We start from the raw sequence: 137561 nt of genomic DNA, 5'->3' as shown, positions 1-137561 counted from the left end.
CACTTATTAAATTGGCATGCTGCTGGACGTAGGACTTCATTTCATGGTTTGGTGCAAAGGACTCAGGGGAGCGAGCGAGGGAGCTCAGTGTTTGAAGGCCGGGATCCTGTCACGCCACAAGAAACACTCTTTGAGCAAAAATATCTTTATTACAGAAATTACATCCCAGAAAATATCAGACTCCACACGAAGGAAAGAGAGTCACAGTGATGCACAGACTGCAGTATATGAGCACATTTACAGACTGACCACAAGGCACCATTTGTATTCTTCAAATGAATTCTTAATCTTAATCCAGTTGGAGCACACGGTCTTCACTGAGTCATGACAACAGACCACAGACAGGTAGAAAATCCCTCAGGCTGTGAGTGTGTGTGTGTGTGTGTTAAATTACTGAAAACCTCACCTGTGCAGCAGTCAAAGGTCAGCTGAGAGCAAACCAGGCTTTCAAATACACTCCAAAAATCATACAGCAGAAATTTAGTGCAAGAGCTCCACACAGTGGATGACCACGTAACTGATGTGGTGATTAAAAGACCTAAAACAATACCAAGAAAAAAAAAAATCAAATAAAAGGACAGATTACACATTTTTCCACACAGAGGTTTTATGAAGACTCTGGTCCAGGGTTCGATCCAAGTCTTGACGCTGTGATGTCACGGTCTTGCGTTTGCATCGCTCCTACATCAGCGTATGTAAATGTCTGACCTATGAAAAGAGCAATTGACATTACAGCAAAGTTGCTCGGAGCCTGTCACACACATTCATACTACAACCACTTGACATGCAATACACCAACCCATTTACACTTCGCAACTTGCTTCGTCCCCTCTTGTTTATTAGTCGTTTATCATATTCATATATTTTAGTCTTTCTAGATTTAAATGTTGACAGTGAGGTATGTTTCTATTGTTCCTGTCTTTTAAGGCTGGCTGTTTTTTTTCTTTTTTGCACTTATACTCACTCATTTAAAAGAAAGAAAAAAAGAAGAAATGCACGAAAGCTGGTTGGAGGGATCGCGATCACGAGAGGCTCATTGGACATTCAACTGTTCGAAATACCGACTATTTTACGGTTTGGTCTAACCAGCTCCTCTGTAGAGGCACTGTGATGTCCTCTGTGATCTGCAACACACAGGCAGGGACTCGCTGCTCTGCGTTCCAGCTGCCTTTTGGTAAAAATCGGCGAATTCTCAGATTAGTTTAACACATTTTACCTTCACAGCACTAATTACAGATGTTATTGGCAAGTACCTTATGATACAATACGTATCACGGTATTTGGGTCGCGGTAAAACAGTACCAAGATGTCCCCAATATATTGCAATATTGGTTTTGTTCCCTGAATATTTGAGGTCATCCAGAAAAGGTTTGAAAAATTGATGTTCTTCACACTTGCCTGGACAAAGGGTTCCAATCAGTGAAGCCTTTACCTCCAGCAGCTCAGGGTACTCCTGCGCGTCTTCGCTGGCGTGGAACCTTGCGAAGTGCAAAGCGGGCCACCAGTCTTTTCTAGCGGCCATCTTTGTCGAGACGTCGTTCCTCCAATCGTCACTGATTTCGTTCATAAAAAGAAATCGGCGACACAAATAATTTGTTAAAACAATAAACTAGCCTTCTATTTTTATTTTTTTTTGAAGTTCAGGGGTTCAGCAGTGACATTATCAATTATTGTGATTACATTATAAATGATACACACAGCAACTTTTCTGTCGCTTTGTTTATTTTACCAGCCGTTCACGTTACTTGTAGGGTGAAGCTTAATTAATGATCATGAAGCTTAATTAATGATCATGAAGCTTAATTCATGATCGCAGCGAACAAACGAGACAACTGAACTTTTTCACTTCAAAGACTAAAAAAATGTTCCGTGAATACAAACGATTTTTTTCAGATAAAAAAAATATCAGATTGTTGAAAAATCTTGACTTTTGCGTGACCTCTGCAAATTAGCTTGACCTTTTACCCGACAGAACTACCAGATACAGTACACGAGTTTATAATAAAACCTCCGTACTAAAGATAGACCCACCAATCTGAGGGAAGATGAGCATCCTCTTAAACTCAACTTGAACGACTGCATACGTACTGTGATTGTAACTTGTCGATAATTTCTTTTAAACGCTTCCACACATCCAGGTTTTTCTTCCAACAGCTGTAGTCCAACATATCAAGGACAACCCCCAAAGCGCTCTGTTCTTGGTTCTCTTCAAGACAGAAAAGGGAAATCTTTGAGAAAGATCACTATCAGAAACCCGAAGAAGACACATGCTACTTCATTATTGAGATAGTTTGACACAAAACTGTATTCTTGGATTAGAATTCTCTTTATCTGACCAAAGATGGAGGATGTCAAAATGTCTTTTACCTGACTGAAGCAGAAGAGAGCTGTACTCCAACATCAGTTCGTGGCTTGGCACTAATGAATGGAGGCTCTACAGCACAGACGAGGGAAATATAAAAATGAGTCTTTATGTGTAGTTTGCTTGCTTCACTGTAAATCTAAAAACTGGAGTGCAGAACTGCTAGTCGCATCCCTACAGGTGACCCCATAAAGAAGCATCACACAGTCCTTCTGAGCAACGGTGGTTCCACTGGCACACCTGGTAAAATACAGGGCGCTGGTGATTTAGCAGAGTTCCACTCTTCTGTAACATGAGTTGAAGTGGAATAACTGATTTTAACAAGACCGGACCACAGAGTATTGGCTTTAATGAGTTTAAAAATGTGACATTGCTCGCGGCTGACTTCATTACCGTGACCGTCGGTCTGGACGCACAGCAGTTGTTCGTATTCGATTGCTCGCGGTTAGCGCTACGCTGACGGTATGGGTTCTTCTCTTAAGTTACGTATTTCGTCTTTACTGACCATCCAACTGAACGAAATCTAGAACTGCAGTCTCTATGCTAAGTCTTTGCATGCACAAATGGGGTCTCACAGCCCTGATCAATTATGGGTTCAGCATCCAGATGCGAGAATCGAGCCAGCAACCACTTGTTGACTCAAGGGCCACTTAAGCTCGGAGCCACGCCATCCCTCTTGGTGACTTTGTCAATACACATCCAGTATTGTTTATACTGGGCTAACTTCTAGGACATACAAGCAGCACGACAAGTAAGCAAGAGTTTTGTGCACACTCAGATTAAATTCCCTTGAGTAGGAACAGACGTACTGAGCTCAGGAGGAATAAAAAGCTCTCCTTGTAGTATCCATGGAAACGTGGATACTACTGTATATCTATGTAGTCATGCATCCACCACAGCTGATCATCAGTAACTTCAGAACACTTTCATCGAACCCAATGAAACTTGTCATGTTTCAACAGGGTCTAAACTAGATCCCGATTTTGCTAACAGTTGCTAACTTCCTGTGGCAGCCATATTGGATTATTGATCCGAGTGGACTGCAGTGGCTTTGACACACTTCTCTATAACCTTAATATTTTACTCAATTGTTCAACAGGATAGGGTGATTCAGAAATATATGAATAGAAATGTTCACTTTCTGTGGTCCATCCACAGCTACAGCTTATTCCTGTTAAGGGTCGCGGGGGGGGGGGGGGCTCTCTCTATTCCAGCAGCCTTCAGGTGAGAGGCGGGGTTCACCCTGGACAGGTCACCAGTCCATCACAGGGCCAACACATAGAGACAGACAACCATTCACACTCACAGTCACACCTACGGTCAATTTAGAGTATCAATCAGCCTCGTCCCCTCTCTTGATGTCTTTGGACTGTGGGAGGAAGCTGGAGTACCAGAGAGAACCCACACAGGAACAGGGAGAACATGGAGACTCACACAGAAAGATCCTGTGCTGGAGCTGGGACTTGAACCCAGAACCTTCTTGCTGTGAGGCGACAGTGCTGACCACTGCTCCACCGTGCCGCCTGCTTTCTGTGGCCATTTTGGATAAATGATTTATGCAAATCCTTCAATATCTCACAAACTTTTTGAAATTTGATCCTTTCACTGGCGAGCAGTAAAAGGGTAGAATAATGGTGTGAGGGTGAGCATTCATTCAGCCGATAACCCTGACAGTTGAAGGTACCAGACCAAATCTAGTTCACAAATCACCAAAAATTATATCAAAACTCAACACCGTGGTTGTACCCTCAGAACTTTGATCAATTTTTCCATGGGAGCACTGCGCCTCTGTAGGAACTGGTACAGATACACGTGCGCGTTTGGGTTGGGTGGGAATGAGCTGTCGAATGCGTAGTTTTTCAGGACTTCCCCCGCTTCCTCATGATCACCGTAGAACTCCAGCATCTATCAGAATCAAACAAAGCTTATGAGTCCAACGTGTTTTACGAGAGCCGGAGAAAATGAAATTAAAGAATATGAAAGCCAAAAGTGTATTTATGTACAGAACAGAAGTCAACAGCAGCACTCTTAGCATACATGTTTACCTCAACATATCTCAGTATGAAGGGATCCCAGACACCTGGATTCTTCAAAATCTCCTTCAGATTCACCGAAGCTTGTCGGTAATAGTCTTTCATTTCTTGGTTTTCGCTTAAGTCGGTGTGAGCTGAAACGTGACACAATCACACGTCACTCCTGCTGAACACCACCAATATTTATCATCCAATAAAAACTATGAAAAAAGAAGCACGTTCTGATATCAGGTAGAGTAAAAATACACACAGATTAGAGTTATTGTGAGAGGCACCTTTCCAACATGCTCCTTGCGAGGTTTAATCTATAGGTGGCAGTGTTACATCACAGACGAGCACATGGCCCATACAGCCGCACTTCAATGACAGACGCCTTCAGGTGTTTGTGTGACTTACCATTATTGGTGTGCACAAGCTTTTTGTCACACCAGATGATATAATCCAGTAAACTCCTGTAGGCCTGGATCAGTTTTATGTCCTGATCCTGAGCTTCGGTGGTTTTCCCGTACCTCCAGCTTTCAGCAAAAGTGAGGTGACGCTTCGCCTCCTCGATCTGTCCGTGGAGCATCAGGTGAAACGCGTGCTCCAGACTGATCTAGGCGTCAGACGATGAGCATCTTTTAGCAGTGACGTGAAAAATTCGAAAAAGGTGAACTTTGATTTTTAGTGTCATAGCGAATACTTACCATCAAGTAATGTTTGACTCCTGAGTGTTTCATTCGTTCATAGATGGTGTTGTAGTCTTCCATCTTGGAATTGGGGTGATGATGAAGGATTTCAGTGCTGATTCTCCAAATTGCCTGGAATGATAAATGCAAAGGGCTTTGATGTCAAGGATTTGGAAATCAAACGAGTTCACTGCCAATTGATTGAAACTTCATGTTACAGAACTATTTGAATTATAAATACTGTATCAGAATCAGAATCAGAAAAGACTTTGTTGCCAAGTATGGTTTTATACACACAAGGAATCTGTTGTGGTGCTGTTGGTGCACGCAGTCCAATAATCTAACTAAACTCAATTCTGTAAACTCTGTTAAAATCTGTGTAAATGTATGAAACATATTGCTCTCCGCTAAGATGTATTTTCTTCATGCTGTACTGTAGTTTCATGAGAAAAAAACGATCAGTTTCATCGCTGAAACTTCGTATTGGGTATATTGTACTCATATACAGTATATCCATGTACTACGGCTTCTTCACAGAAAAGAAACAAACCCAAGCATACCTCCCTATCATGCACCATGTCCACTACACTTGTGTCCTCTAACTTTTGGGCGTAGCACGCCATATATTCTGCTGCCTCTTCCCATCTATGATGCAGCATCGCTTCTCTGATCCGCTCCAGACAGAGTCTTGTGCTTTTGTGAAACCCAGTTTCGTTCTTTGTCTCTGAAATTTCATGAGATGAAACGGTGTTACCTTTATTTATTTATTTATTTGAATAAACATTCAGTACATGTTAGTCCATATGCTACAACTCACCCACAAGGATGGGATCTGCCAAAGGAAGCTGTGACTTTCTTCCTTTTTTTGTGGAGCTACTGCAGGAGGCGTAATGGTCATCTTCCAACTCAGACGACAAAAGCTCCTCTGCCGAGTCGTCCATAATCAACACAGAATTTAATCTTTTTGTCTTCAGATTATTGCTGGATGAAGAAAAAGATTTGTTTAAAAACAGCTAACTGACTCACAGGACACCAAAGGCTACGAAGTTAGTTTCAGGTTGAACACTCGACATGTTCTCTTCCCCAGACGCTCGCTCTTAACCACAAGTGTTTCACATCGGGATAATCAACAACAACAAAAACACCTTATTGTTATAGTGACAACAAAATCACTCTTATTTTCAAAATGGAACAATAATGCAAGACTTTCCTAATTCTGTCTCATGCGACACACCTATTTTGATAAGCATGTGATGTGAATTTATGTCACATAATTACTTTAACAGGAACTCAGGCTTTTTTCTCAAAAGCTACCACATAATGTACCATTCAATCAATAGCACGCATTACTACTGGACTGCAAACATAAGACAAACCTCTTTTATATTGTATTATAAAAAGTATTTGTATCTTTCATGAATTTACTCTTGCAAAATGTATCTATTTTCCCCCAATGGCCTTTCATCTGACCTAGTGACAAATCCTTACCAGATATGGTTACTAGACTGGGAAAATAAGACACCACTATTATTTGGAACACCACTATTTCAAGTGTTATTTCAAGTAATGAACAAAGAGTTGTTACCAGTCCAGTTATGATTTGCAGTCGCCAAGTCACGTTCAATGTAGAAATGAACAATTTGTCAATGCAGAGATATTCTCTTTTCTTTCATTTTCCTTGGAAGTGATAACCAGTTTAGTTGAGCCAACTAGAGGGCTCGTTAGCTTTATTACCACAATTAACAACACACGTCAATCCATTAATTTATCTTTAGTATGACAAACGTATTCCTATGATGCTGACAGCATCATGGTTTGATCTTCGTGGTGATGTCGCAGGCTCCTGCCGTCATAAAGGTGCTGAACTCGGGTCCTACCTGTTCAAATGTACCGAAGATGCTAATCGTTCCCCTCAACTGATGGCCCACCAAGGTAACGGTGCTAAATTAAACCAAGAACAATGAACTAAAGCTTAAAAAATCACCGACAAAACACACATGTAATCCCCACTGTTGTTTTAGAAACGAAAATGCAGCCGAAATTGTTTCCACGAGTGGCTGGTATTCTTTTTCTTCTTGTTTATTTCCAGCAGGAAAGACATTTTGCGACACGCTACTGCCGCTCGCAGGATAGGAATGGAAAGTCGGGTTTTGATCCCAATATTTGTCTCTTTATATTATCTTAATATTTGTCTCACAATGGTTTAAATTTACTTATTTTAATAGAGCAATATTCAAATGACAAACTGGCCTTTTGCTGTTACTTCCAAAAAATCAAAGCGATGTACAGCCAGTAATTCGGGGCATACAGACAAAAGCATGAACAAACAAACAAACAAATAAATAAAGCGGGCTAAATCAAAATACATCTCAAACTGGGAACGTTAAAGACCACTCAAAAGAATGAGTTTTATGCCACTTATTTTTTTACTTGAGGAAAAATTTGCGTACGCTAACATCAGCATCTCTGTCTTTTAGCCATCGTGTGCATCATCATTCCCTTCCAAGCGTCTTTCAGTCTCACTAGACCTGAGAACACAGCTTCTGACTGCCATTCTCTGACTGGCCTCTGACGCCAGATTCAGCTTCCATATTCGCGCTATTAACTAGCAACTGGATTTTTCCAGTTTAGGCTCTTGGGCCTCATCTGTTTAAATCTGGAGATAATGCTCCAGTTGTTTTCTAGCCTTTGCTCGCCCGGATATGCAGTACTATTACATGAAGAATGCTCCTTTCTTCCCAAAGACTTACCCAGCTTGAATCCTTTCCTTTGATTTAATACTGTAATGCAAATTTTGCCTGCTAATCTTTCTACAGTAAAGCCTGAGGGCCACACAGCCTACAGTATTTGCAGTGCCATAACATTCAAACTTTTTTGAATTGATTGCTGTTATAAACTTGCATATCAGGATCGATACAAGCCACCACATCAACTTCTTGAAAGAGTGCATTACATTTATCACTTTTTCTTCAAATGATCTGTTTATATTTTCTCTAAAAAGAATTGGGATTATTTTAAATCTCTCTTTTTTCTCAAGTGTATATTTATTGGTTTTTTTTTTAAAGGGTCAGAATATATGGCAATGAATCTTTCACTTAACACTGTTCCCACCCCACCCCCACCCCCACCAAAATAAGTGAATAAACTCAGAAGAACTCAGAGATGGAAGTCACATATTAGTCACAACCCGTGGCCCCTAAAATTCCAATCAATAAGGGAATACAACAGGATATATACAGTTGGTGTGCGCACACTAGGCTTCATCATTCAAGACATTTCAACCTTTTTGGTGCATTTTCATGAAGACAACCTTTAGCCCTTTGTTCTAGCAACATGTGGCCTTCAATATATTTGTACTGACTAAAAAACTGGAATAAAGTTCATTTCAATGAGGGAATATTAACATAATTGATGCAAATATAGCAAGATCTTCATTTTGAATGTGAGGGTTGTTTTTTTTTAAGGAAATGTATCAATACCAAGCATTGTGTAATAGTGATGTAGTGACTGAAGTGCTATTAAGGAACGACACATATTTCTACTCATTTACTGCCCACAACCACTGTCTCAGAACGCTGCACTCGCCGTTACTGCAGTTTCCCTCTTCTCTGCAGCTACCAGGGCGTGTGTTTACCCGAACAGAGTCACCTGAAGCCTCCCGTGTCATGTGAAATCCTTGGTGAAAGCCTATCCGTATGCTGCCGACACCCAACCGGATCTGATCTGCTGACGTGTCGGCTCCCTCCTTCAGCCCAGTGCTCACGCTCCGGCAGTTGAACCAACCAAGCCAGCCTCGAAAACTGCCAGCATGGCAGCAAAACACGTTTACCGAAAAGGCTTTTTATTACTTTTATTTAATTTCATATCAACAGCAGCCTTGGAAAAGCGGTTCTCCGACTTTAAAAGATGCGCCGACGAGGAGTGCAGCAGTAAGTTTACTGGGATTAAAAACTCGCCAGGGTTTCAAGGATGCTTCTTCCTCCATCCCGTCACCGCTAGCCATAAACAACGCCTTATCTCTTGACCTGTTGCCAGTCGAAATTGCGACAACTGTCCTGCTGGTGGTGTTCGGCTGTGTGCTGCACTTTGAAAGAACAGCCAAATTAACAATGTTAAATTCGGCCATTAGCCGGGGAACCTTATTTGTCCTCTCTGTGTTGGCCGGTTGCCTGGCAGCTCCGGCCTGGCCTCCTGCCTTCCATTGCTAGCTAACGTTAGCAGCTAATTAACCACCAGCCGTCTTAACTTATCTTGGGAAAATTTCTGCAACTGCTAGCTGATGTTACTTTTTGTTTCTTCGGGTGCTAAGAACCCACAAGCGTTAAGAAGCACTTTTGCTTTTGCCAGTGTAGCTCAATACAAGGTTTTGCTTTTGCCATAAAGCTAATGTTATGCTAGCTGAATTGCCAGAAAGACCGAGCTACTCCTTGGGGGGGAAAAAAAATTATGCGGATGATTTCAAGTCATTTTTTAATTAATTGTGATATGGTTCAGGTTGTGGCTTCAGTTTTCATGCCAAGGGTAGACTCAAATAAATCCACATCAACCCCTTTCAGTTCATTGTACAGACACGGATATAACCTTCCTTTGAGCATCACTTGAAGGCTAATGTTGGTGACAAGACATTATAAATATGTTATAATAGCTCATGAAAATAAAGTGACTATAACAACTGAACTGGCTGTTAGGCATGATTAGAGATGGGACTAGAAATCTCTATTATCTCCCATTTTCTAATGTAAAAAGAACCTTTTGTTAACCATAATAGAAGCTTCAAAACAAACAAAATTAAACCTTTTTTTAATATAACAGCACAATTTCTTCTGCAAGGGTCATATGAAAGCATGAGTTATTTGTTATTATTTTGCTTCTTTCTGCAAATGTCAAACCTAAAAGCAATCCTTCAACTAACATGTATTTTGCTTCTCAAGATCTCACTCAGCAGTGTCTTAAGCTTACATTTTTCCCTCTCTTGCATTTCTTTATTGTGCCTCCAGAATGCAGGAAGTGTAAGCCGCGTATATTTGCTCAGCCAACGATAGCTAAACTGCCAATAAACGTGTTTACAAAGTCAAGCACATCGGGCCGGCCTAAAACACATCGTCTTCATCCAATTGTATGCTCAGTAATCCTCAAACACATTGATTTGAGATAAAAGCAAACAAACGAACTGTAGCACTTCCTGCTCTACGGTACCATGAACAAGTGTGAACAAGTCAGTTGAACTGAATGTGCCAGCTTGTAACCAGGAGGGTCATATTTAATTATTTTTTTTATTTTATTTTAAAACTGAATAAAGAAGACACAGATTATTCCAAACGATGTGCTTGAGATTGTAAAATGTTTGCTGTTAGCTAACAGTTGGCATTAGCTTCACGCTAGATATATACGGCTGGTTCTGCATTGACATTGTAAAGAACTGATGCAGAAGGGAAGAAACAACTTCTTGAGCTCAAGACACCTTTTAATGTCCGAGGAATAAGTTTTTCCTTTAACAGAGTAAACTCTATTGAAACAGATATAAGTCCTCACGTTTGCTTCCGCAGTGCTCTTATGTCGGGGAAAAGCAGTGGAAGATTTCTCAGGACCAGACTGTCGGTTCTTGTCGTTCAAGAAATCAGAAACTGTCTATGTTTACTACAAATTATCGGGCAGACGAGATGATATTTGGGCTGGGAGTGTGAGTATGCTTTGTTTAATATTTAATATTTTATTCACCTATTTTAATAATGGATCTAGGTATGTAAAGATTAAGTTGTTCTGCCTTTTCTGTTAATAGGTTGGAAATAACTTTGGTTATTTCCGAAAGGACCTTCTGGCAGTCAACCATGTATATACTGAAAAAGAACATGAAGTGCCAGCAGAGGTATGTAAATGACCAGATAATTTATTTGAAATGTTTAGATGCAATTTCAATTGCACAATTAAAAAAAAAAAAAACTTTTAGAAAAAGCTTTGATACTGGAAGTAATTGATCATGTGTATTTTTGAGTTTCTTCTTTTTCTGTCCCCTTCACAGGAAACAGACTTTGTCTGTTTTGACACTGGCTTTGATAGGTTTGACAATTATGATGTAGATTCACTGTTGGGCCCCTCAGATGAGGAGAATGACTATGAAAATAAAGAGGCATCTGAGCAAATCGAAGAGGCAGAGGGCGCTCAGGAAGCCGCAGCACTATCAGAAGAAGAGGTGATCGACAGTGAAACACTAACCGAGCCTTATAACTCTGAGGATCTTGGTTTGGTCCCAGAAGATCAAAGTGCCTCTTCGCCAAGCGTGGCTGAATTACTTTATACAGAAGAAGGGGATCCTGATTTTGCTGCTACACCCGATGGTACCGAAAGAGCTGCAGAAGACAAAGAGAATGTGCAACACGCAGCAGTAGACTCTATTCTTGGACCCGTCGATTTAACAAAGAACGACACCAAAGATAAACCCACAGAACGTGAAGCAGAATCTCCGATCAAGAATGACTTTGCTTCAGAAAATGAACCTGTCTCGAATTCTGAAGGACAGCAAATCTCAGAGTTAAAAACCACCTTTGGATCGATGTTTGATGCCGTCGCCACAGATGCAGAAACCACCAGGAAAACCACTCCATATGATGGGGAGGAGGAAGAAAGTGAAGGTGTTGAAGATCATCATCAAGATCACAGCGATTTTGAAGCTGAGACGCCGTTGCTGTCTTTCTCAGAAGAACCAGCTGAACCTCCAGCATCTATTTCTGTGGAAGAGGGAGAAGAACATGATGATGAATCAAAACCTGGAGCAGAGAAGGGCATGTGGAAAACGCTGGGAGATGCTGTTTTTTCAGTTGTGACAGGTGGGGAGAGGACAGAAGATTTGAGTTCAGAGGAAGATGAAGATGATGAGGAAGATGCTGTTCCAGAAACCCCTCTGACCTTTGAGGAAGCAAAGCCAGACACAGTTCAGAGAGATCCTGAGAATGTAGTTCCCGACCTCCCATATTCCACATCTGTGCCAGATGAAAAAAACACCCAAGAGTCTGAGAAACTTTTGTTTCTTCCTGAAGACGATGAACCTCTGGATGAAATGCCAAAACTTCCCAAAGAGCCGATATTTGACCCCAAGGATCAGCAATCAGATGCTGAAAAAGAGAATGCTCCTGAGGATAAAGAGGAGGAGCTGACCAAAGATGAGGGGTATAGGCAGGACGGCAGCGTCATAGTCGAAGGGGACTTAGAGGAAGTAGAAGATGAAAACAATACAATAGTTGGTGAAGAATTAGATGCTAGAACAGAAACACACCAGGATCTGTCTAAGGAGGAGAGGCCATCCCAGGATTCAGTGATCAAAGATGAAGAAACAACAGAGGATGATGTCCCTCTTGATCAAGAATTAGAAAGTAGCAACAGTCGATCAAATGTGTCTGTGGAGGAACCACCGTTTCGTGAGGACTTCCCTTCAGATGAGGGAGAAGATGAGAGGTACATGGGCATCGATGAAGAGACACGTGAAGACATGGAAGAATTGCTCGAAGATGAAAATGCACATTCATTCTCTCAACCAGAGAACACAGCCGAACCCTCTCCGCAATCAAGTCAACCCATTGTGTCTGTTCCAGAGCCGGAGTACAGCGATGACGTGATGAGGCTGACTTTGCTGCAAAGTCATTTCACTGAGGAGAAAATGGAACAATTTCAGACGTTTCTGGGCCTTAAGAATCTCTACAAAGTGGAGTACATGTTCTCTGACCTGGACGCCAACTTGAGGGCTACTCGTCTCTCACAGGGAGGCACTAATCAAGACATCGAAAATGCACTCGAGAGCATCCTGGAAGCGTCCGAGAACGCCATCTTGGACGATGTTGAGAAAATGCTTGATAACCGGGACAAAAAGTATTATGCTGAGCACCACATGGACACCAGTACACTGGATGAGGAAACGGAAATACTGGATGACTTCCAGGAGCTGGCGTTCAGCCTGCGACAGAAGTATTCAACAGCCAGTGATAGCACTCCTTTAGCATCACAAAATGACCAAGGTGAGTTTGGTTCTTTTTTATTCGGAGAAGGAAAGCATCCCCTTTGTAAAAAACATACGAAAGTACAAACACTTTTGAAAATTAGTTTTGTCAACATTAGTAGGGATGCTTGATTATATACAGCAAAGAACTGTTAATTTACTGTTAAGATATATAGAAAAGACTATTTCTGATACTAATATTATCTTGCATCCCAATTTTTGAGCTTCTGCAGCAGAAAGAAACATGAATCACCCCCCCCCCCAAAAAAAATCTTTGACACGTCAATATAAAATGATTTGCCTTTGCCTTATTTTTCATTCTCCTCAAGTGACCTGGACGTTGCATCAAGTCTTAGAGGGTCTCACTCTGTCCATCTTTTCAATCTAGATGCACATGAATTGAATGTTAAAGAAGACATGCCTTACTCAGCTGAGGACAAGGAGGTTCCTGCAGTGGTGGGCGATGACAATCTCACTGCTGTAGGTGAAGAGGAGGGGCCTGCCGCGATTGAAGAGGAGCAGATTGTTTTGGAAGAAGTGCGTAACAGACGGGACGTCAGTGTGGAGGAAGATGGCGGACACTTCAATAAGAACGAAGACAATCAACCCAACTTTAGCCCATCGGACGAGCTGCAGAAGGTCCCTCAAGCCACTCTGGATTATACTTTAGACGTGGGCCTCGGTGTGGAGGTGGAGCGCTCGCCTTCAGGTTGGTCATTCAAATGGCAAAAACACGACACTAGAAACAAGAGGTGTTGTTTTAACTTCCTTTCAGTGTTTTTTCCAAGCTGATAAATGTGTTCAGAAAATCTTACATGTGAATGAAGCAAAAGCTGTAGGAACTCCTTGCTAAAATTTTTCGAACTTGTCTTGTTGAATGTTGGCTTATTGAACTGGCTTTCAGTGGTGCAAACACCCACTTAAAAGAAATGTTCTGATTTTTCTTAATCCAAGAATTGGGGGGGCAAAGCAGACCATTGTGTATTGACTCCTAAGTCTGGTAGTCCTGAAGATATTCTTTACCTCCTTTAGTAGCTTGTCACATGTGAACTGGATATTTTCTCATGCATGGACAAACAGGATTCTGCTCATGGGTGTAATAGGCTACATTTTATCCATCCAGGGTCTTTGGACTCCATTGAGCCGTTGTCTGAGTTCCCTGAGGAAGAAGCGGGATTCTTCTCGACCGGAATTGTGTACACCGCTTGCATTATTTCAATGCTGAAGACTAAAGTTGCAGCTTGGATGATTGCGGTAAGTCTGCACACACTGTTTTATTAGCTTCAGTGCTATGCGACCAAGGGTGTTTCATTTTTAAACTCACCTGTTACTCCATGACATCAGCCATCACTGCTTCTCAACCACCAATCAGCGGTTCACCTACATCTTCGGTCTATTTGTACTATAATTACTTAATGGAAGTTACTGCCTCTTATGTCTCTGCTGCATCTCTCCTCACCATTCGCTGTCATGCTCAGGATAAAACACTGATTTTGAAGTAAAGTAGATGCCTTCTAGTCATTTGGCATCACAACACACATAATGTGTATGTAGTATTTTTTTCCCCTTGTTGTTATTATAACTAGTTAACAAGATGAACCATTTCTTAAAGGAGGAGAGATTTGGGTCATGATAACCCACATACCAGTGCTAATGTCTGTGTCATCAATAGGTGGATTTCCACGGACTCTTATATTGTGATTATAACTGGATCAAAAGCCCAAACTAGATGGATTCTTCATTCTTAAGAGAAACTGAAATTCCATTTGGTTGAAGAAAGGTGGAACAAGCTTCACTATCATGATCATATCTCATGAAAATAGCTGATCTAAAATCTTGCAAAAATATTACCAAAATCTTATGCTTTGAGCTAATGATAATTACAAAAGGAATGAACTCCTGTGAACCCCAAATCTCACGAACACATACTGATGGAGGGGAATTCCGAGCTCCCCTAAACGTCCCACGACCCTCCCCCTGGTTTGTTGATTGCAGCGGTGTAGGGCTGAAGTTCAACTCAGCCGGTGCCGTACTGAGCTGGCTACTAGTACAACCATCTGGGCTTGTTTTAGCAGACAGATAACTGTCACTCGCAAGATAATTTGAGTGTGCCGATATCAATCAGTTTTTACGCTTTTAGGTTTAAGTCGTTACCCGAGGCGTAGCATCCAGGTCTGTTAGCATAGCCGGCTTGTCTTTGACTGTGAATGGGGTTTAACGATTCATCCCTGATGTAAATTACCGCTATCTAGTTGCCATTGCTAACTTAAACCTTTCTGGACTGTCAAATGGTATCGTTTGTTATTTACTTTTTCAGACCTGAAGACCTTTTAGAGCTAACTGCTTGTTTAAGCGCATCGTTATCTTGCGCTTCGTGAGCTAACGTGCTATCAAGCTAACATCTGTCAAACTAGCATACTTTGGCTAGTTCCGCCCTTGTTGTCAACCAAAGACCTACATGGAGAGTGATACTTTAACTCGACCTGTAATGGAACCGGATCATATATACATGTTTTTTCTGAAGGAGCTGCAACATGTAAGTGAAAGGTTTGCTTGGTTAGTGTGTGTGTGTGTGTGTGTGTGTGTGTGCGTGTGCAATGGCCTGCTGACGTGTTGTTGTTGAGCATATGGCTGGAGCTCCAATTAACGGTCACTTAAACACTGACGTTTTGACGTCAAATACTGAGGGTGTTTTGCTATTTTTCACTTTCTTTCCGCCATCATGTTATTTTGGTTTTGGCTTCAGGCATTAGAAATTAGAAATGGAAAATTGTTTCAAATACTGTAGATCGCACACCTGCCTTTTCCAGTTCTTGAAAAATTACAAAAGTAAATTTCAGCTGGTTGCAGCTGGCTGAAAAGAATATTCAGCATTGTACTTGTAAAGCTTTAAGACAACGAGAGTTATTGATGGTTTGAAAATAATTCCTAATTTTTTACTGTAGACTCTTGACTGCTCCTGTCGTAACCACCTCATGCTCAGTTCAAAGGTTTCTTTGTGGTTGGACTGAAATGCAAAGCTTCTCTTGTGACTCCTATAAAAAATGCTGCATTTTGTTAGGTACAGTTCAGAGAAGCCTCTTTTTTTCTATGCAGCAGCAGCAGCAACTAATGAGCTACGTAAGAGTGAAATGGCAGAACTGCGTCCTGCTTGTGCCAGGGCTCCTGTTCATTGGTGATATGGAGTGTGACAGACGTTCATCGGTCTCTAACTTTGAAATTAGTTCTGAGATCTGTCCTGAGTGATCAGATCACATGTGGATTGCTTTACATACAGGTGTGAGTGGATCTGATTACTGTGACCACATTCAGAGGTGATCTGACCTACATGTGGCCACATTCTTTTTAGTAGCTTGTATGCAAATGCATCCTGGGCCACTTTAAAGGCCCACCTCATTAGCTGATGTTCTTGGTTCAAGTGGAAATAAGTACCAAAACGATGGTTTATCATTACACTTTCTGATTATGTGAAACGCTCCAAGAGTTATAGGAAGTGCGCATCAAGAATCTTTGGTGGTTTGGTTTTATTTGTGAGGTGTACAGAGGCTCGCAGGGATATGTACACTTAAAATGTTGAAGTTGGTTTTATCAGGATCATGCTGTGAAGCAGGCCCTGACTGCATTGTTCCATCTTACAGCCGGTTGTAACTTCATACCGATACACTCGGAGGAAGTATTACCGGCTTCACTACTCACTCTCTTGTTAGAAGTTGATGAAGCTCACCTCTCACTTTCAAAAAAACAAATGATAAACCAACAGACCATCCAAAACAGGACAGCAATTCCTTAAGAATGAATTAAGAAGACAAGATCCACATAAAAAATAAACAGGTTATTATTGATATATGGAATATAAAGTGTCTCATGTAAAGAGGCTAATTTCTAAACATTGCTGAAGGGACTAAAGACGGTTTTTATTTGCATGCAGAGCAGGGAAGTGAGATCCAGTCACAAGTTGTCACAGGAGATGCATTTTAAAGCCAAGTGTGAGTTCAGATCCTTAGTCCGTCCTCCGGTGTTAAGGATCTTAACACCAGGTCTAAACAGGGTCAGAGTATCAAGGATTTCCCCCTCAGTCACTACATGTGGTTGTTTTTGTTTTTGTTTTTGTTTTTGTTTTGTTTCCCAGAATGACATTTAAGGATCTTCCAGCAGCTGATCATATTCCTTGGTCATGTTTCTATCCTCAGATGATCTCTCTACTGCCAGAGGAGTGGAAGCCAGGAGAAACCTTGTTTGGCTGTCCTTGGCAAGCTGTAGTCATCACTGCTCTGGTCGGAGTGGTGACCTTCACCCTTTTCTTCTGGAGAACTGTACTGGCAGTAAGTCTTGTCATGTTGCTGCCCTGACCTGCCAACACTGAAGGAAATATGAATGTGATGGATTTGATGATGTCAAGAAAAACTGTTATTGGTAGATGTATACAGTAATCATGCTCCAGAAATTTATACTTATTTGTTAGACATGGAACTGATATTTTCCTCATTGCTCTTCCAAACTTTTCAGGTAAAGAAGAGGGAATATCTGGGTAAGTTTCTACTCATTTGGTAACAGTACATTTGTAGACTCCCTCTGTAACTGATTGTGTGTTGTCCTCTTCTCTTAAGTGGATGGAAAAAAGCTGACGGACAAAATTCAAGCACTCAAAAAAGAGAAGAACGACGTGCTCAACAAAATGACAGAACTCCAGAAACAGGTTGGTAGTTGTGAAAACATGCACTTGCATCAGTGGGACACTTTGTAAAAACATAAGTCTTTCTTTTTGGTTGTTCCTCCTTTTTTTCTTTCTTTTTTTCTTTTTTTTTTTTAGACTGAACACTTGAGAGAAAATCAAAAACAGTCTGCAGAAACCGTTAGTTCCACAATGAAAAAGATGCAAGAGTTGGAGGTAAGCTCTTGTTTCAATACTCCACCTCTGGAGATGTATGTATGAATGTATCGTGCTGTGTATTCATTTTAGTTTATATGCACATGTTTGTGGATTTTTCACAGAACAAGATTTTTGAGGCTGAAACACAAAATGGAAAGATAGCCGAGGAAAAGCGCACATACGCAAAAAAGCTTGAGGAAGAGCGGGAAAACTCATCAAAAAATGAAACCCGGGTACATTTTGCCACCCTTTAAATTCCAAGTTAATAATTTACTGTCCTCTTCGATTCAGGATCCATGACATTTGTCTTTAACAGATTCATAAATTGGAGAAGTCAAACGAGAAGCTACAGCTTAGCAGGAAGAAGATTCAGGAAGCATTCGCCAAGGTAAAACAATGCTCTCTCAATCTGTTGGATTCTATGGAGCTTTTGGTTTCAACGCGTCTAAAGGCATCATTTGTATTGGCCGTAGACGTCTGTTCTCCTGGACGAGGCCAAGATTCGAGAAGATGCTCGAAATGTTCAGCACAAATGTCTCGAGAAGGAATACGCTGCATTAAAAGAAGAAAACAAAAACGTAAGCCAATATTTTGGATATTTGGTGTCAGTCGAACTTGTGAACTGACGTTTAAATTGACACCTTTTTCGACCTGATTGTAACCTCACCAATCGTTCCAGCTGAAAGCTACGATCAAGAGCTGGGAGGACAAACACACGGAGCTGAGTGAACAGATTAAAGTCTATCAGAAGTCTCAGAAAGAGCTGGAGGACTCCGTGGTGCTCAAAGATCACAACGTGGAGGTCAGTGCTCTCTCCTCTGGCTGCTGATTTGTTTGTTTTTTCTTACCTTGAGGCTTAAGAGAAATAATGGACTTGTCTCAAAAATGTCTCCTGCAGGTTTTGTCTGAGCTCCTGGCCGATCTCGACGCTTGCGAGTTACAAAAAGGTGACGCCAAAATGTTGGCGAATGGTGACGCAGCATCCGGTAAATCCAGCTCTACGCTCACAAGGGTTGGGTGTGTATATATGGATATATATATATATTTATGACATTATGTTCTAAATGTGCTTTTGTCCTACAGATAAGAAGACGACCATCAAGAACAGAATCAAACAGATGATGGATGTTTCCCGGGTAAGATGATGAGATAGCTGTTAAAGCTCACCTTGGTTTGAGCCTGTGTTCATCAAAGCATTTTTACTCAAGCAGTCGGCGTTTCTGCCTGGTTTCAATGTGTTTGCTGCATTTTTACGCTGTACCACAGCAGTGCGATGGTGCCCCGAGCTACTGTCCCCCTCCATGTTTAAAGCATTCGTTGAAAAATGTCCAATCAGGACTTGAGGATGGATGAATTCTTTTAAAGTTGAGCTGTCACAGGTACAAGCGTTGTGCAGCACTGGAGGAGCTCTTGAACCAGGCGATTGTAGTTGTCATGACGGTTCCTCCTGAACCCGCACAAACCGCCACGTCTGTCGTCTGTTGTAAGTCTTGATTTTCAGCGAGAGCAAGAGTTGGAGGAGGTAACCCGTGCTAATGGGCCTACTTCCTCTGGCATTCCACAGCATAGCAACCGAATGCTGCACCTCTGAAGCCTTCTCCACTGCGGGTGACACTTTGGTGGACACAGAGCCTCACACCCCAAAGACAGATGGTGGTGGAATGTCTCTGCAGTCATGAAAATTAAAAAAAATCAGAGTTGCCATCTCTGTATCCTCCCAGGTCCAAACCACTCTCTCTGTGATTGAGGAAGAACGAGATCGCTTCATGACAAAGCTGCTGAACGAAGAAAAGACAAGAAAGGCACTGGAAGGTGTGTCAATCAGGAAAACAGAAGCTTTGTGGAGAAAAGTTGTACGAGTAAGAGTTCAATCAATGTTGTTTCCACGACAGAAAATCATCGGGAGCTGGAACACGCAATTGGAGCCCTGAAAAGCGAGAAGGGCCAGGTGGAAAACCAGTTCAAGGTCCTCCAGCAGAAGAACGAAATCATGGTTGAAATGTACCAACAGAAGGAGAATGCTTTGCAGCAGTAAGTTGAGCCTCCTCTACTTGCTGCTGTGTGTCAAGTTCCTGTGGTTTTTCTGGCTTTTTTTTTTTTTTAAGGCATAAATCTTTTTTAATCTGTATTACTAAAATTCACAGCTGTAACAGCACTGGAAGTATTTTCTCTGATGCTCAGAGGGAAAGACGAGATGAGAGCAGAGCCTCACTTTGACTGAAAGAGTGTTTATCTGATCTCCCAGGAGGCTCACGAAGGAGGAGCTGGAACGTCGCAGCAAAGAGAATCTGTTGACAGAGGTTGGAGGAAAGGCTGTTGAAGCTGAGGAGCAGGTTAAAGTCTTGAGGCAGCGCATCAATGAGATGGAGGAGCAGATGAGGAAGACGGAGGAGGTCTACAAAGAGCAGGTAGACTCTCGTCATGTCAAAGTCGTTTTTCCTCAGAGATAAAACGCAGACCCCCGGCTGAATCTTCTGTCTTCCCTTCCTCCCTTTAGATAAAAGAACAGGAGAACAAAACTCACTCCAACTGGGTATGTGTGCTGCACGATGTGTCCAGAATCACTCCCACACCTTTGTAACCAGTACTCCGATAATTATATTCCATTTCTCTGTGTAGGTAAACGCTCGTAATGCAGAACGAGCTCTGAATCAAGAGAAGCTTGAATCATCAAAGCTCCGCGAAAAGTAAGTGTCAGATTTGGTTCATCACACGTAGCAACATTTAGATTCCTAACTCCAAAGCCCAAACAATCTGGTTGAAAAATAAGAATTAAATTGTGCCTATTAACTAATAGCAAAAAAAAAAAAAAGGTCAAAATTTAAATAACAGTTCTCATACAGTTTTACACTCAATCTCCTGGGTTTTAGCTGTTTAACAAATTGTCGCATCAATTTGATGTCTTTTTTTCTTCCTAACTTGTCATGAGACTAAAGATCAGAATTGTGTGAGCAGATCCGTTCTGAAGGTGCTTGATTTTTCACGTTGCTCCGTGTCACTGGTGTTCCTCTCTGTCACAGACTGGCTGTTCTCACCTCCCAGCTGAATGAGCGTCGGGCTCCTCTCTTCAGACCCAACTCTGGCCAGGCTGCTGGCCTCCGCCAAGGTGAGCACGCCACCCACAACAACGCTTTCTCTGCCACCACAAGGTTCTGTTCAGCTGCCTTTTATGTTGATTCCTATTTTCATGATCATTTTTAGAGTTTAAGTGTTGTAGAATTTTTAGATTGAAGATTAACCCTGAATCAAAACCTCCTTTAGAGCCTCAAAACCCCACTTGAATGTCTCCTATGCTCATGTCGTTCGGTATTTGACTCTTAGAAGAGCCTGTATCGAAGACCTCGTCAGGTTTTTTCCCCTTTGCTAAATGGATGGTTTGATTAAACAGGTGATTCATATGGGCCCTCTCCTGTGAGTGGGGGGGCCCCATCCCCACCATTAATGATAGAGGGTCCCAGGCGCCCTCCCTCTGCCCCAGTGGGGCGAAGAATTGACCCGTATGGTGAGTCCAGTGGATTAGTTCCCCAACTTTGATCCTCGCCGTGTCATCCCTCCTCTCCAACCTCGTGTCCTCTTACACTTCCTGATCTTATTTTTCTTTTCAGCTCTTGAGTTCTTCCTTTCATTTCTTCCTAGTGCATCCTGCATCCTCTTGGTACTCCCGTCCTTCAGCTACCTTTTCCCTGCTCTTCTTTGAACCTAATCTGAATCCCTGAATTCCTTCTTCATCTGCCTCATGGAGATCACTGCTCTTTGCATTGGTTCTTTAAGTTCCCTACACTCTCCTCTCAGGAGAAGTGAAATGTTCTTATATTTTATTCGTTATTCAGCAGCTTGTTATCATCCGCCCTCAGGTCCACGTCCACCATCAGACCCGCACGGCCGTTACGCCGACAACAAACACATCTCTGGAATGGGTAAGTGTGAGGCTCCGCTCTGCACCTGCTGCTGTGAAAAGTAGCAGGGGTAAACACAGTAAAAGTCTCTAGAATTCTACTCCATCATCTCTTCTGTATTTGCTAACTTCTGTTAGTTTTTAAGCTCTGCTCTTTGTTTTCAGACATGTCGGGCCCCCGTAGCTCCTCCCCAGCCAACATGGACGGATCCGTAAGTCTATTTTTCTAACCAGTCTCTACCAGTTGAGAGCCCGTCCTTTGTTTGTTTTGTGGGCCGAGTTCTCCTGCCCTCATTGGGTTTGTGTCTGTCCTTGCTCTGACGCAGACACAAGCAGTACTTCCACAAATAAAAGCAGAGACGGAGGCTGAGGCCTCCACAGAGAGCCCTGAGCCAGTGAGTACAGAGGTTGTGGTGCTAGGTGTGAAGGGTTAAGAAGCACCCCCCCCCCCCCCCCATCCTGAGTAGGATGCGTGGGGGGACGCTGAAGCTTCACTGGGCTGATGAAGGTTTTTTTGGTTTCACAGCACTAAAAGAAGTAGATGGTGGATGTTTGGGCAGATAATAATCCTTGTGTGTTTGCCACGGGTTTATGAAACCGATTTTGATCACTAATAATCTTGGTGTGTGTTTACGGGTCGTGATTCAGCCCTGACTAAATGCACTTTGGCTGGGAATCAGTGACTGGTTTTTGGATCCTTCACTGCACGACTAACTTTTTGTGCATGTCAAATCATTGTCAGGACCCTCTCAAATTCTTCGGTCTTTTTCAGGGACCTGGATCCTTCCTAGCATCCCCCATCAGGGACTCACCAGGCCCCATGATTCCAGGACCTCCACATGGCCCAGGCCTCCATGACCCACTCTTCCCCCCTGGACCCCATGGACGTCTGCCGCCAGGCGGACCGTACAGACCTCCAGGACCAGGCCTCTACCATCCTCCCCCCGGGCCACATGGTCCTCCAAATGTTCCTCCTCACGGACCTCCATTACCTGCCAATGGACACCCTGGGATGCCCCTGCCTGGGCCAATGGGAGGAGAGTTTGGGCCTCGACCCATCAATGGGCACTCATTCCCCCCCAGGCCAGGTCCCGACCGTGTTGTGGACCCTCGGGGTCCGCCTCCACCACACTTCCGTCCCCCTCCGCCTCATCACTTCGGGCCGATGCCTCCACTACCTGGTATGTTTTTTTCAATTTCACTACTGCTGGGAGGCTTGGGGGGGTGGGTTTAAGACCTGGTGCAGAGAAAAGACATCACTATGACCTAGGACGGGTCTTCCCACTGTCCTATCATGTCCTGTCTCTTAATATTTCCTTCCTTGCAGGTGTTCGGGGGTTCATGGGACCACGTCCACCCATCCCTCCTGACATGCGCTTCCCAGGACCGCGTGAACACTCTGGCCCAGCCATGGATCTGCCTCCAGGTGTCCCTCCCCATTCTGCACATGGTTACGGGCGGGCTCCACCTGACACCCTCCAGAACTCAGCAGGGGCTCCCTCTGGCTCGGGTCAGGACCTGAAGCAGGAGGCCTCTCAGGACTCAGCCAGGCGAGCGATGGTCGAGCCTTAAACACCCCACCAGCTAACGCCGAGGACTTGAACACTCCTCTTGACCCCCCCCCCCCCAAACCCATCGCTTGAAAAACCAAGATTCAGTTATATGTCGTGATTATTTTCATATTTCAGTTTTAAAATAAAAAAGCAAAGATGTCTATAAACCCTGGTTCTTACATCAGTAATTGTTGGTGAATGGATGTGATGGAGAAGTGAGATGCTTGCCACTTTTTAAACTGCTTATTGTGCAATAATGTCATTATAAGCCAGAGGATTTTCATTTGTGTTGATCTTTTTTTTTTAAATATATACATATATATATAAGCAATGATATTTTTTTTTAAGGGGCAAACTTTTTATTGTCATTTCCTGTGGAAATTATTTTTAAAAAAAGAGAAAAGAGGGAGGTTTAGCTTCTAGCATTTCAGGATCCATGGTTTTCTCAAAGCTGTTGCTTAAAAAAAAAAAAACAATTGTGAAGCAAATGTGTAATTTGATGGCCAGATGTATAACTTATTTTACTATGTTGGTAGAAACTTTAATAATAAAGACTGTAAAAATGTTTGGTGTTATCAGCTGGTTGCATTTCATTTGAAAAAAAAAAAATTACACTCGCAAATACGTATTCAAAAATAAGGCATACATCTGAGCTGCTGCTGAGGCGACCGCTGCTGATGGACAGTTGATGTTGCGGTGTGATGTAACATGAACGGGAACGGAAACAAAACGGTGATAGCGTTGATTATAGTTGAAATATTGTGTAAATGAAAGAATATTAGGTGATGTCCCTGGATCAGAGGATTAAAAAAAAAAACAACAAACTTCAAAGTAAAAGCATCAAATCCAAGAGGGGATTTTCATTTTGCTAATATTTATAATAGACAGCAAATTATGTAATATTTAATATAATTATAACCTGAGGGTGGGGGGATAAATTAGGGAAATAGAAAAAAAGAAATGCGCTACATTAAAAAAAAAAATTCTATAGGTGATAAACAGGAAAAGTGACAAGTGTGGAAAGAAAATCCGTCGGCAGGATTTATCCTCTTGGGACCATGATGGCGAAAACATCACATCTTTTGAATAGGAACAGGAATATTTAATATTTGGCTTAATTTTATATTGTCCTCTGCAAAGAAACGATAATTATTCAGGTCTTCTTGCTGTGCAGAGCTGAAAGTTGTGTGTTCAAATCAGATGAGAGGGAGGGAACAACTGGTGCGGTCTGATGGTCAGTCTACATGACGGCTCCAGTGACGCTGGACGGTGTCACAACTGGGAGACGCTCAACTAAAAATAACAGTGGTGAATACTTTAGGTTGAAAAAAAAACAAAGATAAGAAATAAGCAAACACCGCTCGTTTTATAAACACAATAAAAGTTATGAAATCCTTGTAACTTGAGAATCTAGACGCAGTGTTTTCCTCCACCTACTGGGTTTACAGTTTATCCACCGGTGACCAGGTGACCGGTTTGCTAGTAACAGATAAACATGTGCGTCTGCTACTCAGAAAAAAACTGAAAACCAAGTTGAAGTTGAGGGTCCCCGTTTCCCATACAAGCTCATCCAGTAAAACAAATCTCAGTGAAGAGCCAGTGCACCATGCTTTCTCCAGGATGCCAAAGTGTGTGTGTGTGTGTGTGTGTGTGTGTGTGTGTGTGTGTGTGAGAGAGAGAGAGAGAGAGAGAGAATGTGTTTTAAATAGCTTGCCAAGAAACTTCCACTGTACTATGAGGAAGTCCCAGACATTCATGATCCTCTCATTCGTCCTCTCTAGCACCACCCAATGGACACAGGAAGCATTACATATATGCAACAGATGAACGCCTTCATGTAAAACACAAATATGACGAAGTTTCACCATCATCTCGCCCTGTTGCACCACCCCAATAACGAGAACACACCCCGACATGCACGGAGGCACAAAGGCTCGTGCAACACCGCGTGCAGCTTTAATTATTGCCACTGAATGTTTTAAAAAAAATGTTTTTTTAATGGCTGCTCATGCTTGCTCCCTTGAAAAAGAGATCTCATTGGAACTCACCTGGTTAAACAGATGATTTTATTAACATCGTCTGTTCAGCTGTTTTACATAAAACAGACAGAGAAGGAAATAGCAGAGACGTGTGACATGTAGTCTGGGACTTGTCCTCTAGAACCATGAAAATTCCCGTTGTCGCCAGCATTGCTAAAAAATAATATGAATTCTGCAATTTGAGTGACGTGATCATTTAATTTTAATCTAATGCAAAACCAGGGAAGATGATACCGCGTCCTGAGCTAAACCCTCCGGCACACGCACAAATTCAGGAGCAGGTTTAGGGAGTTAATATAAAATATTTGGTTTGGAGAAAGAAAAACAGAAAACTGAAGACGAAAACCCCAAAAAACTGTTTAAAAGAAATCAAAGCGACGGTTGTGTGTTCAATAAAGCAAACGTCAAAGTGAAGTCAGCCACCAGCTTGCTTCATTTCTCCATCCATTCATTTTCTATACCGCTTATCCATTGAGGGTCACGTGCGGGGCTGGAGCCTCTCCCAGCTGACATTGGGCGAGAGGCAGGGTTCACCCTGGACGGGTCACCAATCCATCACAGGGCCATCAGGAGCAGTTAGGGAGTTCAGTATCTTGCTCAAAGGTACTTGGACATGGTCACCGGGGGAAGAGAGGATCGAACCAGCGACCCTTCGGTTGCTAGACGGCCACTCTGCCTCTGAGCCACGCTGTCCCTACGCCTCAGTTGTCATTTATTAGAAATTAAAAGCATCGTAAATGATTTGCTATAATCCAACTTAATCTGGCATCAAAACACTCTCATCCATCTCATATACACCGTTAGTGGATATTCATCAGTTAGTGTATCTTACAGTTAATTTACAGACCTGAATATTGTGAAATTACAAAAATAAAATCTTAAAAAAATATTACAATACAGACATTTCGTTTTTTTTGTTTTGTTTTTTTTGTCACGGAAAACATTTGCAGAGTCAGAATGGAAACAGAAAATATGACCAAAAAAAAAAAGAAATTTGAAAAAAAAACAACAACAACAAAATAACAAAAACACTTCCTGGCAGGTGATGAACATCTGTGAGATTTGAAAATCCTCTGGAACGTGATGAAAAAAAAACGTACAGAAATCAACCACACACAAAACCAACAGACTCTTGAAGCAGAGTGTTAATTCAATGTACTGAAGCATCAACACGCCAGAGCTTTCGCTGGCTTTTTTTTTTTTTTTTTTGGACACATTTCGACAAAACCAAACTTTTTAAAGTAAATTACTGTATGAACCATCTGACGTTGGGGCTCCAAGACGCATCCGGTGTACGTGTGGCATATTTTGTGTCGTCTGATCTTTTAAACTTGGTCCGAGACCAGAGACTAAACCATTACGGAGGCTAAAGTGTGCCAAATAGAAGGATTTTGACGTTTGTCTGTTTTTTGTTTTTTAAGAAACCTCATCGAACTACTAGTGGTGCTTGTCAACTCAAACAGTCCAGAAACGTAAACTGCGGGTCATGAGATAGAGCACGATAGGCAGGCAGCTTTTTCATTTTGTTATTCAGTTGTAAAATGATTCATTATTTAAGCAAAGATAAAGGAAAACGCAAAAATTGACAGTTTTATGTTTTAATATCTAAGGAATTTTCACCCGCGTCTGTTAGTTTGTCTGTTAGCAGGGTTATACGGAAGCAAAGAACACACGTGTAATTACTTTTTTAATGTCGAATTATTGTGTTATGGAGAAAACCGAGCTTGTTTTATTTCATGATTACCGGTAACTTCATCTAAGGAGGAGATGGGCGAGTGGCGTCAGGACATCGTGAGAGATACTTTCCTGTGTTTATCAGCTGTTCCTTAAAACCAAACAAACCACCAGAAATGTTTGCGGCGGCGGTAATAATATCTCTCTGTGGTTTTTTTTATACGACCTGACGTTGCAGTAACGCGCCATTCGCGCGTTCGTGTGTGTTCTGCTTAAGAAAAAAAAAAAAAAAAGACATCAAAGTTGAGCCGATCCTTCAGTGTGTCCCAATGCACACATTTGTGTGCACGCTACCAGGAGAACGCGGCCACGTGCGGCCCAGACCACGTCTCGGTGTGCACACCTGGTGTGAACGCTTGGGATCGGCTCACTCAGGACGGATCCTCTAGTGCACGAATCATGAATTACAACGTGGTTCAAGCTTTGTAATTCCAAGATAACGCACTAAAATAACGGGTGATCTCTGGAAAAAGCGTCAACTCACCTGTTTAAGAAATGTGTCTTTTCTAATATCTTAAATGGGGTCATTATGGATTATTTATCACAAGATAATGCCCAAATTAACTTGTTGTCTTGAGAAACGAGCACATTGGGTAAGACAAATGACCTTTTTTTTTTTGTCTCGAGAAAAACAAGTTTCGTTCTGTGGAGACAGCAGGGCTTAGCTCGTGATCTTGAGGTAACAGCACGGAAACAGAAATTACAAGCACGGCCGTTCTCGGCTTCCGTAGAAAATCACACAAAATCTACCAAACTGGTGATGGGGGTGGTGTGGGGGGGGGGGGGGTGGCAGGAGTAAAGGAAGAGCTTGATAATTATTAATGAGTTATTTTGAGAATTGCTGGCCTCAACGTAGGGCCGTGCTTCCTGGTTCCAGTTTTACATTGAGAGTGCATCTGTAAATGTTTTAGAATCACAGCAAGATCCAGAGTCCACGACAGACGCAGAAATACACTCTCGGTGCTTGTTGGAACAAACCGTCTCTGTTTTCTCATTTATTCTAGGATTTTTTTTAATTTTTTTTTTTTTGGCCAGTTGCTTTCTAATATTTTGCTAAATTCACTCTCAAAGTCTATCGACCAAAGTCCAACAGCGCAAACGTGGAGGGTAGAAATTTGAGCTCCAACGAAGCACCTGAAAGGCTCATTTGGTTTCCCACGATGTGGTTCTATTGTTCCCTTTAGCTCCATGTAGTTAGAACACTTCTCCCCCCCCCCCCCCCCCCCGCGCCAGAAGGGAATGTGCTTCAAAACCAACCTCAAGACGGACGGCTCAATTCCCTTTCCTGCCTTGGTGTACTCAGAGAACAACAGAACGTTGTATTGCTGGATGTGATGAGGTGGAAACATCACGTAGAAAAAAAAAAAAAAAAAACCCATCCGGATCACCTTAGCTGTCCTTGTGCAACGTCTGATGAAGATGCAGATAAAGCGGTTTCTTAGTGAGAAGCTGAAGCTTCTTCCTCTTGAAGTCCGTCGGCTTCTTGTACCTGAAATCCCATAGAAGAACGTTAACGGCTGCGAAGGACTGAGCGTGAGGAAAGGAGAGGCGTTAATCTGCTGACTCACAGTTCGATTACGATTGGACCCGGTTTGATCTCGTCCATCTCCATGAAGGCAAAACACTTTGTGCTGGTGAACCTCTTCTTGGGTTTGTAGTGCTTGAATTCAAAGAATATGGCCGCCCCTGCAGGTGAGGCGGCGACAACATGGGGTCACCGAAGAACAGAGAATATTGATATTTTTTTTAATTCTTTGCGCCATCTGGCTTCCATATCAACGCTGCTGACGGTCGGCAGGCAAACAAGGGCCAAGTACGGCTCATTTTGAAAACCATAACATGTATTCACTTATTAATTATGTCCTTATTTCCTTGAATTCTGGTCCCTGCTGTGTCCACGAGGTCCCAAATGCTGATCTGGTTTTGTTTTCTGTGAGGATAGCGACCTGAAACTGAATTCCTCTCCAGGGATAAATGAAGTTGTTTGAAACTGGAGACCTACATTTTTGTACCGTCATTTATTTATAATTTTCCCCATCAAGGCCGCATTCAAATGTGCCAAGGCCCTGGGATAAAACCTAACCGCCGGTGGCTCTCTTCTTCTTTTAGAATAACATCAGATTCATATTAAAAGAGAAACGCGTTTTATTTGACCGATGTCTAGAAAACGGATCAAACAAACGGAAGTCCGGCTCTTTTGTTTTACGCCTCTGCAGCTCCAAACGGCCTTGGGCTGGGTTTTAAGTTTAGTTTGACTTTGATTTATTAACACGATGAAGCAAGAACGATCCCATGCAGAGCGCTCGGCAGCAGACACGCCTCTGCCATCAGGAGGTAAATCATTTCATAGAGCGGTCTAATTCACTAATCCTGTCCTCCATGAAGAAAATAAATGAAAGTTTAAAAAAAAAAAACTAAAAAGAAAGAAATGACAGGAAAAAAAAAAAAGATGTCCGGATGTGTCCTGGTTGTCTGTTTGTGTGTAGCGCGTGCAACGTCTCAGGAAGGTCTTGTGGCAATTTTTTTTTTCAAATTAGGCGCAAACGTCCACTGGGAGGAAGGACCCAAACACCGCCGGGGCATAAAACTGAAACCGGCATTTCTATCTTATTTTTACGACCGTCTTCAGTTATTCGGTGACGCCGAGACTTTCCCAGCCGGTGATCCACTCTTGATTTGGAGGAATTCTCGAGGATTTCTTTTTTTTTTTTTTTTTTACCTTTGGGGAGCTTCTCCACGTGCCTTTGGATCTCCACGTCAATACTGAAGTGAATGTAGGTGTCTTCCTTCCTGGACACCACTGGGGTGTCCTGCACCGGGTTCAGGTCAACGCCGTTCACATCTGGATGGACACAAACATCAAAAAGGTACATTACACACCGCGGCGACGAGCCGCAGCAGGTACGCCGAATCTCCCTCTGGCGTGTGGATCGGTACCTTTGACGCTAATGGTCATGTACGGGTCGATGCACTGCCCCGCGTCTTTCAACCCGATTTTGTCAATTTTGATCGTAAGTAGAGTCATCCCAGGTTCTGATGGTAACCGTGGCAACAATGTACCTGCAGAGGAACAAAGGTCACAGGAGGTCACAGTGCAATTACAGAAAATATGTAGTAGCACCACATTTAAGAGAAAATGCCCCCCCACTCCCCCCAAAAAAAAGACATTTGTTGATGCAGGGAAAAAAAAAGTTTGGTGAGGCAGTTTTCAGTTCAACTTCAGTTTCAAATTTCAGCCAAAACATTAGAACCACCTGCCTGCTATTGGTGACCATTTTGCTGCCGAAACAGCTTTGACCCACTGAAGCATGGCGTCTACAAGACCTCTGAATAAGTGCTCTGGTATCTGGCATCAAGCCGTCAGTAGCAGATGCTTCAAGTCCTGTAAGCTGAGAGGAGGAGCCTCCGTGGGTCGGTTGGTCCGGTACGGATGCTTGATTGGTTTGAGATCTGGAGAATTTGGGAGACCGGGTCAACACCTTGAACTGGTTTTTGTGTCGTTCAGAATGTTCCTGAACCATTTCTGAGGTGTTACAGTGCGCGCTATCCTCCTGAAGGAAGCTCCTTCACAAAGCTTGGACACCCTCTTCCACTGCTCCGTAGTCCAGTTCTGAGAGCTGTTCTCTGGGATCGGGGTTTGCTTTTGCTCCCCGTGTACATCGGTCAGTCCTGGTCACCCATGACCCTGTTGCTGGTTCCCCAGTTGTCCTTCCTGAGACCACTTTGGTAGGTACTAACCTCTGCACTGTACTAATCCCCCCCCCCCCCCCCCCATCCGCCCAACTGAGAAAACCAACGTTATTCACTTCACCTGCCGGTGGTCATAATATTATGGCTGATCAGCGAAGACGCTAAATGCTAACAGTTGTGATTTATTTACACCAGCAGATGAAATTTAACTGTTTCAGATGAAAAGAAAAGTGATTCTAAAACTTTTTTTTTTTAAAAAAACGGTTATTAAATAAAACTTGCCCATCGTGCACAAGACTACAGGACACACTTGTCTTTTATTGATGACCAAGCTGAGAGGACGTGAAGCTTCAAACAGAGCAGGCAAGAAGGAGCGATGAAGCCATGCACGGCACTGACAGCGAGGACAAAACAACAAATGCGCGCGCGCGCGCACACACACACACACACACACACACACACACACACAGAGCCCTTCAGAACCAGACATTACAATGATGCAACCAGGCAAACATCCCCAACAGCTGCTGCAGTAGTTAGCTGCTTTTAGGACAACTACGATACCGGGGGCTCGAGGCGGAAAAGCTTCTGGAGATCCGGCCGCCGCTGCAGCATCCTCCTCCTCCTCCTCCAGCTCCAGGTTCTCCTCCTCACCTGGAGCCAGGATTTTCCTGACAGAGATTACGACTGATTAACGACACATCCATCGCGCAACTTTAAAGGTGAGGATTTTAGCACAAGTGAGGCAAACACACAGAAGTTCAAATACAACACTGCAGTTCAGGTCCCACTAGTGATGACATCACAGTGCCGGTATCTCCTTACCTTAAGGGCACCGGCTGGACATCGAATGGAAATTCTTTGTTGTACGTCAGAATGTTTTTAATAACTAAAAAAAAAAAAAGAAGAAAGAGGTGAATACCTAGAGGCTTTATACATATTTTTACCCCCCAACCCCCCTAAAAAAGAAACTTCTCCTGACTTTTCCAGGCCTCAGGAATATTCTCAACGCCACACATTCTCTGCATATGAAAATTCTCCAGCATACATTTAAGTAATATTAATAATGAGGGAACAAAAACATGGACTGAAGTCAATCAAGATTTTTATATTTTCTATACTACAATAGTCAGGTATTTCTGGAGAAAATTTCAATGACCTTCCCAACAATTCCGGCCTTTACACTTTTCTTCATTTTTTTTTTTTTCCGGGGTTGTCACTTCGGGCTCCCAGCATCCCAGATCCCGGGTGCTGCTGGAGGAGGCTGCAGACCTGAAGAGGCTCAAGCTGCAACCCGTAGCACCACCTGTTCACGCCCTCGTCTGTCCATCAGTCTCTCCCCTTTCTCTCTCTCTTTATCTCTGTCCCTCTCTTTCCTTCTATATATCAGTCTTCCTCCATTATCTGTCTTTGTCTCTGCCCCGCTCTCCTGCCCTCCCCCCCAATCAGTCAAAGCAGAAGGCCGTCCCCATTGAGCCTGGATCTGCTTGATGTTCCTGCCTGTTAAAGGAAGGTTTTCTGTTGCAGGATGTGCTTGCTGATGGAGAATTGTTGGGAGTAAATTCATTGAAGTGTGGTACCAGACCTGCTCTACTTGTAGAGTGACATGAGCTAACTTTTGTTGTGATTTGGCGCTACACAAATAAAACTGACTTGACCTGACCTGACTTGCTATTTTGACTTTTCCAGGTTTTAATGACCGTCTAACTCACTGTTTTCCAGTTTCTTCAAATCCTCCAACTTGAACTCCTCCTTGGACTGCGTGCACTAAAACACACCAGAAGAAGAAATCAGAAGGTCCTTACAGATAGACAACAACTGTACAGTGGATTATAGCTTCATTTATCTACCACATTGTCTGCTAATCATCCATCTTTGAGACGAAAAGAGTTGAGCGAAACTGCATCGAAACTCATGGGCCAGACAACAATACATGTTTAGAAAATGCTCAATATCTTACGACATTATCCTGCCCCCCTTTTATCTTACGATTTGTTGGTCATACAAACCTGTAGACTGGCGCTTCTCATCTCCAGGCATGTTGCGATTTTCCCTAAAAGTTTCTAAAAGAAAACACATTTACATTAGTTTATTACAAATATAATTATTAAAAAAACAACAACAAAAAAAACCCCACCTGACTATGAGGTTAAAGAGTAGGAAAAAAAAAATACCTTCTGTTCCTCTGAGAAGTCTGACACGTTTGGTGACTGGACTTCTTTTTGCAGTTGCCTTGCGAGACTAGAACAATAAAGAACAACACAGTTAGAACTTCATTCAGGTTTAACTGTTGAAACTCTTGAAGGTAGTAAAGGATGGGCAACTTTACGCCCCCTTGTGGTTAAACTAAAAACACGTCACCATCTAATTCCTGTATTATCAGTACATTTTCAAATGAAACAACGAGTTGACAAGAACATTTGGATATTTCTTGAGGTCTTCTCTGGATGTTGGAAGGATTTCCTCTCTGGATAGAAGGAAGCCGCCCATAACAATGAGAGGGTGTGGCTGATATTTCTCAATACTCTGAGGAATATTGGCCCACGTAACACACTCCAGCCCCGCTGCTGGTGTGGGGACCCCACCACCCTCCAACCCCTCTACCCAGCTCACACACTCTTGTCCCTCTCTGCCACATCACGTCATGGATGGCTCGGGTGTATTTACTGCTCTCAGGGCTGACTGACAGCTCCAACTTCTTACCGCTATCTCCTCCATCTCTCCCTGCACAGAGGAAAACAAGCACGTCCGGAGGCGTGGAGAGCCAGGATACACACGGTCAATGCCACTTACATTTGGTACTCATCTATAGCCTCCACTAATTGTCCCCACGAGTCAAAGTCTGTGCCTTTTCTGAAACTGGCGTGCCATTTCTGAATAGTCTTGTGGACATCAGACATGTTGGCAGGGCGGGGACCGGCGGCGCTCTCAGGGCAGCATAGCCGAGGAGGAGGTTCATCTACGGGGCTTCAGTCAGCAGCGTCGTCCGCCGGGTTATCTGCTCAACAGAGGCGCACACACACACATACGTACACACCGGTGACACCTCGACCAGACCAAGCCCTTTCTGCCTGCTCACCCTAAAATCCCATCCGCAACAGAGAGGAAGTCCCGCCTGGAACTCAGGATGTGCGTGATTTGAGACTCGGGGTCGCCCGGGCGAGCGGACACAGATGTTTCATCAATGGACGTACATAAAAAATGTAAGAAAACGCTGGAGTGGCGCTGTATTGAAAGGCCAATGTAGAATTTCCCCCTGTATAAATTGTCCTACGTAAATTACTTTGGTTCACAGCTTAAATTTATCATTTTACTCTTTTTGAGATATTAAATTGTTAAATGAAAAAGAAATATCAATGATTTAATTTGTGTTAATCTTAGATTAAAACAGTGCAAATACTTGACGGTTTCAACTTTAGAATTTTGAAAAAGACTCCGTCTTTTGGCTGGAGATGGCATTGCAATATTTAAAACAAAACGATTCTAGCCTTCAAAATGTTTCTGATAGGCTCCCTCCACTTATAATCCATTCAACCAAGAAACAATATTTTTTAAATATTTAATATTTTGTATTAATCTCGGTCGTTTATTTTAAATTATTTTCAGTTTTTGTATTTTTAATTAAATGTACACAATACATAAGAACAAGTATTGTTTACATTTTTCATGTTGCTGTTTGATTTTGTTTTGTTTTGTTTTTTGCTTTTTAGATTGAGCTATCGAGAAATAATCAGTTACTTACATTAAATCGTTGCTTACATGTAGATATCAGTGACTCCTACTGAAAGAATTGTAGATCCACTGTTGAACACTGATGGGACTTTATTTTGAAAGGAAACAAAGACTGTATGTTGTTTCTTATTGTTTATTTTTGCAGTTGATAGTATGGAACAGTGTTTTACATATTTTGGGGTCTGAGATGGGGACAATTAAATTATATATTGCAATATAAACAATTCAATATCAGTAATACATCAGATACCACTTATAAGAACACTCCAAGTGACGATGCCTCATAGTGCCTTTATTTTGAAAACAGGCCAAACGGCGTCCGGTTTGTCTTAGCCTCCCTCCTGACACTTGCTAGCTTGCTATGCTAGCTAACTTAACACGTCAGTTAATGCGCATCAAAACACCGAGTGTTTCAGGTGGTTCGTGGCCGTGACACGATGAGACATGATGGATAATTTAATGACGGACTCTTCTGCGGCCGAGGAGGACGAATGCTCGGATTCGGAGGTTTTATGTTTAATGAGGGTGGGAAGACACTCAGACTGGCTTCGCCTGCTGGAAAACACAGAGGTGCAGTTGGCTAATCTTAGCTAGGTCCCATAAATGGACCACCTAACAACTTTATAAGTTTCTGTTATTGGTACATTTCACTGTCGTCACGGAAAATATGCACTTGCACAAAGTTTATCTCCTCTGTTCGTCACTGAAGGTATCTGCGCAATTTAAATGTCCGTGTGTAGGAGGGCAGTTAGCTAACTGTTGATGTTCCTGTGTTGTCTAGATAACAATTGGACGTGGTGTGGACGTAACCTACCAGCTGTTGTCTCCCAACTGTCCTCTGATGATCTCCAGGCTGCACTGCGTCCTCAAACAGAGGGAAGATGGCAGCTGGACAGTGACGGACAGGAAGGTAGACGGAGCTCTCACCCATCATTCACCTGTTGTTCTGATGGAAGTATCGCCAGTCGATACATCTAGACTGTTCAATTGCTTCATCGTAATCTGACAAAAGTTGGTGCTGCCAGAAATAATATTCTGTTAATTCAGGCTGTGCAATAAATACTAATACAGCTATATTTTACTTTTTTTTTTCATTATGGATCAATATTCCAGCCCCCAGTATTGACAGTGGACGTTTTATTAGACCACCCAGGTGGTGCGGAGCAAGGCATCTGTTTGCTCTCTCTTGAAATTTCACTGGTGTGTGTAGAATATAGCCACGCATCGTATCTCGTGGCCTTGCCAAGACCCAGCTCTATTTTCAATCTGGTGTACATTTACCACTTCTAGATGCAGTTCAGGGTTTTGTCATAACAGTTTGAAGTTTATGTGAAGGATGGTAATTCCACATACGTGTCAGACGCAGTTTCCATTCTCAAAGTCCACCGCAATGATTCAGTCAAAATCAAACCGGCACCCAAATATCACAATGATGATGTAAAAAAAATAAATAAAGAAATAAAAAGCTTTTAAATGCTTACATGGTTGAGTATCGCCATTAAATAGAAAACACCTGTAACATTTAGGTAACTTCCACCCAACTTTATCTCGAGCCACAATTTCTGTCGTGCCGTAATCTTTTTTTTCCAAACAAGGCTCCTCAGGTGGCTCAGGGTGCAGATCCTTCTTTCTGCTTCTGCTGCAGACTAGATAAATTCTACTGTGGTGCTGCTGCTTCTGTTAATTTTCTGGATGTTTTTGCGGTTTAAATGTCATTTTCTACGAATAAAAAGGTTGTGGCGTTCTCTCTTAGAGTCTCAACGGCGTGTGGGTGAACGGGAGGCGCATCCCTGCTGAGAAAGCCCACCAGCTGAAGCTCGGAGACTCCATACAACTCGGAGTTCCCGTCGCTGGAACCAAAGTGGAGTTTGACTACAAACTTGTGCAGCGGCCCCTCAGAGACATTACAGCCAACCTAGCAAAGGGACATAACAGAGATGGCGCTAAAGCAGCACACAAGAAACCCAAGAGGAAGTTAACCGTGGAAGAAGTGGAGCCGTCCACCTCGAAGCCTAAGCTGTACCGTCGCTCTTCTGCAGACAAATCACTGGCACAGCCCTGCCCTCTGACCCCGCTGAAGCTGCATCAGAGGCTCAGTCCCTCCCAGCCAGAGGAAACTAGTAGGAGGAGATGTGTCCAAGATGTAGACCGGTTCCCTGATGACTCCAGCATCTGTGACCTGGACAACTTGCAGATGTATGTGGGTTTATATTAGAGCCACAGAGCTGAACACTAGTGTTCTTGAGTGAGAGCCTTGCAGCACGTAATGTGATTATTAATGTTCAGTGAGTAGATAAATTGATACAAGTTAACAAAGAGCAAGATGGTTTCTTCACAATCATTACTTTATTCAAACTGCTGTCGTTCATTTTATTGGAAAGACCATTTAATAAGAACTGTTCTGTCCGCTACATACTGAAAAAGATTAGTAACCTCAAAAAAAATGTGGAGGTAATAATCTAGGATACAATCTTGTCCCCATCTCCTCTCTCTTTCTCCCTTTGACTTTTGCAGGTACAGTCAGAACATTCTGATGCTGAGGGAGCAAGTGGACAGCACCCAGAGGCAGGTGGCCTCGCTGGAGGTTGAGCCCCCACAGGCGGACCCGCTCAGAGAGGAGCACGTCAAGGAACTGCAGGGGCAGCTGGAAACCCTCAGAGCCAAGATGCACCGCATGGAGGAGTTAGAAAAATCCTTCGGTGAAGCTAAGAAGCAGCTGGAGGTGAGAGGCCTGTTGATACGAAGAAAACGACTAAACTCGACTGCTGATTCTGACAGGGAGGATTTAAAAGTTTGCTTTTGTGTCATTTGATTGCGATATATGCCAGTTCATGTTTAATCTGATCAATGCATGGGATAAAGCTTTGCACGAAAAATTCCTTGCCAGACTATCGTGACAGAAACACTGAGGAACTTTCATGGATTATGTCGCGTTCAGATGGAATCAGGCAGACTGTAAACCAGCTGTCATCTAAGCAGACAAGAGCAGGACAAGTTAGAGGAAGCAGTTGAATAACCACGGTAACAGTCAACAGCTTTTCCATCTAAAGCTAAAATACAGCCACTTTTTGTTGTCCTCACTAAGTGCAGTTCACAGCAAAATTAAAAATGGAAACATGGCCGCCTGAACAGGGAGAAGCTAATAATTCTTTGAAACTTCACTCAGAATTATACAAGCAGAGCTTGAAATCCTGCGCAGCAGAATATCAGCTACTGTCTGCCTGATTCCACGTGAAAGCAGCGTCAAGCTGCAGGAGTGAACACCATCAGTAAACGCTCCATGTTTGAATGATGTCTCTTAAATGAACATCCATCTTTTTGTGGACTTAACAGGCTCAAAAAACACAGCAGCAAGAGGAGCTCCTGAAGAAAAAGCTGGAGGCGGCCTTACAGGAGGTACATATGATCATTGGTAACATCAGCAACCAAACGCAGCAGTGATGTCATCACCTTGGGATGTGTTTAATTTAGTGAATCTGTTCAATACCTTTTTTAGCAGAAGAAAGTCATTGATGAGCTCGCACTGTCCCGGCAAGGCTTTGAAGAGATTCTGTTGGCTAAAAACAAAGAGCTTGAAGTCACAAAGGTATGATATACAATTCATAGTTACTCAAATAAATGATTCTGCATAGTCAGGCGCGGCATAGACAGCTTTATTTTATTTGTTTCACTAGGAGGAGAAGGAAAAGGCGAGGGCGCAGAAAGAGGAAGTTGTAACACAAGTGACGGAGGTTTTGGAGAACGAGCTACAGTGCATCATCTGCTCCGAGCTCTTCATTGAGGTGTGAGACTAAACTCCAATTTCTCCTCTGCCTGCACAACAATTTCCCAAAATCTCACTACATGGCGAATCAGGAAATCTCTTTGTCTGTCGATCTCTACAGGCAGTCATCCTGAACTGTGCTCACAGCTTCTGCCATCACTGCATCAAACAGTGGCGCAAAAAGAAGGACGAGTGTCCCATCTGCAGACAGGCTATCCAGTCCCAGACCCGCTGTCTGGCGCTGGACAACTGCATTGACGGTATGGTGGAGAACCTGAGTTTGGATATGAAGGCCAGACGGCAGGCGCTCGTCAACGAGAGGAAAGGTGAGAGGTGCGTGATCAGTGGGGCAATGAGCCAGTAATCATTCTACTATAGTAGAATAAACAGTGGTTTGGCTGTATATTTTGAAGCCAGTCGTAGCTGTCACGAGCAGTGACAAGTCCGAGATACAGCAACGGTGTTCTAAAACTTGCCGTTTCCAGTGTGCAGGTTGCTACTAACAAGCTAGCTAAGTCAAATGGCTGAATAGCTGAAAATGGCAGCAGAAAGAGGAGGAGGTGGACAGTGCTGATTAAAGTAGTCGCCCAATGACAAGCTTTACGCCGTCTTATCTCAGTAAACTAAAGTAGTTGTAGTGTTTTTGCTTGTAACAGGAGTCGTCTGATGTAATGTGATGCAATCACCTGTGAGGAGTGATGTGCAAGTAACCACAAATAATCGGTGTTTTTGTGCCTGACCAGACTTTAAATATAAAACAGAGATGAAGTGCACTTCGCTCCTAAACGGTCTTGGCCTGCATCAGTAGAAGTAGGGCTGTTCTGAACATTCACAGTGAAAAACGTCTTGAAATTCAATGCAAGTCTGAATGTCAGGTCTGCGCTTGATACGATCTTAAAATATTTTAACTTCCGCCGTCCACTTATTTTAATGTCAGCCTCTTACTTGTGGCAATTGCATTTAAAAAAACGATAAAAGTGGTTTTTGTTATGTTGCTAAATAAAAAAAAAAAACTTTTGTTTGTCACAGAGCTCATTTTCTGCAATAATCCACAGTCCAGTATAGAAATCCCATTGCCTCTTGATCGTCCCACAGCGACGCCAATGTCCAGATTAGCCGACAGAAATACCTCATCCCTGTGACACGCTGTACCATTTCTACCACAGGAGCTTGATTCTCACGTAATCATGTGGAAGTGAAATTGGACCCACTTGCTTGTGTGTTTGCCAGCCGCTGACACCGGCGAGGTGATGGTGATCCAGGACGATGAAAGCAGCAGCGGCGCCGGCAGCAGCAGCAGCAGCAGCAGCAGCAGCAGCAGCAGCAGGACCAGTAGTAGCAGCAGCGACAGCAGCATGGTGTCCATCGATAGCACAGATAGCAGCATCAGCTCCGTGGTCTCAGTCAACACAGACAGTAGCAGCCCTTTCATCAGCGTGTACCACGACAGTGACTATACCATGTAGCAAGGGAGATTTTCTCCTGGGGACAGACTTTTTTTTTTTTTTTTTTTTTTTTTTTTTTTGCATTTCTTCCAGGACCTTTATAAAATTTGGGGGCTCTTCGTGAGTCACAAATTCATTCATTCATTCATTTTTTTTTTTTTTTGTAATTAGTTGTCTTATTGTCTTTGTTTTCAATTAAAGGAATAAATATTCTTCCTACTCATTGTCATAGTCACTCCCTGCCTCTGCGTTTTGTTGAGGCACCATGATGAGCTAATTCAGGTGACTTTGACCTGTGAGTAGGTGGACACACGTACGACCAGAGCTGTGGGTTGGTTTCAGTCATGAACTTTCATACTTCACTGTGGCCGCTTCCTCATACTTGACAAGTCAGCAGGCAAATTTCAAGAGTTTAAACTGCTGTTAGCTTGTTACAGGTTTCATTTTCATTTATAAATAAAAGGCGATCACCTGGGAGCTCCCTGATATGAGTCAGACTGGGGATTTTTCTGTTTTAAAACTTCCTTTCCCTCCTTCCTCATATTTGACTGGTATTTGGTCACATGTACATTCTTAAAGAAGCATCCATACCTCACTGAATGGGGGCGTCCCTAATGAAGACATCTAACCTTTACAGGGTTGTTTTTGACTTTCAAGAGAAGCAGCAGGATCCCCGCAGCTCACGTGACCCTCACGAATAGCAGGAGGCTGTCACTTGTCAGCGGAGGTTGTCTGTGATACCACATGCACTTTCAAGGCCTCACTAATATCGCTCAGAGCAATGGATTCACACTTTGACCCCCTGACTGTAAGGGTGAGGTCAGATCACAGGCAGGTTTGATGTAGGCTGGCAGTCTGAATGAAGCCTACATCTAAAACATGAATGAGAACTTATTCTCTCAATTCAGGAAGAACCATTGATGGAAACAGGTTCACACTGAAGACCTGCACAGGAAAACTGATTCCTGAATTCTCACCAAATCTTACTTGTATCGCCACAAAAACTTAAAAATAATTCTGTTTCAAGAGACCCAACAACTCCCCACAAGCAACAGAAGTGTTGGAAAAACAAGGCGCTTTCATGTTTTGCTAGATGAACACAACTACTTCTGAACAATTTATAACCTATACCTTCCAGCTGGTAGTATACCCAATGCATCCTAGTTCTGCTACAGTAGTTAAGCTAATTCAGGACCATGTTAGCACTACGAACACTAACTCACAGCAGTTTAGCCTGTTAATACAGGTTATCATATGCAGACATTTTAATATCGATACTGACATAATTTGCTGTTATTGAAATGACCACACATGAGTTGGTTTCACACGAGCGATTCCATTTTTTTTTAATCACCTGGTGATGGTTGGCAGTGTCTTGTTCTCAATTCAACTTTGGGTAAATAACAATAGCGAAGAAGCGACTGCTTGTTCTTATGAATCCTTAACACAAACTTCATCTCCCAAGGAGGGGCTTTCTTAATAAAAGCCAGTTCATCTGCAGTCCTGCAGGGGGCAGCATGTAGCCGCCCATTGATCATCATCTTATTGTTTGTTGTTTGTGGGGGGGGGGTTTGTGTCAGAACTACTCTTAACTGAGCTATTTTTCTTCTTCTCTCAAAACAGTAAGTACAACACGATTAAAGGCTTCCTCCATGTAGATCATGAAGTTGTCTGCCAGTCACACAGGCTGTTGATGTGGGAAGGTGATCAGCTTCCAGTGAGGAGCAGAGATTTAATGTAATGTTCAGTACTCGTTGGAAAAGTAGTGCTGTTTATTACATCTGTAATAATTAATATAATATCATGTCGGCTTGGTTGAATAATGTGTATTCATTCAGCAGCTCTTGAGATATCAATGAGGACAAACTATCTGCTATCCAAACACATTTATGTTTCTAAATGTTGTTCACTGCAGTGGGACACGATCATCCCGCAAGAAAGTGTCTGAGGTTCCATTTTACAGCCAAATCATCAATATTAATCAAATAAATAATAATAATAATAATAATAATAACAGTATTACTAATTTAAATCTGTGTAAAAATGTAAAACTGCTGCCAGAGTGGGTGTCTCATGCAAGAATAGATTTGTCTTGGAAAGAGATGCAACATTGTGTGTTTGTGTGCGTGTGTGTGTGTGCGTGTGTGCATGTGTGTGCACATGCACTAAATCGCTAAACACAAGCTGTGTTGCTTGGTAACTAACGCAACAGCTCCTTGGGCTCTGAAATAATCCAGTTTACACTGATAGATGTTGCATCAACACTACAGTGTATGTACAGGTGTGTGTGGGGGCGCACGGTGATTAAGGTGTTAATTGTACAATAAATGGTCTCTACTATCATTCAGTACTTCAGATTCAATATCCATTGTAAAACACTCCCATTGAGAAATATGAATATTCACAGGAAACACGAGAAGTCGTTCTTTAACCCTGGGTTTACCTTTTTAATGTTATGTTACAATCAGTGAGAACGTTTCCTGGAGTTTCCTGTGTTATGATAATTTAGTGATTTAGTAGTTATTTCTGCCAAGCTTTTAAAAAAAAAAATTCTTCAGGATATTCAAAGGAATATATTCAACTCCATTTTTTCAAAAGGTGATTGTTGGAGAGAGAGAATTTATTTTGTAGTCACAAGATATATGTTGCTCCTATGCTTTGACTTATATCATGACTTACATCAACTTACATCTTGTGAGCAAAAAAACCTCCATTTTATCTCTATTTATGACTACAAACACACACACACACACACACACACACACACACACACACACACACACTTCCACCATGACATAATGATAGCCAGTGATCAGTAAAATTTTGGTGTTTAATTTCACAATCCTGAAGATTCCTGTGAGCACGTGAAGACAAAGAAGGATCAAATGTATCATTACAGGAGTGTGTTTCGTGAGCGCACGTGGCAGGACTTGATGAGGCGGGTCACAACCACCTACCGAGTTCGTCACAACTCAAGGTTGTCACATCAAGATGAAATTCTCAGAATTTTTTTTAACCAAGATTAAAATGGATAAATTGGTACCGTAAGACACTCCATCGCCATCAAGTTCTATCGTTTCAATGATGAAGTGTAAATTGTAAAGCATACCATTATATCTACAGTCACACTGCCATTTGGTCCATTTTTTTTTCTTTAAACAGCGGAGCTTTATTCTTCGGCTATTTCCCGTAGACATTTACAGTATATTGTTTGCATTGAACATGTTTTTGGTTCTTGGGGGACAAGCTGAAGACACACTGGAGCAGTTTTGAGTGTCAGTCGAGTGAAATAGTGATTGCAAACTCTGGCAGGATTGTAGGATCTGAAAATGTCTGAATATCTGGGGCTAGATTTTGGCAAACGTTACAAAGGAACAGCATATATACACTCTGGATTTGTTGTGAATTTTTCAAGGACTACTGGCCTAAAATGCGGGTTGAGGAAGTCTGACATTAGGCTAAATGTCTGTGTAAAGTTAAATTTATTGAAATGACAGGATAAGATCTGTTGGTGCTCGTTAATGTAATTATTTTTGTACAGTCCTCTCGTGAAATACATGTGCTGTTTATATTAAACAGTCCTTAATAATCCCTGACAGCAGAATCGTGCCAAAACAAAGCCAGGAGGATCTAGTTTGGTGCAGATGGAGAAAAACCAACAGTGTGATTCACTCCGTGCAGATTTTACTCAGGATACACTGGAACAGCAGCAGCTTCCAGAGAGAGAGAGAGAGAGAGAGAGAGAGAGAGAGAGCGAGAGAGAGAGAGAGAGAGAGAGAGAGAGAGAGCCTCCTGCGCTGTGGCTGGCTGATGTCACGCCAGGCCAGTCCATTAAAGCAGGAGTACGAGGGAAGCGTGTGTCTGTCAGGCCCTATTACACGAGGAGGACAGTGATGGACTGCCTCTGGGCTACAGTTGGAGCTTCATTCCTCCGTCCATCCCTCCGCACGACCTCATGATGTCACAAACTCTCTCTCTCTCTCTCTCTCTCTCTCTCGCTCCCTCCCCCTAACACACGCAGCTGCCGTGTGTGTGCACCCACATTATTACATCATTAATTACTGATACATCTGCTGATTAATTGACAAGTGGATGTAAGGTTCAAATAAGAATAAAAACAAACAAGTAATGCTCCTTTGATTCAGCTTCTCAATCATTTATGTCTATTAACGAGCTTTTAAATTCACTCGTAGACAAAAATCTACAAATAGATTGTGTTCGTTTTCTGTATTTTGGCAATAATAATCACGCCCTAAAAACATGGTATCCTGTTAGTCTGATGATTACCTCTGAACCTGTGTGGCGTCACCCACAACCTGGACTGAAAAAGCACAAATTCTGCATTTTATTCTCTTCACTTTATTTTATTTTTCATGAATATCCAAGCACAAATAATGATGAATAATGGTGTTTATTTGTGGCTGGACTGTGTTGCATTGTTTGCACTGTTTTCATAGTAAATAAATCAAACGCTGAGCCCATGAATTTGAAAACATTTGTTTATTATATGTTTCATTAAATATTTTTGTGTAAATAACATAAACATTTTACGCTCCAGCCAAGATCGATTTATACAAGTAAAGATAGTGAGAAGAATAATCTTATTTGTTGGCATATTACAGAGAAACTAATGTTTGTGCTGTGAAATTAATTCCAATCCTCTTATTTACACACTAGCAGTGCTGTGCACCTGAATTGCTGTTGTTGTTGTTGTTGTTTTTGTTGTTGTTAGTGAGATGGATGAGCGGACTCAGTCCAGTGTGGTCTTGTCCAAAATACCGGCGTGATCCATTTCCGTGGTCCATCTGCCTACTTCGTGGAATCCAAATGTTCTTCTCAGCATGATCAAGCTGAACAACACTGATCAACCTCCAGCTCGCACGCGCGCGCACACACACACACACACACACACACGCACGCACGCACGCGCAGGTTCTCATTTGATGTCCATCTGTTAAAATCAGTCTGTTTTTTTTTTTTTATAAATATCTTGCATTTGAATGTGTTTTCTGCCTTGCTGCGTTAAACAGTAATTAAAAACAACAAAGTTAACCTATCCCTGATAAACACTGCTGACACTGGTGCATATGCACTTGGATTTGAGGTGACCAGGTAGACAACACTGGACTGGCCACTGAGTATAGGATTCTTGTCTGCGACTTCTCACTCCCTCACAAGAGAAAATAGTGTGAGACATTAAAAGAGACTTGATTATGAACAACCGGATGCTACCCCTTAAAAATAAAGCAATTTGTTTGTTTTGATCTATTGGCTGTATTTGATATGTTTCAAAAGTGTGTAACCTCTTTCTTACGCCTTGTATATTAATTAGTGTCATTTTCCCCCCCCCCCAAGCCTTACAATTTTGAAAATTATTCCTTTTCAATCAAAAATAATAATTCCAATTTACACCCCGCCTCCCGCTCAATGACAGCCGTTGTTAAGGGTTACCGATGTTGTCTTTCTGAAACGTTAGAAAATTTCGTGTCCTGTAACTTTATCAGAGGATACCAACGTCAAACAGCTTACTATTGTTATCACTATTTACTATAAAAGTCCTGGACATACCAAACGATAAAAGTAACAGTCAGACCAGCGAAACTAGTTCTGTTGAACTTTCCTGAGCGTTCTGTTACCATGGCGACCAGAAGGACCTGATGAAGGCTTCGGTGGCGCACCGCAGGTATTTGTTTACGATACTGAGTTTAAAAAAAAAATAAAATAAAGGTGATTAGCTCCTCTTGAAAAAGTTATCGCTAGTTATTCCCACCAGTAGGCGAGTAGCACTTAAGGTAGCACTAGTATCAATTGGTTGCTAGCCATAAATTCAGGCAGTTTTGGCTAACTAGTAGCTTTAGCATGAGTAGCGTAGTAGTAGTCATTTCTAAACTATTGTCACATCAACACTTGGAGATAAAAAACGGAATGAGGTGACTGTCTAGAGTTGGACTGTTTAGCTTTGATTCTTAAATTCAAAACTTGCACACATAAATAAGTGAGTATGGGTATATGTTGGACTGATATGAAATACGACGCAAACTCAAACAATTTTGAAACCAACGCGAATTGGAGGTCATTCTTATGCCTTTGATTTGACAAAAGCAATCGTCACACTAGGAAGTCAAATCGTATATTTTTGTCCACTTGTTAAACATGCCAACTTTACATTTCTGTCTGTAATCTTTGTTTCACCACAGAAAAAAATAAAAAATATGTATACCCAATATATCAATGAATATCCAAGTATGCTGGTTATAATCTTGCTTCTTTTATTAGCTTACATTGACTTTAATTGCATGTAATAATGTCCAAAACATATCTATTTTGTTTAAGATGCAGAACTGAGAACAATAGAAACATGATACATTTATTCAGCATGACAAAAATCCTATTTTTTTGCTCTGGTTTGCTTATCACACTGAATGAGCTTCAGTTTAGGATGACTTGAGTAATGTGAAGTGCACTTCCTCATTTGTGGTCACATGACAAGGCTTGTTCAGAGTTACCCAGTAACCAGGAATGGATCACTTTCCCCCTGTTTTGTTTATCACATGAAAACATGAGATCATTTTAAAAATCTAGTTATGGATGCCAAAAATATGTAATATTGTCTTTTATCATGTTTGGTTTTTGTTAATGGTGAAGAAATAGCGACCAAAAACCCTTGTGCAACAATGTCCAAGTCTCCACCACATCGTCAGGGACCCCAACACAGCCGAGCTGAGGACCAAAGGAGGAAGAGGAGGATCATTGCTGAAGATCCAGACTGGACATTGGTTATAGTGCCTTCTTTATCAAACCTCTGTCTGGAAGGAATTGTGAAAAACTTTGGGGGTATGTTTTGATTTTTACCAGAAACATTTTTAACACATTCACATACGTATAAGTTTATATAATCGCATCTAAATCTTTAACAGAAAAACCCATTTTTGAGGAGCTCACACCCAGCCAGAGAGACTTTGTACATGAGAGAGCGTCTCCTTCTCTGCCCCTGCATGTGACAGCTAGCTTGATTAGCGATGGAGTCTACTGGAAACGGTGCTGCGAGCAGCGGTGGAATGTTTGTGACGTCACTCAATACGGCCACAGCTGGAAGCGAATGTTCCTTGAGAGGCACCTTGGAAACATTATTGAGTTTTTTATCCCAAATGTAACAGATCCAAAGACGGTTCTAGACATTGTACCTCTTTGCAAGAACTATGTCAAGAGACTTCACGTTTCCCAGCTGCTGCCACCCATCAAGGAACACCAGATGGAAGAAGAGGAAGAGGAGGAAAGTGGCTCAACTGATGCTCCCTCTGTGGACCACTTTGACTTCAGCATCCTGCTGGACAAGCTGAGCAGCCTGGAAGAGCTTGATATTGTGTACAGGGTCAAACAGTGTGGTATGAACTTTGAATGGAGCATGTTTGAGATGACTGACAGAGACTGTGTTTCCCTCAGCAAGGCCCTCGCTTCCTGTAAGACCTTGAAGGTAAATATGGTTTACGGCACGCTGCCCTCTTGCAATGTATTAAGCTTGATTGCCTGGAGCAGGTTTGCTGTCTCGTAGAATTTTAGACTTCCTTGCTAGTTACAAAGCATTATTTAGAGAAATTTCTCCAATGACAGGAAATGGGGAGTGTTTTCACAGTCTAGGCATTAATGCTCGATTTACATTACAGGAAAGACAGTGGAGCCTCTGGCTGCAACCTAAATGGGTCAATGTTGGACTCTACAGTTTTGTTGCAGACTACTAGACAGAAAATAATCTCCTTGTCTGTTATGACTGGATACATCTTGTACAACCTGCATATTTTGTCTGCGTATAGTAAAATCCCTAAATATCTAGTAACTATAGAGGCAAAACAGCTATGTATGTATGACTATGGTTTGTCCAATTAACGTCAAACCTGTGTGTGTGCCTTGCTGGCTCGATAGAGGAAAGGAAGTGCTGAGTTAAGGGTCTAAGAGGGTTTGTGGTTTTAGGGTCTAAAATGAGTCTGAATGATTGATTGAGATTATAGAAGGACTGAGATTAAAGACAGAATATGTCATAAAATCAGAGATTAAAGTCAGAGATTGTCACGGGAGGTTTTGGGTCATATTGGGCATGGCCCCACCCCTCAAGCAACGGGAACTGCTTTAGTATTTATTATGATATAAGAGACTAAAACAGCAAATTTTCACATTTAAGCTTTTGCACGTTTTGCTACATAAATGAAGTCTTTTACTTCATCATTAACAAAATCTTAATTTTTGAAATAAAGCCGCCAACTCTTTACTATTTCTCTTCCTGTCCTCCTGGTTCCGTTTGTTTGTATGTGCTCCCTAAAAACACTCACCGCAGCATCTTCTACATCCTGATGAGATCCTGTTCTTTCAGATTCTCCAACTTCATGAAAGCCACATCGAGGATGAAAAGTGCCGTCAGCTGGTGAAATACCTGCTGGACCACCCCTCCCTGACTGAGCTTGATCTATCTCACAACTTGATCGGAGACAGGGGAGCCAGAGCCATCGGCAAGCTGCTCACCACCAGCAAGCTGGAGGTCCTGAACATGAGTGATAACTATATTGGAGATCAGGGGGCTAAAGCCATCGCTCATGCCTTGTCCAAGAACCTCACACTTTTGTCCCTCAAACTGCGGCTCAACCGTTTGAGAGACGAGGGGGGTCAGGCTATTGTTGAGGCCTTATTAGACAACAACACCCTCCTCCACCTACACCTGGGGGCCAATGAGGTGACTGCACCCACTGCTATTGCTCTGTCTAAGGTGCTGGTTCAGAATAACACCCTGAAGAGCATCAACCTCTCCTGCAACAAGCTGGGCGTGGTGAGTAGAGAGTGTGTGTCGAAACACTCCCCGAGAGGAGGAAAAACAGATGACAAACATTGCTGCTCTCAGATTGTCACCGTTTAGGTCTAAAGTTGAAGGGGGGGGGGGGGTGGTCACGGTCACTGTACTGGTCACCTGTGAACAGTAGCAGATTAAGCTTGTCAGGCTGCATCGGTCCAATTTCATCATCAGCAGAGATACTTTACTGATCCTCATTTGCACTCCATGCACTTTGAGCCGAACGCTGCTGTTTCAGTTCATGTAAACATGGCTGTGATGAACCAATATATTTACTATTGCTAAGGTTGAACTATTAATGGATGTTTTTTTTTCATATATATGGCCTCGTGAAATATCCACATCACTGGAGGAGCAACATTTGCTAATGGCAAAAAATACCATTCTAAATGAAGTATTGTTTGAAGATCTCCCAGCATTTAATCGGTATTCTACAGACTTAAAGGAAACATCTGTGTTCAGGACAGAACCCAACAAAAATGAGACCATTAACATTTAAATATATTCTTCAATTAAAATGTGAATAATGACAACTGCTTGTTTTTTCTAAACTTTTTTTTAAAATCCTTTTTTTTTTGTACGTTTTGTGTGTGCATTTTGCTTAATAACAAGCAGATCAACGGATAATACTATTGGTTATTTTTATTGCAATATTATAAACGCAACATAAATCCGTCGTCACACAAGATTTAAAAAAAAAATGTTCCCATTCAAGACTCAAAGGGGCTCTGTAGAAATGATATCTGGAGGTCATTTGATTTGTTATTTATTGGTAGTTTGGCAGAATTTGCCACAGTTTTGATTCGTTTTGGAAGTCCTTTTCAACCAGACTCCATCTTCTGCAATGTGACTATATTCTGTTATTGATCATCTTAAAATGACAAAAAAAATGAACATTTTAGAGTAAGCTTTGGATCTAGTAAAAATTAATTGTAGTTTTGGTATGGATATTAAACAGTAAGCCACTCTGATCTGTCGAAGTAAGCCAAAATGTGGGGACCAGCTGGTGGAATCTTACCTCTTTAAAGATATTATAAGATTTCAGACAGAATAGAAGAGAATGTAAACTTAGTATTACATTTTGTCAGATGTAGCAGCAGAAAGCATACACAGACAGTGCATTTAAGCCACAGAATAGCGTTATACCGCAAGGGTTTTCAATTATTCATGAATATATGTGGAAAACATGCAATAATGGAAAGCCAAGTAAGTGTTGTCTGCCCGTGAGAGGTAGATTGAGAGGGATTTTGTGCTCTCGCCATCAACTGGAACACACAGCAAAGGATCAAAAATCACCTACGTAGCGGAAAGTGCAACGTGCAGTATCACCAATATCTCTGACCTTGATTTAGACTTTACAAAAATAGAAATGCAGTGTTTCTGACAATAAGCGGTGTAGATGTTTTAAGCGAGGTGGGGGTGTATTCAAGATCATCAAGGCCTCTAGGTAATGTGTTCAACTTAAACGTGCATCAGATCCTAATTTGGTGTGTTTGTGTGTGTGTGTGTGTGTGTGTGTGTGTGTCTGCGTGTGTGTGTGTGTGTGTGTGTGTGTGTCTGCACGCGCAGGATGGAGGTAAAGCTTTGGAGGAGGCAATGTCTCAGAACACCTGTGTAACAGAATGTGATATCCGCCTGACAGAGGTGGACGAGCAGAGCGCTACCGTCATCGACCAGGTAGTTTGGACGAATCAGAGTTTAGAACGAAAGAAACAACAAAAGGATCAATTCGATTTTTGCAGTTTCTCTTTGTAATGCACATCAGGGGTCAACCCTTTATTAACCCAGGATCATAATCAGCATTTTATGTTTGTTGGGATCTGTAATTTTTTTTTTCTAATTGCCAACAAAATGAATAAAATTTTAAATGCAGTTTGGTTTTGATGCAGCTGCCTCACACACAGCCCCATCTAATTGGTTACATGAACTCGCCTATCACTGAAGCCAACTGTGCCTCAGAAAGACAGTCACAGAGGAACACAATGTTTAAGTTGGTGTTGTTCTTAATTTTGACATTAAGATTTTAATTTTTACCTCATATTGATTTCAAAATATTGGTTATTGTTCTCTTTGATCATCACCGATTGATAGGGGACCCTGAAAACATGAGCCAATGATCCCACTCATCACTGCATCTGAAACCAGTGAATTAGTAGTGCAGAGTTGTAAAAATATCTTTATATCCCCCCCCCAAAAAAAACAACCATGCTGTCCTCATGTTAATATTAGAAGTTACACAACACCCATCATAAATACATTTTGACTACACACTGGTGTCTACAGGTTAAATTGTTTTAAACTTATTTTTATAAATTCCATCTAAGCACAAATAGTCCAAGCTACACGTGTGTACTATTTCATTTTAATGTCTGACATTACAATTTGTAAACATTACTTAAACGGAAGCACGGGGTGTATCTGCTTGGGAGCGGAGGGGATGTGACACATTTGTTTATGGCGGCGAGACGGTGCAAGTGAAATTCTCTCAAAATAAACCACTGTGTGATAAGAAGCCTTTTAACACGCAGAGCAGCAGCATTGCTAATTTTTTGAAATGTTATCTTTGACATGTTAAAACCTATGTGGGCAGCAGTCATGTTGAACAGATGTCTTGGTGAACATTTCAGTTTATTGAATATATATATACTCCATTGTGACACACCGATTTGGTAATCAGTTCTTATATAACATCAAGGCAACGTTGTGGTGGTGTTGGAATACATACAGATTTTTTTTTTCCATCTATATCTACTGGTTAATAGTGTCACACCTTTACCGGGAAGAGAGAAAAACACACATATTTAGTGTAAATCATATTGTTTCCCCGATTGGTTGATTTTGCAAAAAAAACAACAACAAAAAAATCACTGACTATTCAGAATCATATGAAGAGACACGCAGGTTTTCTGCAGGAAAAATATGTACAGTGATCAGTTTATGGTAGAATACTGATCAGTTATCACTGTCAGTAATCTTGCCTTAAGGGTTCCATATGTATCAAGTGTATGCGTGGATGCACTCCATCCCAAAACAGTCAAATCATCCAGACATTTTACGTCAATGGGTATAAATATAATTGTAAAAAGTTGAGGTTTTTTTAAAGGTTACAAGGGGAGCAAACATTTTTCAAAGTAAGTAAAAAGCAGTACAAAAATGCTGGATAGTGGCCAGAATCATTTATAGACCATTTATAAATTACTCCTTTAACATCCGCACATCAGAAATATTCCTGCTCCAGTTATCTTTATAGGTGATAAGTCCCCCCCCCCCCCGAATCCCCATGAATCCTCCCCCCCTTCAAACAAAAGGAGCAGCATATTTTTGTTTTCTTTGTCAAGCCGTTACTGGGTTCATACAATCTAACTTTACAATCATCAATTATTAGAAAAAAAAAGAAGACGAAGAAGCTAAGCAAATGACAGCGCAAGTATTAAAAACAACCAAATTGCTAAAACTTGGCGCTGTTATCTAAAAATATTTCATCTGTGGCATGAGCTAATATTTTACATGATGGGCTAATTTGCTCCGTGTTTAGCGAGGCTAGCTTCCAGGAAAATGTCAAAACACATTTGTGCCATTGTTTTTCAGGAGAGTTCATGACATCATAGGCTACACTAATGTTTAGAATTATGATTTTGTATATTGTCCAAATAAGGTCAGTATAATAGTTTTTGTTGTTTTTTTGCCACATAAAAAAAGCGTCAAATTAGTACTAATTATTCATTATTTAATGATGGCAGGACTCCAGTGACTCGCTATCGCATCTTGAAGCATAAAGTAGGATTACAAGACAGGATTGGCTAGCTGCTTAGCATGCTAACTTCACTAGATATCTCTGCACAGTAGACGTTATATCAAAACTGCTTTTTTTTGCCACATTCTGTTTCTGTTCTGTACAATTTTAGCTTGTAACTGCACTAGAAGTACATGTAGCACCTTTATGTGTGTGACACATTCATCTACAGACAGAAGATCCGTATACTACACTCTTGTCTATTTTATTCACAGTACACATCTTTCCTGCCACACAGCATAAAAAGAAATACAAAAAAACAAGTATCAGAGCATTTTTAACTGAAAAAAAAGTACTTGTACTACCAACCTAATCTACTTAATTGACAATAAAGGCCTACATGCTGGTTTAAAGCATTTAGCTAACAGTCACCCATGGAGGAACAATGAACTTTTCAATCAGTGTCATTTATGTAAGTTTTGGCCAGGCTGATATTGTGGTACCTTATTGCAGAAATATGCATGTCATCATGTACAGCTGCAAGTAATCATTATTACCACAGAGCAAGTATCAAGGCTCTTCATTAAGTGTTCTTAAATGTAGATTCAAAAATCTAATATTTGTTGGACCCTACCCCAAACTGCTTTTCAAATTTGTAAACATTGTACATGTAAACACATTTTGCCAAAATGCTCATGAATGAAAGAATGCCATGGCCTTTCAAATTCATCCAGGATGTCCTCTTGTTAAGAAATATGTCGGTACCTTTCATTTCCTTTCAGATGCATGTTGTTGTTGTTGTGGTCTCCCACGGGTTCTATTATGAACATGGATACGCAAGCCCACTCTGTTTGCATACATGCTGTATTAATGCAGGAATTTCTGTTTTCTCTCTCATTTCTTTTCTTTCTTGCTAATTGAAAACTGCTTTTGCACATTGCAAACAAACAAACCTCAGATGGTTCTAAGATTTAAAGGTGCCATGTGGAGTTTTAATAGACCAAGACACATTGTTGAGTTCTTACAAAAGTGTTAAATGTATTTACGTCCTCAAAACATTTTCAAAGCACTTTTTTTTCCCCATCTTATGTCATTTTTAGACTTGCATTGCACTCTTTTTCTCCTCCACCATTCTTGGAACATTTCTTGGCACATTATTGCCACCTTTTGACAGGTGGAACATAAAACAGGAGTGTTTACACCTTCACATTCATGAGAGCACTGCTCCATACCTGTGATGACCACCGGGACCTGGAGCAGGTTGCGCCAGCAAAACTTACATTGCAGGTCTGTCTAAAGTAGATGTTGTATAATAGATGTTGCGCATCAATAATCAAAACAGTTGGAGATCAGATATTAATATAGATCCAACTCTATTCAACTACGTTGCTAGCTGTTGCATTTGGAACCAACTGACAAAACTAGCTGCTGATGAATGGCAGGTTTGTACAGAAAAAAATAAATCGGTGGTTTTGAATAGTTCAATGCCATTTAACAAAGTTGTGAACTGTGAGAATTTATGAGAATAAATGTGAGAATAAATAAAGTAACATGCTTCAATTTACAAAACGTTTCAATATGCCAGCGGCGTGTAATCCCACACTTTCCTCAATCCCATTCTAAACTATAGGAATACTACTGAGACACATTATTCCACATATATAAAAGCAAAGTCCTACTTGCATGCACAAAAGATTGTCTATATTGCTATACTATATTACGATATAGTATATATTATTACACTGTGCTACTCTGTAGATACTACATATGTTTCCATCTCCACATGACTAAGGTCTTTCCTTGCTAAAACATTCTTTATGATTTAATTCTGCAACCCAAACAAGTAAATCACCAAATCTTTGAGATGTAAAGATATCTAAATTCATATCTGATGTGACAGGAATATAAGTTTACGTATTGTGAATGGGGAATACGGGTGGGGACGCACCGGTCTTTTTAAGATGATCCAGTTATTTTGCAGCTCATGTCTGGTGTCTGCATTCTCAAATGCCAAACAACTTGTCATGAAAAGACAGAAATCTGGGAGAGAGGAAGTTGCTGCAAGCCCTGAATACTATCCTGAGTTTAAGGGGGTTGCATAGATGACCTGTTGGGTGAGTTGTGAAAACAGATTAAAGCAGAATTCCAGAATTTCCAGAATGTTTGTAAACTGTCATTCGATTGTGGACATATCTGGTTTAATGGCATTTTTATTCTTTTTTTAAAAAAATGTATATTGCTTTAGAGTTAGCAACTAGCAATGTAACAAGGAATGTAACGAGCTTGGTTTGTTTGTTATATATACCAACTATTGCAGAATCGCCGTATCGTGATACTTTCGCGATCATGGGCAAAATAATTGTGTTAATATTTTATTGTTTCCCACTCCCTCATCTTGACAGTAGAAATTGATCTGCCACAGTCATCGGTTTATCTTGGAGATTGGTTTGAGAAATAACTCAATTAGCTTGTTTTCATCCATTATAGCATCACAAATGTGAGGCAATTGAGGAAATAAAACTGGAATAAGCAGAAAATTGGCAGAACTGGTTTTGGAATGGATTTATGGGGAAGCTACATCATGTGTCTGGAAAGTTCTAGAATGAATAGATTTGCCGTTAAACTGTTGTTGGGTGGGTATGACTAAGCCATGGTATGAGCTCAGTTGAGAGGCAGTGTTTTCTTTTGGTTCTTTAAAGTAGTCTAGTCATATTATTAAACCTGACACTATCAGTAGTGAATCCAGGCCTCTGCCTATTTTCAGTGTCTTTGATGGCCAACTCTGGCTGTCTCTCTGATATGCATCAGCAGCAGCAGCAGCAGCGGCAGCAGTGGCCAGCTTTACAAGAGCTCTGTTACATTATGATGAAAAATCACATGAAAAAATGTAGGTTTGTAAAACCTTGTGTCGGTTTCCCCAACGATGGCCTGTACTACTGCGTCCTGTTGTAATCTCACCTTAAAGAAATTGTGTTGTGTTTGCTTAAGAATTGGTATCTTATTTTTCAGTAACAGTAGATTGCTAGGCACTTAAATAAAGAGGTAGGCTGAAGAAAACTATTGCCAAACATAAAATGAAATTGAGATTTAACGTAGTTGAAATTGACCTGTTAATGTAAAGCTGAGGTTTATTATTACGCAGTAGGCATTTATACAAAATGTACAGTTTCTAGTCATCAGGAGAGCTTTTGAAGTATTCCGTTTGAAGTTCTTATGTCCTTAAGCATTCCTGTGTTTAATTATTCATCACTGCGCTGCTATATTTACCAACCCAAGAAGGGTAATGTCATTTTAACTGAGCAAATTTCAGCTAATTTAATGCCTCAGCATCTGTATCAGACACCTATTTTATATTACTGTATTTTTTTTCTCTTTGCTTTGACATCAAATGAGCGGAGTCATTTATTTCAGCCAAACAGTTTAACCTTGTTAATTACGCTTGTCAGGGAGAATAATATATGTTCCCTCATCGTTCACATGAGGATTTTTCTCAAGCATCCATTCGCTCTCATACATCCCCTCCGGGCAGTTTCTCTCAGGCGTCCTCTTAGTCAAACCTAATTTTAGTCATCAGACTCAAGAAAGTGTTATTCACGTGTTGACAAGTTGACTATGACAAAGATCTATAAATATGGCATTTACAGCGGGGATGTGACTCCCCTTGGTTGGTATCCCTTGGTTATTCGACTCGTGTCTTTACTGTAAAGTCAACGCTGCAGGATGGTATGTGACACTTTAGCTAGATGGTCCTTTAAAGCCATAATGTATATTAAGCAACAGTCTCATCAACAGCATTACAGCTGTTTTCCCTGACTCACTGAGTGTAAAGACTTTGACATGCATACTGTGTCCTTCTTATTTCAGATTTGCAGTGTCTAAATTCTTGTTTGTGGCAACTTTGGGGTTTGTGAGTTGCAAATTTGACAAGCAAAAGTCCCTTTCCGTCCTTTTTTTAAAATAGCAAACTCCTGTGAAATTATATTCCTTTCTCTGGGTCATAGAGAAGTCTCCACACAGGAGCCGTTTCTGTGCAGTGAGCGATGGTCGTGGTTGAGGCAGCCTTCGTTGTTGTGCACAATGAGCACAGGAAAGTACAGCGCGTCCTGGTAGGCTGGAGGGCTCTCCTCGCTTGTCTGCTGGCCTGACAGACAGCGCGTGCTTTCTGTGGGGCAGGGCGGCTCATTCAGGCTCCCGCTGCTCCTCCACAGGCAGCTCCGCCTGGAGCCGTACAGCCGACCGAGCGAGAAGCGGCTGGCACTGAAGGGGATGCGAGGGCTCCCTGTGTTGCAGATGCTGAGGGCACTGCGAGAGAAGATGGAGGAGCTGCTGATGGCTCGGTGACAGCGCTCACAGTTCTGCCTGTAGCTACCGTAGCCGCCACATACGGAGTAGTTATTACAACTCCCTGAGAGCTGGGCCAAGTCCATGAGGACCGCCTCTGAGTAGCTGGGCACCAGCTGTTGGTTGGAGCGGATGTGCCACTCCAACTCCGTGCTGTCAATTGTGTTGACCCGCGGGATGTGTCTGCAGTAGGGACGCTCCTCGGAGGGTGTTACTGGCACATAGTCAAAGCCAAATAGCTTCTCCACATGATAGTGGACACAGGCAGTGCGATACTCTGTCAGCACCCGTAGAGGCCAGGAGAGGGTGAGAGCAGCTGATGTCCAGAACGTGGAATTTGACGCATACCAGGGAAGGTGGTTAGGGTCCGAAAAGGCAATCATATATTCTTTAAAGTCTACATTCTTCAGGTGCATCCCTTCACGGGCTTCCATGTAGTCATCCAGGCCCTCATTTTCTGTGAAGAACCTGGCCCTCTGGGTCAGGTAGGAGTTTTCAGACTCCACATTAGCAAAGCTAAAGCACTTAGTGAACCTCAGCTTGGTGATGGGGAAGCCCTCCAGGCCAAGCAGGTGCTTTGAGATGTCCTTCACCCCACAGTTCCCATAGTCAAACTCCGCCTCAGCCACGTGGGTGTTGACTCTCTCATGGTAGACCTGCGTGGTGGTGTACGCATCTCCGTTACGGTAGCGCGTCACCTGCCGTGTCCTCCTGACATAGTGGTAGCTGATAGCCTTCCACCAGATACATGGTGTAGCCTGCGTCATTCGCTGGACCCGCTCTGCAACACTGTCCACATCTACCTTATACTGCAGCTCGTTGCGGGTGAAGCAGTGCCAGCACTCCACCAGGTAGACCACATAGAGCATCACCAGGAAGGCCATCGGGATGTAGATGTAGCCATTGGAGCACGGGCTGTCATGGTACAGCATAGACTTCCCCTTGTAAGCGCTGTCAAAGGAGAGGCGTGTAACCTTGGTCACCTGACACCAGGCCATGGCCCCGACGCAGCCATACATCAACAGGGACAACAACAGGCATTTCCAGTGTGTTTCCTGACAAAGGGATTTAATCAGCGTCTGTCTCTGGGGCTGCTGCTACATAGAAGAGGAGAAATAACGAGTTAGTGAGTGGTTTTATGATCCTCTAAAAGTTGTTCGTTTTTCAAAGATTGCCGACTGAGGAGTCAAACTTCCAACAAATATTGTAACCTTGCATAAAAATGAACATAGACATTTAAAATTAGAAACTATTAAAAAGCAGTGGCTTGTGTATATAAAATATTTATGGAAATATTCTGTGTTGTAAGTGCTTTTACATAGTTTATGCATGAGCTGTAAGCCAATTGCACATGTCGTGGCCTGTGCTCATTATAATCAAAAAGACTTGCAATCAAGAAAAGCATGTGATTCGTGTAAAATCACAATCTTGAATGTGTCAGCAAGGTGCTGTTGAGTTTGTAGGGATGGGCACCATATGTTTATAGAAATATTAGGTCACTCTGCATGTGCATACTGTGCATGTGTTTGCATTTAGAGCTCATATTTAATGCCAAGCCAGGCTGATAAAAGCTGCTCTTTGACTCTGCAGCATAAATCCGGTGCCGTCCTTTATCACCTCAGGGAACAGCGAGCCCCACTGCCTAGATCATGAGTTAGTCACGCTTTTTGGGAATGCTGCCCGCATACAAACCTGGCAGGGATTCAGTTTGCCCCAGGAAGGATGGATCATAACAAAATTCATTCAAACACATTTATATTGGACACTACACTCTGACAGAGCCTGCTGTGTTTTCAGATTATAGTGATTCAATTAGATAAAAGGTTATAGTCTGTTATAGGCCAGTCCATATAGGCTCGATGTATGAGTGACCGCAGCAGCCAACAACCAGCATCACTGCATTGATGTATTGAACTCAACATGTCAGCTATGTGCTCTTCGAGTGACAGACGGCCATAAATAATAAATGTTCTTTCTCCTTAATTATCATCCCCACCTTCGTCACATGGTGCCTGAGTCCCTTACCAACCCGAGGCTACACCCCACCAGGCCAAAGGGATTAAGAGTGCCATTCCCTGTTGGGATGAGCTGACTGCAGAAGGAGTATTTTCCTCACTAGTATCCTGTACACGCTCACCAACTGTAATCAATACAACATGACATAGTTTGTGGCTCATGCTGCAGTTTAAGTCTCAGTGCAAGCAGCTATAATAATAACGAGCAAAGAGTTCCTTTATATGGAGGGCAAATGCGCCTTTATATGGCAGGATACTCTTAAAAATCAGTCTGTAAGCAACTTTGTCACACAGGCGGTTGTGAATTTTACCAGGGGTTTAACGCAATGCAACCCTAAAAAGTATAAATCTAAAGATGATGATGATGATGATTATTATTATGTTGAAGCCACAAGAAAAAACTTGTTCTATCAATTTAGTTATTTTGAGGCCACAAGACCTTTTTTTTTAAATAAGATAGCCAACTTGAGGGAACACGTCATACCCTGTGGCCCAAAAAATAACTAAATAGAAGGGACGTGTAATATCTTATGGTGGTAAAATAATAAAACTTGAGGGAACGAGTTAAATTTCAAGGCCAAAAAAAAAAAAAAAAAAAAAAAATCCAATACAGCAATTTTTCACCCCCCCCCCCCACCACCACTCTAGGATTAGATGCAGAAGTAGATGCAACTTAATTAAAACCAAGACTTTCATGGCAGCAGCTGACCTTTCAATTAAGAAGATCAGAACAGAGCTAGTTATCCGGCCTTTATGGGAGAAGTGAAGGGGCGTAACACTGTAGGGTGCTGACATTATTGATAAAGTTGACAAATCAATTCTTCTGGCCCTGTCCAACGGTGTTAAAGAGCCCCTAAGTGCACATTAACAGGTATTTGTCAATGCAGGTGAGCGATAGAGAGCAAAACCATTGAAAAAAAATTAGCATTTATGGATTGCCAGTAGCTTTAATCTACTTGCATAGTAAAATGTTCCAAAAAAAAAAAGAGGAAGCAGTCGCACCGCTCGTCTGGTTAAAAAAAGAATTAAAAAATCGAAAAAAAAGCGTTAAAACATTTTCTTACAATGTGCTTTTAAAAAAAAACACGCTTTCATTTTAACCTAGTTACTGGTCCTAAGAGACCCTCTGAGGTTCAGTCAACTGGAGCCTCAGATTTGATTATTTTTGATATGTGGTTGTGTGTGTGTGCGTGCCTCTTTTGTCACACTAAGAAAAAAAAATCTGTTGTCCAAACAAAGAAGAGTTGCTACACCAGAATAAATCCTATGTGGACCACAAGATGCACCAAAAAGAATCAGGATTTGCAATGTCCATTAACTTTTATGATAATGATGACTGTATAATGACACGTGTGCCGTGTATAACATCAAATATCTATTGGGGGACTTATTTTTGATTTTAATCGGCTGTTTAGAAGAAGGGTGAAATCCATAAAGCCTGTTCAAAATCATCAATATTTCAGAAGACGGATGTTCCAGTAAAAACCTTCAAGTCTTGAGACGCCTCACCATTCCTGACACCACTGTGGTGCCTTTAAGTGCCTCTCGCAGTCGTGGACACTCTATCTTGACATAATAAGACCAGCTAGGTTATATAAAAACCCTCTTGTGTAATGGATATGTAAGTTGGACAGCATGGGTGTTTGTAGGAGGTTAAAAGGTAACCCTTAGACATCGTCTACAATGGTGACGTGTCATTTAAATTCAGTTGAACTTGAATTTAATCCCCGTTTCTGCAGAGAAGTGCCCTGTGCAGTCATGTCAGACCGTATCAGAGCTTCAAATTCATTGTCTGGAGGAAATGGATTCAGTTCCTGTGGATTTTTGAATAAACCTGTCACTCTCTCCTATGAGACCGACTGTGATGTTCTTCCTCCTTTATTTTGCTGAGGACCAGTCATGACCCTTCCCAGGACCCCTAACAGGGTCCTGAGCCCCATTTTTGGAAGGCACTTCTGGAGGCCACATTCTTTTTTATTTTTTATTTTTTTTAATAGTAATGTGTTTGAGGATGTGATCACAAAAGAAATGCAATTTAATTCAGAGCTAGCGTGTTCATGGGCACCAATCCCACCCTAATCTCCCATATCTGATGAGATTGGAGGCAATATGTCATACTTATTAAAGACTTAATTGGCCTCCATTTGCCTTTGGAGGAGAAAACTGCCTCACCTCAGCTCTGGGGCTGTCCGGCTCCTCTTCGGGGATCGCGGTGCTGCTCTCACTGGCCGTTGCAGCCGATGATGCTGGGGACATGGTGACAACGACGCAAAAAACGGGGCATGGATCTCCTGTTGGGATGGGGGTTTTTCAAGTCAGGGCGAGACATAAACACACGGAGTCTCCCTCTGTGCATCATCCGAGATAAACCAGTCCCGCCGGAGCCCGAACGGAAAGAAGATGCATCATTCAAGCATCCTCCTCCTCCTCCTCCTCCTCCTCCTCCTCCAGGTGGGCAGACGTGGTTGGGTCTTTGCCTACGGGAATCTGCACATTGTGACGCGGAAAGAGAGAAAAAAAACGCGCAAAATCGTTCGGTCGAGCCTCTCAAAGACTGGAGACTGCTGGGAGGGATGTTAGCGATGTTAGAGATGACAAAGGCGGCAGTCAGCTCAGTGCTGCCTGCGGGCTGTGCCCATGGCAGCAGGGAGGCTGTGAAACAGGACAAAGAAGACAGGCAGCGGCACGTGTGTGCAGCCGTCTCAACACCACAGTATAAATAACACGCACACACACACACACACACACACACACACACACACATTAGTAAATCACAACAACATACAGAGGCGGTGCTCCACAGAAGAGCCCCCCCACACATACACACCCCCTTTTAGATGCATGACCTTGTTTATATGGGACTAAGGCCACACCCCCTTTAACCTGTCAGCTGTAGAAAAATAGTGACTAATAACAAAATGATGAGTCGTTAATAGCCAACAAATGAGGAACGATTGGAGAAGTAACTGGTTTTATTAAGCATTCGTTAAAAAGTGCTCAATCAAGGATTTTAAGAGTAGCTGATGATTAATCACTGATTACTCAACGATTGGTAAATTAAGAAAGGGAGTAAGGAAAGAGTCAGGAACTTCCCAGTAACAACTCAGCAGGACGCATCACTTTACTTTTAAGTACACAAGAGATAAGTAATAGTGTCCAGGAAACACACCGCACAGGAGTTCACTCTGGAGGACACAAAAAAGGGTAATGAATAGATGAGTAGATATGTGCTCAGGTTCTACTCAGTGGGATGCACCACTTTACTTGAAGATAAACAAAAAGAGCAAGTAGTTGGTCAGTACTGACTCAGTAAATGATGAAGTAAGTGATCAGTAACCACTCAGTATGATGGAACTTAACTCAAGAGTAAGTAATGAGTAACTAAGTAGGATGCACCACTTTACTTAAGGATACACCCAAAGGGTAAGTAATGGACAGTAAATGATGTAATGTAAGAACTGGCTAATTACTAGCCACGAGTTTTGTCAACAAATTTACAGACAGTAACCTGTCAACCGTTGCATATTTTGAAAATGTCCAACTAGTTGAAACCAACTTCTGCTTATCTTTATCTTTTTAAAAGTCTGTCTGCGTGAAATTGAATTTAGACCTTTAATTTGTAAAAATTAGATTACCACCCAGAACCAGGCAACCTCCCCGCAGATCTGACCTCCTCAGATGAACACTGGTTCTAGGCACACTGAGTGGTTGAGTTTAACTGACATGGATTACCGCATGGGTCTGACAGCTGAAGTATTCTCACCATTCAACCTTATTTATTTAACCCTCAGTTAAGTCTGACAGACAGACAGGAAGGAAGGAAGGCCTTTCTCCGGACGTCTACTGTGTATCTTTTGTAGCTGGTAAATAATTTAATGTTACAAGAGGCACACAATTGATATCCAAAGAGTAACAAACAGCCACCAGGATTTGCTTCTTGTCTTGCTTCTATTCCAGGGCGACAAATGTTTCTGTAGGAACTAATTTGTGCAGAATAACATTTTCTGAACAGCGGTAAGTGTTCCATTTGTTTTTAGAAGAGTGTAGAGGGACAGTCCAGAAGTGTTTTTAATACATGAAATACAACTTAGAATATTAGATTCCGTAGATATCTGTCTTCCTTGGATTATGAATGCACAATAATTTATCAATATATCAATATAGACCCAGAGCTGCTTTGCACCATTACACAAGTCCATGTTTATCACGGCGTCATTATGAACATTGGACTGGACTACTGGCATCAAGTGGAGTAAGTCAACATAACAGTCGTTGACATGATAACCAGATGGTGGTTCTTGGCAGCAGTAGTGTTTTTCTCTTTTGACAGCCACTATTGTTTTATTGACTCTAGAAATCTGGGCCGCTCCTAGAAGCTGTGTGTAAGTGAGCCCTCTAAAGGCCAAACCACAATAAGCATTTTCAAGAAGGAGAAAGGAAACAAAAATTGATGGACGGGTTAGTCTTGAAGCTTTTAAAGGTCAAAAATGACCCCCCCCCCCTCCCTCGTGCAAGCAATGTTCAGACAAATAAGAACATTGTGTCCCTTTGTGACTGAGACAAATTAAGTTATTGTTTAAATGTTGGCGAGATACTGTATCTGACACACAACACTGCAAAACAGTTGTGGAGTTACGTAACATGTCAAATAGGCCCTGTTGCAGTTTTAGAGAGCCCTCATTACTGCTGTCAAACAACCAGATAACCTTCATGTCACACAAGTTCTGTCAGTTTAAATGATAAGGAGTAAATAACTGATGTCAAGCCCATTACTGGAAGACAGACACCCTGTAAAGATTTGATAAATAAGGGAGAAGCAGATTGTTGTGCTATTTGGGTGCAAAGATTTAGCAGAAGAGGGGCGGCATGGATCAGAGGTAGAGTGGCCGTCAAGCAACCGAAGGGTGGCCGCTTCGATCCTCACTTCCCCGGTGACCATGTCAAAGCGTCCTTGAGCAAAATACTGAGCCTCTTATTGCGACGGACTGGCGACCGGTCCAGGGCGAACCCCACCTCTCAATGTCCGCTGGGATAAGCTCCAGCCCCCCCATTAACGGATAAGAGGTCTAGAAAATGGATGGATGGATGGATGTATTAGCAGAGGTGCGGGCTTCAATCACACATAGATGAACTACAAAAAATGCCTTATTTACAACCTAAGAATAATGGTATTGAGAAGTCAACAAAAAAGCCATGCAGAATGCATAAAAGGACTTGGTGTTTGCCAAAAATACAAACCTCGTCTGGTCATTTTACAAGTCAAATGTAAGCTGAGAGTAGACAGACATTCAATTCCCTTTTTAACGTTATTTTGTGATAAGTTGTTAATTCCATTCTCGCCTTGTGCTCAATCAGCATGCAGAAAACTGAAAAAACTTGCAGCTGCTACTTCCTTATAAACAAATACAAAGATTTTTGACTTGGCTTCCCATCAAGAAGCTGATTATGAAGACTTCAAAGGGACTTGGACAGACACCAAAAAGTTTGAAAAGACTGCTGTGTGTTTGTACATTTTAGCTTCTTAACTTCTTAACATGTTGCTGAGTATTTTTGAACCCATGTTGAACAATTCTGAATGCTTCTATGTATTTGTCTGACTGTTCCAGGCAGCCCCTGAGGTCATTTATTTCCACTCAAATGCAAAAATCATCCAGCAGCCTGCTAAACCTTACTAACATCAGATCAAACTGAACATCAGGTCCGTATTAATGGTTGTTGGTTTTATATTGTTGTGCAATCGTAAATTAAACACTTTTCCAATAGGTCACAATCCCAAACATGTTCAGAACCAGATGATGTGGACAAACACCTTCAGTAACAAGGAGACTCCTTGTTAAAGAGAGACTTGTATGAATACAATAGTAAAACCTTCAACTGTAAAAGGCTCATTTGTAAGTGCTTGAAAACTAGTCCCCATTGACCACTCAGTCCCTTATCAGGCGATAGGGAGTCACTGATGTATAACGTCTACTTCGCTGTACAGAAATGTTCACATTTCTTAAGTACAAGTTCTTGTGGCACAAGAACAACAGACGGAAAATATTCATCCTCTAAAAGTACACAGCGAACAGCAATCTTTTCATGTTAATGCCCCACATAACTAATAGAAAGCTAACATAGCTGAGCTAATGGCGAACATGTTTGCTCACTTTAGCGTTACCTGACATATCGCTTATTATGTTTGACGTATTCAAATGCTTTAAAAAGTGTCTTAAAAGTTTGACATTGTGGATCCAGCATTCTGTATGCTGACATCACAATTGTTGCACATAGCAGCTGTTATGTTTGTACATTGTATGAAGTTTTACAGCTAAAACATATGAAAACTGTTACTTCTCAGCGTGTTTTTTTTAAGGGGGGGTTGTTTTTTTTGTTTTGTTTTTGCTGTGGTATCTCTGAAGCCACGCCCACCAGACAGATGCCAAGCAATACATGTGACGGGATGGCATATATTTGTTGGCCGGCATAGAGGTCAGCGTCACAGTGGGTTCCCTTGACCCAAAACCAGAATTTTTTACATTGAATTCTACATTATTGTATAATTTTAATAATCATCACATATGATAATCATCATAAATGAACACCACTATTATGATGTTTGAAGCATAAATGTAATCATTAAGTACAAATATTTGTTTCTTGTGTTTTTGGCATTTGTTTAAGTAAAAAAAAAAAGCTACAAAATACACAAGAGTGCTAACTAGGTACCCCCTTACCCTATCTTACATTATTTAGACCTTTCTAGATCATTATTAAGTTATTTGATCCCATGACAAACAAACTATTTAGCCACTTTAACTTAATATTACAGTTTTACATGACTTCAGCCTGCACCAATCACATCCTGAGTTATTTTAACATTAGTGACTCTTGGAAACTTGGAAAAATTGTAAAATTCCCCCAAAACTACTGTATCTCTGAATCACCCACTCACTGTGCTGACACTGTTTGGAGCCCCCAGGGGAGGCCCGCCTCTCACTTTGAAACCTTTTTTTTTTTTTTTAAGCACTCGTGTGTAACGTGTCTATTTTATTTTGAAAAGCTACGCACTTCCTGTTTGATTTTGACAACTGGCCAGGTTGTGTGCGCGTGTGCGTCTGTGTATGCTTTTTTTTTTAAACTCGCGCGCGCGCACCGGGGATTCCCCCCGCGTGTTCACATGTCCGCTCTTCCCCTTCTCGCCTTTCATAGCTCATATGCCCTCCGCCTGGAGCTCGTGCTGTTACCGGATATCTAGACGACAAGCGACCGTTCCGCTATATTTCACGTCCTTTAACGCGTTTCACGGCGTCTGGAATGACCGTACCGCCTCTGGAAACTTATAAAGAGTTTAGCCCGTATCTGAACTGATGGCCTGTCGCTCTGGGCTCCAGTACTACCCGTGAGTGGCATGAAACGCAACGGCTCATTCCTGTGGTTTTACAAAGGAGCGGGGGTTTCTTCAGGTGTCGGTGGGCTATCCTCGGAGTCCAGTCTCATCGCCGAGAACCGGGCGCCAACACCCGCTTGAAGCCTTTAAATCCTTGGGGAGGGAGGCAAGGGAACCCTGCGAGGCCCCAGCCATGGCGAGCGGCGACTACACCAAAGATGCGTTGCTTGAGGAGACTCGCACGGACTCGGGTATTGACTCGTATCGGTCCATGTTAAAATCCGGAGACCAGCAAGAACCGAGCACCGAGTTCACCGGGCCGAGGGACAAACTCTCCACGGTTGAGGAGCGCCTGGATTCAGCCTACGGTTCGTCGTCTCTGACGGTGGAGAGTCTGACAGATATCGTGGAGGGCTGCAAGCTCTCCGCGGGCGATGCGGAGCCAACAGAGAGCTCCGGACTGTCGGACCAAGAAGAGGATTTGATCACATCTATCACAGAGGACGGAGACACGTAGGTCTTTGTTTACTCTCCTGTCTTCTATTTTCAAGCCGGTTGGAAAACTTAAAATACGGCGCTCCTGAATCAAAACAAGCCTCCAGGAGTGTTTGCTGGGTCTACCATGAACGAGTGTGCAGCACTAGAAAATGTATTTGCAAACTCTCGTGTTTGACTATAAACATTTAAACAGTCCCGGTGCCCGTTTGCACCCGGGTACTTTCATTTACACCAGCAGTCGAAGTGAGAACTCGAATCTTCGGCTCAACAGCTGTAGTCGACGGCCATAGAAAGTCTGCAACCCAACAACATTCCTTCTATAATCGAACACTCAAAAACACAGCAATTATAAACCAGAGGATATTTATTTTGCCTGTAAAACGACCAGAAATGATAATTCGGTCACTGCAAAGAGCTGCAGAGAGTTTCAGCTGTAGGGAGGACCACCAGTGTCGTATAAATGTTAGCCGAGCGTTTAATTATTTCATGACTTACTGTGAAATAACCCCGGCAGACAGTTTGTATTTACAGCACTGTACAAGTACACGTTAATACTTTGATTTAAAATGAGGTTTGTAAAAAAAAAAAAATAGAAATACTTATTCTTAATAAGCAAAAGGTATTTAAAAGTGTTATTGTAAACGCAGTTTTTGAAGCGAAAGGATTGAATTCTGAGTTTGAATTAACGCCCATTTTAAGCTCATTTTAAAGGACTTTCATTCGAATATCGGTTTCCTTTTCCTGTTTGTAATTCTCACAGAACCAGGGCATCATGGAAAGGCTGATCCATGATGATGATGATGATGATGCACTTTAACCTAAATAATAGAGGCGTTAGTGACTGAAGCCCCGCCCACAGAGGCGTTCTGACATTGAATGTTACCTATCTGATGCTAACAGTTGAAGATGATTGTGAGGTGGGTGTCAGGAACTTATTGTCCTGAATTTCCTCGGTACCAACCCACACGACCAAGTATTATATTTTTGTTTAGAGGAAGAAAAAAAAATCATATCTTAAAGGGAAAAATCCAGGGTATTTTTTTTTTGTTCCCGTTATGATTAATGATTCAATGTACTTTTAAATCCTGTTTGTTTTTTTGCAAATCCCTCATTAATTGAAACCGTTTGGTTATCGCGATCGCGGCTGCACATTCATTTGATGAATTTTCATTGACAGTTGAGGCGTAAAATAAGGAATAGCTCCTGAATGCAGACTTGGTCCTCCGTACAGTTCCTCTGGCGTTTAAACCAGAAAGCGTGTCTTCTCACTACAGCACTGGCGTCTGTAATTCCAGTGGATGAGACTCACGGAATTGAAGGCGCAGTTTGTACAACGATGCTGGTTTTGAAGGGAACTTTGGTGAACTCTGTCCATGTCATGAATGCGGACGGATTCTTCTGAGGCTCGTCAGTGAGAAAACAGAAGTGAAACAGATAGGCCTGGACTTCCCCAAGCAACGCAGACAAAGCACATGCTGTGAAGCCGTGTGGCTTGTTTTTGATCCAAGAAACTTGTTCATCAGGATAGGACAGTGTGTGCTGGCGTTATTCATGGATCACACAATTCACTCGCTGCTCTCTTTCTCTTTTGTTCATCACCCAACAAAGGTGAAGGGTTTTCCGATTCTAAAAATGTCAGTCGCTGACGCGCTGCAGTGGCCGTTTGATTCAAACCGAGAGGTGAACAACAGCAGCGAAACTGCAGATTTTCACACACAAGCCGAACACCTAAAACGTTGACGTTGAAACCACACACACACACACACACACACACACACACACACACACACACACACACACACACACACACACACACACACCGGTGTAACCCAGCAGTTAATGCAGTCAGTCACAGCATCACCCGAGTGTTGGCTGTGTCTTCTTTTCATTTCCTGTCGCTGATTTTTCAAGCCCAATGGTTTCACTCTCGTACCCCAGGGATCGATACCTGCGACGGGGAATAAAAGCTGAAAACACACAACACCGCTGTTTTGATGGAGAGAGAATCGTGCAAACATTCATGTTCCACTGTGGGTTGTTTTTTTTTTTGTTTTGTTTTTTTTAGTTCTCATTCATCAGTCTTACTCAAACCAGGAAGTCCCGGACGATTCCTCGCACAGTTGACTGTCTTTGAGATCAGATCCCTCAGAATTGAATTTGTCACAATACTTGAGTCTGACAGGTGTCAGCGCTAAGAGCAGAGACCTGAGAAATTGATGAGGGAATAAGAAAGGGCTCCTTATTTCCGTCATCTCAGCTTCTTACAGTTTATGTTTTAATTTCAATAATGGCAACAAACACGATCGTGTGTTTGAGTCAAATCTACTCTCTATTACGCCGAGAATGTAAATCCCGTTGTGTGTCGGGCCTGAATGTAGTGCGGGAGGTCTAAGGAAGATTAATTAATGCATTTTTCAAAAAGAAAATCATTCACCAACCGTTTTAATAATCGCTTCAGTCTTTTTACATCAATCATTATGCTGTTTCCAGGTCCTTCAACATGAGAGTTTTATGCCATTTATAACAGAAAATGAAGCATCTACAGACTGTAGATAATAGAGCTCCCCCCTTTAGGCTCTGCAAAGCTGTTTTATTTAGTTTTTTTTGACATTTTATAAAGTAAGAAATTAATCATGGAAGTGCCAGTAAATTATTTGCAGCCCAACTCTGATAAATACGCTCACCCCGAAGCACAGATACTGAAATTGGGCAGCGTTGGATTTATTGTGTATTAGTACTCTGTAATACTGACAGAATTCAGCCTTTACCCTTAGAAGGACAGAGTCTGATTCCAACCCCTAGTTTCAAGTATTGATTATTTTCTTGATTTTTGGCTGTGTGATGGAATTATTTTTTTTTTAAGTACAGAAAAATGAAGTATTTTCGTTTGAATTAAATGATGGAAGTGGTTTTGTTTTTCATTAAGATTGTTTCATTGATTGCCAAAAATAATGAGGTGGTTGTTGTTTTTCTTGCATTCTTAACACTCTGCATAGATTCTGCTCAGGAATCGTTCCCAGGACCGATGCTGTAATGTTGCCCACATAACTCAAACTGTTCTACTCATCCAACTGTGGCTCTATTGATTTAATGGTGACACGGCGATTCCCAGCGATAACTATTAAATAAATGAATTGATTTGACTTTATTGATCCAACCAAATCCTTTATTTGAAGGTTTCAGGTTGAAATGAACGAACTGATATTCTACATCAGACGTGCGGCCTGGCCGCTGAATTAAACTGTCCAAGTGACGATTGCTCTTGTGCTTTTTGTCTCGAGAAAGAAAAAAATTGTATCACTGCCGATCTAAAACTAGGAATAAGACGAAAGCACAGCAAGTGTACCGCTAAAAATAAGTACGTTTTTCACTTGCTAGACTGAGTAAACTTTGAGAATTTCTCCTTTTCACAGCTCAAACTTGTACCCACTTTACAAATCAGGCCCCGTCTAGGTTGTTTAACATGAGTCTAAATTAAGCCCTGATGTTAGGTTCCATTTCCTGCTCTTTGCACACATTTGTTTGCTACAACTTCCTTACTCAGGGTTTGAGGTCGGTGTGTTTTTGTTTTGTAGTTTTACTTGCTTTCAAATTTGCAGCAGGTGCTTTTACGTGCCCTTTTCTAGAGCCTGTCTGTCAGTCAGGCTTCAACCAGATCTTGTGTTTAATTTTTTTTGCGGGGGGGGGGGGGGTTGTTGTCTATTTGAACATTTTGGGTGTGCTAAATCAAAAAAGAGAGCGAGAGAGAGAGAGAGAGAGAGAGCGCTAGAGAGTAAGAATTAGACCCACAAGCATTTTTTTGCAAAACATTTCTCCTCTCCCCCTGTGTAGAATCCTGCACCTAGCCATCATTCATGAAGACAAATTCATCGCCCAACAGTTGATACAGCTGTTCCCAAAAGAAGTCCTGGACATCCAGAACAACTTGTACCAGGTAAGACCAGTTCCCGCACCAGCAAAACCACAGCTTCCACTGGGAATTTTCAATCCCACATGACTTCCTTGTTATGGGGGTCTTGATTGTGGAACCTGTCTATTTAGAACTGTGTACTTCTCTAGAAGTGTTGTTCCTCTTTATCTGCAGTCTGGCTGCTCTCAGGTACGTCACTGTGGGTGGTTCCAGGGTTAGCTCATGAGGGACTTTGCATGGAAACTCCCTGACTCTTCCTTCTGTAGAAATAGAAGCACAGGGAGCTATGGAGTGTGTGTCCATGTGTGGACGTGGTGGGAGGATTTGTTCCAGGGCTCCGAAGCTGCCAGACCAGGGTCTTGCGAGGGGTAAAGATGGAGAGAACTGGAGGAACTGTAAAAATGAAACATCAGATGAGGCAAAGTTGAGATTCAGCACTTTAGGCAGTGACTCAGTGAATCGTCTCCTTACACACACACACACACACACACACACACACACACACACACACACCACTTTTGTTGCTCAATTTCCCTTCAGTAGACCTCGCATTCATGGAAATCACTTAGAAAAATCGCTGTTTTAAAAAAAGAAATTTAGCGGCGGCAATATTACAAAAATCACATGGGAAACAGTCGATTGAATGTGTTTCTTTTACACTCTTTGAAAATTTGTGGTTGACTGTTGGCTTTTGTTTATTTCTTCGGTGCCTAATTTTTTGTTGCTGCTTTCTTTTTCTTAAGTTTTGCACTTTTGTATTTCCTCATTTATGTGATTTAGATCTCTCTACTGGTAAGGTTCAGACCTGGATGTGCCACTAAACCCACCTGCGCAGCCACTTCATTGAAAACTGTAGTTTTAATATTTAATGAGTGCAAATGATTTTATTTTATGAAAAAGACAAACATTTTAAAATCCATGGGGGACCCTGATTGAGAACTGCTACTCTGTATAAATGAGAGCTACAGCAGCAGGTAGAAAAATGCTGGTTCCTCAATAATCCAGGCTGCCAAACAAGTTTCACATAATTGTTCAGGAACTGTTTTGTCCCTCTTTGTTAATTTGTTTAACCACCAGCTGAATGAAACAGGTTAACGCCTCCCCCTCTGTAGTTTGATGAAAGGCCCTCTGGGTAATGTAGGAAATCCTGTAGTGGCGGACTGACGGACACGCTTTGTTAAAGTTGCCAGTTACTGTTAATTTAGCAGTCTCTGTCTCCTGTGCAGAGACTAAAAAGCTGTCAGACAAATTAAAAAAACAACAGCAATTATTGTGTTTATTTTAATTGCGTAGAGTAAAGAATGTTGGAAAATAATGCTAACTGTTGAATGAGGTGGTTTTCAAAGCGGACCTGTTTTCGTGTCTACAATCATGACAAATAAGTTTTATTCAGGGGTGTAACGGGACATCCATCTGTCAGAATCGTATTGTTCGTCCAAAAATTCAATTCAAAAAGTCGCCTAAGACGCACCTTGATTTTGAAAGTCTTTACCTTTTTCTCAGCTCCACGTTCCGCTTCATTTTATTCTTGTTCCAAAGAATAGATGTTTCCATTTCATGTTATGTTCATAATTGAGTTGCCATGTGTTTCCAAGCTCAAGAATCAATTGTGAAACCAAATTTTAGTCATTTTAGAATCGATTGTGTTCATGAATGCATTTGGGCTCACAACCATCGCAGTCCTCTCAGCTGAATCAAAGTGATTCAGATATTGTTGTTTAAAGAATGATAATGTGTCATGATGAAAATGACTTGATATTGTATTGTATCGTAAATTAATTTAAACAGACTTTTATTTTGCGTCTTATACCCGATCATTTTGTAAGCTAATATTCTGGTGATTTCCCAGAGCCCCTTGCACCTGGCCACCTACCTGAACCTGTCAGACGTGGTGAAGAGCCTCGTGGAGAAGAGGGTCACTCTGGAGCTGCAGGACCAGGATGGTAACACGGCGCTACATGTGGCATGCCAGCATGGACAGACGGCGTGCGCCACTGAGATGACCAGAGAGGTTTCCCCTAGCAAGCTGGCACCGGTCTTGGAGACACAGAACTGGAGAGGTGCCGACCAAACACCCAGTTTTAATCAAGCAGTAGAGTTGCATCCTATCTTAAAACAATATTTGTATATCACGGTTTGAGCATCATTCGTAATTCAAAGCAGTATTTTATCCCGCCGGTCCCACCAATATGTTTCTCTTGGAGGCGTGTGCTGATGTGATCCAGCGCCCTGGTCTCCCCCGGTGTTACGACACATCTCGCCTTCACGTCAACATGTTACAAACCAACTGTTTACTTGCAGGTCTGGCCTGTCTTCACTTGGCCGCTCTGAACAGGCAACATCAGATTATGAAGCTCTTGATGAAAAAGGGGGCTGATCTGAATATCCAGGTCAGTGTGCCAAATAACTTCTTGCTTCATTACAGCATATCAATTACTCAAGTTGTTTTTTTTTTAAAAGTCCTGACAGGGATACTCTGCACTGAATACCTCAGCTTGGTAGAATGCAGGCTTTAGCTTGATATGAAACTATTTTATAACCATAGTATAATTAAATGTCACACAGCGATGGAAAGGACAAGAAATCACCACAGTTTTTCATTTTCTGTGTTCAAGTTTACCGCATGTCTGAATAATACTCTGTTTGCCCTCTGCTCCAGCTTGTATCCTCACGCTGGCCACTCTCACACTGTTTACTCCTGCCCCTGCTCTTGTGTTGTGTCTCCGTCTATAAATTAGCTGCACCTGTGCAACGCTGATAGTGATACACGCTGAGCTCAGAGTTTGCTGCAGGATTCATGGAGACATAATTAGATACGAGATATGATTAGGCTGCTGCTCTGGTCAGCCACTCTTCCCCTCCGTTTGAAGGAAAGGGAGCGCGGCACCCGCTGCAACAACCTACATTCCTCCCAGTTTAAATCATCAGCCTAACATGTCACTGCCTCACATCTGGTTACCTCCACCGAGGAGGTGAAACTGGTCTGTCTGACTCTCAGCGGGATTTGATGTGACCTTGTTCTTTTCATAAACAGTTTTGCATTTCAGGGCACAAGACGGTCAGTGTGAGACTGTCTTGAACACACGTGCCGTCACATGGCCACAAACTATTTCTTTCTCTCTCTGTGGCCACTCCAGGGCTTTGTAGTTAAACAGAGCAAAGAACAACATTTATTTATTGGATTATAAACCATTAATCTACGGAGGTGGTTCACATTAAGATTAGATGATGAGGATCATAGATATAAATTGAATTGTAAAACTCTGTATGCAGGTGTTACGTTATAGCAGAAGTGCATCTTGGTTTATGGAGTGAAACCGTGGAATTCTCTCGAGTGATGATTTAAGGTTCTGTTCAATGATAATTCCATTCGAAAGAATTTATTTTAAAAAAGCAATAGAATTAAGTGAGGGATTAATGTTGTGATAGCAGTCATTGTTGTAGTTACGGCTGTGTTCAAGGAGGGCTGGCCTCATTATTAAGAGAGATAACAGCTCTTGTCATTTTACATATTTAATTTAGATTTAGAAAATAGTTTCAAGCTCAGATTCAGGAAGGTCTTGTCTGACTTGTGAGTAAATCAATCATGTTTTTCTCTCCCGCTCCCAGGAAGGAACCAGCGGCAAAACAGCTCTTCATCTCGCCGTCGAGCTGCATGACATCACTTCAGTGACTCTGCTGCTCAACAGGGGCGCCAACGTGGACGCCGCCATGTTTAACGGCTGCACACCTCTTCATCTGGCAGTTGGGAGGCAGGACGCCGCCATCGCTCACCTCCTCTGCCAATCGGGAGCCGACACAATGCTGCGAAACATGGAGGATGAGACAGCGCTGGATCTGGCTGATGGCAACAACGATGTAGGTTAATGAGTCGCTGTTGAGTGTTAAAGCCTTATTCTCTGCCTTTCTTATTGTTATAACGTAAATATTTTCATTAAGGCAGTTACGTCTCATGACTGTTACTGCATTTTACTATAAACTTTAAATGTTTCCTTTGTTTCCATCAATCGCGCTCTCTTTATTCCTCACATTCACAGGAGGGAAAATCATCCCGAGTAAAATACGACCGTTTTGTCTTTCAGATTTTGGCTTTATTTCCATTTGATGACATTCAGATCTCCGGGAGGTCGGTGGTTGGTGTGAATTTCTGAGCTGGCACAGCGCTCGCTCAGCAACCATGAAGACATCTGGAGGCTTTACATCAGCTAGACACCTTTTGATAGCATTGAAGCTGAAGTTTTCATTAATTAGTGCCTCTGTTTGTAGTGCAGTCTTGACGTTATCTGTATTTATACATTATCTAGACAAATAAGCGCACCATATAAATTCTACATCCCGCTTACAGTGATTCTGCTTCATAGACTCTGACTTAAAAACTGCCAAATCACATTTTATTTGATTGAAAATTAGTGTCCTCTTTCTGCATGCACTTAACAGTGAGTGCTGACCTTTAAAACTACAATGTCCACGAAAAACTTATTTCATTCTACCTCCTTATCACAACAACCCAGTTGTAATCACTAGAAATATTATTATTCTGATTGCTCTGTTTCTCCAATTTCATCAGTCTGGGTTATTGAAGTAGCTTTTTCAGGACTGCTATCAGAGACATTGCAAAGTTAATGTATTTAATTTTGCACTGCCTCTGATTCATTACAGTGCATTCATCCTGCACTGTAAAAAGTTGTACTTTTGCTCTTTGTGTGTTTGTCTTTTACTATTGAATCCTTCTTGATATGTCAGACTTGTCAGAACGGCTAAGACATCCTATCATGAATAATATCTAGTTAACCTAGATTGTGGACTCAAGGAAGAGACCATTTCCTGGTTCCTTTTTTTTTGTTTCCTGGAGTTTGTTTAGTTGTATCTTCTGTTTGACTGCAAGCGACTTCATCCTGACAGCTTGATTTGCATTTGGAAATTCCACTCTGCAGTAAACCGGGTTGCAGTAACGTTTTTGGCAGATGAAGAAAAAATAGATAAATACAGGAAACATGAAGCAGAAACTTAAACATGAAAGAATTTAAGCTGTATTTTGTAATTGTGTGTATACACACATACATACATGAATGGTTTGTACAGTAAAGCATGGAGGAGGTGTGATGGTGTGTGTGTGTGGGGGGGGGGGGGGGCTTTGCTGGTGACACTGGTGGGGAGTTATTCAAAACTGAAGACACACTGAACCAGCATGGCTACCACAGCGTCCTGCAGCAACACGCCATCGCATCCGGTTTTTGTTTAGCTGGACCATTGTTTATTTTTCATCAGGACAACGACCTCAAACACACCTCCAGGCTGTGGGAGGACTATTAGACCAAGGAGAGTGACGGAGTGCTGCGTCAGATGACCTGGCCTCAAGTCACCTGACCTAAACCCAGCCCAGATGGTTTGGGATGAGATGGAGCAGAGTGAAGGCAAAAGGACCAACAGGGGCTCAGCATCTCTGGGAACTCCTTCAAGACTGCTGGAAAACCATTTCAGGGGACGACCTCATGAAGCTCAGAGAGAGAGTGAGCAAAGCAGCAATCAAAGCAAAGGGTGGCTGTTCTGAAGAATCTAGAATATCAAACATGTTTGGAGTTATTAAACAATTTTTTTATTCACCACATAATTCCATATGTGTTGGTTCATAGTTTTGATGCCTTCAGTGTGTCAACAATGTAAATAGTCATGAAAATAAAGAAAGAACATTAAATAATATGCATCTTAAATTCTTTGATGTTTAAGTTTCTGCTTCATCTGCTACAAACATTACTGTCCTTTGGTGTTAATTACACTGGCCTGTCTAGTTAATATAAGCAATTCTGAGCTCTTTTATTTTGTAATAAAATGGGTGGGGGGAATGTCACCGCATATTGTTCTTTGGGGCAAATGGGAATTTTTAGTATTTATTACAGGCATCGCTATTTGTGCAGCCTTCATCCTGCACTGTAAAAAATTGTACTTTCGCTCTTTGGGTGTTTGTCTTTTCCTATTGAATCCTTTTTGATATCGAAGACTTATCAGTACAGCTAAGACATCATGAATAATATCTAGTTAACCTAGATCGTGCACTTAAGGGAGAGACCATTTCCTGGTTCTTGTTTTTGTTTCCTGGAGTTTGTTTAGTTGTATCTTCTTTTTGACTGCAAGCGACTTCATCCTGTCAGCTTGATTTGCATTTGGAAATTCCATTCTGAAGTAAACTGGGTTGTGTACTTAGCTGGCACCAGATCATCAATCAACATTTGTGTCACAATATTGGCAACAACATGGGTTTATCTTCCTCTTCCTCTAGTAAAAATGGGTTTCATGGGCTAATACGCTTTTTTTCTGGAGACAGTAATGACACATACATGTGTTGTCAACTCCACTGTGAAACTAAATCTACTCCCCTACTATGGCCTGGAAAACTTCTCTCTGGTACTCCAGCTTCCTCCCACAGTCCAAAGACATCAAGAGGGGACGAGGCTGATTGATACTCTAAAGTCAACATAGCCATGGCTGTGAGTGTGAATGGTTGTCTGTCTATAAGTGTTGGCCCTGCAAAGGACTGGCGACCTGTCCAGGGTGAACCTTGCGTCTCGCCTGAAGGCTGCTGGGATAGGCTCCACCCCCCCCCCCCCCCCCCCGGCGACCCTTAACAGGATAATCGGTAGAAAATGGGTGGATGAATGGATGGATAGTCTGTCTGTTTAACATCTTGGTGACATTGTTCAATAGAAGTGATTTCAGGTACAATCACGGCACACCGATTCATCCACACCGAAAGGGGGCAGTCTATCGGGGATGGCGCTGTTCACCGCTTCCGACATCCTTTCGTGCTGAGAGAGGAGGAGGGCGCTTGTCCTGCTCAAATGAACACTTCAGCTATTGAGGATAAGTTGAAGACAGTAGAGCTAAAGGCAGCTACTCTGAAAGAAAAACAACCCCTCTTACATAAATCTCCGGATCCGGTCAGCTTCATGCTCTACTAGAGCGGAGACGCTTGAGTGTGTCGGCGTGTGTGCTGCGCCAGGTGCCGGGCCACAGAGTGTGGGAAAATGCCATCTTTTTCATGGAGGTAACGTCAGAGACCACAGCAGCTAACTGGGAAATGTGTCTTGTTAGAATTGAGTTGGAGTGGGGACCGGCTCGGTTGGCTGTTAACAAGTATTGGTAACACTTTTAGAGCCATAACTCGTCGTTACATTGACTGTCAGTGTGTTTATGAAGTGTGCTAACAAGCTGCTAGCTAAATTAGAGCTGCATGTTTGTGGAAATTACCTGTTGGTAACCTATGACGCCGTCTTAGCGATGGTTATTTCACTACAAATGTTTTTATTACGTCCTGAAAATTGACAGGAGTTACCAAATCGTCTTAAACAAAGTCGGAAATTCCCTAAATGCCCTTCAGTATTTGCACGGCCACATTTGTTGTGTGGTAAAGTGTGTTAAAACAATTACAAAGTAGCTAAGGTCATACTATTTGAAGGGCCACCATTTGGTGTAATTCTGACTCTTTGTTGTTGTTTTTTTTAAAGACTACTCTGAATGTAATACAACTTGTCTATCCAGACCACTCCCTCCAACAGCTTGGGTGTAAAAGGTTATATGAATAATATGTTTTCATCATATGTAAGAAAATGCTTCTGTCGTTATGGTTTGCCATCATGTTTTTACAAGAGAACCTTGTTGCCTCAGGTGAGTTTTGGCGGTGCCCTCCTTCCCTCTGTGCCCAGCAGCCTGTGGGTTGTCTGCCCAGCGGGTGCAGCATTCCTGCATGTCATAATGAGCTACTTGCTCACAGAGCCCAGGTCTGGCTGCTGCAGTGGGCTGCTGACTGGCCCAGGCCCACACAAAGAGGCACTGTATGAGTGAGGCACACAGGCCCCCCGAGAGAAGGCCCGGGCCTCACTTCGAATGTGATACACTCCCTGTGCCACGGAAGCAAAGTCACAAACTCTCTTCATAAGACGCTAGAGTTTCACCTGCGTCACCTGAGCTGTATGTGAATGTGGCTCCTACTAGTGTATTTAACAGGGAGAACAGGTTATGGGTGCTCTGGGTAATTCCAGCCACCATACCTCCCATACCGCTTACCTGACAGGGTTGTCTACAAGTAACTTAATTGTGCGCACCCACACTGGTTTGCTCATGACTGGTTGCTCTACTGGTACTACCTGACTAGGATCATTACACTGGAATTATCCAGAAGTCTTTGTGGCAGCTGTTTGAATTCTCCAGATATTAACGGAAGGTGCTCTCTCTCTTATCTGCAATAGCAAACAGTGCACTGATGAAAGGATAAGAGACAGTCCTAACATACCCACAATTCCTTGCAGCAACATTAACATTATGCATTATGCAGATCATCTCATAAGTTGTTATTCCTCTGCCCACTGCTGTCAGTTGATTTGGAAAAAAATTGAATGTAAATAATTAGTTGTTTGTAATTAATCTAGATTTATTGTTTGTATCAAGGAATTAAATCAAGTCAACTGGATATAGTTATACATTACCAGTCAAAAGTTTGGTGACACCTTCTCATTCAATGTGTTTTCTTTATTTTTACTACTTCTACATTGTAGATACATACTAAAGAAATCAAATACATGAAGAAAAATATATGAAATTATGTAGCGTACAAAAAATGTTTAATAACTCTAAACATGTTTTATACTTTAGATTCCTCAAAGTAGCCACCCTTTGCTGTGGTGACAGCGCTGCAAACACTCAGCCTTCTCTCAGTGAGCTTCATGATGTCATCACCTGAAATGGTTTTCACTTCCCAGGTTTTTCTTGTCTGGGTTCATTTGTGGAATTTCTTGCCTTCCTAATGAGGTTGGGACCATCAGTTGTGTTGTGCAGAAGTCAGGTTGGTGCACAGCTGACAGCTCCATTTGACAACTGTTAGGATTCATGTGATGGCAAGAACCAGCCAGCTAAGTTAAGAGAAACGACAGTCCATCAATACTTTAAGAACTGAAGGTCAGTTAGTCCAGAAAATTGCAAAAACTTTGAATGTGTCCCCAAGTGCAGTCGCAAAAACCGTCAAGTGCTAAACTGGCTCACATGAGGACCACCCCAGGAAAGAAGACCAAGAGTCTCCTCTGCTGCTGAGGATGAGTTCATCTGAGTCACCAGCCTCAGAAATCACAAGTTAACAGCACCTCAGGCTGGAGCCCAGATAAATGGCACACAGAGCTCTGGTAGCAGACACATCTCTACATCAACTCCAGAGGAGACTGCACCAATCAGGCCTTTATGGTTGAATCGCTGCTAAGAAACCACTGCTAAGGTAAAGCAACAAGCAGAAGAGATTTGTTTGAACCAAGAACCACAAGGAATGGACATCAGACCAGTGGAAGTCTGTGCTTTGGTCTGAGTCCAAGTTTGAGATCTTTGGTTCCACCTGCCGTGTCTTTGTGTGACGCAGAAAAGGTGACCGGATGGTCTCTACATGCATGGCTCCCACCATGAAGCATGGAGGAGGAGGTGTGATGGTGTGGGGGTGCTTTGCTGGTGACACTGGTGGGGATTTATTCAAAACTGAAGGCACACTGAACCAGCATGGCTACCACAGCGTCCTGCAGCAACACGCCAGCCCATCCAGTTTGTGTTTAGTTGGACCATCGTTTATTTTTCATCAGAACAACAACCTCAAACACACCTCCAGGCTGTGGGAGGACTATTAGACCAAGGAGAGTGACGGAGTGCTGCGTCAGATGACCTGGCCTCAAGTCACCTGACCTACACCCAACCCAGATGGTTTGGGATGAGATGGAGCAGAGTGAATGCAAAAGGACCAACAGGGGCTCAGCATCTCTGGGAACTCCTTCAAGACTGTTGGAAAACCATTTCAGGGGACGACCTCATGAAGCTCAGAGAGAGAGTGAGCAAAGCAGCAATCAAAGCAAAGGGTGGTTGTTCTGAAGAATCTAGAATATCAAACATGTTTGGAGTTATTAAACAATTTTTTACTACATAATTCCACATGTATTCATTCATAGTTTTCGCTTATCCCATCATTGATTTTTCCGTTTTTGCTGTCACAAATATTCAAAATAAGAGTAGATCAACTGAAGTGGTCTAAATCTTTTCATTTCCTGCAGACTGGATGCATAGGAGACTGGGTGCTGCTCACAGCTCTCAATTTATAAACTAAATCCAGGGGGCAAGGGTGGGATGATTTATTTTATTTTTTTTTAAATCATCAGTTACTTTCTTGGAATTAAAAAAATAAATGAAAATCTAAATACTGTTGCGGTTTTCATCTTCAAATCAGGAATATAAATTCAATTGAAACCAGAAAACAACTTTATCCAAGCATGTAGTTTCAATGCAACAGGTCTGAATCTCAAAGCTGACTTGTGGGCTTCTGTCTGCCGGTGCAGTGGTAACTGATTCATGGGGATGAATATGAGTGTGAGTGAACTGTTTTAGTTGTCATTTCCGTCTTGGTAGTGAAGTCATCTTTTTCACCAGGTGGTCCGTGTACATTCAGCTCATATTCTCTCGGAGGTTTGTCTACGGAGGGTTGTAGTTTCACTCAGTTAGACCCACGTTCGTAACTTAAGCCGTCAGACTTCCCTAACATCACTGTTGCCGTTCTGAATTGAAGTTCACATGACAACTTGACCTCATGGCTTTTTCCATCTGGGTTTTTTTGAAACGTGGGTGGAGGGACTATCCCAATGAAGCCTTTGAGTTTTCAACAGAAATCCTGTGTTACCATGACCGGCCAGAATTTAAGAAGTGACCCTTCCTTCAAGCGCATCTGTCCATGTAATTTGATGTGTTACGGCATTCAGGCTTTTTAAACTGGTCTTGGTCTCAGGCTGAATGTGGGGTCTGTTGCTTTGATTTTTCTTAAGAAATACTGGGGGGGGGGGGGGGGACACGCTTATTGTACTTCATTTATTTGCTACCTAATTTATGCCCAGGCAACTGAATAAAGTGGTGACATAGAAATAAACAGAAGCACTTTGCTGTGACGACTGTGTTTTCCTCACGTATCACTGCTATTCCTGGTGCTCTGTAGGGTTTGGCCTGCACTGGTGTTGCTCCTCTTCCCTTCCACCGTCGCTGCAGAAGAAGAGGTGTCGCTACTGGAGGGCTGGCGCGATGTCTGGCTCTTCCGCTTCCTCATCAACATGCTGGGATACTCCACCATCATCATCCCCGGCTACCTCCTCATTAGCTACTTAAAACGCACAAATTATCTAGACACAGGTTCGGGCTGGCGAATTTCAAGATTTATGTCAGTAAACAAGCTGGATGTTGAAACCCCTTCCGTCCTTAATGCCGTGTTGTTGTATTTGTTCCCAACTCTCAGGTAGCGGGTTTTTCTACCCCCTCATAAAGACCTGTGTGTTTGGCAGTGACGCTAAGGCGGGTCTGTCGGAGGATGTGTCCATCGCACCCAGGAACGAGGGAGATTCAGACTCACCAGTCAGACAGGCCGTTAAGTTGATCTTTTGTGCGGCCGGACTTCAGGTGGGGATCCTCCTGTTAAATACACACTTTCTGTTTGCACTGCGGCACGGTTGTTAGATTTGTTTGATCCCAAGCGTGTGTTCACTCATTGCTGCTCTGGTCTGTGGCTGAATCCAGAAACTGGAGCCAGCATCTGCTCAAAACCAATTAAATCGTCAAGAAATCCTCTTGCCAATTGTAAATATAATGTATATTTTTTAAATTTAGTACAAAATATATCAGTTAATTCCACACCTGAGAACTTTTTATGTTTAAAATAGGCTAAACAAAACTAGACCCAGTTCCCTTGTAATCTGAAACCAGTTTTTAAAAATGTAAACAATAATGTCTTAAACACCATGAAGTCACTCGATTGCTCATATTCATAGCAATATAGCATTTTTTTCTTCACTATTACTTCTTGTTTTTAGGCATCGTACCTCACGTGGGGCGTCCTGCAGGAGCGGGTGATGACGCGTTCCTATGGAGCCGTGTCACCAGAGCAGGAGGGTGAGAGATTTAAGGACTCGCAGTTCTTGGTCTTCATGAACCGTATCCTTGCTCTGACCGTGTCTGGCCTGTGGTGCATCATGTTCAAGCAACCTCGCCACGGAGCGCCCATGTACAAGTACTCCTTCGCCTCCCTCTCCAACATCCTGAGCAGCTGGTGCCAGTATGAGGCTCTCAAGTACATCAGCTTCCCCACTCAAGTCCTGGCCAAGGCCTCCAAGGTCATCCCCGTCATGCTCATGGGTAAGATCGTCTCCCGGAAGAGCTACGAGTACTGGGAGTACTTAACAGCCATGCTGATCTCAGTGGGTGTCAGCATGTTCCTGCTGTCCAGCTCCACCAGCAAGCATCCGTCCACAGTGACCACCTTCAGCGGCGTCATCATCCTCGTCGGCTACATCGTCTTCGACAGCTTCACCTCTAACTGGCAGGATAACCTGTTCAAGTACAAGATGTCGTCGGTGCAGATGATGTTCGGCATCAATCTGTTCTCCTGCCTCTTCACCGTTGGGTCACTCTTGGAGCAGGGCGCCTTCTTTGACTCTCTGGCCTTCATGACGCGTCACTCTGAGTTCGCCGTCCATGCCGTGCTACTCTCCGTGTGCTCGGCGTGTGGCCAGCTCTTCATCTTTTACACCATCAACCAGTTCGGCGCTGCCGTCTTCACCATCATAATGACCCTGCGGCAGGCCATCGCCATCCTCCTCTCTTGTTTCCTCTACGGCCACGCTGTCACTGTCATCGGTGGCTTTGGCGTCGCCATAGTTTTCTTTGCACTCTTCCTACGGGTATACGCTCGTAGCCGTATGAAGGCGGGCCGGCGGTCAGCACAGCCGCTCGCACAGAAGGTGTAGCACTGACGTCACACCAAACTGGGAACTAAGACCACATTTTCTGTGGTGCTTTTTGTTTGTTTTTTTTGGTCTGTTTGTCTGTATGTTTTTAACTGTTCTTTTTCATTGGTTTTTACTTTTGCTTAGCGGCGGTATGGAAAGGGATTCTGAAGTTTTGACTCTTAAACTAAGATGCCCCCAAGGGGTCCGTGTGATCCGTCATGTCAGCTGACACAGACGTTCCGAGTGCCTGTAAGATTGTCCAATACACACGTTCCGATCTACAAACTGCCTCTTCACAGGTTGACGTTCTTCTCCTTAAAAATCCACCATATGTGGCTTTGTGCTGCCGGTTGAAGGTTACTGTTTAAAAAAATGTCAGTTCTGTTCATTTTCCAGCTTTTAATCACTGGCCTTGACATTACCCCAAATATTTGAACAAGACTGCAACTCTCCATAACATTTTAATCCGGTAGGTTGTCTTTCTGTTAAAATAGCCAGATGCTGCTTATCTCAAACACTTCCACACGGACAGCAGGGGCCTTCATGTGTTTGAATGTGGGGTTTTTATCTTTTAAAGCTTGAACACTTGGTGCATAGAAACATGTTCCACAGGCGACCATCCACTGCAGGAGGTGGTAATCAGGAGTGAGCTCCTTTTAAAAGATGGTAGAATTTTGCCCCCCGCATGACCAAACCAGACGCTGCTGTGGGTTATTTTAAGATCTTTTGTCTTTTTTTTTTCTCCCCCCCCCCTCCCTCCCGTCATCTCCATAACACATTTTACTTAAAAGTTTTAAAAATCTGGTTTAAAAAAAAAAAATGTAAATATATATGAAGATTTATTTTCACCCTGCTTGTCTGCTCCATGTGAATGTTTGTCCGAATACTGAATGGATGGTGTGGTGGTCACAAGGGTGTGTGGAGCTAAATCCCGGGGGAAGAGCGAGCGCGTGCGTGCGTGCGCGTGTGTGTGTGTGTGTGTGTGTGTGTGTGTGTGTATATACAAGGGAAACGAAATGTCACTGTAACCTTGGTTTTACGGTTCTATTTCTTCTGGTTACTGTATTAATAATAAAACACATAAATTAACTTTAAACAGTAAGAGTTTGATTTCAATGTTTCGCATATGATTTTTTTTTTCCCCCCCTGTGGTAGCCGCACTTCTCTACAGCTCCATAAAGTCTTAATGCAATGATATGAACATTATGCCTTTTAAAAGTAATGAAATAGTAAAATATTTTGATTGATTCAAACATTAAGTTTAGTAGTTTTGTCTACATTTTGACAGTTTTATGAAAGACTGAATCAGAATTGTTTTATGTGGATTAAGATTTGACATACCTGCTGTGCTGAATTAAAAAGAATCGCTCCTAAATTGAGTGAAATTATCTCAAAGGTTTGAAATGCTAACTCAAGGCCGTGTACTGAACTTTTCCCATGTTTTGTCACTTTACAGCCACAAACATTTTATTACATTTTATACAATTTCATTTTTTTTCTACAAATAAACTGAAAAGTGCAGTGAGCAAAAGTATTCAGCCCCCCTGAATCCATACTTTTAGTATTAATAGTCTTTTGGGGTGTCTCCACCAGCGAGAAACTGAAACTTTTGCTCATTCTTCTTTGCAAAACAAGCTCAAGCTCAGTCAGATTAGATGGAGCGTCTGTGAACGGCAGTTTTCAGATCTTTCCACAGATTCTTCATTGGATTTGGGTCTGGACTTTGACTGGGCTCTTACACATGAATATGTTTTGTTTAAACCATTCCATTTTAGCCCCGGCTCTATGTTCAGGCTTGCTGTCCTGCTGGAAGGTGAACCTCTGCCCCAGTCTCAAGTCTTTTGTAGACCCCAGCAGGTTTTCTTCCAAGATTGTCCTCTATTCGACTCCATCCATCCTCCTATCAACTCTGACCGTCTTCCCTGTCCCTGCTGAAGGGAGGCACCCCCAGAGCCTGACGCTGCCACCACCATGTTTGACAGTGGTGTGTTCAGACTGATGCGCAGCCTTCATTTTCCATCCTACATATCATTTTGCATTTAGGCCTAAAAGTTCAATTTCTGTGTCATCTGAACCGAGCACCTTCTTCCGCATGTTTGCTGTGTCCCCACGTGGCTTCTGGCAAACTGTGAACGAGACCTTATGGGTTTTTTTGTTTTTAACAATGGCTTTCTTCTTGCCACTCTTCCAGCAAAGGTCAGATCTGTGCAGCGCACGACCAGGAGTTGTCCTGTGAACAGATTCCCCCACATGAGCTGTGGATCTCTGCAGTTCATCTAGAGTCACCATGGGCCTCTTGACTGCATGTCTGATCAGTGCTCTCCTTGTTCGGCCTGTAGTTTTTGGCGGACGGCTGTGTCCTGGTAGGTTTGCAGTCGTCCCATAAACCTTTCATTCACGGAAGATGGATCGAACAGCGCTCCATGAGATGTTCAAAGCTCGGGAATTCTTTTAAAGGCCTAACTCTGCTTTAAACTTCGACACAACATCATGATGATGTTTTCTCCCCGATATTCCCTTAACCAACTTCTGGACAGCTGTATGTGCACTGAGACTACATGACACACAGGTGGATTCTTTTTTTTTTTTTTTTTTCCCAAAAATGATGTAGAGCACGGCAAAATATAAAGTTTTATTTCACAAAATAACCCGGTAATTCATATCACGATTTTAAAAATAAATAAATAAATGAAGAAACAAATTGGAATTGTTTTTTTTAACTCAGTTTTTAGGCAGAACAGTTTTACTAAACAGTCGGGTGTTGAAATGTCTGCATCAAAGACCGTCCACACGCTGTCACGCAAGCGCTAAACACCAAATGTTTCACTTTGACAGCTCAAGTGTGGACCTTCGCTGAGGCCCTGGAAAACCATGGTATTCACTCCTCTGCCACGCTGAAATATTGTAAATAAGGGAAATATTTGCGGTTCGGAAAAATGATAATGACAGAATGAAAAGTTAGGAGGTCACTAGAGTTTAATGAATGGTCGCCTCATCGAGCAAGTTTAAAAATCTCCAAAGTAACTGGGATTCATCCTTTAGGAACAATAATCAGCACAAGCCCGAGCTTCTCTGGAATATCATTTCAATGGTGGTATCATTTCCTAATAATCTTCCTAACACGTGTCAGGAGATTTAGATCATAATCGTAATGTCTCATGTTGATATTTTGCCGTTTTACAGGTTTTCCAGCCTCGTGTATTGAGGAATGTGAGACCATAGAATAAATGCACATTTTTGGTTTCAAATGTAGCTTTATGACATATTTTCTCAGTGAGCTCGTCTGATTCATAAACCAGATTTATTATGAATCACCGAGCACCAAACTGAAGGCGTGCGAGAAATCATCTGCCTCTGGTTTATCAATCACACAGCTGCTCCATGAGGGAATTTCCCAGCAGCGCTCCATCTCTCACTTCACGCTGCTACTACACCCCGACTTCTTGTGTCATGGCATTAAGATCTGGAGTCCTCGTTTTAATGCTACGATTTGCAAAACGGGTAGGCGGGGATGTCATTTGATTTCCTCAAAAACACCCGATGGAGCAGCTCATCTACATTCATGGCCACGAAGAAGCTGAAAACAGCCGTAACACCCCCCCCCCCCCAAAAAAAAACCCTGTTTCTAACCTTTTGGCCCTCACCACCCACCATATTTGACTGTACAAGTGGAAAATAAAAACCTTTAACCCTGTCATAAGGTTATTGTGGTTTCCTATATTTGATGTTTCACAACTGAGGGGTCTTTTCTGAGCACGTTGCTTCCTTCCTACTCAGCATGGGTTCCAGTTCCTGTCAGTGGTACTTACTATGGCTGGTGTGTGCTACAAATATGTCTACGACCATGAGTTGATTGAGATCTTTGCTTTGTTACGTGATGGTGTGTGTGAGAGAGATGAGCTGCTTCTTCAAAGTAGTTCTCAGAAACCTTACACGACTGCGGTGGTGCTGGATCATTCCAGTAAACACTCAGCTGCGAGAGCGTTCAAGTCTCTGTCACTTTTTTTGTTTTGCATGCAGTGCAACAGTTCCATCGTCTGAACCACAAAGTACTGTTACAAGAATCTTGACAAAGCTTCGTAAACCCAGAAACCCCATCCTCTCAATAATCTTTTGCCAAACTCCTTTGAGGAGAGAACCTGACATTTAAACCTTCTTAATGACCTCCACGACAAAAGGAAACAGAATGTTGCCACAGACAAGTTAAATATCAGCGATGAACAAGGGCCAAACCCAGCAACAACAAGGGGGGGAAAAAAAAAAAAGTTTTGGTAGGTGAAAGGTTAAGTTCATTTGGTTTTCCACTTCTGATATTCAGATATTTACAGCTTAGCCTTTTGCTTCCAGACATCATAATCCTGGATCAAACATGATAAAACCAACAGGGCTGCATTGTCTTAGCATAAATTCAAGAAAACTGTCCGTATATTTGTCTTTTACTCGATAAACTGTACCCAACGTTCTCATTTACACAATATGCCGGGGAAAATCTGGAGGAAATTGCTTTAAATTTGGCAAAAAAAATATCCACTGAGACTTGAGGTTGAACTGAAAACATTTTGTTGGTCAGGGGTCCGTTTCACAAAGCAGGTTTAGTGAAAACTCGGGGTCTATTAACACTGAAATAAGGAAAACACGGAGTTTTCCCTTTCACAAAGGGAGGTCACACAAACCAGAGGAAGAGGGCTCACTCCAGCCTGTTTCACAGACTGCGGTAACTTAAGCTCTCGGTCAGTTACCGCAGTAACAGACGCCCTGAAACCAACCTGGTCGGGACCAGGTTTTTTTTTTGTCAATGAACCTTGAGTTTCTCGCTGTCTCCGCCCACTTTCAGAGCCACACACTCCCATTTGATTTCCGCATTCATTCATCAGCGGGCGAGTTTTTTCAACTAACATGGCTCGTCCTTTTCTCGACGATCCCGTGGATGAAGGTGCAGCATTGCTGCGCAGAGAATTAAATATTCGTCGGGAGATGGAGACCAGACCGCGCACAGACGCTCTTGCATTTCCAGACAGTGTCGGTGCCGTTTCACATCACAGTTCATATCTCAAGCCATATTCCATTTTATGAAGGCACTGGTGTCTTGGGGGTTGGGTTCTAGGGATGAACTCCCTCAGCCACTGGCCTTCCTACACTCTGGCTGAGGGCCAGCTCCTGTGCCTCTGTCAGAGGCGGTGGTGGTGCTGGGCCACCACCCGTTTTACGGGCATCTGCCTTCTTTCTGTTGGCTGAGTGGAAGTCTGTGTTAGTTTAAATAGGCTTAATTATTGAACAGAACATGATGTCGATGAAAAGACGTTTGTGTATGAAACCAGCATTATGCTGGGGATAAAACAACTATTGTACACAGTCAAACAGCCACTTCATATTCAATTTACAATGCGGAACATGGGGTACCGCATGAGATGGTCTGACCTGTTTGAACGATGTTTTTATGCTTCATTTTAAGTTGCTGCCAAGTGCGTTTCTCCCCCGCACCTAAACGATATAAATTAATGCGCTGCCATGGAAGCAGCTTCCTCCGTAATGATCATGATTGCAAAGGACTACATTTAAACTCACGCATTGACCCGAGCAGCAATGTTCTTCCACGCCATCTCTCTCTCTCTCTCTCTCTCTCTCTCTCTCTCTCTCTCTCTCTCTCTCTCTCTCTCTCTTTTGCAGCTGCAGCGGTGTTGCACTTCTTTTTTAAACACGTGTTGGAACTCTTCACGTGATCGCATCAAGATTTCCAACTCCACTGGCGTGAAAAACGAAGCTCTCCGCTTCTCCGTCGCCATGGTGACTCGGTGAATCGGGGCTCCATTTATGCTGGCTTTTTAAGAGTTGTCGTGATCGCGCTTTACCCCAGGTGAACCTACTCCGAGTTGATCAAACTGATTCAAATCCGCTGTTCTGAAACCGAAAATTCGGAGTTTTTTTTTTTATTATTATCTTAGGGGAGATCAACTCGGAGATCAGGATTAAACTCAGGGTTTGATGAACCTGCTTTGTGAAGCGGACCCCAGGTCATTGTCACCTGACACCTTGAGGGATATTTTTCTGACGTATCGTACAAACATCCACTGGCATTTGAGGATGACCTGAAAAATGCTGGTGGTCAAAGGTCGAGGTCAGTGGCTTCATGCAACCAACACATTGTTCCTGCGCTTATTTTTTATTCTTTTTCCCCATCAAGTTGTGACTAGATAGCTATAAATACTCTTTCAAGTCTGTTCTGTGATGGAAAAGAATTGTAGGTCAAGGTGCTTCAGTAAATGCGGTCTTCTGTGTTTCTGAATGACACAAGTAAAGTTCCCTGCCATCATTTTGAATGAAATGAGTGTTTGTTCAACAGAGACACACACCCACAACATTGTAGCTGCAGAGTAGTGAAGTTGCTGCCGCCCACTCAAAGCTGTACGAAACAGGACTTCCAGGAAAACAGCATACTTTATACACACACACACACACACACACACACACACACCCAGCGCAAGATGCCTCGTCACTTTTGGCATGTATTCAGCGTTTGAACGCCGACACCCAGGTCCCACTTGATGTCAAAAAGGTAAACAAATTAACAATTTTGAATTTTAAAAATGCATTTTCCTTTGTTAGTTAATATATTGTGAAAGGTATTAAGTGTGGCAGAATTTGTCAATTCATCAAAAGAAGTACCTGCTCTATTTTACTGAAAAGCACCTTGGTCTTACAGACCAGGCCACGTAGTGTCGATGTCTACTCATGTAAATGAACTTCCAACCAGTTCACTTCGATCTCTACAGACATGAAGTCACTATCAATTTGGAATATTATTTTCTTAAAATAAACTGTGACCCCATCTTGAATTTTTTTTTTTTTTCCCCCTCCCCAAAATGCAGAATCCTTCAACTGCCAAGACTTCCTTACTGGATAAGTTTCTGATAAAAAAGGTCAAAAATAAAATTGCTCCCTGAAGAATATATTTTAAGAAGCAGATAAGCTTTTTCATAAACAAACTTTTGAATCTGTGAGCTTTAAGTACACAGTTGCCATTAATAAGAGCGCTTCCTCTGAATAAGCTTGCAATGTTTGCTACCTCTGCACACTGGACTCGAGGAGGCTCAGCCCCTACCGTTGTATATAGCAATGTCCCCACCTAGTGTTCATGCTAATACATTCATTTAGTCCTTGATGGACAAATCAAAACAAGGAGTGAGCAAGGCACATACCACAAAAACACAACTATAGATAAGGTATTGTATCTTTAATTTTTTGCAAAACAAGACTTGGAATACAGACAAGCCTGGACTCAGGCAAAGGAATCTTACAGTCCTCTCTCCATGCAGCGTGCAGTGTTGCACATGAGCAGAACCCACCCTAACCCTCACTAGACCTGATAATGGAATGTACCATTCCCATGTTCACACGTTAACCACTCCGACATTTAAAACTCAGTGCAACAGGGTACTCATTAAAACAAATGTGCTGTCACCATGAACTTACGCAGCAAAAACCAAAACTGCTTTTCTTAAAAAGGTCTTGCAGAGTTACGCTCCGGACGCAAGAGCAACACTGGTCCACCAAACAACATGAATGACTATTTGTTTTGCAGTTGAGGATGAACAATTGGAAAGTGAGACTAGGGCATAGAAATCTGGGGTTTGTTTAATCAACTTCTTCCATGCGTGAAGCATCGTCGCCATCACCTTCTAGTGGAGGAATCTCGTCATCTGGGACGGATGAAGAGGCAGCCTCCTCTGTAGAGACGTCGTCATCATCAATACCTGTGGAGCAAAGAATTATTTAGTTTACTGCAAGTGAGGACAAGACCAGGCATGTCACAGCTGCCAGTGCTGGACTTACCCAGTCCAAGTTTGATCATTCTGTAGATGCGGTTGGAATGAGTCTGTGGGTCGTCCAGGGAAAAGCCTGAGGACAGCAGGGCGGTCTCAAACAACAGGATGACCAGGTCTTTCACAGCCTTGTCGTTCTTGTCGGCTTCGGCCTTCTGCCTGAGTGTCTCCACAATGGGGTGGTCAGGGTTGATCTCCAGGTGCTTCTTGGCCATCATGTAGCCCATGGTGGAGTTGTCCCTGAGTGCCTGGGCCTTCATGATCCTCTCCATGTTGGCGGTCCAGCCATAAGTGCTCGTCACAATGCAACAGGGCGATGACACCAGTCTGTTGGAGACGGTTACCTGGAGGAGAGGACCGCAGGACTTTAGAATCATAGAAACGCATGTCCCAGCTCCCAGTCAGACCATGCAGGAACAGTCGTGTTAGAGGAACGCTCACACACGGCACATCCAGGTTCAGAGGTTTGTCAGTTCCACACCTTCAACTGTCAAGACCCATTTAGCACAAATGCAGACCAATTGCTAGAGTTTGTATCGACTTCTATTAAACTCAGGCATAAGTAGTAAGAGTGTGACATTCACAGGTTAGGTTCTCAGAAGCATTCTTGCCGTCCACATCTCCACACAGAAATTCTGATCATTTTCAAAAATCTATCAACTCATTCTGAGCACACCTGACCTACAGGGGCAGTTCAAGGCTGCAGCAAACTCACCAGAGTACAAGTTAGGATCAACTAGGCACCTGTTACCAAACAAAACAACTGCTGTTGGGAATCGTACAAGTCCAACTCCTACAGTATAGACAGGGCATGATTTCAGGTCAGAACAACAACGAGCATGAAGGTCACTGACCTTCTCCACTTTCTTATCCAGAATCTCCTTCATTAGCTTGCAGAGATTCTCAAACTTGGCCTTGTCCTCCTCCATCTTTTTCTTCTCCTCCTCGTCCTCTGGGAGCTCCAGGCCCTCTTTGGTGACAGAGACCAAGCTCTTGCCGTCAAACTCCTTCAGTTGCTGGACACAGTACTCGTCGATGGGCTCCGTCATGTACAAGACCTCGAAGCCACGTTTGCGAACGCGCTCAACAAAGGCAGAGTTGGCCACCTGGTCCTTGCTCTCACCTGAAGACATTGGTTTCATTTGTGTTTTAATCAAATAGTGTTCAGAGGGTTTTCTACAAAAATGACCAGCGATCTGCTCTACGTGGCAGCCGTACCAGTGATGTAGTAGATGGACTTCTGGTTATCCTTCATGCGGGTGAGGTACTCTGTGAGCGATGTCATCTCATCTCCAGACTGGGAGCTGTGGTAGCGCAGCAACTCGGACAGCTTCTTGCGGTTCTGAGAGTCCTCATGGATTCCCAGCTACAAAAAGGAGATGAGGTTACAGTGATTTGGCCACCAACACAAATTTGCTGCTTTATTAAGTTTTTGAACAATTTACCAGCTAACACTTGGCCGGTCTCCTGAATTCCTTGTTGCATGGAGGGGAACTTTGGTAATTTAAACTCAAGAGTTGGTGGATAATAACACCAATAGTCTTCATCAAATGCCTTAAGTTTCACACATGAACAATGGGAGACGAGCGCTATTAAAAAAAAAAATCTTGGGGATTCGCTTAACGTGGGGAAGATGCCCTGAGATAACTAAAACTGACTACAGCACACACACACACACACCAATGAGTGTAAAGCAATCCTGTTCAGCTTTCAGGACCAAGGTTTAGCGTACATCTAAAAGCTTCTTTCAGCAATGCCGTAGCATACTAAAGGGAAATCTAGCCAATAGTTTAAAAATAAAAAAAAAGTCAACCTTACGAATCCATGGGGGCGCACTGAAGATTTAAAAGGAGCGCAATATTGAAGGATATTAAAAAACAGGTTCTCCATTTTTAATGCAGAGTTGTACATGTTTATTTACGTTACCTTGATGTTCTTGGAGAATGCTTCGTAGAACTTCTTGTAGTTGTCCTTGTCCTCTGCCAGTTCGGCGAAGAGCTCCAGACACTTCTTGACAATGTTCTTGCGGATGACCTTGAGGATCTTGCTCTGCTGCAGCATTTCTCTGGAGATGTTGAGGGGCAGGTCTTCTGAGTCCACCACACCACGGACAAAGTCTAAGAAAATAGGAGTTGTTACATTTCAGGAAAAACTCAATTTTCCAAATCATTTTATTGACTTAAAAAACCTGCAAGTTCCCAACTAAATTCTCCTTCACAAGATACAGTACACTTCAAGTGTCATTTTTTGCCTTGAACCTATGGAACTGAATTCCCTACTCAAATCAAAATGTGTCCTTCACCTATTAAATAAAAAAAGGTACAACCAAGTCGCCATTTTGAGGAGGAGGCCACACAGCAGGTGTAAATTGACAACTTGTGGATCTGCCAAAACGGTTTAGGCCTAAAAACAAGATGAGAATTAACTTACTCAAGTACTCCGGGATGAGCTCTTCACAGTTGTCCATGATGAAGACCCTCCTGACATACAGCTTAATGTTATTCTTCTTTTTCTTATTCTCAAAGAGATCGAAAGGTGCACGGCGGGGAATAAAGAGCAAGGCCCGAAACTCAAGCTGACCCTCCACTGAGAAGTGCTGGGAAGGGAAAGGTTAAGAAATTTGAGTTTTCCTCTTGAAATCATTTACATATTTCAGCCATCATGCTGGCACAGACACAAAAACTGCCATTTTTGCATTGCAGGTACCTTAACAGCCAAGTGGTCCTCCCAGTCATTGGTCAGGCTCTTGTAGAACTCTCCATACTCCTCATTTGTGATGTCATCTGGATTCCTGGTCCAAATCGGCTTGGTTTTGTTCAGTTCCTCCTGGTCGATGTACTTCTCCTTGATCTTCTTTTTCTTCTTCTTGTCCTTGTCTTTTGAGTCTTCCTCTTCATCTGAGCCTACATCTTCAATCTTTGGCTTTTCCTCTGCATCTTCTTTCTCTGCTTTTTCATCCTCCGCCTCATCGTCGCTGATCTCCTTGTCGCGCTCCTTCTCCACCTTTAGGTTACAGTGGCCACATTTTAACTTCAGAGTATCGACCAAGGCCAAAAACCAAGAGGATTGAAGTCAAAACCGGTACTTACAAACAAGGTGATGGGGTAGCCGATGAACTGAGAGTGCTTCTTGACAATTTCCTTGACCCTCTTCTCCTCGATGTACTCAGTCTGGTCCTCCTTCAGGTAGAGGACGATCTTTGTTCCGCGGCCAATTGGCTCTCCTGTGAACACATTTATAAGTCGTCAAACATATTTTTAAGGCTCGCAGTAATTCCAGTTTACCTAAATCAAATATATGAGAATGAGATAAGAGATGAGACCTCCAGGAAGAACTGATCACTCAGTCTGAGTAAACACACTCACGCCCATCCCTGATCAACTTTGATAAAACATTGAGGACACGCACCGCTGTCCACCTTGACTGTGAACGAGCCACCAGCAGAGGATTCCCAGGCGTACTGTTCATCATCGTTGTGTTTGGTGATAACAACCACCTTCTCAGCAACCAGGTAGGCAGAGTAGAAACCCACACCAAACTGACCAATCATGGAAATGTCAGCTCCAGCCTAAAGGGAACACAAGTACGATTTCAATACACAACATTTCTAGTACAATCTTTCCTTCCTGCTGTTGAATCATCAAAATAGATTCAGCTTTAGTACCTGCAAAGCTTCCATAAAAGCCTTTGTGCCAGACTTGGCAATGGTACCCAGGTTGTTGATCAGGTCAGCTTTGGTCATACCGATTCCAGTGTCAATGAGGGTCAGGGTGCGATCACCTTTGTTAGGAATGATGTCAATTTTCAGATCTTTGCCACTGTCCAGCTTGGATGGGTCAGTCAAGCTTTCATAGCGAATTTTGTCCAATGCCTGTAGATGCAATCCAGATAAATAACTGAATATTTAAGTCAAATGCATCATAATGCAAGCAGCTGGAAACATCTGCTCAACAGGACTGAAGATGAGAATGCTAAGCTCTTACATCAGAGGCATTGGAGATCAGCTCCCTAAGGAAGATCTCCTTGTTGGAATAGAAGGTGTTGATGATCAGGGACATCAGCTGAGCAATCTCTGCCTGGAAGGCAAAGGTCTCAGCCTCCTCCTCTTGGTGCATTTCTTCAGGCATCTGTACACACACAAGATATGTAGCCTTCATTTAAAGTGTACAAATATAAACATCTGATTTTCTTAAATATCGATATTTAAACTTCCAATTTCACAGAAACCGTATCACGTGAGTGGCTCAGATGACACGCCTCTGTGGTGTTACACCATGGAAGTGCTGGAAGTCTCGGTAGTAGTGAAACGACAGCGTTTATTTGCTCCCACCTAGGAACCCGTTTCGTAAGATTGGAGGGCTGCCAGACTCTCTCCAGATCGGCGGAAGTAGCTGTTAACCAACATGGCGTCGACCGACAGTCAGACAATGGCCTCCGCAAACACGTGCTTGACGGCAATAACTGACTAATACTACGACACCGGCTAAAAGTGTGGTGATGCGCATTACACTGCGGTTAAGCGTAATTTAAACGTTTGGTGTATCAAGTGTGGGCGACCAGTTCATGATTTCAGATGCGTGGTCAATTAAACATAAGACTAAATAGAGTCACGTTACTCCTTTAGTGAACACATCTATTTTGATATTTAAGCTACATAAAATCTAACCAGGTAGGGCAAATTGAGATGGCGTATTAAAATAGGTTGGCTTATTTATTACGACAAAAAACAACAACAACAGGACCGTTTATTTCCATAATATAATCGCGCATCTGTCATACGCCAGGCGAGAAATGGTCATCGCATGGTTGACTGGATAAACAGTTGCCATCTTCACCACACCTGCCTTTGTGCAACCCGAGCTGGACCAAATGGCGATGCACTGCCGCATTTTATTTTACCGCGTACAAAAGCAGTCGGAAGGTCCCAGATGTGTCAGGATTAACTATTACGGAACAGCACACCGAACCCGTGTAAATACCTCCAAGATGGTCGTGACCTAGTAGATAGAGAAGCAGTGATGCTAAGGTTATCGTCGTGATTCAGGAGCTCGGATCCTCCATTGCGGGTTAAAATTTTCTAAGCTTTATAGCGCACAGGGTGTTATAGTATGAAATAAAACACGTCTACTAACCTTGATTATTCCGTTGACTAGTCTTGAATAAAATGCAACCAGAAATTTTGTCCCCTCTGCTCTCTGACGCAGGGAAATGGAAAGGGACTTCCTTTTAATAGACCGGAATCTTTATACACATGCGTTTCGGCGTGCAGGCGTATCCATCCGCGGTGCACAATGTACCATTAGCCTCAGTCTGTGGATGTATTACAGAAAAAGCCAATTTGTTGAAATGATTCACATCTCGCATACGCTTAAAATCAAACTGATAGCTGAATGAAACATAAGAATCAATGAGATAAACATGACCTAATAGATAGAATAATTAATTGAATCGCAGTAGTAAATGTATTATGAGGTGAAGGGAGGCTTGAAGATGACACGTCTCAATGCATTTTGTACATTTTAACAAGATGGCTGTGTGTTTCTATTCCTTTCAATTGAAGCCGTCCAGTGCACATGACGGTAAGTCAATCTTCTAAAATACTGCAATAATAATAAAGTCAATTCCCCCAACCCATCTTTGCTGCCATCCAGTGGTGCTGAAAATACCGCGGATTGTTGTCCTCCCGACAGCTTTTTTTGGTGACGGTCTTGGCTCCAAAACGACCCAATATTATAATCGTAATAAAAGTATAAAGGTGAGTGTTCGAACTGTTGACTAATCAAAAACATAAGCGCGTCGAATCTTTTTTATATAAACTAGGAAACCGTGTGGATCTTTTTTACCTCACGGAGGGATATTTAAATCGAGAGGGGTGCTCTTCGTTTCTTCTAGCACTTTCTGTGGGGGAAAAAAACCCGCCTAAAGTGACGTCACACACTTGTCAGCTGCAGCCCTCGCGGCGCTGCTGCCACCTAAAACAAGAGCACCATGGCAACATCATACATGAGGCAGGATGGCAAACAAATACTTGCTAGCTGTGTTTGTGTTAATGATGTGATTATTACTGCATTAGGAGATATGTCATCTCACATCAGCTCCAGATTTGAACTCCTAAAATGCCATTTGGTTACAAAAATACCCCCCCCCCCCACCAAAGTACAGTTGACATTTAAAAATAGACACTTAAACTGTGACATGGGGAACATAGAGAGTCATTAATAATAATTTGGATAATTATCAAACAGTATTGTGGCAGGAGGTGTGTGGCTACAGATTTTGAGATCCATGAACAAAACATTAAAACGCATACACCCGTTTCAGCTGCCCCGTGCAGCCATGAGAGTGTTAAGCTACACTTAATTAAAAAAAAAAAAAAAAAAAAATCAACCTTGTTCGTGAGGGTTTTAGGGGGAGAACAATAATGCACCAGCAAATGTAGTGGCCTAGCATATCAATTTCAATTGAAATGTTTGCTGTCCTCCCAAAGGGCATTCAACTGACATGCAAAAATTAAAATATTCACCATTCTTTTCGTAAATAAATGTTGTCAACCACTACATTTCTTACAACCATTTTGGATTCTGTCAGAGGTGTTAGGCCGCAAAGGGAAGTGACACAGCAGCATCTGCTCATCCACACGGACTCTGACCTTCATCAAAACAGATGATCTTTGTGGCAACCGTCCGGAAGCCAGCGTCTCACTGCTGATGGGTATTGTAGGCTCAGTGAGAGCAGGCTCTCCTGATACGAACGTATGAAAACTACCTGTTGTCTTACCAACCACGCTCCAACTGTTTCACACTAACCTGTTTTTTTTTATGTTGATGTGAGTTGTCCATGGTGCTGAAAGTGTGCAGAGAGCTAGTTGTTGTGAACTCTTGATAGTTGCTGACACTTTTAGGTAAATATATGTATAAATAATGTATTTTATTCAAATTGCATTGATTTTGATGTCCATTTAATTACATTTAAGCTGTTTTAACCACGGCACCTGCCACCGAAGGTCAGGGACGGATCAGGACACTGCATTTTAAGGCCAGTTATTAGGGCCTGAGCCTATTATGTTTGTTGAGTCTCTCACTGAAGGACACACTGACATGTAGTCAGATGAAGTACAAGCAGAATGCCGGCTGTCTGTTCACATTATAATCGGAAGGCATCTTGAGTTGATTAAGGATTCGGAATGTTATTGTTGGTATTGATGAAAGCCATGCAGATAATGTGTGAGATGACTCATGATTCAGGACTTCCAAAATATTCAAGCCCTCCAGGCACCAAGATGTGAAAATGCACCCCTGATGACCATGTCCAGGTTTAAGTGTCTTATTCAGAGTTGTCTTCGTGCTCATAATGGGGAATATCGCTGTCAGTTTAAAACAGATTCGTTTTTACGCAAGGGAATAGTTGCGTTCACTTTCAGACATGTTAAGACATTTGGCTTGACGCAATCTGTTATTAGATATTTTTCTTTGTTTTAAATGGTTCCAGACGACTCTCTCCGCTTCTACTGCAACACTTTTTGGCGTAAACTTTAAAAATATTCAGTAATATTCGATGTTGATATTTTTAGGAGTGGTAACTGCAAGTAAATATTCCATTTGTAGAGTTAAATAAGTATTAGCGCTTTGCCCTGACATATTTCAAGTGTAGCTCCGGCCACCGGCCGCATACCGATGTGTAAAACAAGCGCGCATCCGTTTTCGTACCTAAAGCGCTTGCGTCAATGTTCTTTGGGGCCCTAGCTACTAGCCAGCGTGCTAATCCAACATTTGGAGCGTTGTAAAGACTTTCATATTCACTAAAATATCTCCCAGGAGGTGTTTTGACCCATTGATACGATACTTGGTTTGGGGTAAGTAAATAGTGATATATTCTTATTTACTCGGAACTCATATTTATTGAGCTAAAGTGAGTTTTGTTGTTAGAGCTAGCTAATGTTAGCTCAGCAGTTAGCTGTGCCGGGTACGGCAGCGTGCTTAACGCTAGCTGTACTTCAATAGTTTTTGTCATGTAAATTGGCATTAAGTTGTGCAATTGACAACAGTAAAAGTGAGTGTGACGTTATTTAATAGTTGTTCTACTGCTAAACTCAGTTATATATCCAATTTTGATAGGAAGTTCGTTAACCTCATCTCCGGCAAGCTAAGCTAATAAGGCTACTACTGGAATCGATATCGGGATTTTTTTTCTTTTCCAATGTAGAAACTTAGCACGACAAAGTTTGGAAATATTCAATATAAATTAGTTAGTTCAATTTACACATGATTAAAATATGGGCTTATTGTCAGTGTTGGCCATTAGATATTATTTAGTTGAGATATTGATGTTTTTCTTTCCTCTTTAGGTTGGTCCGAGTAGACCCAGGATGTCCTTCCCCCCTCATTTAAACCGGCCGCTCTTGCCACCCCCTGGTATACCCCCTCAGTATGCTGGCTTCCCTTCAGGTACACACTTGTATAGTTTATGCCCAGTGATAAATTGTTTCCAAATGAGCAGTTAGAAATTTAAACTTAACAGACTCCGAGCATGCGCAATCTATGTTCAATGTGAATGGTTACGATTGCAAGCAGATCTAACTACACTCCCTTAATCGTAGTTGATGCATGTTTTGTTTGACTGTTGCAGGGGCACCAATGATCCCGGTTCACATGGGCATCATGACCCCCACTCCGGCAGTGATGGTTTCATCTGTGCCAGTGGTCAGTAAGCCTGCAGTCCCCAAGAAGGATATCACTGCTGTGCGAGCCAAAGACAATGACGAGAACAGTGGACCCACCACCACAGTATTTGTTGGCAACATATCAGAGAAAGCTTCAGACATGCTGATCAGACAGCTGCTAGCAGTAAGTGAAGGACCCAGGCAGTTAGGGAGAAATAATTAATCTTTTTAATTGTGACCTTCATTGCGTATAAGTATTCCATCCACTTGATGTACATCCTGAATTTCCATACCTTAAAAGAAGCTGACTGAAATGCTGTTTCTGTTTGTCCTCATCACTTTTTCTTTGTGGGCTTGTTGCAGAAATGTGGAATTGTCTTGAGCTGGAAGAGAGTCCAAGGAGCCTCTGGCAAGCTTCAGGGTAAATACAAATGAATTGTACATGTTTAGGTGAAGAAATATTTCTGGTTACTGTAGTCAAACTTTTTTTTTTGCCAGTATTTCAGTTCCAGAAAACAAGTTAGCCACATATTTAAAAAGCCCCAATGAATTTTGTGTCAAATTGACCTTTCATTCTTTCGAGGCCTTTCAGGGAAAGACTGTGTGTAGCCACTGGGTGGCTAAATGCATTTATTTTTACATATTCACAATGAGTTGTACCTTCAATTTCTTTTTTTTTCTTTTTTTCTTTTTTTACTTTTGACAGCCTTTGGGTTTTGTGAATACAAAGAGCCAGAGTCCACATTACGAGCCCTGCGGCTGCTTCATGACCTGCAAATTGGAGACAAAAATCTTCTTGTGAAGGTTGACGCCAAGACGAAAGCACAGCTGGATGAGTGGAAGGCCAAGAAGAAGAGTGCTAACGGGGTGCGTATCTATTTTTCCGGAATATCCAGTTACAAGTTTGATCAGTGTGACTGTTGTTGCATCAGGAATAGAATCTGACATCTAATTCAGTGCAGGGCCTAAATGGATTAGAACAGACATTCCCAGACCTAAAGAATGCTGCACCCTAAGTGCAAATCTGACCAAACGTTTGAGCACACCTAAGACTTGGGTTAATATTTCCCTGTGTATAGTTTACCTAATAATTTGAATAATTCTATGCAAATGTGGGCTGTACTATTTTGCATTGCAAATTCATAGTCCATTTACATACAGTATATGTAACATTTTGTAGAGGAACAAAAGTAAGAAATCAAGTGCAGATTGTGAAGCCCTCATCCTGTTGGTCAGGGGAGCATAAAACAGTTACATCATTTTCACGATAGCCAACATCAACATGACATTGTTTGCAATAAGACAAAACAAAAAAACAAACAGAAAATGCTGGAAAAGTTATTAAAATTGTCTTCAAAAATAATAGAAAATGAGTGTATATGTGGTTCAGTTGGAATTTAATGAAAAAAATCTTGATTATTTTCAATTGATTGATTTTAGTGACATGCACACTTGTAAATCTTTCCTTTTTTTTTTTTTAATTTGTTCATTTGTTAGACATTACAGGGAATGTGCACTCATAAAAAAAGGGCCTCAAAAGCTTTGGAAAAATAATTAGAAGTTCCTTCCTAGAAATATGTATGAGCCTTTCATAGTAAACTCCAAATGAATCATGAAACACAAAATGAATAACATCCAGACCTCTTGCAACCCCCCTGCTGTACCTTTACATGGCACCAAGCTTTGGACTAAATTTTATTTTGTTCCGTGGTGGCAGAAAGTGAAGACTGAAGATGGAGATGAACAAGAAGAGGTTCTGGATGAGGAGACGAAGAAGAAGGATCAAATTGTCAAAGGCGCAATTGATGGGTTAATGCGGGAATATGCCGAAGAGCTCAACGCGCCTTCACAGGATGAAGATTCGCAGCGCCGAAAGAGAAAAAAGGAGAAGAAAGAAGAGGTATAGTAACCTTGTTTCATTTCATTTTTAATTCATCTTGCACAACCTGCTCTTGCTGCTTGAAATGAGCGTGTGCGCATTTCTCCAACTTTTCTTCACGTTTTTCCGTAGGATGACATAAACACCATCGATATGGAGGAAGACAAGAGAGACCTGATATCCAGAGAGATTAGTAAATTTCGCGACACTCACAAGGTAAAGTTGCTTCTTTGATCCTGTAGTTGACATTTCAGGTTTTGGACAGCAGCTGCTCACATAGTTCACTCCTAGAGTCTGCACATTTTACACAAGCTGACACATTTACCACGCTTCTCTAAATCTTAATAAACGTGCGTACTGCACTACAGATTGGCTCCCCTTCAGATCTACACCACCAAAAACATCAGAATTCGTCAATGAAATGCTTCATGTTCAGTGTTGAGCCTCCACAAATAGCTGGTAATTTTGTTGTCACCTTTCTGAAGATATGACACCTGTGACCACTGTAGTGAATCTATCTAGGTGTGACCATTCTAGATCCATTCTTCATTTATCACACAAAAACAATGCATGGAGACGATGTAAAGTTACTTAAAAGCTAATCTATTCATTAAACCCCACCATTATGATAGTGATCATATGGTGACTAAAGCAAGATGAATCTCAGAGCTTTGGGAAAAAGTTGCGAGGATAGGATGTAAGTATCAGCCTTCATTTACTTTGTACATATACTGGGCGCCCCCCTTTTGAGGACTTGCACAGGGGCAACTGCACTGCATGTGGTGTGTGCTGGACAGCGCTCTTGATTCAGCCAAACATTTGTCCCCTTAAACCCCTGAAGACATCATGCTCCTGAATTCGTCCCCTGGCGGCCAGAGAGTCAGTGAACCTGTGTGAGTCCTCTGTAAGTTCTGGTCTGTCTTAATGATGTTCATGTTGAAGCACAGATTACCACTGCAGTAACTTTGGCTGTAGTCTTTACTATGCAAGTATGGGGGGGTGCCCTCTCCACAGCAGCATGCTGACCTGAAGACTGGCGAGGTACGTGCTCTCTGCATGTGGTTTTGTGAGGTCTCTCTGCCATCTCTTCCTCTCTGTCAGCGCCTGGCTAACTCTGCCTTTTTTTTTTTAAACAAGATAGTTTAGTGAGTGTTTGCAAATAATTCCAGATTACACACTATTCAAGTCAAGTTTATCTAAAGCCCCTTTTCCACTCGGGTCCCCCAATCTGGCTTTTGTCTCCATTAGGAACATGTTTACACAGCTCTGGAGGCAGTAGTTTGCAGTTCGCTTTCAAGCTCAGACACACACAGAAAACAGCCTGTGCTCCCCTAATAATAATAATATACTTGGAGGCAATAAAAGCTTGTTACCTTTCCAGACTTTTTGTCATGTCAGCCAAAATTCTACCTGCTGGAGTTTAAAAAAACAGACTGTAGCCTAAAGTGCTACAGAAATGCTGTCACTGTTCTCCATGCTGCTTTGACAGCAGCTACCAAAGATTGTATACAACCAGAGGTGCTACTCTCTGGTGCAATTGTGCCAAAACCTTGTGCGTCTTTCCAGTGCGATGACCTTGTTCATGAAGAGTGACACACCAAAAAAACAAAACAACAACAACTCTCACATACTTACACTGGGAGCATGATCAATTGGCTGCATGTACATGGATGTGTACTGTGGGAAAGGGGTATAAGACATCAGGAAAAAAAGCCAAAGGAGGATTTTGTGGTGTGTAAGGGAACAAAAAAATATTCTGGACTGCATGGGCAGTGACTGTTTTTTTTTTTCATTTTAATATGATTGCCCTGTGGCTCATATAGTGTATATGGCTGCTATAATATAACAGTTTTAGTAGTGTTTCAGTTAAAATAAATGTACCAAACAAAAAAGACCAAAAATTATCAATCATATATTTTGCTGTATTAGAAATGTAGTTTAAGATATTTGTTTTGCTCCGATATCAGTGCAGTTGGTATTTGTTTTGAACAAGCCCGGGCAGATGTAGTACAGAGGTAAGTCAAGTAAACCAAAACCAATGTAGAACTGCACATGTGAAATAAATGAAAGACACAAGTAGCAAGTAAAAGTACTTCTGTATGGGTACATCACTTTAAAAAAATACTTCTTATACTGGAATTACTTTGAAAATAACCAACGTTTTCTTTGTCATAAGTTTCCTTGTCTTCCATTACACCCAAGGCTTTAGTCTGTTACAGGCTCTAGATCAGCTGATTCTCATTGTTATATGGTAGTGTTGACGTTGTTCACTGTTCTATATCACCACAAGTGCTACTCAATCTCCTGCAGTGTAATTGAGCTTGATGATCTAGTTTACTTCAATATTTTCATTTGCGATTGTGGTTTAATAACAGATTTGCCCAGATTACACTCAAAGCCTTGTGTGTAATGACCGTAAAGGCAGAGTTGTGATGTGTGCGTGTGCGTGTGTTTGAGTAATGAGTCGTGAAGATCTGCTGAGGACATCTGCAGGGGTAAGACCGCTTCTACAATTTCATTTATCTGAGAAGAAATGTGCCTGATGTAGTTTTTCTTGTTTTAGCTCTTTAACCGATTGCCATTGTACTCAACTCAAGTAACGGTTGTTGTTGATGATGATGATGATGATGATGATGCTTGAGCAAAGACAGAATCCCATAACGTTTTTCCCTTGTATACCGTGTGACCTGCTTTCCTCCCAGGCCTAACTTAAAAGGCTTGTAGGGGCAGCGAAGGGCTGAATCCATAGTTCAACACCTGTAAGTCACAAACAACTAGTTCAACCAAAGACTGACGCCTGTTCTGTTTGTTTTCCTTGTGCTGAGAGGACGACCCTTAAGGAGAGAAAAAGCTTTGTCTTCTGCAGCGCCTTTTTCTCGTTAGGATTGCCTCAAGTTGCTCCACAGATCTTTGTGACCATTAAAGTGGTTTCCAGTAGTTCCGGTCTGCTAAATTGTAGCTCATAGTGCAGAAGTGTGGTCGGAGATGAAGCGGTCTCTGGGTGAGGGAGAGCGTTTGACAGTTCCAGGTCTTCACAATTTTACGATTCTCTTTTCATTAACTGGTAAAAGGGGCAGATGAAAGCTCTAAAGTCAACCCTCTGTATCTGGAAACCACTGGATCTGTGCACTCTAGCAAATTGGCTACAAAGACCTTGCTCCTGGACACCATGTGGCTTTGGCTGAACCTGTTCCTGTTTTCCTCCGCAGAAACTGGAAGAGGAGAAGGACAAGCGGGAAAAAGAGCGCCTGGAGTTCGAGCGAGAGAGAAGGGAGAGGGAAAAAGAGCGAGAACGGGAGAGAGAGCGGCGGGACCGCGAGAGGGAAAAGGAACGTGAGCGGGAACGGGAAAGGGAAAGGGAACGAGAGCGGGAACGGGACAGAGATAAAGATCGCGACCGCCGAACCAGAGAGCGAGAGAGGGACCGAGATTGGGAGAGGGACCGGAGCCGCGACAGGACCCCTGATCGTAGCAGATCCAGGTAAACCAGGATTTGCCTTCCTCTGTGTGTGTGATTTTAAGCTTTTGGTGTATTCTTTATTGCTTCAGATCAATTTATGTGTACTAAATTCTTTATGTTCCTCAGGGAAGTGAGTCGAGATCGAGACAGAGAAAAGAAACGTGACCAAGAGGATGAAGAGGAGGCATATGAACGCAGGAAGCTGGAGAGGAAACTGCGAGACAAAGAAGCAGCCTATCAGGAGGTAAGAGAGGCGTGTCCAAATGCTCCAACACAGCTCCCAGGTTTTACATTCATAATTTTGAGATGAGCAATTATTTGGGTTAAGAATGTCAAGTGGAATCCCCACAAGAGGGCGGTAGAGATTTATACTGTTTTAAAAAGAACACATTGTCGGTGTGTCTGCGGTTCACAATACCTGTTGATAACAATGTGACACCATAATGGCATTTAAGTGCTCACAATTAGACATTTTCAAAGGGTTCCTGCTTACAATTTGCAGTGTTGTCTAATGATCTCTGGTAGATTTTCAAATGGGAACTCAGGTATTCTGACATCAGAGTTCAACTGGAAGGATTTCAACATGGACTTGTTGGCTCATTTTAACAGACGTCTTCACCAAATATCAACTCTGTCTGTTTCTTACCTTCAAACTTCAATGGAATAACAGATTTATTAGTTAAAATATCATATGTTTTTTATTTGCTTCTCGCTGACGTGATTATTTCCATCACAGCGACTAAAAAACTGGGAGCTCCGTGAGAGGAAGAAAGCTCGGGACTACGCCAAAGAGGCGGAGAGGGAAGATGAGCGCCGGCGAGAAATGGTGAGAGATCTACCTCTGACGTTTATAGAAGAGCTCTGCCTGACTTTTAGGAGGTGGCAGGTCACACAATTGAATGTCTCCTTTCATTTGTCACTCTTACAGAGAAGGGTTTCATGTGAATATAACAAACCTGATGAAGACGTTACTAAACGAGGTAGATTTTTCTTCATATCCAGAAAGTCAGTCACGATCCTCTGTGTCTTCAGATGAAAGAGGGCAAACGGCTGAAAGAGTTTCTGGAGGACTACGATGATGACAGAGATGACCCCAAATATTACAGGTAAGCAGCAGAGCTAAGACCATGAGATTGCTGGTCAGAAACATAGAGGGGGGGAGTTGCAGATGTGTGTCATGAAAAATGTTTAATCCACTCAAAAATGTAATTTTTTAAAGTGTGACACATCTTTGCCACGTAAAATCTGCAAAACCAACTCAAAAGGGGCCGCAGCTGTCGGGTGACCCAGTTTTGCCTCTAAGATGCAGATGCAATACTGCAGCCATTGTTCTGAAGGCTGTTATTGCCGGTGTGACCCCTAGGGGCAGTGCGCTGCAGAAGCGTCTCCGAGACAGAGAGAAGGAGATAGAGGGGGATGAACGTGACAGGAAGAGAGAGAAGGAGGAGCTGGAGGAGATCAGGCAGCGGCTGTTAGACGAGGGACATCCAGACCCAGACGCAGAGCTGCGCAGGGTAGGTTTGTCTCACAGAATGTGTGTGTATGTGTATGCGTGTGTGTGTCTGTTTCAAATCGTATCTGAGTGTGAGCATGCAGTGCTCCATCTTTGTGAAGGTCACTTAATCGTCTGATTCTCAGTGTAGATTTCATCATCTGTCAGAGCGTCTTTTCTGTGCATCTCTGGCATTAATCTGCATATCTTCCTCTCATTGGTGCAGATGGAGGAGGAAGAGGAGGAGCGTCTGAGACAACCGCCCATCATCCAAGAGCCTGAGCCCGAGGAGGAACGGGAGCACCACAGGAGTTCACGGGAACACCGGGAACATCGCGACCATCGCCGAGTGGAGCAGGAGAGAGCCGAGTCTCGCTCCCGCCCCGCCCATTCAGATGATGAGGTGGAGGAGGGTGAAGATGATGAATATGACAATGATGAAGACAACCCAGATGTAAAACCGTGCCTCAAGCCCACAATGCGGCCCATCACAGCAGCACCCTCAGTGTCATCAGCCAGTGGCAACGCGTCCCCCAACACACCTGGGAACGAGTCGCCGCGTGGTATCATCATCCCCCACGAGAACTCACCGCCCGAGGCTCTGCCGCAGGAGGAGCACCGGCCGAAGATCGGCCTCAGCCTCAAACTGGGTGAGTTGGGATTCCCAGTAGATGTGTTTTAATGCTGTGGCTGAGCTAAGATATCATCTCTTAACACTATCTCCAGGCGCCACAGGAAGTCCCAGTCAGCCCAATGTAGGTAAGAGGAAGAAGCTGCCTGTGGACAGCGTCTTCGACAAGTTTGACGATGAAGAGGCAGACGAACAGCCGCGCAAGAGGAAGCTGGTGCCTTTAGATTACGATGACGACAAGAGCCTAGGGGTGGATGGCGCCGGACTGGCCGGGATTAAGGGGGCCAACGCTGAGGAGAAACGCAAGCACATCAAGAGCCTGATAGAGAAGATTCCCACTGCCAAGCCAGACCTGTTCTCCTACCCACTGGACTGGTCGATGGTGGACACGGTGAGCAGAGAACCACAACTGTGTCCTCTAGAGTCTGTCTCAGTGGCTTTCTAGTCCAATGTCTCTCTTTGTCCTGCAGACGTTAATGGAGCGGCGTGTCCGGCCCTGGATCAATAAGAAGATCATTGAGTATATTGGGGAGGAGGAGCCCACGTTAGTGGACTTTGTCTGCTCAAAGGTATTGAACCAGTCCCATCCAGTCATCAGCCTGCATTCATACTGGAATCAAACAGGAATCAATGCTCATGTTTGTGTTCCCAGGTGATGGCTCACAGCACGCCACAGGGCATCCTGGATGACGTCGCCATGGTGAGTCATCGTCTGGCAATAACGGATATGTTCCTTAATTTGTTATAATCGAAGATTCACCTTCAAGTCCCAACTGATTACATCGCTGGTTTCTATGGAAATGAGAGCGTGTTGACCTAATGGCTCTTGTATGTCTAGAGATGATAGAACACTTTCAGAGCAGCGCGTCGTCTTCGGTTAGTTGATTAATATAAACATTTCTGGCAGTTTGATAATTAAGAGATGATAAAAAATGTTAATTTAGATCGTCTGTAGACTTGCAATCCTAATGTCAAACCTCACATTAGTTAACCTTAGAATGACAAAATGACCTCTTAAACTGTAAACTACAGATTCGTTGCACAGATTACGAGTCCCATTCACCCTGCTGGTTCGGGATATTTAAACCCTTTTGTGTGCAACTCTTGTCCTGCTCAGGTTCTTGATGAGGAAGCTGAAGTCTTCATCGTGAAGATGTGGAGGTTGCTCATCTATGAAACCGAGGCCAAGAAGATCGGCCTGGTGAAATAAGAACCACTGAAGTGATCAACGTCATTGTAACATAGAGTAGGCTTCAGCCCCCCCCCTCCCCAAACACAGCAACTTGTCCGTACCAGTATCACTGACTACTCATCCTGCACCACTTCTTCAGGTCATTTTGGTTCCTCAACATTCTCAGGCTGCATCAACCCCCCCTGCCCCCCACCCCCCCGCTACAGGTGCCGACTGTCTGTGTGCTTTTGTGTGTATATACCGAATCATTACTTGACTATGCTGAAGTATTTGAGGGAAACTGTTGACAGACACCCAGGACCATTGTTAGATGAGGTCATCTTGTCCTCTTCTATTTAATAGTTGTTTTTTTTGCAGCACCAGTCTGCTGGATGACTTCAGAAATATTCACCAGTATCAGGAATTTTTCTTTGCAGTGCAGACAAACACTGGGTGCACACCCACACGGAGGGGATTTTTAATTTATTCAGGGGTTTTATTACAACATCTCGGGTGGGGACATCCCTGCAGCTACTGCATAAAAGCACACACACGTCGTCAGAACCACTACAGGAAAACAGTGAAGACCAGAAAACTAATGTTGCAGTTGTGAGGATGCTCTCCATTTGTTTTGTATTGGTGAACATTTGAATAAATTTTTTTTTTTAAATAATGTTTGTGACCTCAGGGTGAAAGTTAATTTTGACACAAATGCGTGAGATCCAAACTTCCAGCTTTATTGATGTCACGTTAGCACACAAGCCCAATTCTCGCCAGTAAAAACTCTTCAACTGGAAAGGAAAACAGCACAAAACGGTCAGTGAGCACTGTTGACTGCAATTCCCCTTTAATCAATCGCCACGAACACCAAAGATGCGGGGCTGTGAAGCAATGGCTAGAACATGAGGCCGCACCATGTAACTGACCTTTTAGTTATTTAGTCAAATTTGTGTCCTTAAAAAATAGAAGCTTTATTGATGCGTGAATTATTTAACCTTCCTTATGAACAAGAAGCCATTTCTGAGATAAACCAGGCCAGTCGCCTACCAACACCAGTTAATGTTTGTGATGTGAACGTTAATGTCTGTTGTGGCACACTGGCCACTCTCTCTCTCCCCCTCTGGCCTGTGGGTGTGGGTGGGGTGAGCTCTAGTCCTCAGTCTTGGCCTCCATCTCCTCGGCGTCGTCGTCTCCGTCCACCTCGGCGTTCTCCCGCTCTAGCCTCTCCAGCTGCCGCGCCAGTTCTGTCTCATCTGTGTCTGTCACCACCTTGGGCTGAAGGGTAGTTAACACTTCAATTGTATGTACAAACGAAACGGCAAGATGTGGAGGTTCACAGCTACAGATCACGTTCACGCATCAGGGCCACGGCCCAGAGCATCAAACCAGAGGCTGGAGATATATTTTCCTAAGAGATGGAGCGTTATCCTGAGTCTAACCAAATCCAATCACAATTTAAAAATTGTGTGGCCCCTAAGTAGAACTCATTACAATTAAGTTATTTTATGTTTTGGAAAAAGTGTCATGGCCTTGAAATATACCCCCCCAGGTCTGTGTATTTAAGGAGCAGGAGTTTCTGGTTCACATTCACCAGCAAATAGCAGGCATGCACCTGTGAGGCCACAAGCTGAAGAAAAGTTCAAATCGAGTGCGGTGACTCCTCCCACCAGCACGATGGCGTCCTGGAGTGACTCACCTCCATCTGGATGTTGAAGACGCCTCTCTTCTCCTCGATCTTCTCCTTGATAGCAGCCATGGCCTGGTTGAGCACCGACAGACCCTCTGTGCGCTCCAGGGTGGTTGTCGTCATCACATAACGTGGAGGGGCGATCAGGTTGATCTGCAGAGAGCGTGACCACGGCGGTCTTAAGTTACAGTGACATGGAGAAGATTCACGTTCTGACTTTCCTAGCCTGAAAACTACTTGCCACTGCCGCCAGACATTTTAAAGGTGGCACCAGATCCATCAGCGTACCGTCATGTAACGACCTGCTGGCGAGACAGTTGTTACCTTGATGGGCATGGCCTCCGTGGAGCAGCCAAGCCCGGCCCTCAGGGCTTCCTTCACTGCATCGATACCCTCATAGCCGTAGCACGCCACTTCAATGTCTGCAGGAGAGAGAGAGGACTTACAGTTTTCTATTCACATTGAGAAGCTCATGTGATAAATATCCTTCGAATCGTGACCTGCTCTGATCTTAACAGCCTGCGGAGTCAGTCGCCTGTTGATGTTTTCTATCAGTTCCTCTCTCTCTTTATCCGTTAAGTCCAGACTGTCCAGAATGGAGGGATCTCTGTGGGAGGGGTTTGATGTCAGAATCAAATAATGGCTGCCTACGTTGTTTGTGACCCTTAAAAAACAAAAACCAGCACTTACGACACGGCCTGTTTGAAGACGTCGTACGCTCCGTACCCGGGCCGCTTGTACTTCTCATCAAAGACCCAGGCGGTGCGCTGGTACAAGCTCTCGAGCTGCTCGTCTTTACTGTACCCCAGCACTTCAGCCACGTGTCGCAGGATGCTGTACACCTGCAGACACAACCAGGAGCTCAGGGCGCCGACGTGCAGGAGGTCCACGAGTTTAGTTACAGGGGGTCGTTGGTCGAGTTCACGCAGAGAGACCAGGGAACACATGCAACACAGCAACAGATGAGACATTTGGGTACTAAGTGACTTACAGTTTTAGATTTGGTGAACTTGTCTTCACACTTGATGGCCTCCTCTGGTGAAACTCTTCTTTTTGATAAATCAATGTATCCTGGGGAGGAAGCGGCAGATAAACGTGGTGACATTATTAAGGGGATGGAGTCAAAGGTTGTGCCTGATGAGATCAGCACCAAGATGATTGAACACTGTTCTGGGAGTCTCTTTTAAAAAAAAAAAAATCTTTCATTCGATAAAAGACCACAAAAGCATTGTTGATTTAGACTGACAGAATAAAACTGTCAGGTTCAAGTGATTATTGAGGTCAGTGAAGCAGCTTTAGCAATTACAAAGGAAGTGATCTGCTAGGACGGCAAGAAACCCTCTTCTCAAAGTCCAGTGTTTGCTGTAGCCAGATACGTCTATTCCAATGGCAGCCTTAAAAAAACACATTTTCTAACTGGCAGCTCAGGGGCATCGAGTGGCACCTCAGTGGGATCCACTGGCATTTAATGGTGAGATCAGCCATTACGTCCGTAGCATCTCGTGGCACCTCAGTGGGATGAGCTAGCGCCACTAGCATCACAATCACATAATCGAAAAGCAGTGTAAAAGATGAAAAACCCCATTTTACGTGTGTGTTTTCCCACTGGCAGCCAGAAAAACAGAGGCAGGATCTTCCAAATGACACTTTGTGGTATCTAGTGGCACCTCAGTGGGATCAGTTATGATGTCAGCGGGATCTAGTGGCTCCTGCCATCATGATCACATCAATGAAAAGCAGTGTAAAAAGATGACAAACCCTGTTTTACTTTCATTTTATATAATGAATTCCACCACTGCCTGCCAGTAGATGACCACGACCACCACCCCCACCCCCACCCCCACCCCCACCCCCCTCAGCAGGCACCTACCCTTCTCCTTATCTACTCGGATGACCACCACACACTCATTTCGACCGATGCGGATGAGCTTGTTGATGGAGCGGATACGTCGACGGGACAGCTCACTCAGCAGGATCATGCCCTCGATGTTGTTGTACTCCAACAGGCTGACGTAGGCGCCCATCTCGGCGATGGACCTCACGTTCACCATCACCACATCCTCCACCTCTGGGAAGCGGTGCTGGTAGAATCGACAGCTGAGCCCCGGCATGGCTGCCGAGACAGAAGCAAAGGAGAGATGTGAGTGTATGAAACATTCCACCGACATTAGAATCCATTTCATTATCGCGTGTCGGCCAGGAAACAACAACTTTCCAGGGGGACCATGAACTAATCAACGGAGCATCAACCCCCCCCCCACTCAACCCACTCAAGAAAACTCGCAGAAATTTATTTTCAACCCAAAAACACAACAGTTAACAATTCATTTTTTTCCAAACATATTTCGGAAAAAAAATCGAGAAAAATTTTCCCCGCCTGTACATCGGAACGTCCACAAAAAAAAAACACACACACAAGAGAACCCATGTCATTGAACTAAATTAACACCAGTTACGTGGTTCCATGCAATGTCAACATACAGGAATAAATGAATACTAACCACAAGATTTTTTTTTGTCAGTCGAAACCCTACAATGCAAGTACACTTTTATGACTTTTACAGAACTTACTGTATCTATTCTAATAACTCTATAAACCCCTGAAACATTTGAGCATTGCCATTGTCAAAAATCACAGATTTGTATGAGAGATGTATACTTTTTGAAAAGAAAACCCATTTCTGAAACTTTTGTGCAGTCCTGTTGGAAATAGTGTGTTTTTTGTGGTTAAACAATCGCTCAGGCTGACTTTTGACAGCCCTGTTCTTAACGAAGCGCTGCTGCAGTCCAGCATTTTTAAACCTCAGCTCATAATCTGAGGACGAAAAATACATCTCTCCATTTTCAACTCTTAATCTCTCCCCGCGTCCAGAGCGACCATTTAAACGGCCCTCGTTCTGCAGCTTAAACAGGTCATTTCCTACATCTGAGTGGCTACACGTCATCAAACTGGGGAACTCAACTTTTATAGATTAAAACCATGTTAATTTAACAGTAACAACCTGTGATGAAGGCTTAGGGAAAACAAAGTAAACATATTTTAATGAGTGGAAAAATGTTGGGGATTTCTGATTGAGGGTCAAATCCTGGAGTTCAGCCATAGACAGAACCAGGAGTCAACTCCTGGGGTCGATGACAGCACCCATGATGGTTTTACTGGCAGAGACCAGTATTCGTGGTCCCTGGACAGGCAGTTTGATGCCACATTTGACCAGAGAACGGATGATGCTACGTAGACAAATGAGAAGAGTTCGCTTAGCGCCTTAACAATGACGTGAACAAAACGAGATATGGACCTTGAAACAATTGTCGTAGACAGCATAAAGTACCACACACGAAGAGTTCCATTGAGAACACGAAGGTTAATTTAAAGACCGTTAGCTTCAAGCCATTAACCCGGTGTCCACCTCACATGCGGCACATGCATGGCTACACAGCAGCTAGCCAGCTAACTAGCACGCTAGCAACCCGCCTCGCCCGGGCAAACGTCTATTTTTAATGATAAACGCTCACCTGTGTCATATGCTTACAGAAGAAAACGCTTGAATTCTCTGTGTTGGGGTGTTTAAATGTCCGATTTTGTTTTCTCTGGTCTTTTTTAATCAATTAAGTACTCGAACTCCTTAGCTCGAATTCATGGATGTGCTAATAGTCGACCCGGAAAAGATCGTCCGACGTTTCCGTTACGCGCATGTGCAGCACGGCGGAACGTCACATGACCAGAGACCAGCTGATCATTACGGACGAGGGGTCGGACGATTTATGCCTTTAATCCGGCACGGAGACCGACATCGTCACTGTATTATATGCATACATTAATAACAGAAATATATCACTACGCTCTAGTACTTCATCTAGTTGGGGAAAAGCGAAGAGAATATCGCAATAATCAACCGAGAAGATGTCTGGAAAGGACAGGATCGACATCTTCCCCTCCAGAATGTAAGCATTAGCTGGTTGCTAACACCGAACAGTTTAACGACTAAAGGGCGATTTTTTTTGACGTAATTGGGGGTTCTCTCTATCATTTGCATGTATCCGCTGTGAAGCGTTCACTGTTGGCTCTGCGCTGTGATCCAAGTCTGTTTTTTTTTTTTAGTCAATTTCAATTCCAGTTTGTGTGTCAAAAGAGGAAGAGTCGCGTTGTCATGTGATGCTTTCTAACTTGAAGTGTGAGCTGTCAGTCTGGGATGAAACATACTGACCTCCAGACTGTAAACACTTGGACTGTGACAGCATGAATCCACTCATTAGTGGACAGTAAGGCAGAGCTTTAATCTTTGATATGGACATGGGTGAGACAACATTTCTGATCTAATCACCCCCCCCCCCCCACCCCATGTCAGCCTAAACATTAACGCTATGTGAAAACACACAGGTGCATTCGGGATGAAGTACAAGTAGGATTCCATTTTTTGTAAACTAAAAAACAAGATCGTCTGATTGCTCAGGATTATCATCGTCACACGCATGTGCATCACGAGAGGTGTTCTGTTGTGGTTTGCAGGGCTCAGACCATCATGAAGGCTCGGATGAAAGGAGCTCAGACCGGCCGCAACCTGCTCAAGAAGAAATCAGACGCCCTCTCCATGCGATTCCGTCAAATCCTTCGCAAGATTATTGAAGTCAGTTGGACTTTTATCTGAATAAATGTATCTTCTGATGCACTCTCACAGTCTTGTTGTACGTCTTACTATCCCAAGTCTGCATATTACTGGAAAGGTGGGATTTAACAGCTTTGTTCGACTGCTGAAGTGGTGGTGTGGTGTCAGTGTTAATTGTTTCCAGGAAAACTTCTTAAAGGAACACGTTAACTTTTGGGGTTATTTGTTTTTGTGCTAACGTCCCCAGAACCACACAAGAAGACGGACACTCTTCTCTCCTCTGTATAAGGGAACTGAGACCCACCGATATCAGCTGACAGCTAGTTAGCTTAGCACAGTGAATGGTGTTGAATGGGCAGGTTAGCGTACCTCCATCTTTGCCGCTCGGCTTCAAATAGATCTTACTTTGTCCGTGAATCATCCTCCTCATCCTCTTTTACAAAAGCAGACTTGATTCGTAGCAGCAGTCGCTCTTCTGGTTGTCAGCAAATGTTTGGGTTTGAGCTCCCCTCAGGCACGTAGGCCCGGCCATGTCTCTGATTCTAGAATCCCAGTTTCAAACGGTTATTTCAAACCCTACTACTATTAATGCAGGTGAAGACTGTTTAGAGAACAGTGTATTTGCTGAGTCTTGATGGAGGTATGCTAACACTTCCCATCCACTGCCATTCGTTGTGCTGAGCGTTTCCCAAAAAGTTGGTGTGTTCCTTTAACTTCTTTAATATTTGTCTTTTTAGACAAAGACCAAGATGGGAGAGGTGATGAGAGAGGCGGCCTTCTCTTTGGCTGAGGCCAAGTTCACAGCTGGAGACTTCAGGTAGGAGTCAGTGTCACAGGATGTGTGATTTCAGGTGGAGTGAAGACTCGTGGGCAACTCTGCTCTGTCATTCCCTCCGCAGCACGACTGTCATCCAGAATGTCAACAAAGCCCAGGTGAAGGTCCGAGCCAAGAAAGACAACGTGGCAGGTCAGCTTCTAACTGTCTCACTTCTCACCGCCACTGAGGAGCAGGTTCTCACACGTGCTATTTTTGTTTTTTCCAGGTGTCACTCTTCCAGTTTTTGAGCACTACCAAGAAGGCGGAGACAGTAAGTCACGTCTCTCCTGTGGAATCAGTTGATGTGATTTTTCGATGAATGCGTCACGCTCTTTTACCTGTCGGCCAGGTTACGAGCTGACGGGTCTCGCCAGAGGAGGAGAGCAGCTCTCCAGGTTGAAGAGGAACTACGCCAGAGCTGTGGAGCTGCTGGTGGAGTTGGCATCCTTACAGGTAGGGGGCGCTGTTACAAGCGAATTCAGTCATTTTACGGATTGACAGTGACGGTACAAACATTCTGTCTCCAGACTTCTTTTGTTACCCTGGATGAAGCCATAAAGATCACCAACCGCCGTGTGAATGCGATCGAACACGGTAAAGAAAAACACACGCACGCACGCACGCACACACACACACACACACACACACACAAAACCAAACAAGATTCTCACACTTTTGTGCTGAAGAGGATGTCGTGACGAACTCATTTGTTCTCCATCACACCTGTCAGTGATCATCCCTCGGATCGACCGCACCCTCACCTACATCATCACAGAGCTGGACGAGCGAGAGCGAGAGGAGTTCTACAGGTACGACGCCGGCCGTGGTTTCTGGGCGCGTCACGATCTCCTCGCTCATTCTGCTCTTTTACCGATCAACTGTGAAATTCTCAGCCGATTTTGAAGTTTTACAAATGATTATTTGGTTGACAGCTGATGCAGACGGCATATTTGTTACCTTTTTTTTGGGGGGGCATTACTGATGTTTTTTTGGTTGTTGTTGTTGCCTTTGGTTAATTAAGCAAAGAAATGATCATTAAAAGTCTTAAATTACAGTTTTTTTAACTCTTTAATCACATCATCGAAGGACAAATTAAATCTTGCACATTTCTTCAACAACATTGCTAAAACTCTGGCTGCGTTATCGTTACGTTAGTAAATTAAGTTAAATACGAAACAGTGATTAAAAAGAGTGCATAATTAACCTTTAGTTCACTTCTTTTATCGTAAATTGAACGTGTGTCCAACCCAACCTTGACCTCCCCCAGTTTTTCCATCCATGGTTTTATCCCTTGTTGTCAAGTTGCCGTCATTTTTATGTTTTAACGACGATTTCTTTTTTTCTTTCTTTATAGAACATAAATGCAACTAACCAGTTCAGTAGAAACGTGCTATTGTTAACAAAGAGTCGCGTTCCTACCTCGTGATCTTCCTTCCCTTTCCAGGCTGAAGAAGATTCAAGAGAAGAAGAAGCAGCTGAGGGAAAGGACGGAGAAGGAGATCGCCGCCCGACTGGCTGCGCTGGGTCCCATCGCCGAGCCCGCCAACATGCTGACGGAGGAGGCCGATGAGGACCTGCTCTTCGAGTGACGCGGTCGGCCATTTGGCTTCACCCTATTTATTCTGTGCCTCTTTGGCCAAATCTGTGTGTCCTCAAGCAAAAGGTGCAAGTTGTCGTTTGTGTGCTGCTCTGGTGATGATTTATTTTTTGTTTCTGTGCTGGAAAGTCTTTTCAGATGTGTCACTGTACAGAACTGAAGTGGTTGCTACCCAAAAGGGGATCAAAATAATTAGAAAATGTATGTTAAATTAACGAAGCCTTCCATGTCATGTTGATATTTCCCAACACTTGGAGCCGTTTGCATGCTGTAAAGCTTTCAGTGGTTGTTGAGTTCAGAGCGTGTGAGTCTGTGCTTTGGAGGTCGGTCCCGCCGCTGACCTCATATCCTGGGGTTACCTCATCTAAAGGATGTTGACTTTCAATGACCCTCGTGTGCCCCCCCCCCCCCCCCCCGCTGTAAAAGTCAACCACTTCATTCAAATAAAAGGTATTCAACCGTTTCCTGAGTGTCTGGCTAAGTTTTACGAGGCCCTTTGTTCGCCCTGATGTTGAAGCTTTGTAGTCCTGTGAGGAGAGGAGCCACCACCCATTCAGAACCACATTTACATATTTTTACTTTGGCGTTTGCGACGTTGAATTGACATCATATTTGTGCTGCGAGGCTGACATAAGCGTGTTCATCGTCAACATTTCCCCCGATGTAAGAATTGTGGTCTGCTAACATACACAACTGCGTGGCTCCACTTTGCAACAACATTTCTGGATGATGACTTTATATCTGGGTGGTGGCCAATTTTTTCTAACTCTACATTTTCAAGATTCCTGCCAACTGGTCCACTAAACAACCACCAGCACACTGAGCAGCTGACGGGTCTATTGTGATGTTTCTGCTGGCAAACTAAAGTTTTCCCAGGGGTTAAGTCCATAGACGGGGTTCCCGATGAGGTCGTTAGCCATCGTTTTAACATATTCATGATAAAACGTATAAATATAAATGTTTTTTGAGACAATATCATCCAAAAATGGCAGTACACAGCAATACAAAGGTAGAATTAGATAATTTTGCGATCAAATTAGTCGTTTCCTAAGCTACTGAGTCTAGTTTTTGGGGTCACTGAGGTTATTTTAACTTGCTAAGTATAGAACCAAGTTATTTTGGGCCAATAACATGAAAAAAAAGACAGATCAGAACAACAGATGGGTCAATTTTGATGATTTTGCTATCAAATGAAATGAGATGTCCCAGGATGCTGAGCCCCTTTCCAAGATGCCTGGTGAGGTCAGGGGTCATTTGAACAAAACAGTAACCAAAGACGGTTATTTTGGGCTGATACCACACAAAAATGATAGATCACATCATCCAGTGGGTCAGTTTTGCAATTTCCAGGGGTGTGGAGTCCATATGTTGGTGAAAAAGTAATTCAGATAGGTTTCTGACTTTATTGACTCTTCTCTTGAATTGTGCTTATGATTTTAGGACCCGGCAAAGACACGATACAGAATGTTTGAGTTACAATCACTAAGAAAGAAATCTTCAAACCATACTTACAAAAAAAAACAGACAAAAAACACCAAAAATGACACTTCAGGAGGACTCAGCATCAGACACTGATTAAAGACAACCAGTTGGACACAATATCTTCCATTTGAGGTCTGTTACTGCAACATTAGACAAATAGTAATACTGATATGCACAAGAAGTAACAAAACTGCAGTTTTGTATGATGTCACACTTAAAGTACAAGCTCTTCTCTTCTGTTTGGTGCCTGTAGAATCTTAGAAACCATTTTATATTTTTGATATTTACCCTCTTGCAGCTGAGCGTATCATATTTCATACACACAAAATGTAACTGTAAAATAATTTTGTCTACAAAAAAAATCTGTATTTACAATGATAAATAACTATTAAGAATATTACACAAATATTTCTATTTGTTGCACAAATGATTTTGCTTAAACTCAACAACCCTCGTGAAACAAAGACAAAAAGTCACCCACAAAGACAGACGCAATTGTAAAGAAAGGTAAGAAACCTGAGTCCGTCCCTGCCACCTGGTAAAGTTCACCTCCTCTAAAAATGAGGAAAATGTGCGAGTGAAAGTCCAGTGACAATCAACAACTGTCGTTCCTTCTTGAAACTGAAACCCAGAGGCGATGGCGTCTAGCACAGCCAGGAAGTGGGTACCCACTGTGGTTCAGTGTCCAGCTTCTCTATCAGCCGCCGCAGGTCGTAGAACGCCTGGTCCAGCTCTGTATTCACGATGGTTGCGTCGAAGAAGTGGCCGAAGTTCAACTCCATCTCCCGAGCTTTTTCAATCACCTCCTTCAGCTCCTCGGGCTGGGCAACACATCCAGTTAACAGTCAAATTACAAAAAGAATTCCACTGGATCAGACTGGACTCATCAAATTGTGACAGTAACCAAGATTAGGTGCAAAAGTCTGTTGTCCTATTAGTGAGGTACCTTTGGTGTTTTTCCTTCTGCAGCCAGCAGGGTGCGTAGTCGGTCCTGAGAGGGAGGAGCGATGAAGATGACGAAGGGTTTGAGGTTGGAGGATCTCAGCACCTTCAGTGACTGACAGGAGGAAGAACATTCCAGATTATATAAATATATATAAACCAACAAAGACAAAGAAAACCCACGATGCCTGTTTACTCTCTCTGGCTCATTCCAAGGCTTCCTACCCTGGTGTGCAGGCACAGCAAACAGATGCGTCCAGAGTTGATGACGTGTCGCACCGAGTCTGTGCTGGTGCCGTACAAGTTCTTCTCATACTCTCCAGACTCGATGAACTTCCCTGCTGCCAAGTCCGTTTCAAAGCCGGGTCGACTCACGAAGTGATACTCGCGCCCGTTTCGCTCGTGTATCCTTGGATTTCTGGTTGTGTCTAAGTTGTGAAAGAAAGACAGGAGGTTACTTCTTGTCTCATATCTTTAATCTGTTGGACAAAGCGCAGACTTACGTGGAACAGCGACAGCAAACTTTTCAGGTTCGATGGACAGGAGCCTCCGACGCAACTCATCATGGCCGCTGTTTGTCGGACCAATCAGAGCGATGGGACGTTTACGGTTGGCGGGCTGGTGATAGAGGGACATCTCCTCATAGGTCAGGATGTCCTCGCAGTCTGAGGAGAGTTTGGGACGGGGGTGAACTCCTGTCAGGTCTAAGTCCTTGGACTGTAGTCCTGTTACTAACACCGAGCTTTGACCTCTCTGCGGAAGCGGCAAGGCTTAGCAGATCAATAAAGTACCATGCCATTACTGCTTCATCCTGCTTGATATAAGCTGAAGCAACGAGCAGAGCCGAGTGTTTGTCTTTGTGTGGACATAAGTGTGAAGCAGGCTTGGTCCAAACCCTTTAGGCACCTGCTTGGCACCTGTTGGAGTCTCCTCTGATCCCGTCTATGAAGACAGGACTAATCTGACCTGTGACACAAGCTGCTGGGGCGAAGACAAGACCTGTCGACTGCAGCTAGCGGAGTTTGTGATGCATTGATGCTGACAATGTGTGTGTGGACGCTGGAAAGCTGCTCAACGCCGACGTGAGAGTCAGAGGCTTGATGTACTGTAGCTTCATCAGCTGCCACAGTGATATGAAAGGAGAAGTTTTCTTACCAGTATTTTTACTCAGAGTCGAAGTATTTTTCTTCCTCTGCTTCTTGCTTTTCTTGACATACCAAAGCTTCCCTGAAGGATTGACAAGATTAGAGGAGGGACTATAATCTCAGTTCTTACAATCATGCAGGTGCCAGTATTTCTGTTTAATGTGAGTCTTGTTTTTGGACCCTGTTATCCTCTGACCTTGGTGCTCTCGACTCCTGTCTGTCAGAGTTCTCTTCAGTGTCTCTCTCTGTTGCTGGAAGCTTTTCCCTGATGAAGACAACAACATCACCCAACACTGGACAAACATGTCTCTATTTCAAATGTGAAACTTTCTCCGCTCAGTTACCGTGTACACTGTACTGTTGCTACGCTGACCTTTTCTCTTGCATATCAAGGTTTCTATTAAATTCCTACATATCACAAACTCCGCAATCAAGATTTCCTTGACACAGAGAGGAACAGCCAAAAAGATGGCCCACTTTCCATTTCCATTGCTTAACCTCCTTTTCTTGTAGGCACCGTCAGCTTGGGTCAGAGAGTAATCTCTAATAATTCTTAGGTGTTTGTTTTAATCTGCTCAGCGGGCCAGATGGGAGGTGTTTCCTGGTAGTGCCAGGTTAGTGAGCAGTCGCAGACAACGTGCACTTTAGATTTCCACCCACGACTAGCAGTGAAGTGAGTGATCAGGCTGCAGAGAGACCCGAGTCCTATCGAAGGTCTGGAGGGGCCTTTTTTCCCGTGGAGGGTCAAAACTCAAACTACATGGTGGGCTAGAGTCAGTCTGCCGCCTGATCAGATTAGGACAAAATAATTCATGTTTAAATAATAATCTCTATCTCACCAAAAAAGAAAACAGTATAAGAAGTAGTTTATGGTATAATTTTAAATATTTTTTAAGGGCCTGTTACTATTATTGGGATAATCATAATAATTGTAATTATTATTACTGTACGGCGAGTGCGGAAAGCCCTGATTCACAAACTGTCTGTCTCTCATCAATATATGTCTTTTCTGTTCAGCATTACACACACACACACAAACACACACACACACACACACACACACACACGCAAGCGCACGCACACACAGATACAAATGATGATGATGATCTTGGCAGCAGCTCTACTACCTGGAATGAGTCCCGCCAGCGGCTGGTTCTCCTCGTCTCCGTCCCTGTACGCCTGCCACCAGTTCGGGTCGTCCTGGCTGATGACGTGGAGGATGTCTCCCTTATGGAAGGACAGACCCAGCTCCCGACACGGCACGAAGGGGTCATCCGAGGGGTCGTAGTCAAAGTAAGCTCGCACGTGCATCTGAGGGCAGGGTTTACAACGTCAAGGTTGGTGTTGCATGCATGCAGACGGGCCTTGCTGTCACCCACGCAACGGCTGAGACTCACCACGGTCTGTCTGTGGGGGGCAGGTTTGATCTGAGAGCTTGGGATGAGCAGGAAGGTCAGAGTGCCATGCATTTGTTGCTGATGGGAAAGATGGCATGCCATTACTTCACTTCCATTAAAACACAACTTTACTGAGTGCAGGGTCGAAAATGAAAATTTAGCCCACCAGCCAAATATCTGACGGATGAAATATTCTACCTAATTTTTTAAAACCAAGAAAATAAAGAAAAAAATAGACACACACACACACACAGCGTCTATACGTCAATATATATATATATATATATATAAAAACCCTTTTTGTTTCATGCATCATGGTTCATGTGGTGAATAAAAACAGTGGACAAAGCAGATTGTATGCAAATAAATTGTGTTTTGTGAAATAATAATAATAATGATAATAAAGAGAGTGCTGAAGCCTGGTAACTGCTAAAATGAATTTGTTTGATTATCTTTTCTAACTTTGAAGATTGGAAACTATACTTTACTTTGATGCGTGTTTTTTAAAAAAAATATTACTGTGAAGGAACAAAAAAGTGATGAAAAAAATGAAACAAACTGTTGTTTTAACAAAAAAACTTTCCGGCCCTTTGAGAACAGATTTCAGGGTTTACGTGGTGCACCTGAATGCACCATGAATTCTGGTGCTCTTTAAAGAGCTGCAGAAGCAGATGCAATATAGCATCAACTTACAAGGAAATAACACGACCGCAGCTCTCATGAGTAGCTGGTGTGATGTTGCCTGAAGGGCAGAGGAGTTTTAGCGCAGCGAGACTAGAACCAGTGATGCTGCACGTCTCCAGGATTTACACGCCTGAACGGAAAATCCACCCACGTTTGGCGCACAGACCATAATTGCCCATGACTGTTTTTACCAAAAGCAGTTTGATAATAATCTCTCTCTAATGTTGCTTATCTTTACTAGAAAAGTTTCAAGCCAAAGTTACAGAATGAGAACATAGATCTGCATCTAAATTGTGTGTGTGAAATGTGTTGCGGTAGTAAAACTACGTGTAACTTCAGGACTGCAGTGAGAAACCAAGCCATGAATAACACTCCTGCAAATATGAACCAACAGAAAATACAACTTTGCTTCTTTCTTTTTTTTTACTTTAAGTTTAGAATGCAATCTGACAGGCCAAAAGCATGGCTGTAGGTGAGATGGAAGACCACGCCATTGTAAACACTTTTAAAACTTAGCTTTCTCTAAGTAACACTTATTTTCAACCTGGCAACGACACAGTGCACCTCCAAACTTTTAACTTAACAAGTCATTTTTGATGAAACTAACAGAAAACACTCCCCTGTGTGCCTCTGCTTTAGGTGCTGGAATAAATTTGTCGTGTTGCTTCCTTTGGTGGCGACAGCTTTTGAACAGCCCTTACAGCCAGCACTTGTTTGTTCCAAGTCCGAAGCAAGCAAACTGAACCAATTCCATATAACAGAAGTAGCAACACCTTATTTTGTTTCAAGCTCCTGCTTTACCCCGGTCGCTGCCATGTTTGTGACTCTACAATGTTTGGGTGCGCCCCGCTAACGTATAGAGTGTAGAGCGCTGCAGCGCATTAGTTCCGCTCGCATGTAAAATAAATGATAAATACCTGTATTTATCCAAGAGCAAATGTACCGTACATGTAATCAAATCATGAATACATTATTTAAGGGTAATAAATGGACATTATTTAAGTATTTCATCAAAACACACAGGTAAAGTGTTGCAAAGTTGTTTTTTCTTTTAAATAAAACAACACATGAATATTTCTGGTTCCTCACCAGTAAGTCGTGGACCTCATTGACGTGTTTCCCGCGAACAGAGACGCCGTTGATCTCAAGGATCTCATCTCCCTCACTGAGGAGGCCGCTCCGCTCTGCCGCTCCGCCTTTCACCACGCGGCTCACTACCACACTGTCCATGTCATTGCGAACTGTCGCACCCTGAGGATCACACACGCACGCACACACACAAAATTCATATAAATAGCAGAGATAATCTTGCAAGTAACAGACAGGATGTGTGAATTAAGTAATGTCTATAGTGTTCTCTAAAGTGACACTGGGGAGGAGGCGACATCACAGCGAACATCACTGTGATTCAAACGTGCGTCTGGAGGCCATAGGGACAGGTATATTGCTGCCATGTTGGTTTATGGATACACTGACATCAAGTGATGAATGTGGGAAGTGGAGAAAAAGGAGGCCTGGGAGGAAAAAGCCTGTTCAACGGCCCCACACAACTCAAATGTATTTCATGTGGATATATCATATTGTCCTCGTGCTTCGTTGCTACTCATTTTAAATGACTCAGCCTGAAGGATGTGTAGACATTTGTCTAATTCTGCGTAAAATGCACTCTTCAGGTGCCCTCACACTTGGCCTGGGTGCTTTGGACATTCTGAAACACCTGTCCCCACTCCCTGCTGCTCCACACTCGCTTTGCTCTGGGCCTGGTCATGTTTATGTCATTACTGAGCTGTACATTGGAGCCTGACGCTAACTGCGTGGGAATCCTGTGGGTCAGGATGTTACATTTCCTTGAGTCACGGGAGCAGGACTGGTGTAAGCTTGTGGGACAAAGTGTGCCTCGGGCTACAAATTTGCACCTCTGCACTGGTCGAGCAAACTGGATATTCACTGACAAACATGCTTGGGCACGGTACCTATAGCTATGCACGACTTCACCCACCCTTGCATTCTTAGCTCATCTTGAAGAAAAACTGTAAGTAGCCTTTTTCAAGTTGATTAAATGCATAAAACTATTCAAATAGCCTAAATCGAGAAAAAAGTGCAGCATTGCGTGGGAACTTCAAAGAAAATTGTGTATATATATGACAAAAAAATGTAAACATTGGCAGGTTCAGAAGTCTCCTATATGGTGTCTCACCAGTGGGGTATCGCGCATCTTCTCCAGGCGCACCAGTTTAACGGTTTCTCCCAGGTACTGGACAACATTGTCCTCTGGTACTTCCTGCCCTGCCAAGCTGTCATGGACCTGCATCAGTGCCTGCCACACAAACACACACACAGGCAACGCACAGAAGAGACACATACAGACACACAGTGTGTACGTAATCACACATGAAGACAGAGACACACACAAATGGGAATAATGAAGGAGGCAGTGTGAGCTTAGTTGGATGAGACCTGCTGTTGGCATATATGCTGTCTGATAAAATGATGATAAATCATAGAACGTTGTTTCCAACATGACTCAAATGTGGGGTTTGTTCGCACCTATAAAAAGATCCCACCTGCGCCCACATACCAGAACCCATCTAATGACCCCAGTCAGCCAACCTGCCTCAGAGCCAGAAAGAATATTCAGATTGGTTCCTCAGTACATGTAATGTGACAGGCACTTTGGACCGCACAATTAATAACCGTCGCTCCAAATTAGCTTCTCTATTCTGCAGTGGAGGGGACCTGAGAGAGGTTGGGCAAACATTTGGTGCACAAGCAATCCTTCTTCATCTCCCTGTGCATTTAGGAGACGGGATCCAACGCTATCAATCATCAGATGTCTTTGGCTCTCAATGATTAGGACAAGGCCACAAGGGGAACCTGAAGGGTCCCTCGTCCTTGTACACACGTCTTTATCAGTTTTAGGTAGAGAAGTTCTCTACCGGTATTGACTACAGGGAGGAAAGTTATGGATTTGATCCCAGGCTCCTCGCAGGTGAGGGAATCTGTCCTGTAAGGCTCTGCTAGCTTTCAGAGTTCACATGTAGACACCAGTTAAACATCAGACCCTCAAGCATAAATGGTCTTTTCTCACCTTTCTGTCTCGCTAACAGACAGTGACAGCCTGATAATGTGGCCAGATTTGTCTTTTATAGAAGACTCACTGAAGCTGACCAATGAGGTGCATCGCCTACTCTAGCACATAAAGTTACGTCACGTTTTGGAATCCTGTCATGTCGACATACCAACATCTCTGACTCATGACACAATTAAACCGAAACCAAGTAATTCCTCTGTAGCATGTCGAGACGTACGATACAGTGAGCTTGTCCACACCTGTGACGCTAACAACAGGGCACATTAGCATGCCCAAATATTGGCTTAGCTTTGTGAGATGACTATCTAGCAGCTAACAATAAACGGTCAACTGATACAGAGGTTTGGAACAGAAAAAGGTGGAAGCAGATTAATCGGCTAATATACGTTTTTAAATTTTCACTCGTATGTATTACATAGCTATGAAAATCAGCATGTATGATTGAAATTGCCCTTTCATGCGGTGAGATGACACTGCAGGTTTTGTCTGCAGTATTTGTGAAATTTTCCCCAGAATTCTCATCACCCATTCACCCTACTATGCTATCCTGGTCATTGCTCCGCCCCCTCTGCCACCATCGAGCACCGCTCCACCTGCCACCTTCATTACATGTGAAGTCGTTTACCATCTTTTCAGAAGCAGAGTTTCACTGGAGGACATAGCGCATGGGAAGATCAAGCTTTACACAATGTTTATATTCAAGTGAAGAATTAAGTCTTGAAGTGAGAAAAACTGGAAGGGACTGAAAACATTTCTGTTGTGACATATGATGACACAAGGGTGCCGAAAGGTCTTTCAGTTGTAAAGCTGTTGGTAAGTCTGATTGTTTTAAATCTCCTTTGACCTCTGACCTCCTGTTGCAAGGTGACAGTGGAAACGGTTGCTCTTTTGTAATTAGTATCGAAAAGATCAACTGTATTTCTAATAATCTCTTTATCATGATATGAACTAAAGACACTGGTTGGCCTGAAAATCTGAGGTCCACTGGTGTTAAATGTGTTGTGGGTTGAGGGTGGATGTGATAAATCAGCTGACATCTGACCTGGAGATGGGGATTGGTGAGTAGGGTCCTGAGCTCCAAACCTTCTTTCTGGTGGCTGGACTGGAGGATCTTCTGTACCTGGACACAAACGCAGAAAGACAAATAAATACCTTTACTACTGTCAGGGAGATCTCTGAGGCTGTGCACGTCAGAGCACATGTTCCTGAGAGATCAGATGGTAGAGCCTGGGTGGTCATTCTTGCCCTAATGGAGTTTCAGCATAAAGAGACATACATTGCCAACACTGACAGTGTGAATCCAAGATGGCTGCCAAGTAACAACTTTGCCATGTTTCATTGTTTGTTTAAGCTTGTTGAGAGCAGAAAAAGGCAATACCCTTAGATAATACCCTCAGATAATCTTGAAAATCTCTTATCAGTGTCGCCTGGTTATAGACAGTTTGACTGGAGTGGAATCACTGTGTCGCACCCATAATGCACTGCACTCAATAAAGAATGAACAGAACAAAGAGTATACATAAGTTCCAAGACAGAAATTTCAGGTGTTTTTTTTTTTTTTTTTAGGAAAGCGCTTCAGCCATGTTGGACTGAAAATGTCAACAGAAACGTGACAGAGCTCAGCAGAGGGTATCTCAGGAACAGTAAACATGAACACAAATTCTCAATGCTTAAGGAGGTTATCAGTTGATTCCTTTACCATCACTGACAAACCAACAGACCATCCTTCTTATAAAACAGCTACATTTTCAGCCAATGACCAACAGGGTCCAGCCAGATACTTGGTTTGACCTCTACAGGAGAACACACTGTCCATTAGGCATCCACACATCCATCTATCCAAGTCTTTTAGCATGTAAAGAACATTTCAGTCTCTCTATTGGATGGGTAACTAGCAACCCGTCCAGGGTGAACCCGCCTCTCGCCCAATGTCAGCTGGGATAGGCTCCAGCCCTCCCCAGCGACCCTTAAAGGATAAGTGGTATAGAAAATGGATGGATGGATGAGCGGAAAACAGGCTTGAATAGAAGAGGGAAAATGTTTGTTTGGCCACAAATAAAATTGACTTTATTTACTCTTTATTGACAAGGTCTGGCTGATATCCATCCATCTATTTTCTATACTGCTTATCCGTTAAGGGTTGTGGGGGGGGGGCTGGAGCCTATCCCAGCTGACAGTGGGTGAGAGGCGGGGTTCACCCTGGACGGGTTGCCAATCCATCACAGGGCCAACAGGAGCAGTTAGGGGTTCAGTATCTTGCTCAAGGACACTTCCACATGGTCACCGGGGGAAGACAGGATCCAACCTGCGACCCTTCAGTTGCTCGATGGCCACTCTACCTCTGAGCCATGCCACCCCTGGCTGATATACCTCAATACAATACTGAACATGTTTTGATATCATACTACCAACAGTTCTACAACTTAATTCATTTATCAAGCTGTTAGCACAAAAATAAAGATTTTAGACTCTCACAGGGTTGCAGGAAAAGGACCATACCAACATCCATTCATCCTCTACTGCTTATCCTGTTCAGGGTTGTGGGGGGGCTCTCTCTATCCCAGCAGCCTTCAGGTGAGAGGCAGGGTTCACCTTGGACAGGTCACCAGTCCATCACAGGGCCAACACATAGAGACAGACAACCATTCACACTCACAGTCACACCTACAGTCAATTTAGAGTATCAATCAGCCTCGTCCCCTCTTGATGTCTTTGGACTGTGGGAGGAAGCTGGAGTACCAGAGAGAACCCACACAGGAACAGGGAGAACATGCAGACTCCACACAGAAAGATCCCGTGCTGGAGCCGGGACTCGAACCCGGAACCTTCTTGCTGTGAGGCGACAGTGCTGACCACTGCACCACCGTGCTGGCAATCCATACCAACATGTATCTGCAAATAGCACACGTGTACTGCAGTATCTGTTCATACTGTAGTATTTCACTGTCCTCTACTAAATCACAATGTGGTTTCACATTCCAGAGAGAGAGAGAGAGCGGGAGGGAGAGACAGCAGTGCTTCATATTCAGCCAGCTAAAGAGCAACATTTTAAGTGCTAGCTGTTACACTTGGAGAAAACACAGGATTTCTTTTGTTTGTGTGTGTTAAAGGTGGATGTGTGCCTCTATATTCATAAAGCACACAAGGAAATTTGAGGAACAGCAGGACATTACACTTCTTTTTTGGTCACATTCTCATTCCTTTCATTCTTTCTTTCTGTTAAATGATTTAGTTGTTGTGTTTTCATATTGAGTGGGAAGATGCTTTTGTTTGTGGCGTGGCTTGATTTATTCTAGTTTTGCAGATACTATTTTTTTGGGTATCTCTATATTTTTGTCCCTCCCTCTTCTTCCTCTCCTTTTATGGACTTCCTCCATTACCCTAATCGACGCTCTCACTAACAAGGTGACGCACTGCCCCCCTCCCCCCCAGCAGTGCAGTGCCTCAACCCACGCTGCTCTAAGCTGCTGGAGTTTCTTTTTCTGGCCTCCTTCCTGCAGTGTGCTGCACCGCTCAGCCAGCAGCACCGAGGGCTGCTGGGAGATTAGTTTACCCAGGGGCCAATCTGAGAGTCACACTCCACAGCCACTTAGTTTAGACATACTGCAGCTCAAACTATTACGTGTTGTTAAGCACTTCGGGAGCTGTGCCTGGTGGGTGAGTGCACACACACTGATTCACTGTCAGCAGGGAGACAACATGTTGTGTTGTCTGTGGACAAGATAGATCATCTCACCCAGCCCCTTCGTCTTCAAACCACAGGGCTGCTCGATGCCTTGTGAATAAGCAGCACCACACAGCTCATAAAAGCCTGGTTCATCAAAACAAGGCTGACTCTTACACTTCCTGCTGTCTGCAAAACGAAAAAATAAAAAATAAAAATCCCACTGTACCCAAAGAACTGCACTGGACAGCCTGAAGGCCTAAAACATAGACCATATCAGAGTGTCCGTCTTTCTCCAAGGACTTGGCTGGTTGGCTGTCTGCTGCATAAAAGAGAGGCTTGACTTCTCAGCAGTGTAAGTCAATTAATGTCACTTTGCTTTGGTAAAGACTGACTGACCTGTGTTTTGGAAGAGGAAGTTAGGTGTGCACACTGAAAAGAACAACATGCTTTTTTTTTTTTTAAACAAACTAAAAAAAAGTATTCTTTTAATGTTAGAATGAAGTAATAATTTTTCTCAGGATTCCGACTTGAAACTGAATACTTTCAAACTTAAAAAATAAATCACTTGTGTTGTTAATCTTCTGTCGTGCTTAACTCTGAACACTGAGAAGACTTCCTGATCTGTCGCTCTGTGCTGGGTCTCAGTCACTGTTATTCTTGGACAGCGACTTCAGCAAAACTGATGTTTGGGAAACCAATGGAATACCAAACCAAACATCCCGCTTTCACATCCTCTTTTTTCCCTCATCATACTCTCATCCCGCTATTTATAGATCTTCCCCTGATCTGTGCTTTTTAAAAACTATTTTAACAATGAACTATATAAATGTTAAGCCGAGCTCCCACAAATCCCTCATTTTTGGTTTTCACCCATTTTTGTTTTGTTTTGGTTTTTTTTGCTCATCTTGTTGAGTGTAACTAATCTGACAGGAGTGGCCGTTTTTAGGCAGATTTGTTGCAATAACAGTCACCTCACACAATGCTTTCACACAAGTTTGATCAGTGGGTTCATTGACGTTGGTAAATATAAACTAACGAGGTTCGAATCACGAACAGGTGAGTCCAGTCTGAGGGTGTGTTTGCACAAACTGCCAAATCTGTGGAGACTGCTACTAGTCTCTAGTCTGGATTTTAAACTGTGATGTGAATAAAAAAGATCAGATGATCTCAAAGGATTTAGTTTCCACTAAACACCAAGTCACAAACCTTTCATGTCAAATCGGCTTTAAAATAAATGGAAAAAATTGTGCTTACCTCCTGGCAAAGGTCCTGAGCTTGTACTGTGAGGGGTGAGGAGGGGCCGACTCGGTTCATCTGCTGAGAAACAGCACTATAGATGATGTAGGCATTCTTGAAGTCCTCCTTTGCAAGGAGCTGCAGTAGCAGTTCCACATCCTGCTGGCTCTGGGTATCGGTCAGGCATTGCTGCACCCACTTCAGAGCCTGCAGCAGCTCCTCCAGTTCTGAGAAGGAGGCAGCAACAGTGAGGAGAGAAGCACTGATCTTTCCTGACGTGTTCAATTATTGTTTGGTTTCTAAATACCCAGCTGACCCCCAACATCAATTTAACCCCAGAAGGACACCGAATTAAATGTGGGATGAATGTTGCATTTTAGTTGAAAATTAGGTTAATATTAAAATCCCCAATTGGTCTGATGTCAAAATCAAGTGTCAAGTCACAGACATAAAACCAACCAAATGTCATCAACAGCTCAATATTCTATGTCAAACTGATGTTGGCATTAGATGTCTCCTTACACTGAACTCTCATCACCTGACTAGGACCGACATCCAACCAAATATCAACATTGAACAACGTTGTTTTTTTTGGTTTTTTTTATCAACTTGTGAATGCAATTAATCCCAGATTGCGGTCTTCTAAAACTAATCCTATTTCATATGAGATTTGAGTGTAGAACAGTAGTTCATTCACAAGGAGGCTGAGCGCTCGTGAATCTGTTTTTTGGAATTTAAAATTCTGGTCTTCGATATCATTCATGACTACTCAAAATATAAAATAGGGAGATTGTTTCCTTTTTTAAAATTATTTACTTTATAGTTTTATTTGGAGCTTTTACAGTTTTGCCTGAACTTTAAGTTTTAGAGGAAGGCCTCACTGCTTTCTACGGAGTTGTACCACTTGCGTTGCTTAGCCACAGACTAAAACAAATACAACAGTATATACACACATTTCTGCTAAAGACAGCCCTAGATTTTGGGTGCTCTAAATATATATCTATTCATGTATCTGTGTGTGTGTGTGTGTGTGACAGTTGAGTCAGAATGTAGTCTTCAAGAACCTCAGCTAACATGTTCAATGTGTGTTCATTTTGAGAAAGGTTCCCAAACTTTTCTTCTCTGGTCAAACAAAACTAGACCCACCTCATCCGCAACACGAGCAACACAGCCTGTCACAGTGACCTTGACCTTTGAGCACCTAAATCTTTCTAAGTTAACGCTCGAGTCCCAGTGGACGTTTGCGCCAAATTTGTAGAAAATTCCCTGACGGCATTCCTGAGATGTTGGGATGAGGAGAATGGACAACCTGTGGAGGCATAAAAACTGTGAGCCTCTGCAATGGAGGACTAGTCTTTGTTTTTGTTGAAATCAGACATAAATTGTGAAAAAGGTACGAATTTATACCATTTTTTGTTTTTATTTTGTCTCTCTGTAAAAGTTAGTGTAAGAGGAAGAAGTTAAGGCAACACCTACATACAAAACCAGTGAACAAGGGGTTATTAAGTGGGTATTAGTGCTGAATCCTCTCCATGTGTGCGCTGCTCTGAGAAGATTTAATAAGGCTGGACAAGGTAGATTCATCAATGGCCATGGATCTCATGTAAATTGCTGTTCCAGCCAAGAAAATCACTATGAGAAAATCGCTATTTTGGTTCCCTTTCCCTCTGCAGCCAATTAGCACCTTACACAGATAAGAGACTGTTCTCATGTGATTCCCTCACAGGACCCTGCATGAAGAAAAAAAAAAGAATCATAACGAATCACTGAAAACAGCTAAATTCAGCTCGTTGAGTCAAACTGAAATGTGTTAGAGAAATGCCATTTGAAACATGTTTTCCGCCTGTGTATAGGAGACTCCAGCATCAGTCGGGCTGTAGAAGAAATGGTTTCACAGCTACTAATACTCATCACCCACCTCCACGACTGCCCTTTGCGCTACCCCCTCTTGTCTTTGTTCCTTTTGTTTTTGCTTATCTTTTGTAAAAACTCACAACTCCCCATTCTTCCCTCAGGTCTGTATTGCTCCTTTTCACCCTCTTTGACCCCTGTAGGGACCCCCAAACACTCTCTTCAGCTCAACTCACCGGACACAGGATCCTGGGAGCATGAGTCTTTGGTGGCCCTCTCCTTCCCGTCGAAGGTTGGATTGTCGATGCCTATTTTGGGGTTCTGTGACAGCTTCTTGAGTCTCAGGGAGGCGTTGGGGTCTATGTCATGTCTCTGCCTGCTCTCCTCCTCTCTCCTCTTCCTCAGCTCGTCCTGGTAGTGCTGAATCCTCTCCATGTGTGCACTGCTCTGAGGGGATTTGACAAGGCTACTTTCCTCCCCTGGACAGTCCACCGCTCTCTCCCTGTGGCTCTTGGCCTGACCAGGGCCCTCTTGAACATAACCATTCATGTGAGACGTGATCATCCCTGTGTCAGCAGCACACACCTCAAACCACCCCGGTGTTTACTGAGATTTGCTGGAGTGTTAGGAGAAAGCAGCGCTGTGACTGCTCACACCAGAGGCCATGTCATGCCAACACAGGACAAAGATGATGTTGTCCTTGATGTTCTTTCTGGGATCTCACATGCTGGAATACAGGAGGAGAGTTCAGTGAATTTCCTTGCTCATTGTCACTAAGGAAACGAGAGAAAACAGTTGAATTTTCTAAGGAGAGCATGACAGGCGGTGACACACTCCTGTCTTTACTGTTTTCAAAGGGATACGACATGGACATGCCAAGCCAGTCCATTTTATACATTTGTGTTTGCACAAACCCTTGAACAATTTTATTAACTTCACATTTTATGTAATTAAATTAATTAGAACCTGTCTAGTGTACTTAGTTGAACGCAGTGTAGTAAATTTTTCAAATCTTTTTTTCTGTCTATGCACAACTGGAGGATGCAGATGTCCCTACGTGATCTCAAAGTCCAGAATAATTTCATTTCACTTAAGATCAGCTATCACGAAGAGCTGCGGCAAATATTTGCGAACTTTCATGATAACTGTTTCAGTCTTTTTCCAACCAAGAAAAATCGTCATGTACTGGTTCCACACCTCCAAATGTAAGGACTGGATGTTTTTATTGGTCATTGAAGACTTTGGGTTTTGGATGGTTTTTCACTTTTGATTTTATTTTCCAAATACATCAACAAAAAATACCCAAAGAGCCGCTTATATTTCAAACAAGTTTTTTTTAACGCAAAGCTGTTGCCAATTGTTGCACATTGCATAAACTGATGGATTTTCATTACTGTACTGTACTTGAAGTGGGCCCTAGGGAACTGTGTTACCTAGAAAAATAACAGAAATAGAAATGTATTGCCTTGAAAGGGGCTTAATTAAATAAAAGCATTATTATTACATTCTTCTCTCTAACTCCATAATTCATCTTATTTCTTTAAATAGCACTGAGATGACCATATTTTTCTCAATAGATTTCCGTGTATTTTCAGATTTGTAAAAGAGGAATATTGTTAAAAAAATTTTGTTTATTTTTAACAGTCAAAAGGCTGAAAAACAGAAAAATATATTTCAGCTTGTTGACTTTTGTTCAGGGCCAACTTTTGTTCCTCTCACCTTTCCTTTATAATACTGCTATTCGAACTCTTAGCAGGGAAAGCTCTCTGCCTTCAGTCATCAGAAATCCCTCATCCAGCCCTCGACTCAAGCCCACCTGTCTCCAACTGTCCCATCCTCCTGAGCTTTCATGAAGAAACCAGCAGTTCGGATCACATGTGGGCGGACAGGTACAGATCATGCATTGATATCACGCCTGACATGTTACTACTATTACTTTGACTGCTATGACTGGATTATTATCTATTTTAAGGACACAAAATGCATTAATTGGGATTAGTAAATTTGGTAGTATGATTGAGAGTTTTATACTTGAGGTTAAGTACTGTTGAAAAGTCTATATGTTATCACATAAGAATTATTATGCAAGGAGAGTTATTGAGTGAGGAGTGGAGGTCTTATGTGCGCAGGTCTAAAAGGAGGACAGCTACTGAGAAAGTCATTAGCTTTATCCTTTTCCATAAACACATTTGCTCATTCTCCACTATATTATGGCTTATATGCATATGTAACATCTTAGGCTTGACAAATACATTTAATTAATTTTCCTAGGATGAAAAGTGTTAAAAATATAATGGTTTACATGCTCAACCGCTCTCATTACCAGTAAGAGACACCTTTCTGTGTGCCAGAAGGATAAAAGATATTCATACAGTTCATAAAATCAGACTTAGACTCATCCTGTCACTGACCCCCACACATGGCAGGCAGCCGTCTCTACCTACTTCCCACAGCTAATCACGCCTGGCAGGTCTACCATCCTCAGCTCCTGGTCCAAGCGATCCAACCCCTCCCCTATCCAACTATTTAGCGGTGTTTAGAGTGGTGGCTGACAAACAGCAGAGACTTCCACAGGGCCATCTGTTCCTGTGGGCTGATTAAGCCGAGGACAGCTCTGGAGCCACAACTGCTGTAGGAAGTTACAGGCGTACCTGGACAGCAAAATGACGAAGAATCTCTCAACCGCCTCAACAAAGACGGCAACAAGAAACATATCGAGTCAGATAGACGCATAGAGCCACTGTAAGATAAGAAGCAGTTACACTAACCTAAATATGAGCTACAAATTTCATGTGATCTGATATTATACACTGGTATAATGATGCTCTGATCATGATAAAGGTGACAATAAATAAATACACTTAAATACATGACAATAATAAAATGACGAGGGTTTTCCTTGAGATGCCTTTGGAACTCAGGTGCACACTCAAATATCTCCTGACATTTATTCTGACAATATCATATGGTCTCATGTTAACAAAAGAAAAAAGCAAACAAAGAATGCTCCATCCTTACAATTTATATGTTGGTGTCTCTCCCAATCGGACGAAAGCACAGCTAGGTGTTTTTGAGTAAACTGGATTTGTAAATTACTTTTGTTCATTTAGCAGTTTCTTAATTTTTTTTTTTTAAGTACTACATTCAAATCTGTCAATATTAAGTGATATTTACCAAGGATTTTCATCGGTACAGTCCATCCATGCTTGTCTTGAATTTCCCTACAGATTCTTGAATGTTAAGATATCGATAATTGGAGGGATTTAAGTAATCCAAGGTGGGAATACTACAGTACTTTAACATTTCTTGTTAAAAAACACTGCTTCAGAATAAGTCATATTTATATTTTCATGTTGAGGTATCATTTTTTATTGAGATGATGTTGCATGACAACTTACACTTGCAAAATTTAGAGATGCTCTTCAAAGAATAATCAGAAGTGTATATATATATATATATATATATATATATATATATATATATATATGTATATATATATATTCTTAAATATCTCACTAAACCTTGGTTGTCAACAGCAAAGTCGTGAGTGCTGTTAGCAATTCCTACCAAAAAAGAAAAAAACATAAATAAAACGTATAATATTCTAATAAGAATGTAATGTAATAAAAATTAAAGCTCCAAAAGTCGTGACGTCACGTGAGAAATGTAGCATAAATGATGGATAAACTTTGGGGTTCTACCCTCCATCAACACCCAAACTGTAACTGACAACATACACACATTCGGAGGGTGACCACAATATTGTCACACTGAAAGCTACTAACAACGAGCAGCTGACTGAACTAGAGATTAGTTTAGGTAACGTTAGCCGAGACCTATTCGGTTATGTCGCGCCAGCGCTGCCATGATCATGATTTACATGTCCGTTCTGACAAACTTCACAAAGGAAAGTCTGCGTGGCACATTCATTCGCGTCGAGAAGAGCAGACTTAATACACTCATTCACGAAACAGCTGTTTTTCACTGTAATGAGTGTAACTGGACTGAACAAAGCTGAGTAGCTCACTAACTAGCTAGATACCGCTAACAGCAAGTTAACTGCGTAGCTCAACTATTGTAGCTGTCCAATAACAGACCGCCAGTACTCACCACTTTAACTTCTCTGACTGAAAACAACAATGGGCCGTTCCTTTGGATAGCGATGCTTTAAAAATATGCCTTTCCTCACGGACGTAGGTCATAACCAGAGCAGAGGATGTCTCTCTGTCTTCACGGGACCGCTTTCTGCCGTTACAGTGAGTTCAGTCCGGTCAGGCACTGTCGGGACGCTTGTAGCCATTGCTGAGACGCTGATGCGTCTGGAGTTTTGTGTCGTCGTCTCCCTGGCAACATTACGGCTCCACAGCGACACCACTCGGTCAGATGGGATAATGATCAGATTTACAAAGTTGCCGATGTTCATAGGTGACTGACCGCGACTGCGTAGAGCAGAGCAGGGGGCCAAAACTCAAACTCGATGCCTATGCAAAAATGCTCTTAAGACCCCACGTCCCCTTAATAAAATATTATCTAAGCTTTTAGATTTGCCAGTAACTACTTAAAACTATGTGTCACAATTTTGTATACTTTTGGATGGCGCTTCCCTAACATTTGAGACCACTTTCAATGTACAAGCAACAAGAAAATTAATAATAACGGGTCTCACAGAGAAATTGTTTTTAAACCTCTCAAGAAAACAGCATTAGCAGTGAATTTACAGTGTAACTTTTTAATATTTTCTTTTACGTAGTTATTTTTATATCATTGAGGGCTTACACTTTGGTGTCGGTGCCATGTTTAGTGTCTGCCAGAAAGTTACTGACCCTGAAAAAGCTCCCATGGTACTCAATGTGTACTGCCATCTAGTGTCGATTTTAAGTTACTACAAATCAATTGTGGAAAGTGACAAAGTATACTTTACGGGACTTTGTACTGATTCTAAGCCACATTTTAAAGTAAATATAGTTCTATTTACTCCACTACTTTTATCTGAA

The 137561-nt window shown here is 42.6% G+C and overlaps 13 protein-coding genes across 25 annotated transcripts; 7 read left to right on the top strand and 6 right to left on the bottom strand.

Annotated features, from left to right (window-relative positions):
- Positions 1 to 139: 139 nt before the first annotated feature.
- taf1a (TATA box binding protein (TBP)-associated factor, RNA polymerase I, A) lies at positions 140 to 8854 on the bottom strand. Of its 4 annotated transcripts, none has more exons than XM_086189096.1 (11): positions 8712 to 8854; positions 5881 to 6044; positions 5624 to 5787; positions 5082 to 5195; positions 4792 to 4990; positions 4408 to 4529; positions 4109 to 4267; positions 2368 to 2434; positions 2089 to 2206; positions 1399 to 1553; positions 140 to 708 (listed from the first exon to the last, which is right to left on the bottom strand). In XM_086189096.1, exons 2-11 carry the CDS (start codon positions 6002 to 6004, stop codon positions 608 to 610), a joined length of 1323 nt encoding a protein of 440 aa, XP_086045222.1. In that variant the 5' UTR covers positions 6005 to 6044; positions 8712 to 8854; the 3' UTR covers positions 140 to 607. The 4 variants fall into 4 exon arrangements, with proteins under 4 accessions (XP_086045222.1, XP_086045221.1, XP_086045225.1 ...); XM_086189095.1 differs by lacking the exon at positions 8712 to 8854 and adding an exon at positions 6941 to 7124; XM_086189099.1 differs by lacking the exon at positions 8712 to 8854 and adding an exon at positions 6941 to 7124 and having other exon boundaries at positions 1433 to 1553.
- On the top strand, positions 8770 to 23934 carry mia3 (MIA SH3 domain ER export factor 3). 2 transcript variants are annotated; one of them, XM_086189093.1, is made up of 28 exons: positions 8770 to 8992; positions 10610 to 10743; positions 10843 to 10929; positions 11083 to 13069; positions 13439 to 13759; positions 14174 to 14304; positions 17241 to 17372; positions 17557 to 17578; positions 17658 to 17746; positions 17861 to 17938; positions 18043 to 18153; positions 18237 to 18308; positions 18394 to 18498; positions 18600 to 18722; positions 18819 to 18906; positions 19004 to 19056; positions 19642 to 19732; positions 19813 to 19951; positions 20166 to 20328; positions 20418 to 20453; positions 20540 to 20607; positions 20941 to 21026; positions 21309 to 21422; positions 21775 to 21837; positions 21981 to 22027; positions 22142 to 22210; positions 22588 to 22996; positions 23143 to 23934. In XM_086189093.1, exons 1-28 carry the CDS (start codon positions 8872 to 8874, stop codon positions 23385 to 23387), a joined length of 5184 nt encoding a protein of 1727 aa, XP_086045219.1. In that variant the 5' UTR covers positions 8770 to 8871; the 3' UTR covers positions 23388 to 23934. The 2 variants fall into 2 exon arrangements, with proteins under 2 accessions (XP_086045219.1, XP_086045220.1); XM_086189094.1 differs by lacking the exon at positions 22142 to 22210 and having other exon boundaries at positions 8771 to 8992.
- A 1502-nt stretch (positions 23935 to 25436) lies between these two features.
- aida (axin interactor, dorsalization associated) lies at positions 25437 to 34592 on the bottom strand. 2 transcript variants are annotated; one of them, XM_086189486.1, is made up of 11 exons: positions 34574 to 34592; positions 33625 to 33829; positions 33006 to 33072; positions 32841 to 32894; positions 32544 to 32598; positions 31657 to 31720; positions 31396 to 31502; positions 30079 to 30201; positions 29861 to 29983; positions 28710 to 28827; positions 25437 to 28630 (listed from the first exon to the last, which is right to left on the bottom strand). In XM_086189486.1, the coding sequence occupies exons 2-11, from the start codon at positions 33729 to 33731 to the stop codon at positions 28531 to 28533; spliced, it is 918 nt and encodes a 305-aa protein (XP_086045612.1). In that variant the 5' UTR covers positions 33732 to 33829; positions 34574 to 34592; the 3' UTR covers positions 25437 to 28530. The 2 variants fall into 2 exon arrangements, with proteins under 2 accessions (XP_086045612.1, XP_086045611.1); XM_086189485.1 differs by lacking the exon at positions 34574 to 34592 and adding an exon at positions 33911 to 33928.
- A 298-nt stretch (positions 34593 to 34890) lies between these two features.
- Positions 34891 to 40263, top strand: rnf8 (ring finger protein 8, E3 ubiquitin protein ligase). Of its 5 annotated transcripts, none has more exons than XM_086189480.1 (9): positions 34891 to 35133; positions 35345 to 35473; positions 36317 to 36759; positions 37078 to 37285; positions 37897 to 37959; positions 38063 to 38149; positions 38238 to 38345; positions 38448 to 38652; positions 39557 to 40263. In XM_086189480.1, the coding sequence occupies exons 1-9, from the start codon at positions 35008 to 35010 to the stop codon at positions 39790 to 39792; spliced, it is 1605 nt and encodes a 534-aa protein (XP_086045606.1). In that variant the 5' UTR covers positions 34891 to 35007; the 3' UTR covers positions 39793 to 40263. The 5 variants fall into 5 exon arrangements, with proteins under 5 accessions (XP_086045606.1, XP_086045605.1, XP_086045608.1 ...); XM_086189479.1 differs by having other exon boundaries at positions 38060 to 38149; positions 39557 to 40261; XM_086189482.1 differs by having other exon boundaries at positions 38060 to 38149; positions 38448 to 38659; positions 39557 to 39697.
- A 4960-nt stretch (positions 40264 to 45223) lies between these two features.
- On the top strand, positions 45224 to 50479 carry drc5 (dynein regulatory complex subunit 5). The gene is made up of 5 exons (XM_086189601.1): positions 45224 to 45454; positions 46417 to 46605; positions 46689 to 47245; positions 48137 to 48586; positions 50177 to 50479. Exons 2-5 carry the CDS (start codon positions 46446 to 46448, stop codon positions 50360 to 50362), a joined length of 1353 nt encoding a protein of 450 aa, XP_086045727.1. The 5' UTR covers positions 45224 to 45454; positions 46417 to 46445; the 3' UTR covers positions 50363 to 50479.
- A 1454-nt stretch (positions 50480 to 51933) lies between these two features.
- tmem151ba (transmembrane protein 151Ba) lies at positions 51934 to 61178 on the bottom strand. Its single transcript, XM_086189600.1, has 2 exons — positions 60869 to 61178; positions 51934 to 57778 (listed from the first exon to the last, which is right to left on the bottom strand). The coding sequence occupies exons 1-2, from the start codon at positions 60950 to 60952 to the stop codon at positions 56336 to 56338; spliced, it is 1527 nt and encodes a 508-aa protein (XP_086045726.1). The 5' UTR covers positions 60953 to 61178; the 3' UTR covers positions 51934 to 56335.
- Positions 61179 to 65824: 4646 nt separating this feature from the next.
- On the top strand, positions 65825 to 76999 carry nfkbie (nuclear factor of kappa light polypeptide gene enhancer in B-cells inhibitor, epsilon). Its single transcript, XM_086189617.1, has 6 exons — positions 65825 to 66578; positions 70395 to 70497; positions 72323 to 72533; positions 72775 to 72863; positions 74083 to 74331; positions 74556 to 76999. Exons 1-6 carry the CDS (start codon positions 66259 to 66261, stop codon positions 74622 to 74624), a joined length of 1041 nt encoding a protein of 346 aa, XP_086045743.1. The 5' UTR covers positions 65825 to 66258; the 3' UTR covers positions 74625 to 76999.
- Positions 77000 to 77152: 153 nt separating this feature from the next.
- Positions 77153 to 84594, top strand: slc35b2 (solute carrier family 35 member B2). Its single transcript, XM_086189616.1, has 4 exons — positions 77153 to 77515; positions 81476 to 81666; positions 81770 to 81930; positions 82341 to 84594. The coding sequence occupies exons 1-4, from the start codon at positions 77496 to 77498 to the stop codon at positions 83271 to 83273; spliced, it is 1305 nt and encodes a 434-aa protein (XP_086045742.1). The 5' UTR covers positions 77153 to 77495; the 3' UTR covers positions 83274 to 84594.
- Positions 84595 to 90471: 5877 nt separating this feature from the next.
- hsp90ab1 (heat shock protein 90, alpha (cytosolic), class B member 1) lies at positions 90472 to 95202 on the bottom strand. The gene is made up of 11 exons (XM_086190401.1): positions 95059 to 95202; positions 94740 to 94946; positions 94484 to 94643; positions 94165 to 94298; positions 93782 to 94078; positions 93506 to 93671; positions 93002 to 93192; positions 92294 to 92441; positions 91930 to 92198; positions 91086 to 91419; positions 90472 to 91006 (listed from the first exon to the last, which is right to left on the bottom strand). The coding sequence occupies exons 1-11, from the start codon at positions 95200 to 95202 to the stop codon at positions 90888 to 90890; spliced, it is 2169 nt and encodes a 722-aa protein (XP_086046527.1). The 3' UTR covers positions 90472 to 90887.
- Positions 95203 to 96424: 1222 nt separating this feature from the next.
- Positions 96425 to 109042, top strand: rbm25b (RNA binding motif protein 25b). 2 transcript variants are annotated; one of them, XM_086190399.1, is made up of 17 exons: positions 96425 to 96654; positions 99420 to 99519; positions 99701 to 99918; positions 100098 to 100155; positions 100441 to 100601; positions 101452 to 101634; positions 101746 to 101829; positions 104823 to 105094; positions 105200 to 105317; positions 105810 to 105899; positions 106106 to 106179; positions 106437 to 106587; positions 106792 to 107215; positions 107292 to 107587; positions 107667 to 107765; positions 107849 to 107896; positions 108314 to 109042. In XM_086190399.1, exons 1-17 carry the CDS (start codon positions 96649 to 96651, stop codon positions 108404 to 108406), a joined length of 2475 nt encoding a protein of 824 aa, XP_086046525.1. In that variant the 5' UTR covers positions 96425 to 96648; the 3' UTR covers positions 108407 to 109042. The 2 variants fall into 2 exon arrangements, with proteins under 2 accessions (XP_086046525.1, XP_086046526.1); XM_086190400.1 differs by lacking the exon at positions 96425 to 96654 and adding an exon at positions 98770 to 98927.
- Positions 109043 to 109395: 353 nt separating this feature from the next.
- eif2s1b (eukaryotic translation initiation factor 2, subunit 1 alpha b) lies at positions 109396 to 113743 on the bottom strand. Of its 2 annotated transcripts, none has more exons than XM_086190402.1 (8): positions 113568 to 113743; positions 111925 to 112167; positions 111046 to 111125; positions 110745 to 110896; positions 110555 to 110661; positions 110379 to 110476; positions 110064 to 110207; positions 109396 to 109642 (listed from the first exon to the last, which is right to left on the bottom strand). In XM_086190402.1, exons 2-8 carry the CDS (start codon positions 112163 to 112165, stop codon positions 109517 to 109519), a joined length of 948 nt encoding a protein of 315 aa, XP_086046528.1. In that variant the 5' UTR covers positions 112166 to 112167; positions 113568 to 113743; the 3' UTR covers positions 109396 to 109516. The 2 variants fall into 2 exon arrangements, with proteins under 2 accessions (XP_086046528.1, XP_086046529.1); XM_086190403.1 differs by having other exon boundaries at positions 113585 to 113739.
- Positions 113744 to 113771: 28 nt separating this feature from the next.
- On the top strand, positions 113772 to 117498 carry atp6v1d (ATPase H+ transporting V1 subunit D). The gene is made up of 9 exons (XM_086190404.1): positions 113772 to 113996; positions 114562 to 114679; positions 115396 to 115475; positions 115558 to 115625; positions 115702 to 115746; positions 115825 to 115928; positions 116003 to 116069; positions 116206 to 116284; positions 116920 to 117498. Exons 1-9 carry the CDS (start codon positions 113956 to 113958, stop codon positions 117062 to 117064), a joined length of 747 nt encoding a protein of 248 aa, XP_086046530.1. The 5' UTR covers positions 113772 to 113955; the 3' UTR covers positions 117065 to 117498.
- A 733-nt stretch (positions 117499 to 118231) lies between these two features.
- pals1b (protein associated with LIN7 1, MAGUK p55 family member b) lies at positions 118232 to 136910 on the bottom strand. 2 transcript variants are annotated; one of them, XM_086189804.1, is made up of 14 exons: positions 136678 to 136910; positions 132804 to 133294; positions 130735 to 130943; positions 126856 to 126933; positions 124920 to 125027; positions 123812 to 123973; positions 122039 to 122116; positions 121769 to 121952; positions 120838 to 120906; positions 120652 to 120723; positions 120000 to 120161; positions 119722 to 119924; positions 119501 to 119611; positions 118232 to 119375 (listed from the first exon to the last, which is right to left on the bottom strand). In XM_086189804.1, the coding sequence occupies exons 2-14, from the start codon at positions 133129 to 133131 to the stop codon at positions 119199 to 119201; spliced, it is 1941 nt and encodes a 646-aa protein (XP_086045930.1). In that variant the 5' UTR covers positions 133132 to 133294; positions 136678 to 136910; the 3' UTR covers positions 118232 to 119198. The 2 variants fall into 2 exon arrangements, with proteins under 2 accessions (XP_086045930.1, XP_086045929.1); XM_086189803.1 differs by having other exon boundaries at positions 118233 to 119375; positions 124920 to 125039.
- Positions 136911 to 137561: the final 651 nt, after the last annotated feature.

The sequence above is a fragment of the Aulostomus chinensis genome, chromosome 20, assembly GCF_037954235.1.
Source record: "Aulostomus chinensis isolate RoL2024-O1b breed Wild chromosome 20, RoL_Achi_v1.0, whole genome shotgun sequence".
NCBI lineage: Eukaryota > Metazoa > Chordata > Actinopteri > Syngnathiformes > Aulostomidae > Aulostomus > Aulostomus chinensis.
Note: the sequence above shows the minus strand (reverse complement) of the source record. Positions and strands in the feature narration are given on the sequence as shown.

Bases quoted from the DNA above. Each gene is read 5' to 3' on its own strand.
- tmem151ba (XM_086189600.1), bottom strand. From the start codon at position 60,952: ATGTCCCCAGCATCATCGGCTGCAACGGCCAGTGAGAGCAGCACCGCG. The intron at 57,779-60,868 runs GTGAGGCAGTTT...TCTTCTATGTAG, and splicing joins CGGACAGCCCCAGAGCTGAG to CAGCAGCCCCAGAGACAGAC.
- eif2s1b (XM_086190402.1), bottom strand. From the start codon at position 112,165: ATGCCGGGGCTCAGCTGTCGATTCTACCAGCACCGCTTCCCAGAGGTG. The intron at 111,126-111,924 runs GTAGGTGCCTGC...CTTCCTCCCCAG, and splicing joins CCGAGTAGATAAGGAGAAGG to GATACATTGATTTATCAAAA. The intron at 110,897-111,045 runs GTAAGTCACTTA...TTGTGTCTGCAG, and splicing joins AGTTCACCAAATCTAAAACT to GTGTACAGCATCCTGCGACA.
- pals1b (XM_086189803.1), bottom strand. From the start codon at position 133,131: ATGATCACGTCTCACATGAATGGTTATGTTCAAGAGGGCCCTGGTCAG. The intron at 130,944-132,803 runs GTGAGTTGAGCT...CCTCCTTCTCAG, and splicing joins CTCCCAGGATCCTGTGTCCG to AACTGGAGGAGCTGCTGCAG. The intron at 120,907-121,768 runs GTAGTAGAGCTG...TGTCTTCATCAG, and splicing joins GCTGGCGGGACTCATTCCAG to GGAAAAGCTTCCAGCAACAG.
- rbm25b (XM_086190399.1), top strand. The intron at 101,830-104,822 runs GTAAAGTTGCTT...TTTCCTCCGCAG, and splicing joins AATTTCGCGACACTCACAAG to AAACTGGAAGAGGAGAAGGA. The intron at 105,900-106,105 runs GTGAGAGATCTA...CTGTGTCTTCAG, and splicing joins ATGAGCGCCGGCGAGAAATG to ATGAAAGAGGGCAAACGGCT.
- hsp90ab1 (XM_086190401.1), bottom strand. From the start codon at position 95,202: ATGCCTGAAGAAATGCACCAAGAGGAGGAGGCTGAGACCTTTGCCTTC. The intron at 94,947-95,058 runs GTAAGAGCTTAG...TTGCATCTACAG, and splicing joins TGATCTCCAATGCCTCTGAT to GCATTGGACAAAATTCGCTA. The intron at 93,193-93,505 runs GTAAGTTAATTC...CTATTTTCTTAG, and splicing joins GCTCATCCCGGAGTACTTGA to ACTTTGTCCGTGGTGTGGTG.
- atp6v1d (XM_086190404.1), top strand. From the start codon at position 113,956: ATGTCTGGAAAGGACAGGATCGACATCTTCCCCTCCAGAAT. The intron at 113,997-114,561 runs GTAAGCATTAGC...TGTGGTTTGCAG, and splicing joins GACATCTTCCCCTCCAGAAT to GGCTCAGACCATCATGAAGG. The intron at 116,285-116,919 runs GTACGACGCCGG...TTCCCTTTCCAG, and splicing joins GAGCGAGAGGAGTTCTACAG to GCTGAAGAAGATTCAAGAGA.
- taf1a (XM_086189096.1), bottom strand. From the start codon at position 6,004: ATGGACGACTCGGCAGAGGAGCTTTTGTCGTCTGAGTTGGAAGATGAC. The intron at 5,196-5,623 runs GTATGCTTGGGT...TTATCATTCCAG, and splicing joins ACATGGTGCATGATAGGGAG to GCAATTTGGAGAATCAGCAC. The intron at 4,991-5,081 runs GTAAGTATTCGC...TCTGACGCCTAG, and splicing joins GAGTCAAACATTACTTGATG to ATCAGTCTGGAGCACGCGTT.
- aida (XM_086189486.1), bottom strand. From the start codon at position 33,731: ATGTCTGATGTCCACAAGACTATTCAGAAATGGCACGCCAGTTTCAGA. The intron at 32,895-33,005 runs GTATTTTTTTTT...GTTTTCTTTTAG, and splicing joins ACTTCTCAGAGGAACAGAAG to AAACTTTTAGGGAAAATCGC. The intron at 31,721-32,543 runs GTGAGTTAGACG...TTTTTTTTTTAG, and splicing joins TTTGAAGAAACTGGAAAACA to TTATTAAAAACATTCTGACG.
- drc5 (XM_086189601.1), top strand. From the start codon at position 46,446: ATGTCCAAGTCTCCACCACATCGTCAGGGACCCCAACACAGCCGAGCT. The intron at 46,606-46,688 runs GTATGTTTTGAT...AATCTTTAACAG, and splicing joins AATTGTGAAAAACTTTGGGG to AAAAACCCATTTTTGAGGAG. The intron at 48,587-50,176 runs GTGAGTAGAGAG...CTGCACGCGCAG, and splicing joins CCTGCAACAAGCTGGGCGTG to GATGGAGGTAAAGCTTTGGA.
- slc35b2 (XM_086189616.1), top strand. From the start codon at position 77,496: ATGCCATCTTTTTCATGGAG. The intron at 77,516-81,475 runs GTAACGTCAGAG...GGTGCTCTGTAG, and splicing joins ATGCCATCTTTTTCATGGAG to GGTTTGGCCTGCACTGGTGT. The intron at 81,667-81,769 runs GTTCGGGCTGGC...CCCAACTCTCAG, and splicing joins CACAAATTATCTAGACACAG to GTAGCGGGTTTTTCTACCCC.
- rnf8 (XM_086189479.1), top strand. From the start codon at position 35,008: ATGATGGATAATTTAATGACGGACTCTTCTGCGGCCGAGGAGGACGAA. The intron at 36,760-37,077 runs GTATGTGGGTTT...TGACTTTTGCAG, and splicing joins GACCTGGACAACTTGCAGAT to GTACAGTCAGAACATTCTGA. The intron at 38,653-39,556 runs GTGAGAGGTGCG...TGTGTTTGCCAG, and splicing joins GCTCGTCAACGAGAGGAAAG to CCGCTGACACCGGCGAGGTG.
- nfkbie (XM_086189617.1), top strand. From the start codon at position 66,259: ATGGCGAGCGGCGACTACACCAAAGATGCGTTGCTTGAGGAGACTCGC. The intron at 72,534-72,774 runs GTGCCGACCAAA...GTTTACTTGCAG, and splicing joins GGAGACACAGAACTGGAGAG to GTCTGGCCTGTCTTCACTTG. The intron at 72,864-74,082 runs GTCAGTGTGCCA...TCCCGCTCCCAG, and splicing joins GGGCTGATCTGAATATCCAG to GAAGGAACCAGCGGCAAAAC.
- mia3 (XM_086189093.1), top strand. From the start codon at position 8,872: ATGGCAGCAAAACACGTTTACCGAAAAGGCTTTTTATTACTTTTATTT. The intron at 18,499-18,599 runs GTAAGCCAATAT...CAATCGTTCCAG, and splicing joins TAAAAGAAGAAAACAAAAAC to CTGAAAGCTACGATCAAGAG. The intron at 18,907-19,003 runs GTAAATCCAGCT...TTTGTCCTACAG, and splicing joins GAATGGTGACGCAGCATCCG to ATAAGAAGACGACCATCAAG.